The sequence below is a fragment of the Eriocheir sinensis genome, chromosome 6 (assembly GCF_024679095.1).
Source record: "Eriocheir sinensis breed Jianghai 21 chromosome 6, ASM2467909v1, whole genome shotgun sequence".
NCBI classification, from domain to species: Eukaryota; Metazoa; Arthropoda; class Malacostraca; order Decapoda; family Varunidae; genus Eriocheir; species Eriocheir sinensis.
In genome coordinates this window covers 19,121,828-19,235,287 of record NC_066514.1, presented here as the reverse complement: position 1 = coordinate 19,235,287, position 113,460 = coordinate 19,121,828, and the positions used below count along the sequence as shown (strand labels likewise).

General features: G+C 44.1%; 1 protein-coding gene and 2 long non-coding RNA genes across 3 annotated transcripts; 1 reads left to right on the top strand and 2 right to left on the bottom strand.

Annotated features, from left to right (window-relative positions):
* Positions 1-30,359: 30,359 nt before the first annotated feature.
* Positions 30,360-71,362, bottom strand: LOC126991151 (piggyBac transposable element-derived protein 4-like). The gene is made up of 3 exons (XM_050849917.1): positions 71,197-71,362; positions 31,489-31,642; positions 30,360-31,311 (listed from the first exon to the last, which is right to left on the bottom strand). Exons 1-3 carry the CDS (start codon positions 71,360-71,362, stop codon positions 30,360-30,362), a joined length of 1,272 nt encoding a protein of 423 aa, XP_050705874.1.
* A 213-nt stretch (positions 71,363-71,575) lies between these two features.
* LOC126986671 (uncharacterized) lies at positions 71,576-74,669 on the top strand. Its single transcript, XR_007739866.1, has 4 exons — positions 71,576-71,661; positions 74,060-74,180; positions 74,278-74,416; positions 74,584-74,669. It is a non-coding gene; the product is annotated as an uncharacterized LOC126986671 (long non-coding RNA).
* Positions 74,670-75,561: 892 nt separating this feature from the next.
* Positions 75,562-78,406, bottom strand: LOC126986670 (uncharacterized). The gene is made up of 3 exons (XR_007739865.1): positions 77,996-78,406; positions 77,564-77,708; positions 75,562-75,746 (listed from the first exon to the last, which is right to left on the bottom strand). It is a non-coding gene; the product is annotated as an uncharacterized LOC126986670 (long non-coding RNA).
* Between the last annotated feature and the right edge of the window lie 35,054 nt (positions 78,407-113,460).

Below are 113,460 nucleotides of genomic sequence, written 5' to 3'. Positions count from 1 at the left end.
AGGGTGTTGATTAAGACTTCAGCTTCCTTAAGGCGAATTATATTCGTAGCCTTTATGTACAAGAAGCGTCGGAGCGATAGCGACTGTCGTTGTGTGTCAGTCGGACTCTCGTGAAGGAGTGGCGAGTTACAGGTTGGAAAATAATTGTTACAATTGGTCACGTATGTCAAGGTGACCTCCACGCACCATCGGAGTGCGAAGTATACAAAACTGAGACGGTAAACACTGACGGACGACATTCCTATAAGGTGGCGTGATCTATCTGTCGTGGGTTTTTCCATTGACAATTGTATGCCTAATTCGTGGTGATATTAAATGATAATAATACATTGATATCCTACTATAACACTGCTCGGTCACCTACCAGTGATCGCGACCTCGCGATATACAGAAATCTAAATAGCAGTCTAGTTACCATGAACATACATAGCGGGAGTTTGTCAAGCAGACTGCCTATGATACAATTATATTAAAACACTGGCTATGTAAGAACAGATGTGGAGTTATAATATAAATAGTGAGAGGGAAACCACAACGTGTGTGACATGAAACATAAGAAACCTCTCAAAAGATAAATATAAGGACACATGTATAAGAAGCTATCAACTGGCATAGTTACAGACAATGAAACGTTGATCTAGCTCTTAAAAAAAATACAGTAGTGAAACACAGTACAATGTTAAGTATAGGAGCAGCCAGGTTTCTGTCCCCTGACTTATCTGAGAAAAGGAAAAACTACCTTGCCAGTGGCCTCCCTGCATCCAGTCGCCGTGTCTGCACAACCAAATAATCGTGCAGGACAGAGTTCCTCCTAATAAGGTAGCACATGACGACGAGACTGACGAACATCAGAAACATTGGTACAAAAAATCCAGGGTACAGGTAGGGGAGATGCAAATAATCAGGCAGCGTTTCCTCCAGGGTTTCCGCAAACTCTGTTTTGTTTGCGAAAGACAATGAATTAAGGGAATTAGTCACATACGAGATGCTGGAGAAGTGAATGTCATCGAGAGACAGTAGAGGAAACACTCGATGGGAAATATTGGCCGTGAAAACCAGACGGATCCGGGACGGGTACGTTGTTATGTTAGTGGAGCGGATATAGCATGCTTCCGCTATGGCATAGTGACCAGTAACCCGTTGATAAGTGGTACCCTCCGGGCAGATGACCGATACATAGAATGACTGAGGGAAATAATAATAATGCAGACCCTGAAAGTTCTTATGGAAAACAGGCGTTGGTGTTAGCTGCTTTTAGGGGCACAGGGAAAGAGCGTCAGACGAGTTCACGCGCGTGAGGGCGCATACCCCTCCCCGAACTGGTAGGAAGGCAAAGAGAGACGCAGAGCAATAGAATCGCCCGAAGACCGTCTCCTTGCAATACTGCAAGAGTGAGTAGCTACCCGTTGAATACAGAGCGAAATCCTTCGCGATTAGAACAAGAGACGGGGACGTGTCCAGGGCTAACACACTGTCCTTTGCTGAAAAAGGGAACGGGACAATTTCGTGTGCCTCAAACACGTCCGCCGTCTGAAATGGAACATGAATAATTATGGCATTGGGGGTGAGGCTGGACTCAATCAAGGGGTAAAAATATTGACTCATGTCAGGGGTGAATAAGGGCGTTAGGCTATAATTTTGATACCCGATCTGGACAGTCGTTCTCAAATCGTGTAGAGGGAACAAGGCAGGTGTGACTCTACCGTGCGCTGCATCAACCATGTTGCTAATAACCTGCTGATTTGCCGTTGCGACGGAGTTAATGACGTTTTCCAATACATGCAAGGCCTGATCTAGGAGGAGAAACTGATTCACCTGGTCGATCTGTTTGACAACTATGTTGATAACCTCTACCATCTTATTTGTCTGCTCTAGCAGTTCCTCAATGTTAGTATGCAATTGCGCAAGTTTTCTACAATTGGCGTTGATCACCCTGCGATTTCGAGCAGCAAAGGAAAGTACATGAGCGTAGTGGTCCCGCAAATCGCGAACGTCCTCGTCGGTAGCCGTACCGAAAAGGAACTTTGAGGCGGACCCAACGATGTTGAGCAACCCCCTCTTTACCCGAGAGTGAACTGAGTGAAAACTATAATCCATGTTTACCTCATCAACTTTTCCCCGTAAGAACAGAATCCTATCCTCCAGTAATTGAAAAAGAGTCAGAGAGTTGGTACTAGAAGGTCCCTTTGATTCCCTAGTCTTGGTAGCCCGTATGGCGTCTGCCATGCCGAGTAGTTTTTCTGAGACTATCCTGATTGTGTCCGTGGTGTTGGTCAAGGAAGTATATGGATATTTTACGAGGAGCACATCTTCTATGAGGAAGACCTCTCCTATGTGTGCCGTGAGGGCACCAGGCTTCAGGTGGATGGGTGTTGTTGCAAGCAGGGAGCCGAGGGACAACAAGATGGTCAGAAAACGCAACATCATGATCTGAAAGTGGTGGGAATGAAGTATTTAAACCCGTGGTCTCAAGTTATAGCTATGGGTGTTGGGATTATCTTGTTGAACATTTGACTCTGAGGGGGAAGTACCAATATCAAGGTCCAAAGGTGACCGAGCAGTGTTATAGTGTGAGATGCGAGTACCACTAACAGTCAGCTTACATGAAAAAGTATGTCCCTTTCGAGATTTCTTTTATGTCTCTAGCAGGTTTGCTTTACCTGTGGATGGGATCTTAGGTTTAAACGCCCCCCGACAAGCCCGTTACATTTGGTGGCAGCGGTGGGATTGTTAGGAAGTCGTACGGAAGACGTTTCTCCACCCCATATAAGATGTAGTAGGGAGACTTCCCCGTAGAGTCGTTTATCGACGTATTTATGGAAGCGGCTATATGCGATAGCCAATCCTCCCAGTTATCGTGGAGATCGTTCACGATAGGCCTGAGGACCTGTAAGATTTTCCTATTAGTCCTCTCCGCCAACCCATTAGCAGCTGGGTGGTAAGCTGTGATGAAGGATTGCGTGATGTTAAACTGAGCGCATATTTCGCTCAATACTGAGTTCCTAAACTCGGTGCCATTGTCACTCAAAAGAATTCGAGGAGACGAAAGTGGACACAACACGTGAGTCACGAGGGCATGGGCCACGCGTGTGGCTGTCTTGTCCTTGAGAGGCGCTAGAACTAGAAACCTAGAGAACTGGTCGACGCACACCAATAAGTAGCGCGAACCATGTTGGCTCTGGGGGAGCTGTAATAAGTCTATATTAACAACATCCCATGGCTCCTCTGGTACTGGGTATTGCAACATAGGTGCTGGCCCTTTGACGGACCCCTTGTGCTTAGCACAAACGACGCAATGTGCGACATGATTTTCTACATCAACCCGTAATGTGGGCCAGTAGAATTTTCGTCTAGTGACAGATAGCGTCTTGTCTCTTCCTGGGTGACCCGCAATGGGTGTGTTATGGACCAGCTTAAGCGTCACGGGGACGTATTTGTCTGGGATGACCAGTTGGTCTATAGGTACCGGTTTGGTTGGCCATGACCTACAAAGGAGGTTGTCCTCTGAGAGGAAGAATTGTGAAAAGGGAACTGGCAATTCAGGAAGGTTTGATTCGTCTCCCGACTCTAGGGCGTAAATTAACCTCTTCCACCCAGGGTGGTCTCGCTGAGCAGTGTGTAGCTCAGGTGAAGTGAAGTTGTGGATGACCTCTGGGGTGGTAATCGCGCCTATCGGAATATTCCGAGATAAGGCATCTGCGACCACATTTGTTTTCCCGGTGATATATTTTATCTCCGGATTGTATGCTTGGATCGTTAAGAACCATCTTGCCAGACGACCGTGTAGGTTTTTTTCCCTTGAAAAGATCAGTTATGGCTGCGTGGTCCGTATACACCACAATTACGTACCCCATCACTATGTCACGAAAATGCTTCAGAGCCCACACAATGGCAAGAGCCTCTAGGTGGGTAACAGAATAGTTCTTCTCCGGAGCTGTAAGTACTCGACTGGCGAACGCTATCACATGCTTTTTGCCGGACTTATCTGTTTGCATCAGAGCGGCTCCTAGTCCACTAGCCGAAGCGTCGGTACAAAGCTGAAAGGGGTCCTTGAAATCCGGAAAGACAAGGACCGGAGCCTGTGTAAGCGCTTTCTTTAAATCCTCAAAACTCGTTTGTTGAGCTGGGAGCCACTGAAATGGTACGTCTTTCTTTAAAAGATGGGTTAGGGGACTCGCGCGTGCTGCGAAGTCCTTAATGAAAGGCCTGTAATAACCTGCGACACCCAAGGAAGACCGTACCTTTTCCGCAGACATTAGCAGAGGGAACTCGGCAATAGCCTTTATTTTGTCGTCCACTGTGTGGATGCCGAATTCGTCCACGACATGCCCCAAGAACTTGATCCGAGGCTTTAAAAATTCACATTTGGTGATTTTGAGCATTAATCCGACCTCTTGAAGTCTGTGTAGGACTGCTTTTAGTATTTCCATGTGTGCATGCACGTCTTTACTTGCTATGATGATGTCGTCTAAATACACATAGACAGAGTTGCCCAGCAAGTCACCAAAAATATTGTTCATTGTCCTTTGGAAGGTCAAGGGAGCTCCTTTGAGCCCGAACGGCATCCTCGTCCACTCATAGTGGCCATGAGGCGTGCTGAAAGCCGTTATTTCACGTGACTCGGGGGCCATGGGCAGTTGCCAGTAGCCACTGACCAGATCAAGATTCGTAAAGACTTTATTTCCTCTACCGAGACACATCAGAAGATCTCTAAGAACGGGAAGCGGAAAATGATCATCCACGGTCGCGGTGTTCACACGCCGGAAATCAATCACAAGGCGATAAGAACCGTCTTTCTTAGGAACCAGAAACAAGGGTGAATTCCACGGGGAATTCGATTCTTTGATGACACCTTGTTCCAACATTTCAGAGATAAGTTGTTGCACCACCTCCCTCTGACTGTGGGGGAGCTTGTACGCATTGATATATACAGGATTTGTATTGGGTTTTAACTTAATGTGGTGTTCAGCACACTGCGTAACTCCAAGCGGCTCGCCTGGTAGAGCAGGAGCCCCCCGATAATGTTCCAGAAGCTGGACTAAGGTTGGCTTAATTTCGGAATAGTGTTCAACTTTTAGGAATGCCTCTAAATTAGCTGTGTTTTGTTCGGGAGAAGCCTGACACGCCGAGGTTATGCCTGAGACTTGGGCTGAAGGGTATTCAGCTGGTTCCGGGGCGACATAGACACTGGCATAATCTAACACCGTGTTTTAAGGATACAGGGGATCCAGACGTGTTTATTACCAATGCCTCTGCAAAACCTCCCTCCTTGACTGTCGCAAGAGTTACCTCCACCGTCACGCGGTGTATGTGAGGAGCTCCGTCGATACACACATCACTGCCCGTCGGAGGGGCGTTAGGCAAACGGATTTTAACAAGTTTTGCAGCACGATCCGGAACTATATGAGGACCTTCTACGACTGCCGTTACTGTCCGCCACAAGTCTGCAATGGTTTCGTGTGGTTTGACCGTAAGAGGTGACACTTGGGCGGTGGCAGTCCCTGAGTGTGTGGTGGGTTGGTCATTTTCCCCCTCTGAGGGTGGGATTACAAGTGACAGAGGCGATGGATTTACCATCCCCTGTATGCGTCGGCCTTGATACACGATCGCGTTGCTTACAGGGTTTATGGCGATGTGCAGGTCTTTCATGCGCCTACCTAACTATGACATTAACTGTGGTAGATTAACTGGTGTATGACAATATGACATCATAGGCTGCTAGTCTCACATATGTGAAGGGGTAACAGAGCCATTCAGCATTGACACACCTGATGATGTGCTAGGGATAGGACAGCAGCAACAGCAGCAGCAGTCAAGCAGCAGTGAAATATTGACTGGCCTGTATGTTTTTGGCAAAAACTTTTATATTCTCATTAAAACAATTTATTAATCACTCTTAAATTTATATTCTTTGTAGATACACACTTAATCAGTCAATTACTTTACAACCAATAACAAGTAGTGGAATATTTCTGTTAATAAGTAATATTTCACCTTTAAGACCCTTTTTCTTCAACTATGTACCTATTTAACCCGTCCACTACGAATGACATGGATTTGGCTTTCACTGGTAGCCTGGTACATAATAGTCCCAGGTCTTTATCTGCCTCTGCGGTGGATAGAGGAGTGTTTCCCATGTGGTATTGGTATGCTGGGTATCCCCTCCCAAGGTGTAGGACTACATTTTCTTCACTGAATTGTAGGGAAACAGATTAGGAAAGCATTGGTTGAATCTGTGCCCCAGGGGTACACGACCTGTACGAAGACCGCGAAAGAGATGGACTGGTAACATCAATGAAGTGCTTAGAAACAAAGGACTCTCCCTGAAACAAATATTCCGGGCCGACTGAAGGAGGCTGACGCAAACTGATAGGTCGACATAGACCTACCAAGTGGATGATGAGAAGGCGAGAAGGTGACAGTAGGAATAAACAGAGTTGATATAACTATACTCTCAGCAGCCTCAGAAACCTGGGTTTCGGTGAGGAATATAAGATGGGGTTTAAAGGAGGAGAGATGGTGTTTCACAGAATGGAAATTAGAACAAGGACCGCGAATGTTGCAAAATATAATAAAGAAAGTGTTTGAAGAGGTATCAAGACACCTCTCAGGTCGACAGCCTACGTCATCTTCATGGATCACAAATAACTAAAAACCTGATTTTACGCATCTTTGCATTACTCGAGAAGCAGCTGGAGTTTCCATATTTTCCTCAGATAGTTTACTTATGCAAGAAATAATGCAAAGTGAGCACTGCTTTCTTATCTGTTATATTTTTTTACGACGTTACTTGAATTATTTGAATGAAATATTGTAGTAATGTGCCTCAGCCCTTTTAGATAAACAAATGAGAGGTTACGTATCAGTCTCCCTTACGCCAAAGGGCCGGATACAGTTCTGCTTAAAAGTTCCCTATAACATACGGTATCTTGGTTGATGTGTGAATGTATAATGTATTGGTTTAGTACATTACTGACGGAAAAGGAATCATTGATACGAAAAAACGAGGTATGGAGGTGAATCTATACGCAGGTGGGCGAGTGGCTTTGTGAAAAGGGACAGAGGTAGATCTAAGAGGGGATCAGTTCGAAAAGTCGACATTGGAAAAAACATGTTCGTCTTCAGTACGCAGACACAGTGATTCCTGGTCGTCTTAAGTGATTTCCATTCGTATTTACCCGAACCGTAGATCTTATCGCGATCCCTACATGATACAATATGTGTTTAGAGGATTCATAGTTACTGACTCCCTTGTTTTGGTTATATCAAGGAAAATGGGATCACAGAGACGCCCTACATAGCTATCTCTATTATTCAACTATCCTGCAACGACCACGATTCAGATTCAGGCCCTCCAAAATGTCTATATTAAAACATCAACATACTAGACACAGGCTGAGATACAACTCCTACGCAACACACAACTTCTACATACCCAGCAGTATAATGGGGGAATGGTTGACTTTGAAGTATGGTTTGATACAACTTTCCTTCAAATGTAAGTTTTGTTTCCTCTATCAAATAAAGTTGTGAACAGCCAAGGGTCACCCAGTTGCCTTAGTGAAGTCACGAAGAAACAATGAACTGCTTCGCCGGTGAACAGAAAAAAAATATAAACCTGGAATAAATTTAGAGACATATATAACGATAGAGATAGAGATGGACACAGACAAAGTGAAACACAGACAGACATGTAAAAATTAGAGACAAAGTTGAGACAAAGGAATGATACAACAGATACTAGACTTGAAATAGGAGAGAGAGAGAGAGAGAGAGAGAGAGAGAGAGAGAGGCAAGGAGAAAGGAATAATAGGAAAGGGAATATGAACGAGGATGTGTGACCAAGGAATAGAGTCGAAGATGCTGAGGGAACCATAAAGGAGATGAAAGCAGGTAAAAGGTGGACGAAATATGCATGAAAGGAGAAAGGGACGAGGCAAAAGAGGAGGAGGAGTGGCTGTAGACAAGAGCGTAGGAGGACGAAGGAAGACATGCAAAAGGAGGGGAAGACAAAAAAGAACAAAGGAAACAAGAAATGTGATGAAGGGGGGAGGGGAGGGGGATGTAGATGAGAGGGAGGAGGAGGAGGAGAAGTATATAAGAGGCTTGAGAGGCATGGAGAGAGAGAGAGAGAGAGAGAGAGAGAGAGAGAGAGAGAGAGAAAGTGATAGCCTATCTCATCTGACGATCCAAACAGAGAGAGAGAGAGAGAGAGAGAGAGAGAGAGAGAGAGATTTACATAGATTTACATAGAAAATCAGACCACACAGACTCCATGGTCCAGACTAGGTGGCCTGTCCTTAAACCTAAGTGATTTTACATTAATCAGATGGCTCCAAAACGTTGCATTTCTACTCTAGTTAATATTAAGTTCAAGGAAGTGACGGTCGAGCTTGTTTTTAAAGGAGTCAATCGTGGCACACTGGACCACTAAAGGTGGGAGCTTATTCCATTCTCGCACTTCAACGTTGGTGAAGAAAAATTTGGTGCGGTCTGAGTTTACTTGTCTACATTTAAGTTTTATGCCATTGTTCCTCGTTCGCAAAGTGTCATCGATCATAAACAATTTTGATCTGTCTACATTCGTGAAACCATTAAGTATTTTAAAACATTCGATCAGTTTTCCCCGGAGGCGACGTTTCTCAAGAGAGAACATGTTAAGGGTAGAAAGCCTTTCTTCGTAGGATTTGTTGCGCAAGGGAGGGATCATTTTTGTTGCCCGACGCTGAACACCTTCTAATTTAGCAATGTCCTTTGCATGGTGGAGAGACCAAAACTGTAGCGCATATTCCAAGTGGGGTCTGACTAAATTATTGTAGAGCGGAAGTATTACATCTTCATTCTTGAATAAAAAGTTTCTTTTTATGAAGCCCAACATTCTGTTCGCTTTATTTGCTGCATCGATGCATTGCTGTGAGAATTTGAGGTTTGACGAGATTTTGACCCCCAGGTCCTTAACGCTTTGAACGCTTGTGAGTTTAATGCCGCACATTTCGTAATCGAACTTCTTATTTCTTCTTCCAACTTGAAGGACCTGGCACTTGTCTACGTTAAAGGGCATCTCCCATCTATCCGACCAAGCTGAAATTTTGTGCAAATCCTCTTGGAGGCTTTGCCTGTCTTTGTCAGTGAGAACCGAGTTACCAATCTTTGTTTCGTCTGCAAATCTACTAATGCGATTATGAGTCCAACATCCACATCGTTGATGTAAATAATGAAGAACACTGGGCCAAGAACCGAGCCCTGAGGGACGCCACTAGTGACCGACGCCCACTCTGAGTTAAATCCGTCAATCACCACTCTTTGTTGTCTGTTGCTCAACCAATTCGCGATCCATTGGTTTACTTGACCGTCAATACCTATATGCTTTAATTTATAAAGTAATTTATGATATGGGACTTTATCAAACGCTTTCTGGAAATCAATATAGACTATGTCCAATGATCTAATTACGTCATAAACTGAGAAGAGGTCGTTATAATAGGTCAATAGGTTTGATCGGCAGGATCTTTTGTTATGGAAGCCATTTTGTAAATACCCAATTAATGAGTGGCTTTCAAGGTAACTCACAATTTTGTCTCTAATTATGCTCTCAAGTAGCTTACCTACAACTGAAGTTAGACTAATGGGTCTGTAATTACCTGGTATTTTTTGTCTCCTTTCTTATAAATCGGTGTCACGTTAGCCTTTTTCCAATCCGAAGGGACGATGCTTTGTCGCAAGGACATATTGAATACGGTTGTGATGGAGGAGAGTATTTCGCTTTTTGTTTCTTTAAGCTATAGGAAATACTTTGTTGGGTCCGGGACTTGTATTTGTTTTAAGTGAATGGAGAGGAGGAGTAGGAGGAGGTAAGAAGACACCTACCGAACGGACGTGAGCTACTCCCGGTGAGGGTATATGGGAAGTGAGGAGGATGCTGAAGCCCTTCAAAGACCCTTCCCATGTCCTCACTAGCCGTTTCCCTTTTGTCTCATCAACACCACAGAGCAGTTCAGCATGCTCTCTAAAGTCAGTTCCTCTCTCTTTCTACACCACACTACATTCACACAACACACACACCTTTTCCCATAATTCAAAATTCAAAATGGCGAAAAATAACTGCCTCGGAGTCCCCGCCTGGGGGGACCCCCAGGGAGGATTCCCCTTCTGGCTGCCGACTTGAGAGGTGTCCTGATAACTCCTCAAACCTCCTCCTTATCAATTTCTGCAACATTCGTGGTCTTCGTTTTAATTTTCATTCTGTGGAACACCATCTCTCCTTCTCTAAACCTCATCTTCTCTTCCTCACCGAAACACAGGTTTCTGAGGCTACTGACAGCAACCTCTACTCTGTTCCCTCCAACTATCTCTATCCTAAATTTCAATCCAAAGCTGGATGTTGCGCCTACGTACGCAACGACATCACTTGCTCTCGTTTCCATGACCTTGACATAAGAACATAAGAACATAGGGATACTGCAAGAGGCCGGGTGGCCTACACAGGGCAGCTCCAGAATCCCCCCCACTACTCACGATGGGTGAGGTGTTGTTACAGGGGTTACAGGTAGAGGCTTGATCCTCGTTATACCGGCGGTACTAGGCACGCATCCAGTACCCCGTCACCCTACTGCACCCACACCTCACTGCCACCTGTCGTTCTCGTCCATGTAGCTATCCAGTCTACTCTTAAAACAAGCCACCGTCCCTGCACCAACTATGTGATTGCTGAGTCTATTCCATTCCCCCACCACCCTATTACTAAACCAATGCTTGCCTATGTCTCTCCAGACTCTCCTAAATCTATACTTTTCTAATTTCAATCCATTACTGCGAGTTCTATCCTGCTGGCTAATTCTCAGTACTTTACTTATATCGCCCTTGTTGTAACCCTTGACCCAGTTGAATACTTCTATCAGATCTCCCCGCACTCTTCGGCTCTCTAGTGAATGTAAGTTTAGATGTTTCAGCCTATTTTGATATGGGAAGCTCCTCAGCCCCTGAATCATCTTGGTCATCCTCCTCTGAACTGATTCTAGCAAGTTGATGTCCATTCTGTAGAGGCAGCTCCTTTGACCCTAAGCTCCCGTGTATCTAACCCCACCTAATATCTCTGTCCATGAATTTATCTAGTCTATTTTTGAATGTGACAATTGTATTGGCACTCACCACGTGACTGCTAAGCCTATTCAACTCATCCACCACTCTGTTTATAAACCAATTTTTGCCTGTGTCCCTGTTGAATCTGAGTTTATCCAGTTTAAACCCATTACTTCGTGTCCTATCCGGTTCTCTTACCAACAAAACCTTATGAATATCTCCCTTATTAAAGCCCTTCATCCATTTATAAACCTCGATCATGTCTCCACGCACCCTTCGCCTTTCTAGAGAATGCAAGTTTAATTGTTTGAGTCTTTCCTCGTATGGCAAGTTTCTCAACCCCTGAATCATCTTAGTCATCCTCCTCTGCACTGATTCTAACATTTTGATATCCATTCTATAGTAAGGTGACCAGAACTGAACCGCATAGTCAAGATGAGGTCTAACTAATGCTAAATATAGTTTGAGGAAGACTTCGGGGCTTCTGTTGCTTACGCTCCTTGAAATAAGTCCCAGTACCCTATTTGCTCGATTTCTAGCTTGAATGCATTGTGCCCTTGGACGGAGATCAGAGCTCACTAAGACCCCTAAATCCCTCTCGCACCCAGACCTGCTTATGAGAGTGTCATTTAATCAATAGTTATGTGAGGGGTTGTTCCTACCTACACTCAGAATACTGCACTTCCCTACATTGAACTCCATCTGCCATTTATCCGCCCAGTCATACAATTTGTTTTCACCCTGGAGTATACTAGCGTCCTGATCCGACTCAATTACTCTACCGATCTTGGTATCATCTGCAAATTTACTAACATCACTACTAATTCCTGTATCTAAGTCATTGATATAAATAATAAACAAAAGTGGACCTAATACCGAACCTTGTGGGACCCCACTCGTAACACATCCCCAGTCAGATCTTTCAACCATTTATTTGCACTCTTTGCTTCCTATTGCTAAGCCACGCCTTGACCCAGTTCAAAACTTTACCCTCTACTCCGTGAGCCTGTAATTTAAGCAACAGTCGTTGGTGAGGAACTTTGTCAAACGCTTTACTAAAATCAAGATAGATTACATCATAATTTTCATCTCTGTCAACCGCCTCAAATACTTTATTGTAGAAGGACAAGAGATTAGTGAGGCATGACCTACCTTTTGTGAACCCATGCTGCGAGTCGTGAATTAAGCTATGTTTCTCTAAATGCTCCCGAATGCTCCTGGCTATTATGGACTCCAGCATCTTGCCTATAACCGATGTTAAGCTAATTGGGCGATAGTTTAAAGCAACTGACCTGTCCCCCTTTTTGAAAATCGGCGTCACATAAGCTACTTTCCATAGGGTCGGCACATAGCCAGTATTTACCGACATCTTAAAGATGTCGGTTAGTGGGTCACTGAGTACATAACCTAATTCCTTTAATACCCCCGGGAATATCCCGTCAGGACCTGGCAACTTGTTTTTCTTAAGCTTATCTATCTCATCCTGAACTACTTGCCTGGTAATGATTATATCCCTCAATTTATCGCCATCCCCGCCCTCGTACACCTGAACCCTTTCCGGTATAGCCGTTCGATCCTCCTGTGTGAATACTGAAAGGAAGTAGTCGTTCAACAATGTGCTCATATTTTCGTAATTTTCTACTAGCTCCCCTGTGTTTGTTTTCAGCGGTCCAATTTTCTCCCGTGTTTTTTGTTCTATACATCTGAAAGAAGCCCTTAGGATTACTTTTCGGCTCATTTGCTACTTTGATCTCATAGTTCCTTTTTGCTATCCTGGTGTTTTTCTTAACTAATCTAGATAGTTCGAGGTACCGGCCCCTGAGATGTGTTTCACCATTCTTTATTTTCTGATAAATTCCCTTCTTTAACCCAATCTCGTGTTTTAGTCCACGAGTCATCCACTTAGGGTCATTGTTTTCTTTTCTAAGTGTTCGCTGTGGTTTATGCTTTTTTTTTTTTACGTCGCGGCCTATAGCGCCGGTAGGCTTTTTCCCGGTGGGGCCTGATGGTCGGCTCAAGGCTTCTTCCCGGTGGGTCCTGATGGTCGGCCCAGCCCGTTCTGGCGCAGGCGAGTGTTTATAGTGGCGCCATCTTGCATTGGCTCATGCTGCCCTCCCGGAGCTCATCTTTAATCCTAGAACCTAGAGTCCGGGTTGATAGGTGGTCTTCTGGACAGCATGTGGGTAGTTTTAAGCCACTCGGCGGCGGCTGAAAAATCCCAGCTTGGTGGCACCGGGCGGGGATTGAACTCGCGTCCTCCTGAACGCGGTGGTGTTACTCTGTCGATTCAGCCTCCGCCTCCCGCTATCCTTACCCCTCTACTATTACTCTAACTAAATTATTGTAAGACATTTCTACCTGGTTCTCCTGGCTCTCCAATCCGCAGTTCTGGCCCTCATGAATCCCTAAATTATCCCAGTTTACCCCTTCAAGATGTCTTCGAAGCCCCTCGTAATTTGCTCCTCTGAAATCTGGCACTAACACTGGGTTTGGTTCGTGGGTTACCGCCCAGTCTAAGCTAAAACGAATCGTTCTGTGGTCACTCTTTCCTAACTCTCCGCCCACCTCCAACTCACGTAGCAAGTTCCCATTATTGGTTAGGACTAAGTCTAATATGTTATCTCCTCTGGTAGGCTCAGTAACTACCTGCTTAAGGAAATTATCTTGTATAACTTCAAGAAAGCCCTCGGCTTCCAGATCACCCACTATGTCTTCCCAGTCTATATTCCTATAATTAAAGTCCCCCATTACCCAGACATTTCAACTCCTACTCGCCCTGCCAATCTCCTGTAGTAATATACTCGTGTCCTGCCTGTTAAGGCTGGGTGGCCTGTACATAACTCCTAGAGTTAGTTTTTCTTTCCCTTTGTAAATGTCCACCCAAACTGATTCTGAATCCATGTTAGTTTTGACTGAATTGTTAACTAAACATTTAAGTGAGTCTTTAACATATAGCGCAACTCCACCTCCCTTTCTGCCCCTTCTGTCTTAGTGAAACATCTGATAACCCGTTATTTCAAATTCTGATCTAAAATTTATATTGGCAGTGTCTATCCATGTCTCAGTGATCGCTATTATGTCTAAATTTTCTGAACAAGCTTCACCCCTTAGTAAGTCTATCTTGTTTCTGAGGCTCCTGCTGTTAGTATAGAAGATTCTTAGCCCGTCCTCTGTTACTCCCCTATAATTACTTCTAGGCTGCCTGGTTATATTATGAGCTAGATGTTATCTCCCATTACTCCTCCCATTGCTCCCATTACTCCTCCCCCCCTCGCCTATACTAAAAAATCCTTCAGGGTACCAAGTGCTCGCTCAAGGGAGTCTGAGAGAGCCTCAACACCCTTGAACGTCAAGTGTATCCCGTCACGGGCGTAGAGGGCGTCATTGCCAAAGAAGAGGTCCCAATTGTCGACGAACAGCCACCCATTGCGCTCGCAGTGCTCAGCAAGTCTGCTGTTCACTGCTATCGCCCTGGACAGCCATCCATCGCCAACGCCCCTTCTTGGCAGGACGCCACACACTACTGGCGACCCACCAGCGTCACGTATCCTGCCTAACAATTCTCTAAAACGCCTGAGAAGGTCCTCGCTTGGCACACGAGAAACGTCGTTTCTGCCACAGCTGAGAAAGACAATGGGGTTCGATCCCTCGCTTGTCATACACGCCTCAATCCTGTCTGATATATAGCCCACCCCTGCCCCTGGGAAACACACCCTCGTCCTGTTCTTATCCTTGGAGCAAAAATAGCTGTCAACATAACGAACCTGACTATCACCAACATCAAGAACCCGACGGTCAGAAGAGGGGCCAGGAGGGGTGGGTGAAGGGGGGAGGGGAGAGCGGGAAGGGAGGGGAGGGACCTGCTGTGAAGAACGAGGAGAAATAATGTGGAAGAGGTGGAAGGTGGAAAGGAGGAGGAGGAGGAGGAGGTGGAGGTGGAGGAGGAGGAGGAGGAAGAGGAAGGAGGAGTAGGAGAAAGGGAGGGTGAGGTGGTGGAGGGAGGAACGGACGAGGAGAGGGAGGAGGAAGAGGGGGAAAGGGAAGGTAAGGGACAGGTGTTGGAGGGAGGGACGAGCAAGGAGGAGAAGGACAAGGAGGAGAAAGAGAGAGAGGAGGAGGAGGAGAGTGGAGGGGAAGAGGGGAGAGGGGGGACGGAAGAGGAAGGCGAGGAGTTGGAGGCGGAGGAGGAGGAGGAGGAGGAGGGGGAGGAGGAGGAGGAGGAGGAGGAGGAGGAGGAGTAGGAGAAGGAGGAAGGAGGAGGAGGTGAATGGGAGGGTGAGGTGGGGGAGGGAGGAACGGACGAGGAGAGGGAGGAGGAAGAGGGGGAAAGGGAAGGTGAAGGAAAGGTGTGGGAGGGAGGGACGAGCGAAGAGGCGGAGGACAAGGAGGAGAAAGAGGGAGAGGAGGAGGAAGACGGTGGGCGGGGAGAGGGGAGAGGGGGTCGGAGGAGGAGGAAGAGGAGGAAGAAGAGGAGAAGCAGGGGTGGGAAGCGGGGAGAGCGGAGATGGTCGAGGAGGAGGAGGAGGAGGATGGGAGGGGCTGCTGTGTGGGAGAAGACAATACTGGAGGGGAGGAGGAAGAGGAAGAGGAAGGGGAAGAGGAGGAGGCGGGGCTTGTTGCTGCTGCACTAACTAATAAGTCTACCTGGGCGGCGAGAGTCGTAACCCTATTCTCTAAATCTATGATCCTCTGATCATCCTTCTGAGTCTTAACGCAGAACCTACAAACGTCCTTGGAAAGAAAGTACTGCTTGGCCATGCGAAGGCCACACCCAGAACAACGCTTGAGGGACGTCATGGTGAAGATATGGGCGAGGCAAGACGGAGACAATTTGGCGCGTTAAGACGATAACAAAGTAGGCAGCTGCGGTGAGGTCGTCAGGTCAAATCTCAGGGCAAAAATGTGTATCTAGGAAAACAAACCAACAGCTGCTGTGAGGTCGCAGTCAGGTCAGTTCCCCGGGGAAAAGGGTGTGTCTCGGGTAAAAAGGCGCGGTTATCTCTACCCACCAAGACAAAATATAGGCCAATATTAATATACTGAGAAATCACTTACTAAAGAAGATAATAACTGTGTTCACTAGGTTTGCGCGGAAAGTGGATTATCTAGTGTTTTGTGTGGACTTAGAAATTAACGTAGCTTGGCGCGCCTGATTCACGTGGTCTTGTTATCACAGCACAGTAAAGTATCCTAATAATAGAAGGTGAAGAAAACACAAAACCAATATAAAAAACACAAAAGCAATATAAAACCGTGTAGCACTGGGTTGGCGTGAAAGAATGTTGAATTTAGTGTAGATGTGGGAAGCTTAACACACTTGTCCTAGGAGTAACTGTGGATCACTATCTAACTAAGTAAATACTAAATCAGAACTCTTCTGAATTTTCCACCATCTGGCTAAGACTTCATTGTCATTATATTACTAAATACATCTGTGCTGTTTATATCTCACCTAACTCTACTAACTATGTAAAATTCTTTGACTATTTGAATTCTAAAGAGGAGCACATCTTGACTCACTCTCCCTTCGCTGAAATCTCCATCTTGGGAGATTTCAATGTTCACCACCAGCTTTGGCTTTCATCCTCTTCCACTGACCAGCCTGGTGAACAAGCCTACAACTTTGCTCTCCTCAACGGCTTAGAGCAGTTGGTTCAGCACCCTACACGTATTCCCGACCGTCTTGGAGTCCTCTTCCTTACCTCTAATCCTTCTGCTTACTCTGTCAAACTGTTCTCTCCGTTGGGCTCCTCCGATCATAACCTTATTTCCGTTTCCTGTCCTATCGCTCCTGTACATCCTCGGGACCCACCGAAGAGGCGATGCTTCTGGCATTTTGCTTCAGCTCGGTGGGACGACCTGAGGATGTACTTTTCCGATTTCCCGTGGAATGATTACTGCTTCCAAGAGAGAGACCCCTCTGTGTGTGTCCAGCGCATCTCAGGGGTGATTGTCTCTGGAATGGAGGCATACATTCCACGTTCTTTCTCTACTCCTCATGCTAAAAAGCCTTGGTTTAATCATGCTTGTTCTCGTGCTATTAAAGATAGAGAGGCAGCTCACAAAAGGTTGCAGAGCCTTCGAACTCCCGCTAACTATGACCTTTACATTTCAGCCCGGAATCGTGCCAAATCTATTCTCCGACTTACCAAAACTTCTTTTATCAATAGAAAATGTCAACACCTTGCTTCTTCTAAATCTTCCCGTGACTTCTGGCATCTAGCCAAAAATATCTCCTCCAATTTCACTTCTTCCTCTTTCCCTCCTCTCCTTAACCCTGACGGCAGCACTGCCGTCTCATCTATCTCTAAGGCTGAACTCTTCGCTCAAACTTTCTATAAGGACTCCACCTTGGACGATTCTGGGCATATTCCTCCAACTCATCCCCCCTCTGACTCCCTTATGCCTGTTATTAAGATTCTTCCAAATGATGTCTTCTATGCTCTCTCTGGCCTCAACTCTCAGAAGGCTTATGGACCTGATGGAGTGCCTCCTATTGTTCTTAAAAAACTGTGCTTCCGTGCTGACACCCTGCCTGGTTAAACTCTTTCGTCTCTGCCTATCAACATCTACCTTTCCTTCCTGCTGGAAGTATGCCTTTGTTCAACCTGTGCCTAAGAAGGGTGACCGTTCCAATCACTCAAACTACCGCCCTATAGCTTTACTGTCATGTATATTTACAGCTTTTGAATCAATCCTTAACCGGAAGATTCAAAAGCACCTTTCCACTTATAACCTTCTATCTGATTGCCAGTATGGGTTCCGCAAGGGGCGTTCTACTGGCGATCTTCTTGCTCTCTTAACTGACTCTTGGTCATCCTTTCTTAGTCGTTTCGGTGAAACTTTCTCTGTTGCGCTATACATATCGAAAGCCTTCGATTGAGTCTGGCACAAGTCTTTGCTTTCTAAACTGCCCTCTTTCGGATTCTATCCTTCTCTCTGTTCCTTTATCTCCAGTTTCCTTTCCGGCCGTTCTATCTCTGCGGTGGTAGACGGTCACTGCTCTTCCCCTAAACCTATCAACAGTGGTGCTCCAAAGGGCTCTGTCCTATCATCCACTCTCTTCCTGTTATTCATCAATGATCTTCTTTCCGTAACAAACTGTCCTGTCCACTCATACGCCGACGACTCCACTCTGCATTATTCAACTTCTTTCAATAGAAGACCATCACAACAGGAAGTACACGACTCCAGGCTGGAGGCTGCAGAACGCTTAACCTCAGACCTTGCTATCATTTCCGATTGGGGCAGAAGGAACCTTGTGTCCTTCAATGCCTCAAAAACACAATTTCTCCACCTATCAACTCGACACAGTCTTCAAAACACCTATCCCCTATTCTTCGACAACACTCAGCTACCACCATCTTCAACACTAAACATCCTCGGTATATCCTTAACTCAAAATCTCAATTGGAAACTTCACATCTCTCTCGCTAAATCACCTTCCTCGAGGTTGGGCGTTCTGTATCGTTTCCGCCAGTTCTTCTCCCCCGCGCAGTTGCTCTCCATATACAGGGGCCTTGTCCGCCCTCGTGTGGAGTATGCATCTAAGGCTCTTCGTCTCATCAGCTCTCCTCCTCCTACTGATAGTCTTCTACCTCTTAAATTCCGTCGCGATGTTGCCTCTCTTTCTATCTTCTGTCGATATTTCCACGCTGACTGCTCTTCTGAATTTGCTAACTGCATGCCTCTCCCCCTCCCGCGGCCCCGCTGCACACGACTTTCTACTCATGCTCATCCCTATACTGTCCAAACCCCTTATGCAAGAGTTAACCAGCATCTTCACTCTTTCATCCCTCACGCTGGTAAACTCTGGAACAATCTTCCTTCATCTGTATTTCCTCCTGCCTACGACTTGAACTCTTTCAAGAGAAGGGTATCAGGACACCTCTCCTCCCGAAATTGACCACTCTTTCGGACACCTCTTTTGATTCTTTTTTAGGAGCAGCGAGTAGCGGGCTTTTTTCTAGTATTGTTTCCTTTTTTTGTGCCCTTGAGCTGTCTCCTTTGTTGTAAAAAAACAGGACTTCATCGGTTGTTATTTCAGAATTAGGCAATGCATGCTCGAGATTTACATTAGTACTGGTGGTGGTGGTAGTGGGAGGAGGAATGTTAGTATTAGACACCGAGGAAAAGTAATTGTTTAAGAGGTTTGCAATGTGTTGGCTGTCAGTCATTAGTGCACCGTCGCTGTTTGTTAAAGGTCCAATTCCACTTCTGATCGCCTTTCTGTTGTTTATGTAACTGAAAAAGGATTTCGGATTATTTTTACAGTTGGCTGCAATATTTTCTTCATACCTACGCATTGCCTGACATACTAATCTTTTTACTCGTCGCCTGGCATCATGATAAAGTCTAATGTTTTCGGGCGTGCTTTGTTCTTTCTTTAACCTGTAAAACACTTTTCTCTCCTTGACTGAGTGTTTAATTTCGCTATTAAACCAAGGTGGGCTTTTATTATTGTTAATTCGCTTCTCACACAAGGGGACGAATGTGTTCTGCTGAGTGAGTAAATGATTTTTAAAGCTTAGCCAGGCTTCCTCTACATTGCCGTCATCTGATAGTTGTATTTCTGTTAGTTTTTGTCGGATTTCTACGAAGTTAGCTCTTTTGAAATTGGGCACCTTTACTTTATTTACAGTCACTGATGTTTGAGCTCTAATGTCGCAAGAACCGGGTGTTCTCCTACCGTGACATTACTGACTAGGTTATCTTGGGTAGTTATAAAAAGGTCGAGTATGCTATTTTGTCGAGTTGGTTCAGAAACCATTTGGCTCAGATAATTTTCTTCTAAAAACTCGATCATTCTATGTGACTCGCCGTCTGTACCTGACAGTGTCGCCTAGTCGATATGGGGGAGGTTAAAGTCTCCTAATATCAGTGAGTCGTTGTTATTAAGTGACTCCCTTAAAACGCTGCACATTTCAAGATCGTCATCGAGTGATCGCCCGGGAGGCCTGTATGTGACAGATATATTTAAATTGACTTTTGCAATGTTTACTCGCACGCACAAATGTTCAAAGTTACTGTCTCTTGGTGTTTTGTCAGTGGGTTACAAATAGCTTTTGACAAAAAGGGCGACGCCACCGCCTCTCCGGTTTACACTACCTTTGTTGAAGAGTCTGTAGCCATCTATGTTGTATTCGGAACTTAAATCAATATTTGTGGTGTCGATAAATGTTTCGTGTATAGCAATTACGTCAAAATTTTATGTTAAAGCAAGACATCTCAGTTCATCAAACTTGTTTCTTAGGCTACGCGCACCGAAACTAAGAATTTTTAAGTTATCTAGAGGCTTGGTAATAGAGGTGGTGGTACTTGCGGGATCACGGTTACGCGCTTGCTGCGATACGTGGTGTCTATTTACACGGGCGGGGTGGAGGGACGTGGTCGAGAGCGGTTTTTTGATCGAGTGTCACGTACTGCGTCGTTTAGTAGGCTTCCGAATCTGGCTGACCCGATGGGGGACAGGTGTATTCCGTCCCTGTGGAAGAGCTCACTCTGTCCGTAGAAATTGTCCCAGGCGTTGAAGAACTCAACGTCAAGCTCTCTGCAAAGAGTCTGTAAGAGGTTGTTGAGGCTGAAGGCCTTGGTGAAGAAGTCGCTCTCCGCCCACGTCCGTGGTAGAACTCCTGAAATCAAAATGTTAGGGGATTTAGACTTATACTGCTAGATGAGCCTGCGGTACTTGTCCAGCAGTTCCTCAGACCGGGTCGTGGTGACGTCGTTCGTACCTGTGTGAATAACAAACAGTGAATCATTAGTAGCCTGGGGGGAGATCTCCTCAAGAGCAGCAGTTACATCGTCGATTCCAGCACCAGGATAGCAATAGTTCCGTCTTCGACGAGGAACTCTGCCCCAGAACTCAACGACCTGCTGGCGAATCATGGAGTCACCCACCAGGAAGGTGCTCTCCTGCTCGTCATCCTCCTCCAGAATGGCAAACCTATTGAAGCAATGAATAGGATAAATTGCTTGTCTGGCTGGTTTGGCTCCTTCATTCACAACGGTGAAGCCATCATGGGCGGTGCTACCCACTCCCACCCTCCCGCTGCGTGGTGTTGTCCGCTGGTGTCGACGGTACTGCTGAAGGCAAGAGGGCGGTTGGAGAAGGGTTTGGCACCACAGCAACGTTAGCCTGGATGAATTCCTGCAAGGAGGCAACAGTGCGAGAAAGCTCTATTATTTTATTCTGACCTGCTTTCATCTTCTCTTCTTGCTCCTGCAGTCTTGTCTCGAGATGCTGCCCGCAGAGACACAGTCGACAGACTACAGAACGCCCTGTAAAAAAGTGAGCCATCGTAGCTGAACGTGATAAATGATTGCCTGAAATGAAAGAGATAAAAACAGAGTGAAGGGGATTAGGAAAGGAGGTAAGGTGAGTGAGAGGAGGAGTAGGAAGGGAGGTGAGGTGAGTGAAGAGGGGGATTCAGAAGGAGGTGAGGTGAGGTGAGTAAAGGGGGGGATTAGGAAAGGAGGTGAGGTGAGTGAGACGGGGGTTAGGAAAGGAGGTGAGGTGAGATGGGTGAAGGGGTGGGTAGAAAAGGATGTGAGGTGCGGTGAGCGGGGGGGGGGGGGGGGTAGGACAATATGTGAGCTGAGGTGAGGGAAAGGGGGGGGGGTAGGAAGGGCTAATCCTCTAGGGGATTTAAAGAGTGTAGTGAGGAGGAGCAGATTAAATCCTCAGGGGAATTCAAAAAGTGAGGTGTCGGCAAGCACAACGCAAAAACACTCGGAAACACAACAACACACGAGAAACACACGAGAAACACTCAGAAACTCACGCAAAAGCACTCGGAAATACCCAACACACCCAAATCACACGCAAAAACACTCGGAAACACAACAACACACTCGAAACACACGAGAAACACTCATAAACTCACGCAAAAGCATTCAGAAATACCCAACACCCCCAAATCACTCTCAAAAACACTCGGAAACACAACAACACACTTGAAACACTTTGAAAGTCACGCAGAAACACAAGGAAATACCCAACACTCACAAAGCACGCGCAAAAACACTCGGAAACACGACAACACCCTCGAAACGCCCGAGAAACACACAGAAACTCGCGCAGAAACACTCGGAAATACCCAACACACCCAAATCACGCGCAAAAACACTCGGAAACACAGTAACAAACTCGAAACACACGAGAAACACTCAGAAACTCACGCAAAAACACTCGGAAATACCCAACACACCCAAATCACCCGCAAAAACACTCGGAAACACAACATTATACTCGGTACACACTCGAAACACGCATAAACTCACGCAAAAACACTCGGAAATACCTAACACAGCTAAATCACACGCAAAAACACTCGGAAACACAACAACACACTCGAAACACACGTCGGGAAATCACAGGCAACACGCAAGCAAGGCGTGTAGGCTGTGGTGAACGCAGCGGGGACCTCACGTCCGTTTCTCAGGAGAGGTCACGGAAGCAGGAGTAACGAGCGGCTTGACCTCTCTGAGTGAGGGCAGGGCGCTAACGACTGAGTGACGGCAGGGCGAGAGAGATTCAAATTCATATTGTTTATCATTCACTAAACTGGTTCTTACACAGCTTACAAGTAAAAAATATCAATATAACTAAATACCGGTAATATGATATGTAAAATAGTAAAATTGTGAACACTCGTCTATAATAAAATAAAAAGAAAATTGACAATAAGAACATAAATGCCGCACAAAATGCCAAGTCTACATATATATATATATATATATATATATATATATATATATATATATATATATATATATATATATATATATATATATATATATATATATATATATATATATATATATATATATATATATTTAAAAACAAAGACATTAAAATCAAACAAACCTAACTGAATATATCTTCTGTTAAAATAATTTCTTTAAGTCTAGCCTTAAAGGAAGTTATCGTCGTTTCCTGTGTAAGGGAGGGAGGGAGAGCATTCCACAGTCTGGCTCCCATTACATCTGTGCGCCTATCACCAGAATGTGTGTTGATGCGCGGAACGTGCAGGCTGTGCCTCTGTCTTGTGACGCTACTGGTGATAGCTTGTCTGCTTCTTAGTGATAACAACCAATCTGGACAAAACCCTCGTAAAATCTTAAATGCTGTTGTACCCACTTCAAAAGCATGTTTCTGTTTTACTCGTAACCATTGAAGTTCTTTAAAAAATGTATATACATGATCATATTTTTTTAACACCACCTATGGCAACCGTCACTGCAAAATTCTGCAACTTTTGTACACCAGACATTAATGCATCATTTGTAGTCCCCCATATTCTGATACAATAGTTAATTAATTAACCATGATCCTGCTATACTTATCTAAGTTATCACTAATTCTCCTTACATACATCAATATACCCATCACTTTCTTATTCAGCTCATTAATGTGGACGTCAAAAAGCAAATACCGATCAAAGTAAACACCCACGTTTTTCACATGCTTACTTGGGCATATTACATTACCATTAAAATTCACAGTCGTGTTTGGGGGAATGTGAGTTAAATGCTGGCGATTTCCTATAAAAATACACTGAGTCTTGGAAGAATTGAAAATGAGACCATTGTTGAAATAAAACCTCTTACATTGTATTAGATTTCCATCGGTGTCCGTAATGAGCTGAACAAGATTATGAATTGTTGCAGAATGTAAGAACTGCGTATCGTCAGCATACTGTACCAGGAAACCATTAACATTTGAAGATAAATCACTGACATATATATTAAATAAGATTGGACCTAGAATCGAACCTTGCGGGACCCCATATTCAATACTTGTCTTTTTAGATGTATGATTATCTAGGCGAACTGATGGGCTTCTGTTATTTAAATAATTATTAAACCAAAATTCATAAATATTTAATAAGGAACATTTATGTAGAAGGGTTTTATGGTTTACATAATCAAACGCTTTTGAGAGGTCACATAAGGTTAGCATCGAAATTTTCTTGTTGTCCATATTATCGCATATTTTATCAGTTATGGTGGTTAGAGCTGTTTCCGTTGATAGCCTGGGTCGAAAGCCGTGCTGACTATTAGAAAGTAGATTGTTAGTTTCTAAGTACTTGGATAGTTGTCTAGCAACAATTTTCTCGGGTATTTTAGACACAATGGGTAATATAGATACAAGTCTGTAGTTACTCACAACATCAGGATCACCATTTTTTATACAGAGGGACAACCAGTGCATGTTCCCATGACTCGTGGAACACTCCGGTCACCAGGGATGTGTTGACGATGCAGGTGAGGAAAGGGACTATGACATAGAGCACATCCCGGAGAAACCGTAACGTTATACCGTCTGACCCAATAGAGTTGGTTGTATTAAGGCCTTTAACGATTAAGATAAGGGTGTTAGAGTCCACAGGCTCTGGTCTAAAAGCAGAATTCACTTTAATGGTATTTATATGAGGACGGTCGACAGTAACTTCTCCTTCATTTCTTAGTTTTTTTCCCTGTGAACGTCTGGAAGTAGATTCTCAAACATTATAAAAGAATGTGTTGAACTCTTCAACTTTATCATTTATGTAACACAATTGTAAATATTATGTTTGTTATTCTGATTAGGAATAATTTCCCCAATTACTTTTCAAGTTGCAGAGGTATTTCCTTTACAATTTTTTAAACGATCTTGGTAATGCTCTACCTTAGATCAATTAATAAGTGCTTTTACATATATTTTAGCAGTTTTATAACGTTCCCGCAACCCAGGGTTATTTGCGTCGACTTTTAACTCTTTGCAACTCGTTACGGTCCTCCATTGCCTCACGAATATCGCCACCCATCCATGGTGCTGGTGTACCCATCACAGCTTTAGTTAGTTCAGGGCACATATTTCAATACAATAAATAAAAATCTCATTGAAAATACACGTTTGTTAACGTCGTTAGTTAAAAATATTTCATACATATAATGCACATTGTCTAAACGCAACAAACATAAAGTGTCTTTATCGTAGTGTTTTAGATCATGGAAGGTTTTTATCACCGGTATTTTTCGAGGTTTTCTTACATTTATAACAACAGACACCAGGTCATGGTCTGCAATGACTTGAGGGACCACGTCATCGTCATGGGATAGAATGACCTCAGGTTTATTAGTTATAATAAGATCCAATAGAGTAGCTGACTGTGGAGTTGTTCTTGTGGGTTTATCAATAATTTGAATCAACTTGTTATCTCTTATTATCTTGCTAATGTTATTTTCCTTTATCAGCATGTCATCATTAAAATCACCCAAGATAAAAACGCTTTTGCCACGCAAACATGCCAACTTAAAAACTTCTTGTATGTATTCAAAGGATGAGGCTAAGGCTTTGGGATGTCGATATACACATCCGATGATAATGGCAGGCAGCTTCCTGCACTGAATCTGAACCCACACGTCCTCCACGCCTACCTGTCCCGGCACACCTAGTATAATGAGAGATGGATTTAAAGTACTGTTTACATACAAGCAGACACCACCTCCTCGTCCATTGTCACATCTGAATAACTTACATCCATGAATGTTAACATAACCATCTAGAGTGTTTGCATGCACCAATGTCTCATTCACACATAATACATCGATACTTTTATCAATTAACAATAACTTTACTTCACCTAAACTTGATATCAACGATTGTGCGTTAATATGTTCTACAATTAGCGAATCCTTCTTTGAGTTCACAACGGCAGGTCCGTCATTGCCATGATTTCAACAGAGAGAGAGAGAGAGAGTATAAAATGTGATAGCCTCTATCATCTGACGATAGAGAGAGAGAGAGAGAGAGAGAGAGAGAGAGAGAGAGAGAGAGAGAGAGAGAGAGAGAGAGAGAGAGACACAAGAACAAGTGATAGCCTAACTAATCTGAGAGAGAGAGAGAGAGAGAGAGAGAGAGAGAGAGAGAGAGAGAGAGAGAGAGAGAGAGAGAGAGAGAGAGACTATAACAGATAACGATACACCGAGAGAGAGAGAGAGAGAGAGAGAGAGAGAGAGAGAGAGAGAGAAATAATAAGTAATACCCTATCTCATCTGACGATCCACACAGAGAGAGAGAGAGAGAGAGAGAGAGAGAGAGAGAGAGAGAGAGAGAGAGAGAGAGAGAGAGAGAGAGAACAAGTGATAGCCTAACTAATCTGACACAGAGAGAGAGAGAGAGAGAGAGAGAGAGAGAGAGAGAGAGAGAGAGAGAGGAAAAAGTGATAGCCTATCTCATCTGACGATCCAACGATCTCACTGAGAGCCAACACGGAACCTCTCGCCGCCTCGGCGCTGGAGAGCGAAATTTGAATCGTACGTCTGGCTCAAAACGCCAGGGGAGACGTCTTGTCAGGAGGGAGTCAGGCAGGGACGCCACTTGAACTCACTCGCTCTCCAGCCCTCGCCGCAACGACACCTCCGCTCCAGCCTGCGAACCAGCACATTCCTGGCCCCCGCCACTAGCTGGCGCTCTGCCACCCAAAGCTTCCACCGGGGTGCGGCGTCTCTCTCGCCAGCGACACATGCACCGGCAGGAACACCCAGCCCACTACATCACCCTGTATACCGGGGAGCTCCCCTTTGGTAGAGCTCCCGCTCGGGGCGATAGCACCTTCCTTTCCCTCTCACTGAAAATTCTTTCTTTTCCTGGCCAACCTCGCCCCAGACATCTCCCGGCACCTCAGGTGAACCCTGCGGCTTGCACAAGGGGGGCCTAAGTGGCTTCCTTACCGTGCCTGGAGATAGGGCAACAAGCTGTAGGGATAGGTTTTGCCCATGGGTGGATTCGAGGGCTTTTAGGAGCTCGTCCACCATCAAACATTGGCAAAATAGGGAGGGGCCCGACCTTCTCCTCCCTTCAAGAATTTGTTTCAAGTAATGTGGCAGTGACTCCACCATCGATGGAGAGGCCCTTCACCGAAACTGTGCCCTCTCCAAACGAATCTCCTGTTTCACGGGAGAACGTGTTACCTGCCTCACAGGTTGACTCCCAGCCTGCCTCACAGGTTGACTCCCAGCCTGCCTCACAGGTTGACTCCCAGCCTGCCTCACAGGTTGACTCCCAGCCTGCCTCACAGGTTGACTCCCAGCCTGCCTCACAGGTTGACTCCCAGCCTGCCTCACAGGTTGACTCCCAGCCTGCCTCACAGGCTAACCCCCAGCCTGCCTCACAGGCTAACCCCCAGCCTGCCTCACTGGACAACCCCCAGCCTACTTCACAGGCTAACTCCCAGTCTGCCTCACAGGATAACTTCCAGCCTGCCCCACTTAACGCTTCTATTCCTGCTTCACAGGATGTCGGGTTCCAACCTGTAAGGAATGTAGCCAAACCGAAGCAGGGAACCAAGGAGTTACTGACCCCTACTACCTTCAATAGGTTCCAGATGCTGGCAGACACCATGTAGGATGAGTTTGAGACTCGCCTAGTTGGGGACTCCATGGTGCGTGGCCAGCTGGTTGAGTTCTGTGGTCGTTCATCAAACGGTCGCAGAAAACGTTACTGCTATCCAGGTGCCAGACTGGACGACATCACCGCAGCGTGCGATGTCACGAGAAATACCGACCGAAACACCCTTTGTCTTCCACGCGGGGACAAATGACGTAAAGACAACCCGTTCTGAGGAACTGCTTGATAAATACCGCCGCATGATCAAGCAGTATAAACTTAAAACGGATGCCAATAACATCATAATCTCAGGAATCCTCCCGAGGATCGGTGCCGAATCTAGCTTTTACAGTAAGGCCTTCAGCACCAACAACATACTTCAGTCCCTTTGCTCACAAGAAAACGCCCAGTTCGCTAACTTGTGGAACAGTTTTTACTACGATTCAGACTTGTTCCTTGCTGATGGCATCCACTTAAACCCTGTTGGAGCAGCCCGTTTCGGGAGGCTGCTCTGTAACCAAGTGGCTCTTCGAAAGCCAAAAACCACGGAGGCGAGAACACCACCAGCTTCACCGTAAGGGAGCACTCAACCCGCGAAACCCCCGACTCGAATCACATTAAAGCTTGCTATGTAAACGCTCGTAGCCTACGTAACAAATTTGAAGACTTTAAAAGTCCTCGCAGCTACAAATCATTATCACATCATCGGAGTCACAGAATCTTGGATAGACACTTCAAATAGAGACTTCATTGCGGAATATAGATAACCGGGTTATACCATCTTTAGTCATGAAAGAGAGAACAGACAGGGTGGAGGCGTTATCTTTCATATCCACAACTCTCTCCATCCAGTATGCGTGAAAACAAATATTATAACCAATGTAGACACGGTCTTCATTGAAATTAAAAATAAATATCGTAAAATAGTAATTGGACTTATCTAAAGACCGCCAAGGCAGACTCTTGATATCGACCACGCAATAAGTGAATTATTATTAGAAACAAGTAGCAGTTGCGAGGCAGTAATTATTGGGGACTTTAACTTGCCAGTGAAAAGATGGGGTGAACCGTTGAACTGTCATACAGGGCTCGACATGTACACAAATTTAATAGAAAGTGATTTACATCAACACGTTCAAGAACCGACTCGGGAAAATAATATATTTGACCTTATCTTTTCAACGACAGCTGATCTAGTTAACGAAGTAAATGTTGGTCCAGTTTTTAGTTCTAGCGATCATCGAACAATCACATTCAGCATCAATATGAAAGAAAGTAAAGTAACTCCTAGTAAAGTAAAGGTGCCTGATTATCAGAGAGCGAATTTCGTAAGACTCCGATCAATTCTAAATAATTCTGACTGGACTGAAATCTCAGCGGAAACAGATATTGATAAATCTTGGGGGGCCTTCACCACAATATTGAACAATGCCATAAGCATATGCGTACCCTATCGTAACCGACGTTCAGCTTTTAACCCTCTCGCGCACCGTAAGTTTCCAATAAGTTTGTTCCACTCACAACGGATTTCTCGGCCCGACCAGCCTTTTTTTGCCGCCGCGATACTCTACATTCCCGGCCGTATTTTACCCTCACAAATATATCGTACCCCAACAAATTTAGTATCAATGGCTTCATAAAGACTTGTACTAGAACATACGCAAATAAAAATAGAGGAAAATAAACACTACAAACCTGTTTTAGGTTTCCTTATAGAGTATTGTAAACAATAAATCCTAAGTACCATGTCTTCCCCCCTCACTAGCTCGAAAGTTTGTGGGCCAACGTTTCTTGCCGAATATATGTTTCGAAGCGGAATTTAGTGAGGATTCTTTTGGTATCTTCAAAATCCTCTTACGCCTATTAGTTCCCGAGTTACACCAAGAGAACTGAATTTATATATAAATAGACAGTTGGCGCTCCGTCTCATTTCCTTTTACTATTTCACTATTTTTTTTCATGTGTAATTCAATTTTATAGCATTATATAGCTAATTTCATATGGAAGAAGATGCAACCTTCAAAATTACACCAACCCTTGTAGATATCATGTGGTAACGTCTGCAATGAAGCTCCCCGAGCTATATACGCAACCTTCGCTCGCCGTAACTAAGTACCGTATCTTCCCCACTTGCAAGCTCGAAAGTTTGAAGGAAATTTATAGCCAAACATATGTAAAGAAGCGGATTTTAGTGAGGATTCGTATGGTGTAATCCAAATCCTTCTAGGTCAAATAATTATTGAGTAATCCAAATAAATCGGAAATAGTGTCGAAATATTTCGTAAAGCATAAATTATAATAAATAAACATGGGAAATAACAAATAGATCGAAACAACAACAAAAACTCCCCAATATTCCAGCGGAGAAAAAGCAGTGTGTCGTAGAGTGACATGCTGCTCCATGCGTGTTTGTATATCTGTCTGTCAGTCTGTCTGTGTGTATGTATGTATGGTGGAGTGGCGGGTGCCACCCCTGGAGCGGCAGGGGCTGGTGGTGGAGTAGCGACCGCAGGGGCGAGGAGTGGGGAATAGGGGCTCGAGGAAGACCGCTGGACTTGCACACCTGGTGCTGGTCCCGCACACCTGGTGCTGGTCCCCTACCCACCCGAATGCGGGGATCCATAGGGGCTTGTAGGTGTGCGGGCAGGTCGGGAGCATGGCGGATAGGGACCCCCGATAGTGGCCATTCCTCGTCCTTGTAGTCCAGCAGCTTCTCGATGAGCTCAGACATGAAAGCCTTGAGAGACATATGGCGCTGGCCAGACTTCTTATAGAGGGTGTGCGCGTTGAAGAGGGCCATATAGATGAAGTAGAAGGTGACCTTCTTCGTCCACTTAGTAGTACGCCGAGGGACGGGGTATACTTCACCATCTGGTCGAAGTGGTCCACACCACCCATAAACTGGTTAGTCTTCGACCATAACAGGTTTTTGAATGGTGTGGAGCACGTGGTGGTGCTTCCCATCTTGGCCCTTCTCCTTCTTGTTGATAGTCTTTTCAATGGTGGCGTTGGTGTGCATGGTTGACACCATGGAGACGACTTTCTTGTCCTTCCATATGAGGACATGCACACCATTCCTGTGCATAGACTCCAACGCGTAGTCTGCCAGCCGCCGTGGCTTTGCCATGTCGTGCAGCCTCTTCGGTGCTCCCCTCATCAGCCGAAGTGTGCCACACACGTACACCAGCCTCGACAGGTGTACTTCGCACAGGCGGACAGAGTTGTAGTAGTTATCCATGTACAGCCTGTACGAGTGGCTGATGAGGAGCTTGATGAGATCCCCCACGGTGTCTTCTAGTTTCCGCTTCTCGCCTGTGTACACCTGCAGGTTGCAGATGTACCCCGACTTTGCCTCTGCCACAAGGTATACCTTGTTGGCGTACTTGGTTGGCTTCATGGGGTTGTACACCCTGAAGTGGAGGCGGCCCTTCCACCCCAAGGAGCCTTCGTCGCGCGACAGGTTCTGCGTCGGGGTGTACACGGACTTGAACAACCGCAGGAGATACTCCATCACAGGCCGCACCTTGATGAGGCTGTCAGTATTCCCCAGGGGCACCGCACGACAATTGAATGCATGGAAGTACTTGAGTATGGCGAGGAAGCGTTTTCCACTCATCGCCCGCTGGAAGACCGGGTAGTTGTGAAGCCTGCTGTTGGTCCAGCAGTTCCGTATAGAGGGTAGCTTCACAATACCCATCAGCAGCACCAACCCCATGAAGATGGCTGTCTCCTTTTCGTTGGCCTGGTGCCACGCCACTGCCTCCGCCCTCCGGAACACGGCGTACATGTTTGTCTCCTCTGCCAGGAATGCCAACAACTCCTTGTCAAATATAACTGGAAAACCTGAAGGGGAGTCCCTGGCACGGGGACGTTGAAGCCTGGTGTCCCGGTGAAGGAGAGGAGGTTGGGGACGAAGGGCGTGGAACACCAGCCAACGTCCCGAGGGTCTACGCCAGCAGGCGGCGAAGGTTGTCGTGCGGCACGCCCCCTCCCCGCCCTGCCTACTCTGTGGGCTCGGCTACCACGCGGCCTACCCCCCGTCCCTCTCCTGGGCTCCCGGCGTCCACTTCTTGAGGGGTGAGGTGGTGGTGATGAGGTGGCAGTGGATGATGGTGATGTGTGATGAATGTGAGGTGGCAGTGGATGCTGGTGATGAGTGTGATGATTTTGAGGTGGCAGATGATGATACTGGTGGGTGAGGATGATAACCAGGTGATGAGGGCCGGGAATGCTGCGGGAGGTCAGGTAGTGGTGCGTCAGGTCGTGGTAGTGGTGATGGGGAAGTGAGATGACGAGAGTGGGACAGGTGAAGATGGCGCAGTGGCAGAAGTACAATGAGGAGAGCTAGAGATGTGTGAGTCTTGGATATGAGAAGGAGGGGTTGAAAGTTGAAGGGGTTGACTATCATTCGCGACAATATGGTGAAATTCTTTGAAGAAAATAATATAAAAAAATAATTCGCAATATGGCTTCCGTCGTAAACGTTCGTGTTTAACTAACTTACTTGATTTTTTTCATTATATTTTTGAGGTGTTCGATGAAAGCAGATCAGTAGATATCATATATCTGGATTTTGAAAAGGCATTTGATAAGGTCCCCCACCAATGATTGCTCAGCAAACTATTGGCGCACGGTATCTCGGGTAACATTCACAATTGGCTTGTGGACTGGCTCTCTGAGCGGAAACAGTAGTTCTAAACGGTGTTACATCTAACTGGCTCGATGTCAGAAGCGGCGTACCTCAAGGATCAGTGCTTGGCCCCATGCTCTTCTTAATTTATGTTAATGATATCGATGATGGGCTCACTTGCAAAGTATCAAAATTTGCTGATGACACAAAAATTGCTAGTAAAGTAACTGCGACACTCGACGAAGAAGCTTTACAATCAGATCTAGATCGACTTGCACGTTGGGCCAATCAATGGCAAATGAAATTTAACGTTGACAAATGTAAAGTGTTACACATCGGAAAAAATAACAATCGCGTTCAGTACGTAATGAATGGCCAACAACTTTCTGCAGTAAGTAAAGAAAAGGATCTTGGAATCACTATATCAAGCAATTTAAAGCCCGGTCGGTCACTGTTAGCCCCTCGTCCACACAGCGGGTGCCCCTTACCCATTTGACACAATATCCTCGGCTGGTGGAGGCCTGAGAGCTACACAATATGCTGTCGTGCCTTGCCTAAGGATTTTTTTTTGGAGCTGTTCACTCCCATCACAAGCCTGCTGGTCTCGTGGGCGGCGGCTGGGACTTGACTGGGTCGCCCTGGGCCAACTCCTGACTCTCAATTTGGCGGCTTCAAGATGGCGGGCACTCGCCTTTCCTACCCCTGGTCACCGGCCTCCAGCTGGCTCTCACCTATTCACCTGCGCCGCACGGGAAGATGAAATCCAGAAATGAATCACTAATGAACGTCGGGTTGGGCTATCACTCACTCCCAGGCAGACGTATTCTAGCGAGCTGGAGCTTACCTGCACCGCACGGGAAGATGAAATCCAGAATGACCCGTGCCAGCCGTGGCGGCTGCCTCGCCAACTTCCCTCTGACGTGGCCCTCCCAAGGTTCCAACACTTTTCCTTCTCGCCTTTCAGCTTGATCCATTCTATCCTTCCTCTGCCTTTCTGAGGTTGTCTTTTTGTGTGTTAATTCTGAACTTAATTTTCCCTTAGAAATTTTCTAAGACTTAACGTATAAATATATAAAAATATATGGATACGAGTGGATTTATATCAGGGGTGCCAACCCAAGCTGTGGTTCGTATTTCTCGTTCTCTTCCCTTACCTACTTAAAACATATTAACCGCTACGGGTATTGTTTCGGCTGAGGAGAAACTGGATCCGGTAAATAATCATGGCCATGTACAAGGGGGTATTCCCAATTTTCCCAGCTGGCTTTTAACTGGCTTCCGCGGTGTTGGTATGCCGGCGGGTATGTTACAATAGTGTCACCTCCCTTAAGATCCCAGTTTCTCCCGAAGCCTAATACCTTCCTTCCCCTAAGGCACTATGTTATTATACTTCGGATATCATTAATCAACCAACTCTACCTTCCTTCTCCTACCAGGCGCCCGTGTGGCACAGAGACAGCGACTTATCACCGCCCATGATTTCAACAATACAACACCTACCCTAACACGGTAGTACCATAATACAACAAGGGCCTGCACAACCTAACGGCTACCCTTGGGCTTACTTCCTCGGGTATTCTATAATATAATCCCGTTTCCTGCTTAAATAAAAGCAAAGATGCCTCACCCGGCATGGCTCGATTATCTGTCATGGGTCCACTGCCCCAGCCTTCCTCTTAGTAACTTGGCTACAGGTAAGGAGTGTCAGACGAGACTAGCCTCCCTCGCTCTCGTTCCTAAGGTTAAACACAGTGCACCCTTGACCTTACATAACCAACAAAAATGGTAACAAAATACACTTACAAATCAAAACACAATATGAATAGTACTCACATATACAAAACAAAACACATAAATCAGTTCATACACCCACTGACATTTTCGCCATCCGTTTCCGAAGCACGGCGTGCATAAGTTTAGTTCAGCGCCTAGGAAGTCCTGAAGTGAATGTCCCCGGACCAGATTGGGTCGACTGTAAGCTGCGTGCTGCCGCACGACTTATAATTAAAGCAGTAGATTTCATGACATTAATAAATCGAGGCGGACGGAAGTTTCACCCTAATACAAATGTCACATCCGTGGATACACTACCACTAGTAAATTATTACTTTCTCCGGGAACTTCGGCTTCACCCTTGCCTAACCCCGGTTCATTCCAAACCAAATACATGTGCCCAGGTTTGCCTGACGTTGATGTAGGTGGTTGATAATATAATCTTCCATTACTTACAATACAATAGCTAACATAGATTGCTAGATACCTTAGGGCGAACGATACTATTCTTCCAAAACATCTTGTTAATTTTTATGGTTAAGAAAGAGGGAAGTATAATCATCACATGAATCTTGGAGGGAAACACATTGGGGAGGTTAACGAGTATGGGCTCGATCCCACTTTACCATCAGTCCTCGGGGCCGTTCTGGTATTTCATTAACGTCTCCAAAGGTGGGTTTTCCTTACAGTAATTACTTCTCAACACTCCCTTTCTTTACCACTTACAACCCATAACATGAACATTGGTTACATCCTTATCTTTCTTTCCAGCAATCCTGCCTCTTAAGCTTAGGTTAACATCCAACTCCCTCAACACTCTTCAATATATCTGCGTGGCGGTCTACGGACTCTAGGGGGTGATGGTTCTTCCTCTTCTTCCTCCTCAGGAAGATTTATCTCCTGCGCCCCCACTAACCACTCTTCCGACCCATTGTACGGTTTTACCTTTTCTGCGGCCCTCTGAATCTCTTGTCCATTAAACACATTGGTCAACACGTATGCACCACCATTTCTCATAACTTCCACAACCCGGTATGGTCCTTTCCATTTCACATTTAATTTTCTACTAGTGCACTAGTGCATGGTTGTGTTACTTCCACTCTAACCCATACAAGGGTACCTACTTCCACCTTTTGGTTTTTACGCGTTCTATTCGCGACTGCACTGTATCTGCGAGCCATTTTCTGGTGAGTTTCTCTGATTATCTCGTGGGCTTCCCGGATACTTTCCTCACTCGCTTCCGTGTCCGGTAAATCACTACTAATCAAGCGAGAGGGGGGGTCGTAAAAAAGAATGCATAATAAGGGGAGACACCGGTGGTTGTGTGTACGGCTGTGTTCAATATGGACTGACACTAACAGTAGTTTTGGCCACCTTAACGGGTACCCTTGACATAGACAGGCTAACACACTTTTCATGGTGCGGTGCATACGTTCCGTAATACTGTTTCCTTGAGGGTGGTGGTACGGGGTCGTCAGAGCGGCCGTGATTTTATATCTGCCACATAGGTATCGGAAACTTTGAGCGGTAAACTCCTTCCCATTGTCCGTTTAAACGGTTTTTGGCGTTCCGAAATCCATGATATAGTTTTTAAACCCTTCACACACGCCATCCGTATGTTTGGTCTTAAGTGGATAAAATTTTACATAATGGGAATAATGATCACAGATGGTTAATACATAGCGGTACTCCTGGGCTCCAGCAACCATGTCAGTCAGATCGAGGCTAACTCTCTCCAGTGGCTTTTCCACTGGGGGGAGCTCTTGCCACTGTTGCTGTAGTCCAGTAGTGCCTTTATACTGTTGACACGTTAGACAATTTCTCACATACATGATTACATCCACTTTCATGTTTTGCCAGTAGTATAGACCCTGTACCTTGGCCAAGGTCTTCTCGATCTCTAGGTGTCCGACCTGAGCATGGGTCTGTTCTAGAGCTTGTTGTTTAAGAGCCGTTGGGACAACTAGGCAAAACTGTTCACTTCCATCTTTTTTTGTAATGGTATAATATAAAACCCTTTCCCCTACCACAAACTGATTTAAGGTGGTACGTGGGAAATTCCTCCTGGGCACATTTCCTCCCTCTAAATACTCTATCATCTGAACCCACCGGCCACTATAAACACTCGCCTGCGCCAGAACGGTCTGGGCCGACCATCAGGCCCCACCTGGAAGAAGCCTTGGGCCGACCATCAGGCCCCACCCGGAAGATGCCTACTGGTGCAAAAAAAAAAAAAAAAAAAGTTGCAAGGTTCTGATTTCCTCCTTAGTCTTTCCTAAGATGGTGTCTGCTGGTGGTGGAGGTATTAATAGCACCGGGCGAGATAGTTGGTCAGCCACATTATTATTTCCCCTTTATGTACTGAATTTTATTGCTATATTTTCTCATTTCTAATATCCACCTGTTCATTCTGGGAGATTTTGTTTTCCTTTTGAATATACCAACTAGGGGTTGATGGTTCGTTATGATAGTGAATTTGGTCCCCCATAAATAATGATGGAACTGTCGACAGGTGAGGACGACCGCGAGAGCCTCGCGATCCACAGTAGCGTATCTAAGTTCTGTGGGCTTTAGCTTCCTTGAAAAATATCCTATGGCTCTATTGGTGCCGTCTGGTGCTATCTGACTTAGTACTCCTCCTACATGGGTATTGCTGTCGTCGGTGGTGACATAAAATGGTTTGGTTACATCAGCTCTCACCAGTATAGGGGCCTGCGTATTTTTTCCTTCATTTGCTCAAAGGCCTTTTGACATTTCTGTGTCCATAGGAAGGGTGTTTTTCTGGTTAAGTCTGTTAGAGGGGCGGTAATTTCTGCATAGTTCGGTACATGTTTCCGATAAAACCCGCACATGCCGAGGAATCTTCTCACCTCCCTGATGTTGCTTGGGGTTTTTTGGGCCTCTATGGCCTCGATATTGGCGGGATCTGGTTGACATCCCTTTTCGGACAGGATGTGCCCCAAGAATTTTACTTGTCTTTGCCCAAATTTAGTTTTACTAATATTAACCTTAACCCCTTTTTCTCTGAGGGTGTTGAAGAGCTGGCTTATCCGTTCCACCAAGGTCTGGAAATCTGGCCCAAAAATAACTGTCATCTAAGTAGCTCTTTACCCATTCCTGCTTGATTAGAGTTAATACCTGGGCAATTTGTCTGGAGAAGATGGCTGGGCTACAGCTCAATCCGAAGGGGAGTCTTTTAAAGCGGTATAAGGACACTCCATCACTGAAGGTGGTTAGATCTCTGCTGTTTTCCTCCAGCTCTACTTGAAAATATGCCTCTTTGAGATCGAGGGTAGCATAGTATTTGTTCCCTGACGCAACCTCTACTAGCTCTTCTAGACGTGGTAATGGGTATATGTCCGTAGCTAAGTGCTTGTTTACCCCTCGATAATCTAAACACATCCTTTTGAGCCGTCTGGTTTTGATACCAAGACGATAGGGCTCAACCAGGCTGCTGTAGAGGGCTCGATCACCCCCTTCTCTTCCATGTCCCCTACTAATTGCTCTATAATTGCTTTGGCCTTCTCAGGATATCTTTACTTGGGTCCTCTAACCGGAATAGGGTTTTCTACTGCAATCTTTACCGGTGGAGTTCTTATTTTCCCGATCTCTGAGGGGTGTAAAATGAATAGTTCGTTATTTTCCTGAATGACATGAAGAAGGACCTTCTTCTCCTCCGAAAGATGGCTGAAATCTTGGAGGGCTAACAGGGATTTCAGTTTGTCTTCTCGGCTTCCCTTTTCCCTGGGGTGGTCAGCATGGGGGAGCAAATCATTCTTGATACTAACGTTCGTGTGAACCTTATTATCAGCCACATCTGGGCCTTTACCCGGTGAGTCATGCTCTTCTATTACTTGTACAGGTTCGTATGAGCCGAGGTAGGTGCCTTTTCGGAAAATCTGGTGGGTTTTATTTGGATTATATAGGGGAACAAACACCTGCCTTTCCTCTGTCACTCTGCAGACAAAATCGTGCCTAGGAGTTTGATGGGGGGATACCAGCAAAATGGTTCCCGGAAGCTCAGATACCGTGAGAGGATACAACTCGGTCTGGAAGGATGGAATCTCGATCGGGTTATTTACTCTCAAGGTGGGCCTGAAGGGTTCGATCGTCTCCGGTACTATACGAACTCGTTCTACTGTACCGTGTCGTTTGGCTACGTAGCGGATTGGGTGTAATGTACCGCCCCAGACCAGAGTACCTTGTTTATGATTCCATGTCATGGGGGCCTGTCCTAACACGTCACATCCCAATAGTATATCATTTCCGATGTAATTGTCGGGGACTACTGGTAACCACAACCTGGAGGTGCCTTGTTCACCTATTCCTATTTCTAGGCACACCATTCCTAGGATTCTTAGTGGGGATCCTGTGACACCTTGGAGTTTGGGAGGGGTTCTTCTCTCATTGATCTCTGCTCCCAGTCTCAAAGCTGTTGCATGACGAACTAGGGTATACCCACTACCAGTGTCTACTAAAGCTTGTACTACCCGACCATTGACCACTACCGAGATAGTAGGTGACGTGTGACTCTCCGGATGTCAATTTCTACGATATGTTCTCGCCGGGCAATTTGGCGAGCCGCGCCTACAATTCGGCCTAAGGCAGTCAAAACAGGCCCCTGGAGGAGGGCGCCTAGTACAATCCCGATATGAATGACCGTTTGTTCTGCAATAGGGGCAATACACTGAGTTGACCTCCAACCTTTGTAACTTGTCACTTAAGCCCTTAATGGTCTCCTTTAACTCTTCCATTTCGCTTTTTCCTGCGATGGGGGATTCTGTGGTTCCTACCTTTTGGTTCTGGCGGGGTCTTAGGTTTGTCTTCGGGGACCGCGCAGACATAGCCCTTTGCTCTTTCTGGCAGAAACTGCCTTTCAAATTCCAATCGATCTATAAACCTATTTAAGGGATACCCCTCGTCTAGGAACGTTTCCACCCGGTCTCTGGTGTCCTTGGTTAGTCCCCTCCAGAGTTTCTTTTTGATAAGCTGGTCGCGATTTGGTAGGGTTTCTCTGGGGTAAGTGCTTTCTAACAGGGCATATTTACAGATGAGGGTGTTAGTGAAGGCCTGTGGACTGTCTGCCCAATCATACTTCATTCCTTCCACTTCCTTCCATACCCTATCAAAGGTGATGTCCGCTGCAAACTCTCCTCTAAAGAATGCCTTCACTCCTGCCCATGTATTTGCCTTTCCCTGCTCCTGTACATTCCTTAACAACAAGGCGATCTCGGGACCGACTCTAGCCTTGGCGATGTTTACCCATTCTTCATCATAAATGGAACAGCTTTCGATTTGATCAAAGAAAAGACTCTGTGTTCCCGCGGCCTTGATTCCATCCAACTGACTGAGTTGTAACGTGGGGATGTCTCTCGGTCTGATACTCGTGTACCTTCTCGCAGGCGAGGCGGCCCTTGGGGGTGGTTCCTGTATCCGCTGTTCCAACAGTTGCATGGCCCTGACCTGCTCTACGACTATGCCCCGCAGTTGTCTAAGTTCTTCCTGCGTACGTTCTAGTTGGGCCCTGGCATCCTCCTCGACTAACTCCTGTTTAGGGGCTCCCTGCAACTTCATTCAGTGTCCCCCATAATGTCGATCGGAAGCTCTCGTTCAGAAAAATTGACTTTCAACTGAGTATCCTCACGAATTTGAAGAAATTCTACCTTCGCAGCATCATCAGTATCACAGATGGCACTGTCCTTCACAGAGAAGGGTCTGGAGATCCACGTATCAGTACAGCGGTCATCTAGAGAGTCAGCGCGCGACCTTCTCAGTCAGCGCGCGACCTTCCTTGGGTTCACACGTGACTTTGCCCCGCTGCTGTGTGGTGCCAACTCGCTCTTTCCTCTGTTTTCCTCTGCTTTCGCGGTGTGAGGCGTTCTGTGCTTCTGTGAACTGCTGCTGTACTGGAGGACTACAAAACCAGGAGGATTACCCTGCCTTCTACTACAGACCGCTAAGTGTTCTGATTTAGTGTTTACTTAGTTAGATAGTGATCCACAGTTACTCCTAGGACAAGTGTATTAAGCTTCCCACATCTACACTAAATTCAACATTCTTTCACGCCAACCCAGTGCTACACGGTTTTATATTGCTTTTGTGTTTTTTATATTGCTTTTATGTTTTCTTCTCCTTCTATTATTAGGATACTTTACTGTGCTGTGATAATAGGACTACGTGAATCAGGCGCGCCAAGCTACGTTAATTTCTAAGTCCACACAAAACACTAGATAATCCACTTTCCGCGCAAACCTAGTGAACACAGTTATTATCTTCTTTACATAAGTGATTTCTCAGTATATTAACCCGTGTGCGTCGGGTGAAATTCTCGGGGGGATCCCCAACTCAACATCATATCTATGCCGTGCTGCTACTTAGACATTTATTTAATTTTAATCGTGGAGAGGAAGGATGTGAAAATGAAAAAAAATAATATGTTTTGTATGTTTTCAATTTTTGCACACGGGGGAATTGATGAAGACACCCTATTTAAAAATCTATCAGCACCGCCGTGCGGGTGCAGGGACATTAAATAGTCCTAGCCCGACGCTTATGGGTTAATATTGGCCTATGTTTTGTCTTGGTGGGTAGAAATAACCGCGCCTTTTGCCCGAGACACACCCTTTCCCGGGGAATTGACCTGACTGCGACCTCACAGCAGCTGTGGTTTGTTTTCCTAGATACATTTTTGACTTGACGACCTCACCGCAGCTGCGTACTTTGTTATCGTCTTAACGCGCCTAATTGTTTCCGTCTTGCCTCGCCCATATCTTCACCATGACGTCCCTCAAGCGTTGTTCTGGGTGTGGCCTTCGCATGGCCAAGCAGTACTTTCTTTCCAAGGACGTTTGTAGGTTTTGCGTTAAGACTCAGAAGGATGATCAGAGGATCATAGAGTTAGAGAATAGGGTTACGACTCTCGGCGCCCAGGTACACTTACTGGTTAGTGCAGCAGCAACAAGCCCCGCCTCCTCCTCCTCCCCTTCCTCTTCCTCTTCTTCCTCGTCCTCCTCCCCTTCCTCTTCTTCCTCGTCCTCCTCCCCTCTAGTATTGTCTTCACCCACACAGCAGCCCCTCCCATCCTCCTCCTCCTCCTCCTCCTCCTCGACCATCTCCGATCTCCCCGCTTCCCACCCCTCCTTCTCCTCTTCTTCCTCCTCTTCCTCCTCCTCCTCCTCCTCCTCCTCGCCTTCCTCTTCCGTCCCCCTCTCCCTCTCCTCGCCCTCCTCCTCCTCCTCCTCCCTCTTCCTCCTCCTTGTCCTCCGCCTCTTCGCTCGTCCCTCCCTCCCACACCTGTCCTTCACCTTCCACTTCCTCCTCCCTCTCCTCGTACGTCCATCCCTCCCATCTCACTCTCCCTTTCACCTACTCCTCCTTCCTCCTCCTCCTCCTCCTCCTCCTCCTCCACCGCCTCAAATTCCTCGCCTTCCTCTTCCCTCCCCTCTCCCTCTTCCCGCCCACTCCCCTCCTCCTCCTCCTCTCCCTCTTTCTCCTCCTTGTCCTCCGCCTCCTCGCTCGTCCCTCCCACCAACACCTGTCACTTACCTACCCTTTCCCCTCTTCGTCCTCCGTCTCCTCGTCCGTCCCTCCCTCCCCCACCTCACCCTCCCTTTCTCCTTCTTCCTCTTCCTCCTCCTCCTCCCCTTTCCACCTTCCACCTCTTCCACAATTTCTCCTCGTTCTTCACAGCAGGTCCCTCCCTCCCTTCCGCTCTCCCTCCCCTTCACCCCCCTCCTGGCCCCAATTACGACCTTCTGGTTCTTGTTGTTGGTGATAGTCATGTTCGTTATGTTGACAGGTATTTTTGCTCCAAGGATAAGAACAGGACGAGGGTGTGTTTCCCAGGGGCAGGGGTGGGCCATATATCAGACAGGATTGAGGCGTGTATGGCAAGCGAGGGATCGAACCCCATTGTCTTTCTCAGCTGTGGCGGAAACGACGTTTCTCGTGTGCCAAGCGAGGACCTTCTCAGGCGTTTTAGAGAATTGTTAGGCAGGATACGTGACGCTGGTGGGTCACCAGTAGTGTGTGGCGTCCTGCCAAGGAGGGCGTTGGCGATGGATGGCTGTCCAGGGCGATAGCAGTGAACAGCAGACTTGCTGAGCACTGCGAGCGCAATGGGTGGCTGTTCGTCGACAATTGGGACCTCTTCTTTGGCAACGACGCCCTCTACGCCCGTGACGGGATACACTTGACGTTCAAGGGTGTTGAGGCTCTCTCAGACTCCCTTGAGCGAGCACTTGGTACCCTGAGGGATTTTTTAGTATAGGCGAGGGGGGGAGGAGTAATGGGAGCAATGGGAGGAGTAATGGGAGGGGACATCTAGCTCATAATATAACCAGGCAGCTTAGAAGTAATTCTAGAGGAGTAACAGAGGACGGGCTAAGAATCTTCTATACTAACAGCAGGAGCCTCAGAAACAAGATAGACTTACTAAGGGGTGAAGCTTGTTCAGAAAATTTTGACATACTAGCGATCACTGAGACATGGATAGACACTGCTAATAGAAATTTTAGGTCAGAATTTGAAATAACGGGTTATCAGATGTTTCACAAAGACAGAAGGGGCAGAAAGGGAGGTGGAGTTGCGCTATATGTTAAAGACTCACTTAAATGTTTAGTTAACAACTCAGTCAAAACTAACATGGATTCAGAATCAGTTTGGGTGGACGTTTACAAAGGGAAAGAAAAACTAACTCTAGGAGTTATATACAGGCCACCCAACCTTAACAGGCAGGACACGAGTATATTACTACAGGAGATTGGCAGGGCGAGTATGAGTAGAAATGTCTGCCTAATGGGGGACTTTAATTATAGGAATATAGACTGGGAAGATCTAGTGGGTGACCTGGAAGCCGAGGACTTTCTTGAAGTTATACAAGATAATAAGTTTCCTTAAGCAGGTATTTACTGAGCCTACCAGAGGAGATAACATATTAGACTTAGTCGTAACCAATAATGGGAACTTGCTACGTGAGTTGGAGGTGGGCGGAGAGTTAGGAAATAGTGATCACAGAACGGTTCGTTTTAGCTTAGACTGGGCGGTAACCCGCGAACCAAACCCAGTGTTAGTGCCAGATTTTAGAAGAGCAAACTACGAGGGGCTTCGAAGACATCTTGAAGGGGTAAACTGGGATAATTTAGGGATTCATGAGGGCCAGAACTGCGGATTGGAGAGCCAGGAGAACCAGGTAGAAATGTCTTACAATAATTTAGTTAGAGTAATAGTAGAGGGGCAAGAACAGCATATACCACAGCGAACACTTAGAAAAGAAAACAATGATCCTAAGTGGATGACTCGTGGACTAAAACACGAGATTGGGTTAAAGAAGGGAATTTATCAGAAAATAAAGAATGGGGAAACACATCTCAGGGGCCGGTACGTCGAACTATCTAGATTAGTTAAGAAAAACACCAGGATAGCAAAAAAGGAACTATGAGATCAAAGTAGCAAATGAGGCGAAAAGTAATCCTAAGGGCTTCTTTCAGATGTATAGAACAAAAACACGGGAGAAAATTGGACCGCTGAAATCAAACACAGGGGAGCTAGTAGAAAATTACGAAAATATGAGCACATTGTTGAACGACTACTTCCTTTCAGTATTCACACAGGAGGATCGAACGACTATACCGGAAAGAGTTCAGGTGTACGAGGGCGGGGATGGCGATAAATTGAGGGATATAATCATTACCAGGCAAGTAGTTCAGGATGAGATAGATAAGCTTAAGAAGAACAAGTCGCCAGGTCCTGACGGGATATTTCCGAGGGTATTAAAGGAGCTAGGTGATATAATCAGTGACCCACTAACCGACATCTTTAAGATGTCGGTAAATACTGGCTATGTGCCGAGCCTATGGAAAATAGCTAATGTGACGCCGATTTTTAAAAAGGGGGACAGGTCAGTTGCTTCAAACTATCGCCCAATTAGCTTAACATCGGTTATAGGGAAGATGCTGGAGTCCATAATAGCCAGGAACATTCGGGAGCATTTAGAGAAACATAGCTTAATTCACGACTCGCAGCATGGGTTCACAAAAGGTAGGTCATGCCTCACCAATCTCTTGTCCTTCTACAATAAAGTATTTGAGGCGGTTGACAGAGATGAAAATTATGATGTAATCTATCTTGATTTTAGTAAAGCGTTTGACAAAGTTCCTCACCAACGACTGTTGCTTAAATTACAGGCTCACGGAGTAGAGGGTAAAGTTTTCAACTGGGTCAAGGCGTGGCTTAGCAATAGGAAGCAAAGAGTGCAAATCAATGGTAAAAGATCTGACTGGGGATGTGTTACGAGTGGGGTCCCACAAGGTTCGGTATTAGGTCCACTTTTGTTTATTATTTATATCAATGACTTAGACACAGGAATTAGTAGTGATGTTAGTAAATTTGCAGATGATACCAAGATCGGTAGAGTAATTGAGTCGGATCAGGACGCTAGTATTCTCCAAGGTGAACTCAACAGATTATATGACTGGGCGGATAAATGGCAGATGGAGTTCAATGTAGGGAAGTGCAGTATTCTGAGTGTAGGTAGGAACAACCCCTCACATAACTATTGCTTAAATGACACTCTCATAAGTAGGTCTGGGTGCGAGAGCGATTTAGGGGTCTTAGTGAGCTCTGATCTCCGTCCAAGGGCACAATGCATTCAAGCTAGAAATCGAGCTAATAGGGTACTGGGATTTATTTCAAGGAGCGTAAGCAACAGAAGCCCTGAAGTCTTCCTCAAACTATATTTAGCATTAGTTAGACCTCATCTTGACTATGCGGTTCAGTTCTGGTCACCCTACTATAGAATGGATATCAAAATGTTAGAATCGGTGCAGAGGAGGATGACTAAGATGATTCAGGGGTTGAGAAACTTGCCATACGAGGAAAGACTCAAACAGTTAAACTTGCATTCTCTAGAAAGGCGAAGGGTGCGTGGAGACATGATCGAGGTTTATAAATGGATGAAGGGCTTTAATAAGGGAGACATTCATAAGGTTTTGTTGGTAAGAGAACCGGGTAGGACACGAAGTAACGGGTTTAAACTGGATAAATTCAGATTCAACAGGGACATAGGCAAAAATTGGTTTACTAACAGGGTGGTGGATGAGTGGAATAGGCTTAGCAGTCATGTGGTGAGTGCCAATACAATTGTCACATTCAAAAATAGACTAGATAAATTCATGGACAGCGATATTAGGTGGGGTTAGATACACGGGAGCTTAGGGTCAAAGGAGCTGCCTCGTACAGGCCTACCGGCCTCTTGCAGACTCCTGCGTTCTTATGTTCTTATGTTCTTAGTCCTGGAAAGTAACTTTCGATGGCGTCATTCACCGCCAAAAGATGAGCTGAGATCTCCTCACGGAAACTGCATTCAGCTTCTGCCATAGAATCTAGGATAGTTGTCATCTGAGGGAAGAATGTTGTCACTGTCCAGAGCTGAACTCTTTTCACGTAAAGTTGAATCTTACACTTGAATACTGCCAATTTGTCACGAACTGTGTGCAACATTGCAAGGTTCCCTTGGAGTGAAATATTCTGGGAATTCACTTCAGAGAAAAAAATCAGCCAAGTAGGCAATCTTTGTTACGAAACAGTCATCTTGCATCATTTCATGAAGATGATTTTCTTTCGGGTTACGACCTTGTTGCAACAACATCGTTATTTCCTCTCGAAGTTGCAGCACGCGACTCAGAAATTTGCCATATCCTCTCCACGAGTTGTTGTGGGCGCTGGCTCAGAGTACAAGTACTCATCCTTCATACCTTCCTTGTCAAAGTAGCGAACATAAACAATAGGTTGGGAACATGAGACAACATCTGTCGACTCATCCAGTTGCAAGGAATAAATAGGACTACTCCTCACAGCACTCATCACTTGCAGGAGAATATCCTCACTCATGTCCGAGATCCTACTTTTGACTGTATCATTCAAAAGGGAAATTGCCCTCAACCTGTGTGCCTGCTGTTATACAAGAATCATCTTCGTTGCTTGCAGAATGCAAGGCTTCATCAGATTTTCACCAATGGTATGAGGCTTCTTGGTCTGCGCGATTTTTAGAGTAATTCTGTATGAAGCCTCCAGCGCGCTCCTTTGTTATGACGAGCGAACTGACCAGTGGAATCGATGCGACTGGCCTTCAGAGCAGCTTCTTTTCGCTTGAAGTAGTTCAAGCTCTTGTCCACCAGTTGGCTATGGTAAGACTCAAAATGCACCTTCAGTTTGCTTGGCCTCATACTTTCATGACTCAAAACCTTGGTGCAACTGCTGCGCCATAGGAGTCACAACCAGGAGCGGAGCACATACAGACCCCGCCCCGTAGCTATGATCTGACTGACTGACTGATTGTGGTTGATGTTTTCAGCAGCTGGCCGCTTCACATACATGAAATAAATTATTTTCTCCCAAACGCCAGTGGGTCACGACCCTCGGGTTAAGAACCGCTGATCTACACTATTTGGGCGGCCACAGCCATGCATGGCATGTCATTCTCGAGAACTTCCAACAAACCCAGAAAAAAGGAGTTCCTGAAGGGGGGGGGGGCACGTGCCCCCCCTGGCTACGCCACTGTAGATACGTAGTGTTAGATCTCACAGTAGAGCACATCGCACTAAACACTAATAACGAGATGAGAGCAATGATGAAGAATGTGGGTGTGGGTGAGGGTGTGAGAGAATGTGAGAGAAGGTGTGAGGAATGTAAGACGTTTCGGCCTAGGATGTTTCGGTCTTGGACGTTTCGCTCGTGAACGTTTCGGCCTAGGACGTTTCGGCCACGGACATTTCGGCCACGGGAAACTTTAATTATTTATAGAAATATCATATATATATATATATATATATATATATATATATATATATATATATATATATATATATATATATCTATATATATATATATATATATATAGTTTCCTTTTGAACCCTGACTGTTTTATACGAGAATTGATACACCGCTGTACCGAACTGTACCGAGCTACTCGGTACAACGGTGTATAGTCTCTCGTCCGAGCAGTGAGCGCGGTGTGCCGAGCTATATACAGTGTTCTCCCATTACAAGAACTTTAGTTAAGGAAACAAATTCATTGAACCAACATGGAATTTACAATTACAAAGAGAGGTGAACAGAAGCTTTGTTTAGAAGGATATATGTACACTAAGAAAGGTGATGCAAAGGAAATTAATCAAATTACATGGCGTTGTGTTAAGCGTGATCCACCATTGAGGCGCTCATCGATACTGCATAACACTAAGAACAATGAAAATCCTGAGATCAAGATAGCTCATAATCACCCACCAGATGAGACAAGTGTAAGGGTCACAAGATGTCGTAGTGATATGAAAGCAAAAGCTGAAACCACTCGGGTTAGCCAAATCAGATATATACTTTTGCAACTGCACAAGCTCCAGATGATGTTAAAGCCCATTTACCAAGGGCAGACATTATTTTGCAAACGTGTATTAAGAAGGTCACGGGCTCTTCACTGTCCCTCAGAACCCCAGTCGTTGCACGATCTTAATATGGATGGTGAATGGGCAATGACACAAGGTGGCAATCCAACCCGTTTTCTTTTTTTATGATAATGGTACAGCTTCTGATGAACACATTATCTTCTTTGCCTCTGAATCTCCTCTCGCTCAGCTTGCAGCATCGGATACATGGTGTATGGATGGCAATTTTGCTATGGCTCCACATATATTCATGCAATTGTATGTTATTCAAGCTAGAGTATCAGATGTATTCCTACCTATGACGTACATCCTGCTGCAAAGGAAAACTCAGACAAGCTATGAGGCAATGTTTCGTATACTAGAGGCAAATGGTTGTGATCCTTCCCTGGTTTCTATCATCTTACACAATCAACATGGAGGAAAATTCAAGCCTTAGGACTTGCAAACCAGTACCGAAATGACGATGAATTCAGACTTTTCTGTGATCAGCTTGATGCTCTTGCCTTCATACCACCAGATGAAGTCATGGAGGGCATGCAACACTTGAAGGACACTATGCCACATGCTGCCATACCACTGGTTGAATATTTTGACCAGAATCATGTATCAGGCCAGCTTAGACAGAGACAAACACAACAACAAGATGGAGAGATTGTTGCACCTATTCGTATACGTCGAATTCCACCAATCTTCCCACTTCACAACTGGAACTTGCACCAAGTGACGCTTGCTGGGGAACCACGCACCAACAAGATCTGTGAAGGATGGAAGAACAGGTTATCTTCTCTTGTTGGTCACCATCATCCAAGTATTTGGAAATTGATAGATTGTCTACAAGCAGAATGTGCACGTGTAACTGGTGTGCTCCTACAGTATCAGCTTGGTGTTCGTCCTAAGAAAAGGTGTAAGAAGATTTATACTGATCTGCGAAGATTTATACTGATCTGCAATAACGCCTTCATAATCTTTGTGAAGATAGAGTTTCTGGCCGCAAAACTATTCCCGAGTTCCTGAGAAGTGTCAGCCACAATCTGCATGGTGGGCAGTCCAATCTATGAATCTATAAACTATATAAACTATATAAATATGTGTAAGATTTTATTTAGTAATGTGTAAGGCTTCCTTTTTAGTAATGTGTAAGGTTACATTTTAAATAATATTTACTTTAGGCAAATAAAAATTTACCAAATCTTATTCATGTACTTTTCGAATAATATATATAGGGGTAATCACAAGTGCATTTGCAATCGTTTTATTATACACTTTTATTGATCAACAATTCATCTCAAAATACGTGATTGACTAATATATGTATGTTATTGTATGTTGTATATATATATATATATATATATATATATATATATATATATATATATATATATATATATATATATATGTCTATATATATATATATATATATATATATATTTGGTATAATAATTATTCCTTGAAACATGCGGGAAAAAATGGCCGAAATGTCCACTGTATGATATTTTTATGGCCGAAACGTCCTAGGCCGAAATGTCCTAGGACGACACATCCGTGGCCGAAATGTCCGTCTACAGCCCCAACACGCCATACCGGCTCGACACCGTTACACCATTCCCCTTCCTTTGCTGGTCAAGCCTCCCTCGTGTTCCCCTGGCCCACGGCTTTACCCCCGCGCCACATCAGTCTGTGCTTTCAAGAGCCTGTTATGTGATGTGCAACTTTATTGTTGACCAGGCACCTGCCACGGTCAACAGGCTCTACAGGTATCCCGTTGTGACCCCAGCAAGTTTGTGCTCCTGTTAGCTCGCCGCCCTGATGTTTTACGTACTAATTTAAACTTATTTTGGGACTTCAAGCGCCCATTGCAGTGCTTTACCGTTTCGAAGGGGTCGTGATTTCTGTGTGTGCCCTGATGGGTTATTTTATTCGCATTAGCACGGCGAACATGGCGTCCCTTCTTGCCAGACAAGTTTGATAGGCGCGCGAGAAAATTCTCGTCTCCCATTGGCCGACTCCTGCGTCCTTCGGCTTCACTGCTTTGATTGGCGGCGGCATCACCGCCCGAGGCTCTGATTGGCCCACACTCTACGCGTTGCCACAGCAATTCATCTGATTGGCATTTTGTACAAGTGTTTCCACGAGTGTTAACGAGGCGGTGGCTGAGTCGACGGAGTGAAGGAGGACGCGAGTTTAATCCCCGTCCGGTGCCACCAAGCTGGGATTTTTCAGCCGCCGCCGAGCAGCTTAAAACTACCCACATGCTGTCCAGAAGACCACCTATCTACTCGGAATCAAGATTCTAGGATTCAAGATGAGCTCCCGGTGGGCCAAAGACTATAAAAAGAAAGACGGGAAAGCTGCTATCTAAAAGCGATAAAGAAAATGTGAGGCAGATATAGACCAGCAGCGCCATCTGTTGAGCCGACGCCAAACTATATCAAGTACGTCGTCTGCGGGTGTACGGTCTCCTCTTCATCTTCTTGTGACCTTATCGCTTTGTAGTTTGTATCATATGCGTAGATCTTTTTGACATTATGTATGAAGATTATTCATTTTTCATCATTCATTATTTATTATATGATTATTATATGCTATCTTTCATCAGTGGTGGGTGGTATAACCACAAAGACTATAGTTCATGAAGTGTAATTTTTACACACACACACACACACACACACACACACACACACACACACACACACACACACACCTGTTTACTTAACTAATTAGTGTATTTTGGACAAAGAAACAATGATATACCGGTGAAGTTCAGTTGTATTTGTCTAGAAAATTATATGCAACAAATATATGCTGGCATGTAGATATATGGCACGCATTGTGCATTATAGAAAATGCATGAACACAGACACACAAGCAAAATAAAATAAGAGAAAGAAATATTGGTTTTGTAATTATACACAAAGTAAAGAAAGCTAATAGGGCAGTAATGCAATGGAATAATCTCAAAAATATAGGAATAAGAATAATAAAGAAAATTACACGTATAACAAATAGACAAGTACAGTCACTTAGAAAAGTTACATAATACCAGGCCATATAAATTGGCTTATACCTTTCTTACCCAAGGACATAACTTAAAGAAGAAGAGTAAAGCAAACATGTATGACAAGCAGAACCTATAGATTATCTGAAGTACACAGTGCAGCAGGCGGTGCTCATTGGTCTCCTCGACGGTCCTGCAGCAGGGGCAGTTCCTCCGCTGACTCACTCATGACTACCACATCATCTGCATACCGAAGCACACTTACCCTGTCTTCTCCCACTTTTACTCCTGCATTCTTTCTCCTCTTCCTGGCTGCCAACTCCTCAGTATTGTTATGCCGGACGTGTTACTTGGGTTCCGTGTCGCCGTCACAAGGCTCCGTGGGAGGGAGATTTGTAAACACTTTGCACAACTTCTATAGTTTAATATTCTTCCTTAGTAGTACACTTCACTCTGACTCTTCACTGACCACTAGCTTACTATAACTGGGACTGGACTCTCTCGCCCTCTTCTCCTATATATATCCAGAACAGTACAGTCTAGAATGTTACAGTATATTTTAGATCATACAAGAACATATAGCAAAAATATATGCGAGTTGGCAACACTTCGCGCCTGGCGTCTGGCCGCGCCCCACGGGGCGCGGACGGCTCGCCTTGCTCCCCGCCCCCCTGCTCGCTTCTCCCGGAGCCTTCTAGAGGGCTATGGTCGCCGGGGGAAGCTTCCAGCACAACAGTATACAGACTGAAGAGAGTTGGAGACAGGATGCAGCCCTGCCTAACACCTCTCTCACTCCTCACCCACTCTGTCTTTAATGCTCCTAACCGTATCCACATACATACTCCTTATGATTCGCACTATCTTATCACTCAAACCTACTTTCTCCAGTACCTTGCACATCACCTCCCTGTTTACTCTATCATACGCTTTCTCAATATCAAGAAACCCAAGATACAACGGACTTCCATTCCTCTATTTCCTCTCTATCATCTCATTTACCACACACATATTGTCCTCTGCCCTCCTGTCTGTGTGAAAACCATTCTGCTCCTCACCTAGCACTCTCTCTCTTTCAATCCACTTATACAGCCTTTCATTCTACACAGCACAGAAAATCTTTCCCACCGTATTCGCCAGGGCTATCGGCCTATAATTCTTCAGCTCTTTCTTACTCCTATGTCCTCCCTTGTGTATCAGAGTCACTGTGCATTCGTTCCATTCCCGAGCCACTCTCATTCTCCCATACACAGTTGAACAGCTCAGTCATCCTGTCTATCACCACCTCACCTCCATTCTTATACAATTCATACGGGATCTCATCCAGCCCTGCTGCCTTGCAATTCTTCTGCTTCTTCAAACATACCTCGACTTCCTCTCTGCTAATTCTCTCATTCAGCTCATCCGCATCCTTCCTCTCAAGCGTTACACATCCCTCTCTCACACTCAAAAACTTTACCCAACCCTCCAATCTCTTCCCAGAAACCTTTTATACACTCTTTCTTTCTATCTGTGTCCCTGATATCCTCACCATTTACTTTCAGGCATTCCACGGTTTCACTATCAGTCACACTCTCACCCCTCAAGAATTTATACCATCCACGCCCACCTTCTAGGCCTTTTTCTTTCAGAGCCTCAATCACACTCCTCTCACGCCTGACCTTGGCCTCCCTAATCTTCCGTTTAGTGACCCTCTGTTGCCTTACATACTCTGACCATGTATTCTGATACTCATTCTCTGCCTCAATGTTTTCATGTCTTGGGGTCTTGGTCTTGGTCCTGGGTGTCGGTATTACACCAAGGCCATCTAGCGAGCCGACGCCAGCTGCTCACAGAGTTTCGTCCAGCTTTCCTGTCTTTCTTTTATATGTAGTCTTTGTTTGAACATCGCACGTACGGAGCAGCACTGGCGACCACAATGGAGGAATTAGGACCAAATGGTGAGATACGACCGGTTGAACATACGGCGCCAGGAAACCATGTACCGAATGAGAAAGGAAAATGGCGATTCTCCTGCTTGCAACGTGATGAAAGTACGTCCTCACACCAAAGAAATGCTGCCAAGTCATACTCATTGAACGATCTGTCTCGTAACATGGACGTTATCACGCATCACCGAATAAAAAATAAAAAAATTCTGTATATAGTGTTTTTGTGAAGTACAAAGGCTAATGTATACTCACCCCCCACAAAAAAAATCCTACATGTCGTCACACCTGGGTCAAAATGGCCACTTCCAAAACTATAACAAAAAAATAACGTTACTGGAAACGCTGTGCCGAATGGCACACGGGGCACTCATACCAGAGAAGTGAGAAGGAGCAGAGGACTGTGATACCCTCTCCTCAACAGGGCACCCGACGCACTAATACATGCCCGTGAATGAGTTGAAAAATTCGGCCAAGGTTAATCACAGTGAGCACGAGTTTCAAAAACACCTTAATTTTTGTGCCAAACGGCAAACGGTTTCCATTCTAGGGTTAAGCAGTATAGGATATACGTTGTCAGGTCCGGGGCTTGTATTTGTTTTAAGGGACTGGAGAGCTTTAAGGACTTCATCGGTAGTTATTACAAAGTTAGGCAATGCATGCTCAAGAGGAGGAAGAATCTTCCTCCAAGAGAGCGACCCGCTGAGGGCTACTCCATGTATTATTCCTCCAAGGATAAAACTAAGCGTAAGGAAAAGAAAATACAAGAAATAAAAGACCATAAATAAAATGCATAAAAAGACAACAACTTAGGGCATAAAAAGTCTCCAATTAGAAAGAAAAGAAGAAAAAATTGGGAAAATAGGCAAATCGGAAAATAGGAAAACCTGAATATAGCGTTAGGAAGAGAAAAAAGAAGCAGATCAGATCAAAAGAAGAAGAAAATACGGAAATAAATGAAAAAAGGGAAAAAAATATGTACTAAATCAGAAGAGGAAAACAGGAAAATCTGAATATAGGTACACAGAAAAAATAAAGAATCAAGAAGGACCTAAGAAGATGTACAAAGAGGAGATTTGATTGATTGATAGTTTATTGTTGCAGATAAACAAGAGGAGAAGGGAAAAGAAGAAAACAGGGAAATAAAAAAAATGGGAAAATAGGTCAATCGGAAAGGAGAAAATAGGAAAGTCTGAATATAGGGAGACAGAAAAGTCAAACAATCAAGAAGGACCCAAGAAGCTATAAAGGAAGGAGAAGAAGAAGAGGAGGAGGAAGCAAACAAGTCCCCTGTGACATCAAGATCAGGATCGAGGTCCGCCGCGTGCCCTGAAGTGCCCTTGCAGTGTTTCTCGTGGAGGAGGAGGAGCCCCTCGGCGTGCAGGCCCCCAGGGTGAGTGTCCAATACGGAACTAACTGTATTTTAAGTTATGGGTCCTGTCTTGTTGCAGTGTAGGTGATGTTCACTTTGGGCGACTTGGGAGTCCACCGCCCCAACACTGTGCCCTACTCCTAGGGCCGCTTTCACTTTATTTGTTTTGATCGTTACCAATGGCGGTGATCAACGCAGAGTTTTCCAAGTGAAACTGGCCTATGGGGTAGTGGTAGAGGAGGTGAGAGGTGTTGAGAGTGTGTGGTAAGGTGCGGGGCTGGGCTCACCCCGCAGCCGCCACTACCCCATAGGCCAGTTTTACGTGGAAATACTATAGCGGCAATCACCGCCATTTGTAACGATAAAAACAAACAAAATGACTGTGGAAGCGGCCCCTAATGTTCCTCAGCTGGTCAGGGAGGGAGCTAGTCTCTGCCCCCCTTGGAGTAGTCGCGTGTAGGACAGGGGGCTCATCAGGGATCCCCTGCAGAAACAGGTCAAATTTTCTCCTGAAGGTCTCCATGCTGCAGTTTGAGGTGTCCTTGATGTCCCTGGGCAGGCAGTTGAATAGTCTTGGTCCCTCGTTGCTAAAGCTGGCAGTATGTATGGACCTAAGACATTGACTGACTGTTTCAATGGATGTTCTGGGGCAGGTGCGGCCAAATTGGGGGTGTGTCTGGCGTGTTATCCCTCCTTCAGTTTGTGGTGATGGGTTAGGCACTTGCTTCTTCAGTGTTAATTATGTAGTACTATCTCTTCGTCCTTGGAGGGAGTAGAGTTGCAGAGTCTTGAGCCTGTCCCAGTAACTCTGATTTTTCATTGAGTTCAGCTTCCTTGTGAAGACCCTTTGTGTCTGTTCCAGTCACTTGATATTGTACATTTTGTGTGGGGACCACAGATGGCACAGGTATTCCATTTTCGACAACACCAGGGACTTACAGAGCGGGAGGAGGTGTTCGGGTTCCCTCGTCTTGAAGGTGCAGAGTATCCATCCTGTCATCCTGCTGGCCGTCCTTGTGATGTCAATGTGCTCAGTGGGTGAAAAGTCATTACTAACTAGTACCCCCAGGTCATGTACGGAGCTCTTCTCTGCAATTTCTTGACCTTTCACCTGGTACTGTGATCTTGAGGTGGCCATTTTCCCCATATCTTATTAATTCAAATTTATTTTTGTTCAAAGACATGTTGTTGTCCTAACCTAACCTAACCCAGCCCTAAAATTTCTGTGGCCTGCCATGACTGACAGCCGCTGCCCACTGCTGGTGGAGGAAGGGGGAGGGACATTGCGTCGCCTTCTTTACACATACGTATTTTAAGACAACCCATAACAAATACATCATTTTTCTGTTGGTATCCAAGGCGGTGGCTGAGTGGTTAGCGTGCCGGTCCAGTATTCACTGCGTCGTGGATGATTTGGGTTCGAATCCGCCGCTACCACCTGGGACTTTTCAGTCACCGCCGAGTGGCCCAAGACCACCCACATGCTGTCCTGAAGACCACCCACTCTAAAGGACTCTAAAGGAACTGTCAAAGGGAAATCAAGAATGAGCTTTCGGGCGCAGCATGAGCCAAGAATAGACGGCGCCAGTATAAACACTTGCATGCACTACGTCGGGCTTGGGCCAACCACCACTCTTCCTATGGCTATTTATTACCCACAAAAAATGGAAATGTGTACATTTCAGGATAAATAAAAGTACGATGAAAGAGAAGGTTTTTGCCTTAGGCCAGTATTTATGTTATGACTACAGTACCCTCTCGAGTCTCGTGCTCGCTTCATTCCGAAGGTATAGCGCTAAACTCGAGGGTCGCGAAACTCGAGGTATTGAAAACACTGAAAAAGCGCTTATTTGTTCCGATCCGTGGAGATTTTTTTTTTTTTTTATGTGGCTTATGGCGCCGATAAACTATCCATCTGAGCCTAATGGTCGGCCCCGAGCCTGTCATGGCGCAGGCAACTGTTTATAGTGGTGCCATTATAATTGGGTCATGCTGCCCCCCGGAGCTCACTTTTTTTTCCTCCTTTACTCCCTTGTTAGCTCAAAATACGTACCTTGGAAAAAGAAAGGAAACAGAAAGAGAGAACGGGTCATTTTAAAGCCACAGATGAAGCCTTATGATTGGCTGAGCTGTAAAAACACGCTTGTGATTCGCTGGGATTCCAATGACGTCATCGCCAGCGCTCACCCAATCAGCGGCCTCACTGCCTTATTAACCCGTAGGCTTCGGCTATGGGAAAGCCGAGAAGTCCCCGAGAAACGACAAAACTACTCTGCATTTTGAGACTAAGAGCATGGAACGTATATCAGAGTACTCCTCTCATAACCATAAAACCGTTCAAAATATTTACTTTTACTCAAACTCCATTCTTTTTGGGTGGTTTGTTACAAAATAAACAGTCTCGTGATGCGTGGCATCTAGCCGAGAGTCGCTTGTTGTGTACTATAGAGAATTTGCCAAGTGATCACTGTATGGACAGCTAATTCAGTATGCCATAACCTTACTGCACCACCTATGACAAAAAAGCCCACCTCAAGATCACCCACCCACATTGACCTAGGGCATTCATGGTGGGTTGCGCTATGCCACCACCGCCTACAATTAGCTCAAATTAGGCGTTTTATGGCGAGTCCTTTTTAGGGTCCACCGTACCACAGCCACGACTCGTGAAAGCCTAAAAAAGGGTCTGCCAACGTTCTCGGGTTAAGGAGGGCGCCCGGGGGGGTCCCTCCTGGGCACACAGTATGTCCTATGGCTTTTAAATTTTAGTATGTTGTTTGTTGGTGTAAGTGTTTGACATTCTGTGAATTTTGTGAAATTTGGGTGAATGTGTAGAGGAGACTCAAACAAAGCATAAAATCTTATTTTTGTTTCACAGACTTTAGTTGAAAAAAATATACCATAGAAACTTTGTGTATATATCTATATTTCTCATTTTTAATTTTTTTTCATTTTTTTGTTCTGGCTTAAAAAAAATTGAAATTTATTTTCACTAATAATTTTCTCCACTTTTTCTCCCGTTTTCTTTTTACATTTAAAAAAAATTTACAAAATGAGAAAAATTGCCGTTTAGTCGTAGATTATACTGATACCTTACAAAAGACTGTCGGACGTGTTGTCGATTTTGTGAAATTTTTTGAAGTGTAAAAAACAAATTTTCAAGATTTTGGCTCCTTAAGATTTTTTTTTCCATTTCATGTCAATTTCATGTTCAATTGCCATTTGTATTCATTTGATTGTCATGAAATCTTCACATATGATTGTTTATACCTTGTTTACTTACTGGGCCGCCATTGTGCTGAGCAGATGTTTCGCTTGTTGCATATTGGTACATCTGTGGCCCGAATAGCCCTTTCTATAAACTTTTACAAACATGAGTATATAAACAATTTGTGGGTAAATTTGTATTTATTATGACTGCAGATGTGTTGCAATGGTACCAGGTAATAAGTTCAAAATGATAAGGTAATAAATATATAGCTATGTAAAGGCATCCAAAATACATTTAAAGTTTGGTGACATTTTGCTTCCAAATATAAGCATTTCATTATGTAACAGTAATCAACTGTAGAGGCAAATGCCCCTCATATCAAACAACGTAAATTTTTTTTTAAAAATCCTAATAAATGAAAATTTTGCTTTCATAACAGAAAAAAATAATGCTCCAGATCACTACTTCTAGTACTTGGAATATTAGATTATCCCAATGTTTGATTTATTATAGTGTATTTTACAGAACTGTAGAGGGAAATGCCACTCCGCAAATAACGTAAAAAAAAATTCCTGATAAATTAAAATTTTGCTCATAACAGAGAAGAAAATAATGTTCCCCATCCTGCTCTTCATCTGTTTCTAACTCGTCACTTTCCTCGGAGAGCTCATCATCTGGGTCATCTGAACTGACAAAAAATCTGAATCACCAGATGAGGTATCCGATTGCCCTCCTTAAAAGACGGTCGGGTTCATTTCTGTTGAAAAGGTGGGGAAAAAAACATTATTAATAGTTTTTTTATGTACAGCTCATCAAAATGTAAGATATTGTATCGACACTAACTCGTATAATAATCATAAAAACTACACCAAATAGCAGAACAAGATTATATCGTCAGTGCTTCGCGAACTGGTACATATATGCGCCAACCCATGCCTGGTACATAGGTGCACTAATATGCGGCAGAGGGAAAAAATATTAGTGGTCCGCGATTTGGTATATATTTGTACCGTGGATTTTTACACTATACTACAGGCTATCCTCTCATAATGATACATAACTCCTCTCTCTGCAAAAGTCCAACGGACACTGGCTAGGGGTGGGCAGGTACCGGTACCAGTACCGGTACTAATGGTACCAGCTAAACGGTACGGTACCGGTACCAGATTGCTCGGATTTATTTATTGGATTTATTGATAATTCTTCATGTCCGATTTTTTTTTAGGTTGCTACTAAATATTGTTATTAGACTATGATCGAGTACATCCATAATAACTATACATGCTATTTTTTTATCGAAAAAATAAATATTCACTTCATTCAGAGAGAGAGAGAGAGAGAGAGAGAGAGATCACCACTCAGTGAGTGGATATCTCGGTGATATGGGTATTCGATCATAGTGTAATAACAATAACAATATCTATTAGCAACCTAAAAAAGAAAAAGAATCGGACATGAAGAATTATCCAGTAACTCCAATAAATAAATCAAATAATAAAATAATGGAAACGGGAGCTGTGATGGAAACGGAAAGCAGGACAAAATAGTGGGAACTTGGGGGGACGGTCAGCGAGGCAGTGACTCAGCATCTCCACACTGGACCCATACCACATGGAGGCGGGCGAGCGCCAAGCGTCAGTAAGATCCAAACGGTACCGGTACTAGCGGCAATGCGCAGTGCCGAGTGATTATTAAGCTTCCCGGCACCCGAGTGATCATGAGGTTTCACGGTACCAGGTACCGGTACCGGTTACCGCGAGGAATCGATTCCTCGCGGTACCCGACACCGGTACCTGGTACCGCTAGGAATCAATTCTTCGCGGTACCAGGTACCGGTACCTGGTACCGCGAAGTTCCCATCATTTTGTCCTGCTTTCCGTTTCCATCACAGCACTCCGTTTCCATTATTTTATTATTTGATTTATTTATTGAGTTACTGGATAATTCTTCATGTCCGATTCTTTTCTTTTTAGGTTGCTAGTAAATATTGTTATTGTTATTAGACTATGATCGAGTACATCCATAGTAACTATACATGCTATTTTTTTATCGAAAAAATAAATATTCACCTCATTCAGAGAGAGAGAGAGAGAGTTTTCTTTACAAGAAATCTATTTGGGAATTTCATCAGAAGTCATTGAGATAAAAAAAATACTCCTTCGAGTACCGGTACCGGTACTAACGGTACCTGAGTTTTCGGTACCGGTACTCAAATTAACGGTACTTGCCCATCCCTAACACTGGCGTGGTGGGCGCCGTGAAAGTTCCGCGGAGCAGGCAAGAGCGCTGAGTTGCCAAACGCGATTAATGTGTTAACAGGCCTTAAAACTATCAAGCTTGCAGCTTTCGTCGCTGGATATTGTCCATTTACGTGTAGTTCTGACTTAGTATTGTTACGAATATCACTTCAGATTTATTTAGGTTAGTTCAAAAGACATATTTATCAATGAATATATTATTGCATTAGTTTATTATCAGTACACGCACTATTTGCCTGACCCAGTGGCCTGTGCCTTGCCTTCGGTGCACCCACCACCGCCCTGATCCCTCCCACCAACTTCAGTTTCCTTACCAGTCTTTTTTTTTTTTTTCAGCACATGACTTTGTGTCCCAATGTCCACCACTGGTGTTAGTGTTGAAGTGAGGCATCGAGACAGTTGCTGTGGTCAGTATTTGTTCCGTCCCTGCTGCCGCTGACTTCAGGACTCCTTGGTGCATCCCTCGCCTTGCCTGCTCAGTTGGTCACTGAGTGTGGCTTTGAAGCAACCTCGCCGCCTTCTCCAGCATCTCTGAGGTTCCTCAAGCCCAGCCAACTCCTCACATCCAGAGTAGTGTTGCAGTGGAGGCTGCAAGGCGGGACAGCAGCTGGAGTGGCTGGGATCAGCAGGAGCAGACTGCTACTGGTGTGAGGTTCAGGAGTGATAAAAAACAACACCAACACAACCACCAACAACAACAACTGCTGGCCTCTTCATCCACAAAGGGGGAAGTTTGAATTTCAGAAGTGTGAGAAGATCTGAGAATGAGGGCAAGTTTACTGACCAAAGCCAAGAGTGTGAGAAAAGACATGCAGGGAAGTATGACCTCAACAAATACACCCACCCACTCTGGTGTAAGACCTCATGAAAGTCGGGAGTGTGGCATAAGGTTTAGTAATAGGAGTAACCCCAAACATCACACCCTTACACACACTGGTGCAAGAAACCATGAGTGTGAAGTTTGTGGGAAATGTTTCAATCAGAAGGGTCACCTCAACACACACACCCTTACACACACCAGTGCAAGAAATCATGAGTGTGAAGTTTGTGGGAAATGTTTCAGTCAGAAGGGTACCCTCAAGATACACACCCTTACACACACTGGTGAAAGAAATCATGAGTGTGAAGTTTGTGGAAAATGTTTCAGTCGGAAGGATACCCTCAAATTACACACTCTTACACACACTGGTGAAAGAAATCATGAGTGTGAAGTTTGTGGAAAATGTTTCAGTCAGAATGGTACCCTCAAATTACACACCCTTACACACACTGGTGAAAAAAATTATAAGTGTGAAGTTTGTGGAAAATGTTTCAGTCAGAAGGGTACCCTCAAATTACACACCCTTACACACATTGGTGAAAAAAATTATAAGTGTGAAGTTTGTGGAAAATGTTTCACTCAGAAGGGTACCCTCAAATTACACACTCTTACACACACTGTTGAAAGAAATCATGAGTGTGAAGTTTGTGGGAAATGTTTCAGTCGGAAGGATACCTTCAAATTACATACTCTTACACACACTGGTGAAAGAAATCATGAGTGTGAAGTTTGTGGGAAATGTTTCAGTCAGAAGGGTAACCTCAAATTACACACTCTTACACAAACTGGTGAAAGAAATCATGAGTGTGAAGTTTGTGGAAAATGTTTCAGTCGGAAGGATACCCTCAAATTACACACTCTTACACACACTGGTGAAAGAAATCATGAGTGTGAAGTTTGTGGGAAATGTTTCAGTCAGAAGGGTGCCTTCAAATTACACACTCTTACACACACTGGTGAAAGAAATCATGAGTGTGAAGTTTGTGGGAAATGTTTCCTTCAGAAGGGTACCCTCAAATTACACACTCTTACACACACTGGTGAAAGAAATCATGAGTGTGATGTTTGTGGGAAATGTTTCAGTCGGAAGGGTATCCTTAAATTACTCCTTGTTACACATACTGATGCAAGAAGTCATGAGTGTGAAGTTTGTGGGAAAAGATTCAAACTGAAGAGTATATTGGACAGTCACCTCTTCAGACACTCTGGTCATAAAGGGTTCAAGTGCGATGTTTGTGTGAAACGTTTCATTGTCAGGCACATGAAGGTCCATTTCTCCTGAGGTGCTGTGCTGATTCAGTTCAGCTGTGTGTGTGAGTGCAAGTGTTTGTTGTGGTGGTGTTACAGGGCTGTGTGTAGCAAAGAGAACAGAAAATATTCATCTATTGGAACAAATTGTGACTGTGACGGCATGATCTGTTATTCACTTTCCACCCCTGGCTTCATGTGGTTGGTGGGTCCTGTGAAAGGTCTGATCTTTTTGGTGACTGTGCTGGGCTGGTTGTTGTGGCCTGGGCTTACTGGTCAAGTGTGTGTGTGTTAATAGTAATAATATAGTGTATTTGGTCTTACCAGCCGCTAAGCTAAAAATGTACACATTATAAACACATTGTAAAGAACAGTAGGTAGGGGTTCAGGGATCTAACACATCAGTGGGAGGTTGGAATGATAGTGGTGGGAGGGTTGAGTGCAGTGTGGTGGTGCCGGGGAGGGGGAGGACACCCTCTTCCAGATGGTGGCAAGGTGTTAGTCCCAGGTCATCCTTAGGTCAGACGCTGATGGTGGGATTCAGGCAGAGCAGTGGGAGTTAGCTCAGGCCACAGACTGAACACTTGTGCCATACCCTGGGCTGGTGGGACAAGAGAGGGGGGTGGCTGGGGGGACAAGGGCACAGCCTTGGCGGGGGTGGTGTACATTGTGCTCCACTTAAGTGACAAGGCTCCAACACAGCAGTCGCCAAAGCAGAGCAGGCCTTTCCCGGCAGCAGGGTGGGCAGGATGACAGCACTGTAGGCAAACCACACCAAACTGGCAGTTGGGAGGGGTAACTGAGGTCTTATGGTGTTGTCACTTTCCTGTTTCCAACCTTGTGATGTCTCATCTCAACAAGCAAGTCAAATACCACGGCAGCCTTTTGGGGGGGTGGGGTGGGGGGCACAACATCAGTGTCACCACTTCCTTTGAGGGATGAGAGAAATAACGGAAACGGGAGAAAGGAATAAGGGTGAAGTTTGGTAATGCAAAGGCGAGTTATCAATTCTCTCCATACACTCCCGTCTTCTCATTCTTCCCTCCCCTACTTCTCTTGGGTGTTCTACCACCCTGCTCCCCCGCCCCTCCATCCCCTCTCTTCCCCCAATCAGAATTATAACAGGTTGCATTTACATGTGTCTTGTATGCCCTCAAATCTCAGTGTACCACTTGGGAATTTATGTAAAGATAAAAAAAGCATTCCGAGAGATGATTTTTATTATCATAAGAAAATAGCGTGTGTTCCTTAATTTCACTCTGGTAGCCAGTGAGTCCTCAATGTTGCAGGAAACATGTCACCGGGAACAAATGTAAAACACTCATTTTACGTGCACAGATTTGGCGGTACTGATATATCAATGTGAATATATGCAGCAACATACTGTAAATTTGAGTTAGTTACCTATCATTCCAATCCATGGCATTCATCACACAGCACACTGGAGTGCTTTGGACACAGGCCTACCGCAGTGAATGCAGTAAGTCCTGGTCTGGCTGACTCCTTTTGCTGGACAGAAGAAACACCTCTTTCTGCTAGGTGACACTGCTTTCCTATTCCTAGGCTTTCATGTGATGTCGAAGCAGGACCGAATCACTGTGCTTACTTATAATATGGAAAAAAGAGGGCATTTACACTTTTTTTTCTTCACAATAGCACTGATACAGTTGCCGGATGCTCAAAGGTGGTGGTAACTTAGCCCAGGTGACGGTTGTAAGTCACTGGTCATGTTGTGAGTTTGCTCCGCGCTAGGATCGTCCTCCGCAGTGATGCACAGCGCGGTTGCCGCGGGGTGCTAAGGGTTAGCCCTATGATTCACAAGTGAGTGAATCATTGAAACAAAAAAGACAGCCAATCAGGTTCAAGGAAGGTGATTGCAAAAAAACGGCGCCAGCGACGAAAACTACCGCGAGTCAGTATTTCCTCAAGTCCGTACAGCCAAGCTAAGATGGGGAAGACTAGTGAGTATTGGCCGGAGAGGAGGTTACCGTGCTGGAAATAACGACGGTCAAGATTTTAGAAGTGGGGCAGTTGTCAGGCGCGGCAAAGAGGTGTGGGTTAGAGGTGAACAACGTATGCTATGTGTGTGGGTACGAGAGGAAGTTAGAGGCTCAGGAAGGCATAATACGTGCATTGAGGAGTGAGATGAGGGAGCTAAGGAAGAGGTTTGACAGTGCACAGGAGAGGCAAGTCCTGGGGGCCGGCCTGGCAAGGGCGATGGACAAGGGAGAGGCAGGTGGGAGCATGGGTGCCTGATGGGGGGAAGCAAGGTATGACATTCATGTATGTGTGAAAGAGGGGTGACGATATGATTGAGCACATGCTACTTGAGTGATGTATGTATATAAGAGAGAAAAGGGGATTATGGTAACAGTTGTGACTGAATGGGATAGGGTGTTGGAGAGGGATGTAAAAAGGTTAAATGCATGCAATATTATTTCAGCTGAGGTCATTTTCAAAGCAGACAATTGTTGTCAGTCAGTAGATCATGTCATTCTTAATCATCAGAAATCATTTTCAAGACTCAATTCTGACCTGTCACATTGCGTAGATCTTGCCATTCTTAGTCAGTTGAGGTCATCTTGAAGCCAACATTTCTTGTTTCATAGTTCAATTCTTGTCATTTTCCCTCTTTTTGTTCCTCAGATATATTTTTCAAATTAATATCATATTTATTTCCATTTATTTCATTTTGGGAGCAGGCATAAAGGCCAGGTTATGTTAGGCTACCTTATATTTAGTTTAATTAGGTCAGATCAGGTTAGGTTACAATTAATTTGATTAGGGTAGTTAGTTTTAATTGTGTTCAATGAATGTGTAATATGCTTCAGTTATATAATGTGTACTCGCCATTGCCAATGGAGCTTGGGAATAATAACACATGGCTTAGTCATTCACTTTTTTTTTATCGGATTAACCTGCAGTTTGAGTATTACAGCTTGATGTAGCACGTAACAGCTGATACAGCACAACAAATAAGTAATTACTGAGAAATCATCTATACAGGAAGGTAGTTGGTGTGGAAGAGAAATGGCTACTAACTCTGCCCTGTGCACAGGGGGTGATAAGTGGTGGTACAAAGAGATGCTCAGGGCTGAGAAATGTAAATCAAGTAGTGGTGCATTACAGGTGCCCAGTTTGTGAAAGACGGGACAGGAAACGGAGGAAATAGGTAACTGGAACTGTGTGGCAAAGCAGAAGGGAGGAAAGGACCTGCAGAAGCCACTGCTTCAACAGACTATTGGAAATGGTTTGACTATAGTAAGTCTGCTGGTCAACATAAACATATTCTTAATGTCGTGCATGGCATGGGCACTCCTTAATAATGTTGGTTAATTATACCTCAAAGTAGAATTAACTGTTGATCACTTAAACCAGAGAGTAAAATTAGTAGTTCATTTACCAAGTCTAGTGAGGCACCGTTATCGCACACAGGATTATCATCTGCCAAATAATATGGGTAGCGTAACTTTAACAATATTACTTAAGGTAAACATATTTGTTTAGAGATTCTGATGATGAACTAAGGGTCAAGGGACAGGATTCAGCCATACAAGACTAAATTGTCGCTCATATCACTTAGAACTTAGTCTAATTATAAACTAACATGTAAACACAAGAAACAAGTAGCACCAACACACGAAGAAAACCTATTGTTATGCCGGACGTGTTACTTGGATTCCGTGTCGCCGTAAGGAGACTCCGTGGGAGGGAGATATGTAAACACCTTGCACAGCTTCTGTAGTTTAATTTTCTTCCTTAGTTGTACAATTCACTCTTGACTCTTCACTGACCACTAGCTTACTATGACTGGGACTAACTCCTCTCGCCCTCTTCTCCTATATATGCCGAACAGTACAGTCTAGAACGTTACAGTATATATTAGATTATACAAGAACATGTAGCAAAAATATGTGCGAGTTGGCAACACTTCCCGCCTGGCGCCTGGCCGCGGGGAGCGGGCGGGGCCTTGCTCCCCGCCGCTCTACTCGCTCCTCCCGGAGCCTTCCGGAGTCCCATAGACCCTGGGGGAAGCTTCCAGCACAACACTATCAAGTGTTCCCACTAACATGTGGTAAAAAACCTGCTCACTCAGTCTAATATCACTCATCAACTTAATTAAGCCTTGACTACAGCTACCGAGTGTTTGCGCTCCACCGTGGTTACCCCTGATAATGACACACACACCATTTGTCCTTTTCCCTCTTTCCTCCTCCCGCACACAACCCCCAGGGCATGCTGGCTTGGGTCCCGACAGCAGTCAGCCAGCCTACCATCAGACAGACTTACTACGACACCTCTGTCTGGGCGATACCTCGTATAAGAGTCCTTAAATATAATATTATAGCCTAGGTATATTGAACACTTCTATGTATGTGAGGCCGGTTATGCTATTCGAAGCAACAAGTTGAAGAGGATGACATGGAGCCAAGAGTGCAGAATCCTGACATACATGGGCCATGTGAGATGGACAAGTAGGGTATCAAACTAGGTGATAAGAATGTGTAGTGTGGAGGTGGTGCCCCTCTTGATCAAAGACACTGAAGTTAGGGTTGACTGAAGATCTGTTAGGCAGCATGTTGGTAACCCTCCGTCACTTGTCAATGGTTGAAAACTCTCAACGTCTTGCAGTGGGAGTCAAGTCCTCTGGATCACCACGTACACACGCTGACCACTCCCACCGGTACACCATACGCAATCTGCAGGCGTAAGCTGATATTAATTACATATTAATAATAATCGCCATATAAATTAAGATCAAGAATGCCGAACATGTGGCCATTATGATTTCTTGTTTTGTTATTATGCCTCCGACTGTGAGTTGTGCACATTTACATTTGAAAGTAATCTATTACTAACTGCAAGGTCTACATATATGCCTACCTATACTCGGGAAAAGAAGTTTCTAATAATTTCCTGCCTGACAACGTGACCAGGAATCTGTCTGTTGTTTCTCACAGGCTGAACTGGTACTTCTTCTGCAGCGATCCACTCAGTAGTTGTACAGGAGCATACAAGAAGTCGCAATCTTCATAGTCTTCCTCCTGACTTATGTAGGCACCTGCACCTTGACTTGAGGATCCCAAAGGTCCGTTCGACAACGCATCTTGTCCTGCGAGGACTTGTTGTATCGTTCCTCCCCAGGTGTTGTCAGGCTTTTTTTCTTTTTTTTTTACAACAAAGGAGGCAGCTCAAGGGCACAAAAAAAGAAAACAATAATAAAAAGCCCGCTATTCGCTGCTCTCAAAAAAGAATTAAAAGAGGTGGCCGAAAGAAAGATCAATTTCGGGAGGAGAGGTGTCCTGATACCCTCCTCTTGAAAGAGTTCAAGTCGTAGGCAGGAGGAAATACAGATGAAGGAAGGTTGTTCCAGAGTTTACCAGCGTGATGGATGACAGAGTGAAGATGCTGGTTAACTCTTGCATAAGGGGCTTGGACAGTGTAGGGATGAGCATGAGCAGAAAGTCGTATGCAGCGTGGCCGCGGGAGGGGGGGGAGGCATGCAATTAGCAAGTTCAGAAGAGCAGTCAGCGTGGAAATATCGATAGAAGATAGAAAGAGAAGCAACATCGCGGCGGAATTTAAGAGGTAGAAGACTATCAGTAGGAGGAGGAGAGCTGATGAGACGAAGAGCCTTAGGAACAGAGTGAGGGATAGAATCCGAAAGAGGGCAGTTTAGAAAGCAAAGACTGGTGCCAGACCAACTGGGGTCATCAGGAATGGCTCCAAAGGATACGCACTGTCTCCTGTGAAGTTGAAAATTCATTAATCCATTTTTTATCATTATGAAATGCATGAAAACTATCTTAAAAATTCTATTATATATATTGCTGTGGTTGACATCTTTATCTCTTGACTGGCCTTTTCACAAAGTACCTGAGTTACTTTATCAATGGCCCTTGATTGGTCCATTCTAACACCGTTTCCAATAACACCTTGAAAGCTGCCACTCGCAAAAACCTTAATGCAGCCAGAACCTGGGTGTGTGTTGGGAGTGCATGTGCCCTCCTGGTTCTCCTTTCCAGGTGGGGGCGCAGCTCATCGCAGAGCCTGATGATTTCCTGACGGGAAAATCTATACACCTGCAACAGGTGTTCATCACTGACATGTTTTGGGTCGACTGGGTCCCAATATCTCCTTTCCCTGCACAGTCCGCGATTGAAAATATATGCCGCAACAAGCTCCATCTGTGAAACACAGAAATAACTACATTACTAGAGAGGACTAGAACATACGGTAATTATTTAAGACACATAATTGTAAGCTAATTAAATGGCCCTTAAAAGGAAAAAAAAATATCAATGTTGCTGTTATCTAAAAATAAATTGAGGACCTAAAGCAAATAACAATAATAATAAAGAAAGACATATGTTTAAAAAATATGAGTACAGCTACCCGAGCCAAAGCCTTCTTGGCTACACCTAAATCTCCACAATTAATGCACAAACCATGCATGGGTGACATTTAAGTGACCCCTGCCCATAGCTGGGCACGATAACAGAAAACCTTATTCCCTATAACCGATAACTGATAATGGAAAACCATATCGGTGATAACCGATATTCGTTAACTGGAGACACAAATATAGGCGATAACCGATACCCGATACAAATCCACAATTCCGATACTAGCTAGCGGTAAGTCCGATAGCCGAAAACGATACTATATTGATATTTCAAATAAAAAAAGCATATATGAATTCAAATTTTTATTATCTGCATTTAGAAAATTTACAAAACCTGAAAACCACACGTTGACACGTACTACATATGGACGGTAATTCTAGAAGATGAAGGACAGCAAAGGCGGCGAAGGCTCCTCCCCACCCCCCCATCCCTCCAGCCAAAGCTGGCAGGAAAGGAAAAAGAACCATGCAGCATGGAAAAAATGCATGGAAATTATGTAGGAAAGAGGAAAGAACTACCATTACTGCTACCACTAACCGGGCGATAAAAGTGGACAAAGACACTAGTATTCGAAAGAACTTAACGTTATTACGACAATGAGTAATATCTTAGTTGCTGGTTGGATTCAAAATACTTGTCTAATCTATTCTTGAAGGCCGTAACTGTTGTACTATCAACGACATCACAAGGAAGAGAGTTCCAAACATTAACAACTCGATTGAAGAAGAAGTGTTTAGCTTCGTGCGACGAGAATCTTTTACCACTTATCTTCAAATTGTGATTTCTTCTTGTTCTATTTGATCGATCAATTGTGAAGTAATCTTCCGCATTAATATTACTGAATCCTTTAAACATTTTAAACACTTCTATTAGATCGCCTCGCATTCTTCGTTTTGATAGACTGAATAAATTTACTTCTTTAAGCTTTCGTTCATATGAGAAATTTCTCAACCTAGGAATCATCTTTGTTACTCTTCGTTGAACCCGTTCCAACTTTTCTGTCTTTTCTGTAGTAGGGAGACCAAAACTGTACACAGTACTCTAGACGGGGTCGAACCAATGAATTATACAGTTTTCATACTACTTTTTACGATTTATTATTAAAGACTCCTTCGATGAAGCCAACCAATTTGTTTGCAGTTTTAACTACCTCTGAACAATGCTGACCGGGCTTTAAATCGCTTGATATAGTGATTCCAAGATCCTTTTCTTTACTTACTGCAGAAAGTTGCTTGCCATTCATTACGTACCGAACGCAATTGTTATTTTCCAATCTGACGGAACTGTTCCAGCTGTTAAAGATTTATTGAATATGATAGAGAGCGGATTACAAATTTGATGTTTGATTTCTTTTAAGACCCTAGTGGTAATTTTGTCTGGACCAGGAGCTTTGCTTACTTTAATTTTTTCAATTGTGCGTAAAATGTCATTTTCTACGATGAGCACGCCACTTAACATCTTTTCGGTCCTTCTCACCTCCGGTGGTTGAGGTGATAAACAATCTTCGTCGGTAAATACGGATGCGAAAAAGTTATTTAGGATTGTAGCCATTTCATTTTCATCGTTCGTGTGGTTACCATTATCATTAACAAGCGGTCCGATACCACAAGTGAGTGACTTTTTATTATTTACATAGCTAAAAAAAAATTCAGGATTAGATTTACTCGTTTCCGCTAAATATTCTTCAAGATTTTTCTTGCTTCGTTTTATTGATTTTTTGGTTTCGCGGCGAATTCTGTCCAACTCTAGTTTGTCAGCCTCACTCTGAGTTGATATGTATCTACTGTATACGCGTTTTTTAAGAGATAGGCTATTTTGAATTTCGTTATTCCACCATTTGGGTTTCTTCTTAAAAGCTGAACGTCTGTTTCGATAGGGTACGCATATGCTTATGGCATTGTTCAATATTGTGGTGAAGGCCCCCGAAGATTTATCAAAATCTGTTTCCGCCGAGATTTCAGTCCAGTCAGAATTATTTAGAATTGATCGGAGTTTTACGAAATTCGCTCTCTGATAATCAGGCACCTTTTCTTTGCTAGGAGTTACTTTACTTTCTTTCATATTGATGCTGAATGTGATTGTTCGGTGATCGCTAGAACTAAAAATTGGACCAACATTTACTTCGTTAACTAAATCAGCTGTCGTTGAAAAGATAAGGTCAAGTATATTATTTTTCCGAGTCGGTTCTTGAACGTGTTGATGTAAATCACTTTCTAGTAAATTTGTGTACAGGTCGAGCCCTGTATGACGGTTCAACGGTTCACCCCATCTTTTCACTGGCAAGTTAAAGTCCCCAACAATTACTGCCTCGCAATTGCTACTTGTTTTTAATAATAATTCACTTAATGCGTGGTCGATATCAAGAGTCTGCCTTGGCGGTCTGTAGATAAGTCCAATTACCATTTTACGAGATTTATTTTTGATTTCAATGAAGACCGTGTCTACGTTGGTTATAATATCTGTTTTCACGGATACTGGATGGAAAGATAACGCCTCCACCCTGTCTGTTCACTCTTTCATGACTAAAGATGGTATGACCCGGTAATCTATATTCCGCAATGAAATCTCTATTTGAAGTGTCTATCCAAGATTCTGTGATTCCGATGATGTGGTAATGATTTGTAGCTGCGAGGACTTCTAAGTCTTCAAATTTGTTACGTAGGCTACGAGCGTTTACATAGCAAGGTTTAATGTGATTCGGGTCGGGGGTTTTGCGGGTTGAGTGCTCCCTTACGGTGCAGCTGCTGGTGTTCTCGCCTCCGCGTTTTTGGACTTTCGAAGAGCCACTTGGTCACAGAGCAGCCTCCCGAAACGGGCTGCTCCAACAGGGTTTAAGTGGATGCCATCAGGAAGGAACAAGTCTGAATCGTAGTAAAAACTGTCCCACAAGTTAGCGAACTGGACGTTTTCTTGTGAGCAAAGGGACTGAAGTCTGTTGTTTGTGCTGAAGGCCTTACTGTAAAAGCTAGATTCGGCACCGACCCTCGGGAGGATTCCTGAGATTATGATGTTACTGGCATCCGTTTTACGTTTATACTGCTTGATCATGCGGCGGTATTTCTCAAGAAGTTCCTCAGAACGGGTTGTCTTTACGTCATTCGTCCCCGCGTGAATGACAAAGAGGGTGTTTCGGTCGGCATTTCTCGTGACATCATCGCACGCTGCGGTGATGTCGTCCAGTCTGGCACCTGGGCCCGTACTTATAAAGAGTATGTTTCGCTTATGTGAGGCATAAATCAAGAAAATGGCGGACACCGAGACATAAGGGAAGCATAACCCTTAGGTTTCAACTAAGCGGAACATAAACTGACTCGCCAGCTACGCGCGGGGTGGAGGTAACATTGCAATCCTTAGGTCGACATAAGCGAGGCATAACAGTCAAGATGGAGGAGGTAGTGGGTGCGCGTCCGCGGCAGCTGAGGACTTGTCGGGCACGAAGAGACGTCCTTGATGAACTTCCGGACCCGGAATTGATCAAGAGGTACCGCCTGGACCGTGCAGGGATACTCTTCGTGACTGATTTGGTGCGTGAGGCCTTGATTGCTCCTACAAACAGGAACCAAGCCCTCTCCCCTGAGATGAAGGTCCTCGTAACACTGAGGTATCTTGCTACGGGCAAAATGCAGCAGTGTAGCGGCGACGACTTGGGGCTTTCACAACAGACCGTCAGCAGGGTCACCCGGGAGACTGTGTACGCCCTTGCACAGCCTCATATAGTGAGACGCTTCATCAAGTTCCCCCTCACTGTGCAAGAAACTCAGGTGAAGTGGCGAGAGTTTGAGGAAATTGCGGGATTTCCTGGTGTGGTAGGGGCAGTAGACGGAACACATGTGAGGATTGTTGCACCCAAGGAATTTGAGGCAGAGTATGTGAACAGAAAAGGGCACCACTCTATAAATGTGCAAATCGTATGTGACACACACGGGAGAATTTTACACTAAACTGCAAACTGGCCCGGGTCTGTCCATGACGCACGTATTTTGCGTGAAAGTGCTCTGTTCACAGGGTTCGAGAGGGTTATGGTTCCTGCAGGATGCCACTTATTGGGAGACAGTGCCTACCCCTCCAAGAAGTGGCTCCTGACACCCTATGTACGACTTCAGCCGGGCCCACAGTCCGCCTATAATAGGTAAGTTTTTGTGCACACACACACACACACACACACACCGACATTGCTGTTTTAATTAATGTCTACTATGGCAAAGTGGTCCCTGCAGCCTCATCTGTTCTACCCGCGCTGGGATAGGTTGCCAGTCTTATTCATTCTGTGCTGCAGTGTTACCATGGTGTTACACTCACACTCCAACTCTACCAAGCTTAATAACCTAACCTTACCTATCCTAACCTAATCAAACCTAACCTAATTTAACCTAACATAATCTAAACTATCCTAACCTAACCCATCCTAACCTAACCTAATCTAACATAACATAACCTATACTAACATAACGTAGCCTAGTCTAACCTAATATAACCTAACCAAACTTAGCGCAGCCTGGCACTCCTTGGGAGTCGAGGTTGTGGTAACACCAGCAGAAAATGCATTACTGGCAACATAGCCCAGAGCACGTAGAGGAGCTGAGACAATGGGGACCACTTTGTGATAGGATTGCCGTAATATCTTTCATCATTGCTTATCATTTCAGGCTTAGGCCATGCAAACTACACTAATGTAAGAAAATTAGCTAAGTTGGGTAACAATATTATGATTAGCTAACAGTGCTCTTATACATTCATCCTTTTTCCAATCATGGCTGTGTTTTACTTCTCCTTAAAACCTCTTGTATGTTCATTAGAAAAATCTAGCATAACAACCCTTAACTGCAGGATTATAAATCTTACAGAAACAATATTGTTGTCCCATGACGTTGCATTGCTAATTTGAAACTTGACAAAGCATTGTCTAGAAAAGGTTACTGCCATTTTAGGTTGTTACAGTTAGGCTTGATCTTTTTGTAATTTCAGTATTGCTAGTACATACTAGTCTATGAGGGGGAAAATGTAATATAGGTAGGGTTAATGAACTTAGTGTGAAACATGACTTTCTTAAAGGAAAGTTTGATAAATCTTAAGAATAGCGGCTCCATTCCCTCCACCACCCCAGCCCCCTACCCCCAAGACAAGCCTGGTAACCTATGGGGAAGCTGAGTTTAGGGGGGGAAGCCCAAATCACTGAAAATTTGGCCCCCACAATTTCCCCAGAAAAATCCCCAAATTAGGGAAAATTCCCTTGTCGAAAGTAATTAAAGTCCTTAACGCATGCTCTTGTAATCTATTCCAATATAACTTGGCAGCCGCCGCAGCCGGTCTGTTGACGAGTGTCGGGCGTGTCATTGGATGGCAAGCATAGTGACCCCCCTCCCAATCCGTCCCGCGTCGCATAATTTTTTGATGGGCCACACTGCATGTCGAATATATTTAAACTACCCCAACCGAACCTTACGACCTAACAGCTAACTACCCCCTCTCGACTCCCCCTTGACCCCCCCTCCTTCTTAAATTATCCCAACCGAACTTTACAACCTAACAACAAAAAATATAGAGTGGCCTCAGAAATACTTACAAAATTAAGAGAAAGTAGATGCGGCATGCGTCTCCTGTGGGCGGTTACAGGGGTTATATAGTGCAGCTGCCTCTTGAAGGAAGACATGCAAGCGTTTGTTAGGGTCATTAATGGCCATAAGAAACATGCACCTTGCGAGGTACCCCACAAAGTGCTTCTTCCTCCTGCCAAAGAGGGGCACTTTTCTCTTTGCTTCCCTCCACAACCGCTCGATATTGTTTGTGGCGAACACACAAGTCAAGCAAGTCTCTTGCTTTCCCGGAGTACCGCAAGCAGAAGTAAATGAGGCCAAAATCGCAGTCGGTACCACTTTCCAATGCCATGACACAGACAGAAGTGACGGAGGTGAGGAATTTAAGGTATCCAAGCTGCAGGTGAGGAAACCCGAATATCCCTAAACGTGAAAAAAATCCCTAAATTTGGGGCAATGCTCTTCAATGAGAACCCAAGCAGATTATGTTATGGCTTAGATTTCAACTTCATTTTCAATGTAATAAATCGGGGCAAGAGTGTCATGCCTTGTCTGAAGGCAGAAAGACGCGTAATAAATTACATATACATTTTTTCGTGTATAATTCGTTTTTCCCTTGTCCTCCCCCTCCTAACCCTACAAGTGTGAAAAGCTGCAGAATTCGTACGTGACAGTACGTCACAGTACCTGCACGCACACAAACAAACATATGGATTCCACCAGCCTCCTACAAGCCAGTCTCATCGCCCATCGACTTGGAAAAAATCGTGAGGCTCGCGTGGAGAAATACACCCCTTGTGACAAACACGGCTGACCACTTGTCAAAATCCCGTCGTATGTGCTAGTAATGTTGTAATTACCACCATACCGTGCCCTTTATGCGCACCCGCTAGGCGCCGCTATTCTTAAGATTATCCGAAAGTTGTTTTTTAAGTTCAGTTGCAAAAGCAATTTTTACAGTATCACTACATTGTCATTAACTAAAAATTTCAGAGCACACAAAAGGACAAGGAGCACAGTGGAGAGGGGGATTGGCCAGTGGAAGCGGAGATTTCATGTGCTCCATGGTGAAATCAGAGTCAGCCCTCCTGCATATGTGTGTAGAATAATACAGGTATGTAGACAATCAAGTGATGATCACATCTCAATACTGTATCGTCCACTACACAACAATAATTTTTATTACTTGTTAATATTAACTCTATCTGTAGGTGTGTGCTATTTTGCACAACATCTGCAAAGACAGACGCCTCCCTGTACCCGAGGAAGGAGAGGACGAGGGTGATGGTGCAGTTTTCCATGAGGACCCACCTGTCCCACTACCACCTGTACCTGGACGAGTTCGGGAAGGTCTGCTCTACAGGGTTGAGTTTGTCAACCTTCACTTCATGTATGTTACAAATATCAAAATTAAATGTTTTGTGTATCTGCCTGTATCTTTCCATGCTGCTCAGTATTTAATTTTAAATTTTCATTTAAAGAATCTTACTATTGCAATGTTTCAATTTTTGTTGCAGTGACAGACCTCAACCTCAGCCTCGTGCAGCTGTGTGAGGCTTCCCGACCCATCAACAGGTTAATTCCACACCTACTTCCAAGTATGTGTGTTTGTAATACAATTGTGTGTGGATTTTGTATATATATATATATATATATATATATATATATATATATATATATATATATATATATATATATATATATATATATATATATATATATATATATTACAAATCCACATTCGTATCACTAATACATGCAGAAGCTATACTCAGTATTCAAATAAATTTATTACAGTATTTGGTAAGAAATTTTCACCAGTATGTATGGTTTAAAACAGCCAATATACTCATGATTGCCTTTATTATTTTTCTAATATTAAGCAATAAATGATTTCCTTTTTAACAATAAATAAATAAATAAATTCCTTTATAATAAATAACTATGTAGGAAAACTACATAATGGATATCCTAAGGAAAAATATATTACAGGAAAGCTAATGTAGAAGAGAGTACCGGCAGGGTAGACAGGGTGGAGTGTGTTGGAGAGAAGAGGCAGGGTGAGGTGTGTGAAGGAGAGTAGAGGCAGGGTGGAGTGTGTGAATTAAAGTAGAGGCAGGGTGGAGTGTGTGAAGGAAAGTAGAGACAGGGTGGAGTGTGTGAAGGAGAGTAGAGGCAGGGTGGAGTGTGTGAAGGAGAGAAGAGGCAGGGTGGAGTGTGTGAAGGAGAGTAGAGGCATGGTGGGGTGTGTGAAGGAGAGAAGAGGCTGGGTGGAGTGTGTGAGAGTAGAAACAGGATGGATTTTGCAAGAGAGGAGAGACAGGGTGAAGTGTGTGGAGTAGTAGCGGCATGGTGGAGTGTATTTGCGTGTTACATTAGTTTTTTTACTTGCAGTTCGAGTAGGGTTTTTTGTACTTTAAAATTTTCAGTTTCTTGTTTAACTTTTTTTAATTCTGCCTGTTTTATTTCTACTTGTAACTCTGAAGCCTGCAGTTCAAGTTCCCTCTTCAAGCGGATGAACTGCAGCTCCTCCTCATCCACCAACATGGTGCAGGCCCCAACTGGTGTACTGGAGGAAGCTGCAGCGGCAGGAACTACTGGTGGTGGTGTGGTGGTGGTTTGAGGTGTGTCTGTGCTGGGTTGGGGAGGGACAGGTGGTGTGACATCCACCTGAAGACTCCTGGCAAAAATACATCCATCAGTACCTGCACTCATAATTTTTTTGTGTTATTTGACTTACATCCCCATTTATGGAAACAATACAGTTTATGTTGAAAAGCTTTTGCAGGAAAGGAGTGTGTGTTCCAGAGGTCATTTCTTTGGTGTTCTGCTGTTCAGTACGTAATGCCTACGTCGTTAAGGACAACTAGCATTGTTCATGAGTAAGCAGACCTGACCGAGGTCAGACGTGGGTCACGGCGCTCCGAATGGAGTAGCCCGGGGCCAGCCTGTTGGCCTCTCCCCTGCCCCTCCACCCCCCTCTCCCTTTTCATCAAAAACCCAACATCGTAAGAAACTATTGTGACATCAAGCTTAATCATGGTGACAGACAGTGTGTGCTATGCGTTTGTGGTGCCGTGAAGACACTGAAGTTTAGAAATGGTCAGTGTGACATCGACACGGCCTTACTATCCAGCCGACGTCCCAGGTGCCCCGAGGTACACCAGCCCGACCATCATGCTGCTGGGAGAACTCTGTTCAGCCGCCTCTACCTGCACCCCTGCCATCAGCGGCGACCTGACCCTTTTTTGACCTCCTATACCCCTTTCATATTGTAATTTCCCATTTTTTCAAATATGTTTCAAAATTTGTATTTTAAACGTGTATATTTCAGCTTTACAGCTGCAATCACTTAATAGACCGTTTTATTTTTATTATTACTAGGAAGGATGTCTCAACACATTATCAAGTCAGCTCTCAATAGCAATTGAATAAATTTCTGTACACATTGTTCCTCACTGTTTGATTCCATGATTGCCCTAATATGGACTGCATAAAGCAGCATGATAGTGTTGGGTAAATAATAATAATAATAATATGTAATAGTATTCTATAATAATACTTTAAGCAGAAAACTGTGGACTTTAGGAGATGGAGAGCAATACCTTCTCCTTGTGTACTGCAGTTTTCTAAAAGGAAAGCAAATTATTTTCAACAGTAACAGCGAGACCTATTTTGGAGAACTTTAAATCTACAATCTACCTGACAAAGGCATTTCTCAGTAAAATGAACTAACACAACTGATAAATCATTTGGAAATGTCATGTACATGTTAGAGTAATATTTTTGTACATTTGGATTTAAGAATGTTTATTCTTATTTATGTAATGACGAAGTAATGTCAGACATATGAGACACACTTCATAAAGCAATACATGTAGTACAAATAAATGACACCTAAAGACATTTTAGGTTAATCCATATTGTCTGCTTGTAACCTTAATAAAAAGTTGATACAGAATTCCTAAATTATAACAAATCAGTGTATCATACAAACAAGCTAAAGTAGACAAATACGACGATCATCAAGGAACGGAAATAACAAATTTTACTAATGATTGTACAAATAACGTTTAGTAAATATTCAGAGCCCTCAGATGGGGGGGGGGGGGTGAAGCCAGGGGTGGCAATTCTAGCCTGAAACTGCCGCCCACAAGGCTGACAAAATTATTTTAAAATCAATATTTTTCAGAAAATAACAATAACAACCACACTGCAGTCTGATGAATGCTTTTTCCTATTATTTATGAAAAAATAATTTTTAAAATTTCACTTAATTATACGGCACAGACAGCAAAAGTATCTTTTATTATGTATACCGGTATCCAATAATCACATTGCCCGAATTAGGGTCATAGGCAGTAAAGGTACGTGGTGGAGGTGGGAAGTGGTGATTGAGGGGAGGGGGGGCAGTCACTGAGAACTTTGCTGGGGCAGCACTTAGGCATGTAAGGGCTCTGTAAATATTTATACATGACTAAAGTTTTATTTACCCACCCATTTTCGGGAACATCTTCAGTGTCAAGTGGAAAAGGGTCCACCACTGTCCTGTCAATAGAACTGACTGAGACGTTCCCCTCTCCCAGCACATCAGCGATGATGACCTCTAACTCCCCGAGGGGTTTAGGCGGAAGGCCACCACCTAGAAGAATATATATATATATATATATATATATATATATATATATATATATATATATATATATATATATATATATATATATATATATATATATATATATATATATTGGTACATGAGTGCAAGGCTAAGTCAATTGAATTCCCTTGACTGAAAAGAAAAGGCAATACATTACAAATGTTATTTCCATCAAGCACTTAATAAGCATTGGAATTTACAGGACTGTCACTTTGCTTGTTAGCCATTCCTTGCACTTCATGAATACCATTTTATTTCAAGAAAAATCTTACCTGTTCCATTCCTGGCCTTTTGGTAGGCACTAATTTTAGCTTTTGCTTCCTGCATAACAGTTTACCAGCGTCTCTGGCACTGCTTTATGCATCTGCTGAAGCCAGGGTGGAGTGCCGCTAGGCGAGAGACAATGCTGCCCCAAGCCTTCGCCTTCGCCTCAGCAGAGCAGCCATTGTCGGAAAAATTTCCCTTGAGGATGGCTGCTTTCTCCCTATAGAGCTGTACAAGGGAGAGAGTTTCAGAGTGCGTCCAATTGGCGTGGCGGTGACGTGTCTGCCGAGGAGGCTGTAGCTGGGGCGGCGGCTGTTCCTGCTGCTGCTGCTGCTGATGTGGCTGGGGGTGAGGCTGTGGTCCCTCCTGCTGCTGCTCCTGGTGTAGCTGCTGCTGCTGACCTCGATGGCTGCTGAGGGGCTGTAGAGGTCGTGGCTGGCTGTTGGCGGCCATGGCTGCTGCCTGCTAGCTTGAAGCTCGCGGGAACGTTTGTTTACATGTTTGAGGGGCTACGTCGTTAATTTTATCATTATTCCATGTGATGTTGGTCTATGCATCGTCAACAATACCCGAAAATACTTTATTTTATTTTATACATATTTCCAATACGTCAATATGCTTTTAACATCAAAATTATACCAAATTCCAACATTTTATTTTGAGTTGGTATCCCTTTCATAGGTGCAGCTCAGGGGTTGGCGATAATACTCGCTTATGTCGAGCTGGTTATGTTGAGGGGGTGAAACATAAGGAGGGGGGTTATGCCTCGTCATTGTTAATACTAGGATATGTTTCAGTTATGTCTCACATAAATTTCTTTATAAGTACGGGCCCTGGATAGCAGTAACGTTTTCTGCGGCCGTTTGATGAACGACCACAGAACTCAACCAGCTGGCCACGCACCATGGAGACCCCAACTAGGCGAGTCTCGAACTCATACTCCATGGTGTCTGCCAGCACCTGGAACCTATTGAAGGTAGTGGGGGTCAGTAAATCCTTGGTTGCCTGCTGCGGTTTGGCTCCATTCCTTACAGGTTGGAACCCGACATCCTGTGATGCAGGAAGAGAAGCGTTAAGTGGAGCAGGCTGGAAGTTGTCCTGTGAGGCAGGCTGGGCGTTAGCCTGTGAAGCAGGCTGGGGGTTAGCCTGTGACGCATGCTGGGGGTCAGCCTGTGAGGCAGGCTGGCGGTTGTCCTGTAAGGCAGGCTAGGGGTTAGCCTGTGAGGCAAACTGGGGGTTAGCCTGTGAGGCAGGTTGGGGGTTAGCCTGTGAGGCAGGCTGGGGGTTAGCCTGTGAGGCAGGCTGGGAGTCAACCTGTGAGGCAGGTAACACGGTCTCCCGTGAAGCAGGAGGGTCGTCTGGAGAGGGCACAGTCTCGGTGGAGGGCCTCTCCACCATCGATGGTGGTGTCACTGCCACATTACTTAAAAACAAATTCCTGAAGGGCTACGAATTTCTTTTCAAGATCGTTATGCTTGACTTTCCATTCAGTCACAGCCTTCTGAAGATATAATCTTTGAACGCTGAGGCGGCAAGTTTTACTCAGCTGGAAGAACTGAGCTGCAAATCGTCCGGGACAGACGTCACACTTAAGGTTCGAAGGCATTGTTAGAAATTTAAGCGAATTAACAGTTTGGGCAAATATTAAAAGCGCTTTCGAAATAGCTTAAATTGTGACCATAAATTGAATTGTATAAAAATTGTGCATGGAAATTAGATACTACTGTGTTAGATGCCTCCAACATTGGGAGTTCGCTCCCACAGGGTCTTGAAAACGCCCCAAAGACCAATCGCTTGTCCTGAGCCTCGGTCACGAGAGAGACTTTCACAACCCGGCGCTTTTCAGCTATTGTCCTCAAAGTTTTGTCCCATAGAACAGGGCCGGCGTAGTCACACAGAGCAGAGCTGGCAAGGGAGGAGAGGAACTAGCAATTCGTTCCCACTTTCCGAAACGTCTAATCCAACTCTGCGACCCTTTCGAGGCCTCGCCAGTGGCACCTGTCACCAGGTGTTCTCCACCAACTCTAGAGAGTATCAGACGCCCTTCCTGAGAGACCAAAAAGCTGAAATATTCCTTGAGTATAAAAAAAATCTCAGAAACTCCACCTAGAAGCCGTGAGGTACAACCTCAAATGACCCACGGAAGACATCTCTTTCAGGAGAAAACAAGAACCAGCTGTTATGCAGAATAGGGATGAGAGTACCGTCGATAGAGGGGAGGGAACACAAAGAAACACAAAGGAAGAACAAACAACAGCAGACCTGCTGGTCCTTACGAGGTTGTTTGTGACAAGCTACACTAACTATCTAATCAAAGGTGGAAGATGAAGAACAGCAAAGGCGAAGGCTCCTCCCCACCCCCCCATCCCTCCAGCCAAACCTGACAGGAAAGGAAAAAGAACCATGCAGCATGGAAAAAAAAGATCAACTTCATATTTTCAGTGATATATTTGAATGTTTGTGTATACAAAAAAGTAAAAATCGTATTTTTATATGAGCCACAAACGTGCCGATTTGCATCGATAATCTGATATATAAACACACGAAAAAACTATTTGTATATCAAACAGTATATAGTCTGATACCATATTGGAACGATATATAGCCTTTCAGATACCCACATTTCATTTCATTCAGGTGCATAAAGTGACATCCGACTCTGCAAGTGTCTATACATAAGGAATGTTCATATGTTGCATGTAAACAGCATGGGTATTGGGTAGCCTAATAGTATACGAAATAGCCTAGCGCGTCATATTCAACAGTTATTATTTACTATTTCATGTTATTTCGATTATTAATCATTATTTACATGCAGTAAATTATTAAGATACCCATTTAAGCACTTGCAGAGCCAGATGTCTCTTAATATACTTGAAATGAGCTATCAATCAATGAATTTGAAAAAAAAAACATTGATCATTCGAGCATGATGTGATCTATGATATTTGATACAAGCTTAAGTCTTAAGGTGCCACATCCACGAAAATTCCCGCTTTGTTGGTGGACAGATGAAATGGAACAGACCATAGTGTACAGTAGCCACAAATTCTGTAATGAATCTTAATAACTGAAAGAAAAATAAAGGCCAATTCCCTTAAACAGAGATCCATTGAATGAAGGGACAGCTAGGGTTCTTGCTTCTACTTAGTGGATGGCGTGACAGCAGGCACCTGCAACAAAAGGTTAAGGGTATTGAAACCTAAAATTTAATTTTATTAGTATTTATCCATGCTAATCAGATCACTTATTATTATGTATATAATTTCATATAATTAATTATTACAATTATATAATCATTCAAATTAGTTGGTTAGCTAAATAACAAATCAAAAATATATATTAATGCTAGGTTTCTCTCTCTCTCTCTCTCTCTCTCTCTCTCTCTCTCTCTCTCTCTCTCTCTCTCTCTCTCTTTAGTGCAGTGGTTCATAACCTTTTTCATAGTATTACCCCCTGAGACTCTCCGGGGCATTACCATGACACCTATATTAAACTTTGTAATGGTGAACTTTGCGTTAAGGTAAGGTAAAACAAAACTTTATGAAGATCCTGATTTACTGAAAATGTTACAAATAAAATACCTCAAAAAAATGCCACAAATCTCTTACAAGTGCCAAAACAGTACAGACCATCAAGCTTTTTTCCACTCATAAACTAATAAATTGGGCCAGATGATAGCCAGTTTAGCACAGTATCCATTACAAACGCATTATAGAAAAAAAAAATGTTCACGAGAGGTATATCATTTCTCATAAGAAAAAAAAATATTACAAAATAATAGCCTAGTTTTCTTAAAAAAAGCAAACCAATTGCTTAGTATTGCAAAACGCAAAATAATAGCTTAGTATTCCTAAATGCAAAATAACAGCCTAGTATTCTTATAAACAAAATAATAGCGTAGTATATTATTTTATAAATGCAAAATAATAGCCTAGTTTCGTAAATGCAAAATAATAGCCTAGTTTCGTAAATGCAAAATAATAGCCAAGTTTCCGAAATGCAAAATAATTGCCTAGTTCCCTAATTGCAAAATAATAGCCTAGTTTCCGAAATGCAAAATAATAGCCTAGTATTCTTTAATGCAAAATTGCTTATTATTATTGCTAAATGTAAAATAATAGCTCATTATTCCTAAATGCAAAATAATAGTTTATTATTCCTAAATGCAAAATAATAGCTTATTATTCCTAAATGAAAAATAATAGCCATTCCTAAAAGTTAAATAATAGCCTAGTATTCCTAAATGTTAAATAATAGCCTAGTATTACTACATGCAAATTAATAGCTAGTATTCTTGAATCCAAAATAACAGGGTATTCCTAAATGCTAAATAATAGGGTATTCCTAAATGTTAAATAATAGGGTATTCCTAAATGTTAAACAACAGGGTATTCCTAAATGTTAAATAATAGGGTATTCCTAAATGTTAAATAACAGGGTATTCCTAAATGCAAAATAATAGCTTAGTGTTCTTAAATGGAAAATAATAGCGTATTCCTAAATGCAAAATAATGGCTCAGTATTCCTAAATGCAAAGTAGTAGCCTAATATCCCTGAAAGTGAAATAATAGCCTAGTTTTCATAAATGCTTAGTATTCATGAATGCAAAATAGTAATTGCATATTATTCCAAACTGCAAAATAATAGCCAAGTAATTCATGAATGCAAAATAATAGAATAGTAGTCGTAAATGCAAAAAAATAGCCCGTTTTTACTAAATGCAAAATGAAAATTAAAAGCTACTGTACAAATTAAAGTTACAATGTTTTTTACTCGGCTACTTAATTGCCTTATTGGCAGGTTATTACCGATTGTAAAGCTTTTTCCACTTACAATTTATTACAGAAGTTGTAGATAATGTATGACATGCAGAAAAGCTTACAGCCCTGCACCATACGAATAAAATCCAGTATTCATCGAAACAACTTACCTCGTTCCCTCGTTGTGTGCTGGAACGCAAAGGCAAAGCGCCTTGGGACTTTGGAAGTCACAGAGCAGGAGGGAAGCATATACAATCCCCCTCCGTAGGTCTGGAATAAATTACTTTCTCCCAAACCTTCCGTGACCCCTCGAGAAACCTCAAACGACCCCCCAGGGGGTCACAACCCCCAGGTTAAGAACCACTGCTCTAGTTTGTGTCTGTGTCCGTACATACCTTTCTCTCTCTTTTACACATTTACAACTCTGTGGTGGCGACCTAGATCTCTATTCAATACTACCCATTCTGAGTTTCCTCGAGGACAAGATGGTGACCGTGACCTGCACACTCCCCTTGCCACGCCACGACGTCTGACTATTTTGTGTTTTGAATTTTCAGTGTGGCGGGGCCGCTGTTGCCGCGCGCGGAATAATTATTATTAAACATTCAAATTTTGAAGGGCACGAGATTTATCTCAAGCTACCCCTCTTATTGATATTTGTGAGATAAAAATATATCACTGAATACTGTTAACCATGTACACCACTTTTGATGTGCAAGTGAGTTAATGCATTTAATGAATTTGTCTACGTACGTGTCTGAATGGGTACATAAATTATTATGAGTCCAATGAATCGATGGTTTATAATAACAACATAATGTGTTTTCAACTAATATGTTTGAAATTGTTTTCTCTATTGGACCAAGCAGCAACCTGGAAACGACGTTGTGTAAACGTCACGCAAACGTCACAGTTTGGTCAGAAAATCACAACGTAATTATTACGTGCTGATGACGTAGCTTTTAGACGGACGAAGATACAACCTAAACATAACGTTGTGTAGTAAACGTTTCCTGTTTGCTGGGATGCCTGTCATAACTCATCATATTCATATATTCACATCAGTGAATATTTACATACATATAATTATAATACATGTTTAACACAGGTTATTTTATAAACTATATTATCGGCTGTTATAATGCCGGATAAACCTTCATCTTCCGTTATTTAATACACCCGTAATGGATTTTAAACCTATTGAGTTTACTAACTATACTTATCTGACGATACTGAACATATATTACGTAGCTACTTAGTTCGTTGCTTCTTTGGTGGCACGCAGCCATTTGGCGGACACCTTGTCTTGGGGGAAGGAAAACACGCTCGCTCTGGGTCGTGTTTTGAAGTTTCCTTCACAGTAAGACTTACACCACTTTTATGGCAGTATTGTCTTAGTAAGAGGCACAAGTAATGTTAATGTTTTTGTTTTTTTGTTTTTTTAACAAAGGAGGCAGCTCAAGGGCACAAAAAAGACAACAATAATAAAAAAAAAAAAAAAAAACGCTACTCGCTGCTCCCAAAAAAGAATTAAAAGATGTGGCCGAAAGAAAGATCTATTTCGGAAAGAGAGGTGTCCCGATACCCTCCTCTTGAAAGAGTTCAAGTCGTAGGCAGGAGGAAATACAGATGAAGGAAGATTGTTCCAGAGTTTACCAGCGTGAGGGATGAAAGAGTGAAGATACTGGTTAACTCTTGCATAAGGGGTTTGGACAGTGTAGGGATAAGAACATAAGGAGTCTGCAAGAGGCCGGTTGGCCTATACAAGGCAGCTCCTGTACACTCAACCCCACCTTACCTCACCATCCATGGCTTTATCTAACCTCTTCTTGAATGTATCTATGGTATTGGCACCCACAACATGGCTCCCAAGCCTGTTCCATTCGTCCACCACTCTATTGGTGAACCAATTCTTGCCTATGTCTTTGTTGAATCTGAATTTGTCTAACTTAAAACCATTGCCACGCGTCCTACCTGGCTCTTTCACTCTCAAAATTTTATTGACATCCCCTTTATTAAATCCCTTCATCCATTTATAGACTTCGATCAGGCCTCCTCGCAACCTTCGCCTTTCTAGAGAGTGTAGATTTAACTGCTTCAGCCTGTCTTCATAAGGCAAGTTTCTCACCCCCTGAATCATCTTTGTCATCCTCCTCTGTACAGATTCTAACATCTTGATATCCATTATATAATAGGGGGACCAGAACTGAGCTGCATAATCGAGATGAGGTCTAACTAGTGCTAAGTAAAGTTTGAGGATGACTTCAGCGCTTCTATTGCTCACGCTCCTTGAGATGAAACCTAGTACTCTGTTTGCCCGATTTTAGCCTGAATGCATTGAGCCCTAGGACGGAGGTCAGCGCTCACTAGGACTCCTAAGTCTCTCTCACGCCCAGACCTGCTTAGAGGAGTGTCATTTAAGGAGTAATTGTGTAAGGGGTTATTCCTACCTACACTCAAAATGCAACACTTCCCGACATTGAATTCCATCTGCCACTTCCCCGCCCAATCATATAGTCTGTCAAGCTCATCCTGGAGAACGGTAGCGTCGGTGTCTGATTGGATTACTCTACCGATCTTGGTATCATCTGCGAACTTACTGACATCGCTACTAATTCCTGTGTCCAAGTCATTCATGTAAATAATAAAAAGCAGAGGACCCAGCACCGACCCCTGTGGGACTCCACTCGTAACACTGCCCCATTCAGATTTCCTACCATTGATTTGCACTCTCTGCTTCCTACCACTAAGCCACGCCCTGATCCAGTTCAAAACTTTCCCATCTACGCCGTGAGCCTGTAATTTTAGTAATAGCCGGTGATGAGGGACTTTGTCGAACGCTTTCCTGAAATCTAAATATAATATGTCATAGTTTCCATCTCTGTCAACCGCCTCGACTACTTTAGTGTAAAAAGACAACAGGTTAGTAAGGCAAGACCTACCCTTTGTGAACCCATGTTGTGAATCATGAATAAAATTATGCTTTTCTAGATGGTCCCGAATGCTCCGGGCTATAATTGACCCCATCATCTTTCCTACAACTGATGTTGAGCTAATTGGGCGATAGTTTGAGGTGGGTGACTTGTCTCCCTTTTTGAAAATCGGCGTCACATTAGCTACTTTCCATTGATTGGGCACATACCCAGAATTTACCGACATCTTAAAGATATCGGCAAGAGGGCCACTAAGGACTTCCTTGCACTCTTTCAGAATCCGTGGGAATACTTCGTCTGGGCCCGGCGACTTGTTTTTCTTCAACTTACCAATCTCATCCTGGACTACTTGCCTAGTGATGATCACATCCCTCAACTTGTCGTTCTCGTCACCCTCATATATCTGAACTCTCTCCGGAATGGTTATTAGATTTTCCTGCGTGATATAGTTATTCATCATTTGACTCATATCTTCTCCATTCTCAACGAGCTCGCCCGTGTTTGTTTTCAGCGGTCCAATTCTGTCCCTTGTTTTCGTCCTGTACAATTTGAAGAAGCCCTTGGGATCGCTCTTGGCCTCGTTGGCTACCCTAATCTCAATTTCTTTTTGCTAGGCGGGTGTTCTTCTTCACCGACCTGGCTAGCTCAACATACCTACCCCTGAGGTGTATCTCTCCGTTCTTTATTTTCCTATAAATTCCTCTCTTCAAGCCTATTTCATGCTTGAGTCTGCGGGTCATCCATTTGGGGTCGTTATTTTCCTTCCGACGTGCTTGGAAAGGGATATGCTGTCTCTGACCCTCTGCAATTTCTCTAACTAAATTATTGTAGGTCATTTCTACATGGTTCCCTGTCTTTCCGGTTCCAGCCCTGAGATCTGGCCCTCATCCAGCCCTAAGGTTTCCCAATTTACCTCCTCAAGGTGTCTTCTGAGCCCCTCATAATCAGCTCTTCTAAAGTCGGGCACCAACACAGGGTTGAGTTCATGGGTCACCGCCCAGTCTAATTTAAACCTAATTTCCTTGTGATCACTGCCACCTAATTCTCCCCCAACATCTAGCTCGCTGATCATATACTCGGTGTTAGTTCAGACCAAGTCCAGAATGTTGTTACCCCTGGTGGGCTCAGTTACTGTCTGCTTGAGAAAATTATCTTGTATTACTTTCAGAAAATCCTCAGACTCTAGATCACCCACCACGCCTTCCCAATCTATATTCCTATAGTTAAAATCCCCCATTATGCAGACATTTTTGCTCCTGCTCGCCCTGCCTACCTCTTGTAGTAATATATCAGTGTCCTGCCTGCTGAGGTTGGGTGGCCTGTAAAGAACCCCTAGAATTAGTTTGTCTTTCCCTTTGTGGACGTCCACCCAAACTGATTCTGAGTCGCCATTTGTCTGAATAGAGTTGTTAGCGGAACATTTAAGTGTGTCTTTAACATAAAGTGCCACCTCCTCTCCCCTTCTTCCCTTTCTATCTTTGTGAAACATCTGATAACCACCTATTTCATACTCAGACATGAAGTTTTATTTGGCAGTATCCACCCATGTTTCCGTGGTAGCTATAATGTCGAATTTCTTGACACATGCTTTCCCCCTCAGTAGATCTGTCTTGTTCCTGAGACTCCTACTGTTGGTGTAATAAGCCGTTAGCCCATCATTTCTTATATCCTTTCGATTTCTCCTGCGCCCCCTAGTCCCAGTCTGCGATGCATTGACAGGCCCTCCCCCCTCGCCTACTCTAAAAAATTCTATAGGGTGCAAAGTGATCGCTCGAGGGAGTCTGCGAGAACCTCCACCCCCTGGAGTGACAGGCGCACGCCATTCTTTTCATACAATTTGCCTTTATTGTAGAAGAGGTCCCAATTATCAAGGAAAAGCCAACCATTTCGCTTACAGTGGGGCGCCAGCCTGCTGTTTACTGCTAAGGCTCTGGAAAGCCATCTCTCTCCCACCCCCCTCCTCGGCAAAACCCCACAAACAGCCGGCACCCCCCCGAAGTCCCTCACTTTAGCGAACGATTCCCTGAAGCGCCGAAATATCTCTTCGCTACCCACCTTACTGATGTCATTACCACTGAAACTGCAGAAGACGATTGGCTGTGTCCCCTCCCCTGCCAAAATTTCCTCCATTCTGTCAGATACGTGCTGGATGCCTGCCCCGGGAAAGCACACTTGAAGCCTATTTTCCTTATCCCTTGAACAAAAGTACCTGTCAATGAACCTGACTTGAGAGTCCCCAACCACTAGTACTTTCCTCTTATTAACTTTGTCAGTAGACGGAAGGGAAGCCGCTACAGGAGGAGAGGAAGGGGCGGCAACAGGGGAGGAGGAGGAGGAGGAGGAGGACGATGAGTGGGAGAAGGAGAGAGAGGAAAGGGATGACGTCGAAGGGGGAGGGGGGAGGAGGAGGTGGCTGAGGTGGTGGCTGAGGTGGTGGGGGAGGAGGGGAGGGGGGGGGAGGAGGAGGGGAGAGGAAGGGAGGCGGGGGAGGAGTAGGAGGCGGGGGAGGTAGCGGTAGCAGAGGAGGGGGGAGATGATGTGGTGGAGGACAAGGAGAGAGAATGCGAGGAAGAGCAGGAAGAGACGGAAGGGAGGGAAGAACATAAGAACATAAGAACATAAGAACGCAGGAGTCTACAAGAGGCCGGTAGGCCTGTACGAGGCAGCTCCTTTGACCCTAAGCTCCCGTGTATCTAACCCCACCTAATATCGCTGTCCATGAATTTATCTAGTCTATTTTTGAATGTGACAGTTGTATTGGCACTCACCACATGACTGCTAAGCCTATTCCACTCATCCACCACCCTGTTAGTAAACCAGTTTTTGCCTATGTCCCTGTTGAATCTGAATTTATCCAGTTTAAACCCGTTACCTCGTGTCCTACCCGGTTCTCTTACCAACAAAACCTTATGAATGTCTCCCTTATTAAAGCCCTTCATCCATTTATAAACCTCGATCATGTCTCCACGCACCCTTCGCCTTTCTAGGGAATGCAAGTTTAACTGTTTGAGTCTTCCCTCGTATGGCAAGTTTCTCAACCCCTGAATCATCTTAGTCATTCTCCTCTGCACCGATTCTAACATTTTGATATCCATTCTATTGTAAGGTGACCAGAACTGAACCGCATAGTCAAGATGAGGTCTAACTAATGCTAAATATAGTTTGAGGAAGACTTCGGGGCTTCTGTTGCTTACGCTCCTTGAAATAAATCCCAGTACCCTATTAGCTCGATTTCTAGCTTGAATGCATTGTGCCCTTGGACGGAGATCAGAGCTCACTAAGACCCCTAAATCCCTCTCGCACCCAGACCTACTTATGAGAGTGTCATTTAAGCAATAGTTATGTGAGGGGTTGTTCCTACCTACACTCAGAATACTGCACTTCCCTACATTGAACTCCATCTGCCATTTATCCGCCCAGTCATACAATCTGTTGAGTTCACCTTGGAGAATACTAGCGTCCTCATCCGACTCAATTACTCTACCGATCTTGGTATCATCTGCAAATTTACTAACATCACTACTAATTCCTGTATCTAAGTCATTGATATAAATAATAAACAAAAGTGGACCTAATACCGAACCTTGTGGGACCCCACTCGTAACACATCCCCAGTCAGATCTTTTACCATTGATTTGCACTCTTTGCTTCCTATTGCTAAGCCACGCCTTTACCCAGTTCAAAACTTTACCCTCTACTCCGTGAGCCTGTAATTTAAGCAACAGTCGTTGGTGAGGAACTTTGTCAAACGCTTTACTAAAATCAAGATAGATTACATCATAATTTTCATCTCTGTCAACCGCCTCAAATACTTTATTGTAGAAGGACAAGAGATTGGTGAGGCATGACCTACCTTTTGTGAACCCATGCTGCGAGTCGTGATTTAAGCTATGTTTCTCTAAATGCTCCCGAATGTTCCTGGCTATTATGGACTCCAGCATCTTCCCTATAACCGATGTTAAGCTAATTGGGCGATAGTTTGAAGCAACTGACCTGTCCCCCTTTTTAAAAATCGGCGTCACATTAGCTACTTTCCATAGGAGGTGGAGGAAAGGGGAGAGGGGGGTGATGAATGAGAGTCAGCGGCGGCAGAAGGGAAGGGAAGTATGGCGGGTGTGGAGAGGGGAGATGGCGGGTGAGGAGAGGGGAGAGGGGAGGAGAGGAGAAAAGCGGCTGGAGGAGTGGAGGGGAAGAGGGAGATGCAGGAGGAGGGGGAATTGAAGGGAGAAGGCACTAGCGAGGAGGGGGAGGCAGGCGGGAGAAGGGAGGCTGCTGTATGGGGAGAAGCAGGGGTGGAAGGAAGGAGGGGTGAGGTACCCCCGCGAGTAGAACACCTGCGACACGCTGTGACTCGCTCCGCCAAATATTTCATGTCCCGTGTTAACGAGTGGATCGTGGATTCCAGGTGCTTGATTTTTCTTTCATCTTGCTCTGCCTTGACGCAAAAACGGCAAGTCTTACTTGTCCCGTTACTTGTCCTAAAATACTGCGGAGCTTGGCGAACGCCACGGTTAGAACAACGTTTCAAATTTGAGGGCATATTGGCTGCACTTCCGCGGAGCGTAGTGAAACAGAGGGTCCCGGGTGAAACAATGGGTCCTTGGGGAATAAGGCCGGCGAGCGGGTTGTCGGCTGGTGGCCTGGAAATTTCCGTTTAACGAGGAAAATTACAGCCTGAAACAGGACCTAATATAAACACTTCCTGGAAAATGAATAGGAAAAAAAATACGTGTAGAACGTTTAGAAGGAGCTTGCTTGCACCATTGTGAAGTTGTGAGATGTATGGGGTTAGTACAGCGAGGGAAAGCAGGTGTGTTAGGGTGAGAGTGATGAAATGTAGTGAATCAGAAATAACACTTAGCAAAGCAGAGTGTTGGGTAGTAGTAGTTGTTGTTCAGTCACTGCAGCACACTACAGCAACAGAACAGCCTCAAGAACCGCTGGGTAGCAGATAAGGAGCCAAAGCGTGTGCAGCGGGGCCGCGGGAGGGGGGGAGGCATGCAGTTAGCAAGTTCAGAAGAGCACTCAGCGTGGAAATATCGATAGAAGATAGAAAGAGAGGCAACATCGCGGCGGAATTGATGAGGTAGAAGACTATCAGTAGGAGGAGGAGAACTGATGAGACGAAGAGTCTTAGACTCCACTCTGTTCAGGAGAGCTGTGTGAGTGGAGCCCCCCCACACGTGAGATGCATACGCCATACGAGGGCGGACAAGGCCCCTGTATATGGATAGCAACTGCGCGGGGGAGAAGAACTGGCGGAGACGATACAGAACGCCCAACCTCGAGGAAGCTGATTTAGCAAGAAAGGAGATATGAAGTTTCCAGTTGAGATTTTGAGTTAAGGATAGACCGAGGATGTATAGTGTTGAAGAAGCTGACAGCTGAGTGTTGCCGAAGAATAGGGGATAGGTGTTTGGAAGATTGTGTCGAGTTGATAGGTGGAGAAATTGAGTTTTTGAGGCATTGAAGGACAGAAGGTTCCTTCTACCCCAATCGGAAATGATAGCAAGGTCTGAGGTGATGCGTTCTGCAGCCTCCAGTCTGGAGTCGTGTACTTTACATTAAAATGTCAATATTGCTTGCAGCTGTGGTCCCTTTACAGCCAAAGCCATACACCACAATATGCATGCAAAAGCCATTCACCTCACGCATGAAAAGAAACTCTGCCCAATATATTGAAAAAAAAAGAAAGATTACTGGCAGTTGTTAGCAACAAACAAATTATAGAGATGCAAAGTAATATATACATGGTAAGTCTTTGTACTAATTACTCCGTCAAAGACAGAAGCCATCAGCTACCTACACACTGAAGTGTACACTATTTCACTTGCCTACACACACACACACACACACACACACACACACACACACACACACACACACACACACACACTGCCCTAGGTGCAAAACTAAAAACATTCGAAGTTCGCACACATTAGATTATCAAGACAATAGTTTAGAACAACCACCATCCCACATCATCATCATGGACCAACTACAATACTTCATATGCAGTGGAAGGTGGCACCGACGTTGTGGCCTTGTCTCAGAGGGAAACGAACACCGCCGCGGCCGCCACGTATACCAGCCGGAGCCTCAAATCATGTCCCTTTGTGGTGATAAAGATGACACAGCCTGGTGTGAAGCTACATTTATTCCGGGAAGATCGCAGTGATATATATATATATATATATATATATATATATATATATATATATATATATATATATATATATATATATCTATATATATATATATATAAATAATGATAATGTGGAAATTCTAATCATTTTCACTCTGACTGCTGTTGTGACTTGCTAACTACATGCCTCCCCTCCTTCCGCGGCCTCGCTGCCCGCTGCACTTGATTTAAACACATGAACATGGGGAGACTGCAAGAGGCCGAATGGCCTACACACGGCAGCTCCAGATTCCCCCCCCACTACCACCTGTCATCCTCGTCCACGTAGCTATCCAGTCTTCTCTTAAAACAAGCTATCGTCCCTGCACTCACTATGTGATTGTTGAGTCTATTTCATTCCCCACCACCCTATTACTAAACCAATGCCTGCCCATTTCCCTCCTAAATCTATACTTTTCTAATTTAAGTCAATTACTGCATGTTTTATCCTGCTCTAGCTCATCCCTGTACTGTCCAAACATCTTGTGCAAAAGTTAACCAGCATCTTCACTCTTTCATCCCTTACACTGATAAACTCTGGAACAGCCTTCCTTCGTCTGCATTTCCTCCTGCCTATAACTTGACCTTCAAGAAGAGTGTATCAAGACTCTACTTTTGTCTGTTTGGGAGCAGTGATTAGCGGGGCTTTTTTTTCTAGTACGCTTTGTTGCCCTTGAGCTGTCTCCTTTGTTTAAAGAAAATAATAATTAAATAAATAGAAGTTGGCCGCCAATGCTTCCAACACATTTTGGTGCCATATCTATAAATGGCTGTTGACTGTAAGTATATCAGCAGCCTGCATGCATCTATGCCATTCCTATCACTGTGCATGGAGCAAGCTTCACATAACACTCAGACAGAGACAGTTCAATTATGGTTATATTTCAGACTCAGTTTATTGCTCAATCTATTAGGTGCAGTGCTGTTAATATTGTTAGTGGTAGTATTAGTACAGTTAATGTATTTATTTTCATTAATTTATCAATATTTATTTATTATATTATTAGTGTTTGAAAATTTAAAACTAGTATTAAGATAAACAAAAATATTAGAAATATATGTATACTCATTAATTAGTATTGCTTTTCTTATTATTAATTCTTTCAATGTCCTGGCACTTTGACATCTAGTGCTTTTCCGTCTAGCAGCCAAAATTGTGGCCTTTCTGAATGTGTATGTCCTAAGTCTTCATTGGTGTAACTAGCTATATAACATCAAAATCTGCATCTCTCTCCCTTCTCACCCAGTTGTCCCCGTACATCCTTTCAGTATCCAAAGAATTTCAATTTACCTCTTGTAATCACTTAACTAATGCAGACAGCGAGTTTACAACTTCACATCATGCCTCGTAACTCTTCCTTCAAGATCATAACATCACCTGGCCTCTTAATTCCCTGGTGCACCAACAAACCCACTTGGTAATCCTCATCTCTATATTTCACCGTGTGGACATACTCTTTCCTTCCATGTTCCACTGTCGTATGTTATTCCACATCTAACACAACCACATCCCAACAGATCCGAACACGTTCGGTATCAGCCAATAGAATGTGGCAACTGAAGAGGAGAGTCCAAGAAAGAAGCCAGGGGTGAAGCTGAATGAAGACATTTAGCCACCCCCTGAGGTACGTGGCAGCATCCAGCCCTCTTGCTGAGCTGCAGGAGTGTGCTCCCCATTGCACTGCACCAGCTCCATGTACTGATTTCGGTTTGAATACTTCATCTAGTGTTTGTTGATTATTGTGTTATTAATCTAATTATGACTTTACAAAATAGATTGTGCAAGTCACTTAACACATGCCCTGCACAACATCACTTATAAGATGTATAATTCCTTCATATGGCTGCAGATTTGTGCATTCTGAAATGATTGGATATTAATTGTCTTAACATTTTTTTTGTCCATGATCACTGAACCATGTTACGGTATGTCTTTGGGTGCAGATCCAGGAAATAAGTTTGGGGGGGGACATCAGACTTTTTGCGGGTGGAAGGAGCATTAGCATTACCGATTAGCCATTCTCGGCAGTCCTGGTCTTGAAAAAACTGGTGGACTGACCTAAATCAATGGGTATAACGGCCTGGACTTTGTGCCAAAGCATTCCTGGGCGGCCAGTGTTCCTCTTCGGATCCGAATGAGACGCCTGATCCCTGCGAGAAAAAGCACTGTTATAGCCGCAGCGTGCTTTTGAGCTAGTTTTGCTGTATCCCTCAGGACCATGGGGGGACCCGGGCCCCTTGGATCTGCCAATGTCTTATAATATATCTATTCTTTACAGTATGATGGTGCATCCTTTTAGGTTGTCAAGTTTTAGTAGCTACTGATGAGAAGTATTCCTTAATGATCATTGATTTCCAGATGCTTTGCACTAAAAAAAAGTGTCATTAAACCTGCCGCAAATAATAATCAGCTATAGTCAACCCTTGCTTTAAAGAACCAATATGGAGGAAGGGGGTGATGTTTTATCCAAAAATCTTTTACATCTGAAGTATCCAACCTTTTTGAGTATAACAAACCTTGTTTGTTACATGAACTTAAAAGTTCACAATCTCCATACATGATTCTTTTTTTCCTTGTATTTGATTGGGGGAAAGTAACTTATTAGAAACTCATTTTCAGTAAACTTTACAGAGTGAGTTCATGGTGGCTAGGTGTTAGACTGCACCTGAGAGGAAGGTTAGGATATAGGATTTTTATTTATTTATTTTTTTATTTTTTTTGGTGTGCATTTAACCTTATATTATTTGTCTGAATTATGCCAAGGGTCGCCTTAGCGGGCGATAGTCAATTACCGGTACACTGGGAAAACGTGTCATGGGAATTGGATGTATGTAGGGCTCCAGGAGGACATGCGTATTCTTTCTTCGAAGACAGTCGGTTAAAGGATGTGTTAAATAACCAATATGATGTCGTGTTACTGTGGATAGGTAGCAATGACATTAAGGTTGATACAGTTGTCCAAGATTTGGCGGATGAAATAATTAATATAGTCTATACCCTGGAAGAAAAGTGTGAAGCTGAAACAATACTAGTGCTTCTCGAGCCCAGGTTTTACCCATCTGAGTATCCGATCGATAACAACCAGTATAGGCTCATTCAAGACGGGCTAAATAAGCGACTAAAAACAGTCCTCTCCAACTATTCGTTTCTAAGTTTCAACTCGACATTCAGGCAGTCTAATTTAGCAACAGATGGGGTACACTTTACTCAGGAAACCCAAGGTCTGATTAAAGAGAGAATTATACAAATTGTCAATAGTAAACTAGGAGGCGAAGAAAGTGAAGAAAGTAACGACTAATGAAAGTAAAATCAGACCAAGGAGAACACCCGTCTTCTGGCGAGGTCTGTGACCTAACCGAACGTCCCTGCGGACTAATGGTAGACTGGGATCGAGCTCTAATTCACAGGTCTCTCCAAAACTCGGCTGTCTCCCGAGAAAATTCTTCCCTGTTGTAGTAATTGTTATCATGTCAAACCCATTGGTAAACATGGAAGGAGCTGTCGGCGGTGACAAGTTGCAGGGAGCCCCTAAACAGGAGTTAGTCGAGGAGGATGCCAGGGCCCAACTAGAACGTACGCAGGAAGAACTTAGACAACTGCGGGGCATATTCGTAGAGCAGGTCAGGGCCATGCAACTGTTGGAACAGCGGATACAGGAACCAACCCCCAAGGGCCGCCTCGCCTGCGAGAAGGTACATGAGTATCAGACCGAGAGACATCCCCACGTTACAACTCAGTCAGTTGGATGGAATCAAGGCCGCGGGAACACTGAGTCTTTTCTTTGATCAAATCGAAAGCTGTTCCATTTATGATGAAGAATGGGTAAACATCGCCAAGGCTAGAGTCGGTCCCGAGATCGCCTTGTTGTTAAGGAATGTACAGGAGCAGGGAAAGGCAAATACATGGGCAGGAGTGAAGGCATTCTTTAGAGGAGAGTTTGCAGCGGACATCACCTTTGATAGGGGATGGAAGGAAGTGGAAGGAATGAAGTATGATTGGGCAGACAGTCCACAGGCCTTCACTAACACCCTCATTTGTAAATATGCCCTGTTAGAAAGCACTTACCCCAGAGAAACCCAACCAAATCGCGACCAGTTTATCAGAAAGAAACTCTGGAGGGGACTAACCAAGGACACCAGAGACCGGGTGGAAACGTTCCTAGACGAGGGGTATCCCTTAAATAGGTTTATAGATAGATTGGAATTTGAAAGGCAGTTTCTGCCAGAAAGAGCAAAGGGCTATGTCTGTGCGGTCCCCGAAGACAAACCTAAGACCCCGCCAGAACCAAAGGTAGGAACCACAGAATCCCCCATCGCAGGAAAAAGCGAAATGGAAGAGTTAAAGGAGACCATTAAGGGCTTAACTGACAAGTTGCAAAGGTTGGAGGTCAACTCAGTGTATTGCCCCTATTGCAGAACAAACGCTCATTCATATCGGGATTGTACTAGGCGCCCTCCTCCAGGGGCCTGTTTTGACTGCCTTAGGCCGAATTGTAGGCGCGGCTCGCCAAATTGCCCGGCGAGAACATATCGTAGAAATTGACATCCGGAGAGTCACACGTCACCTACTATCTCGGTAGTGGTCAATGGTCGGGTAGTACAAGCTTTAGTAGACACTGGTACCCTATGAGAGATGTGATTGGTAAGATATTTAAATAAATAATAAGAGACTAGAGGGGCTGTGAGTCTGATAACTCAACTTTCAATTATTTATTTTATATTTTTTTATTGCTGAGAATTTACGGGTTTTTCGAAAGTCCAGACCTTTCAAGAACCCCACATAAAATGGCGCCCGAATCAGTAAACTGGCCTCACACTCCATAGGCGAAGTATTGGCTGTGAGGCTCAAAGTATTTATCTCGCAAGATGTCTGTCTCACAGTGGAAAGAGGAAGCGGAAGTGTTAGGGTACAATGGTAAGGAAGCCAGAGAGTACATAATCAAAGAACAAGAGAGAGCGAGAGAGCGAGAACGAGAGCAACATCAGCTAGAATTACGGAAACTAGAAGCTGAGAGAGAACGAGAAAAGGAGGCCCATGCAGTAAAAATGGCCGAGCTAGCGGCGAATAATGGGAATGGTAGTAGCTTTCAGAATAATAAAGTAGTTTCTCCAAAGCTAAAGCTTAATCATTTCAAACAAGGAGATAAGATAGAAATATTCATAGCGCGTTTTGAGGAAACCGCTAACTTAATGCAATATGATGAGGTTACCATGCGTGTGCAATTCATGAGTCTTTTTGAAGGTAAAGCTTTGGAGGTAATTCATAGATTGGATGATAACTCTCGTGAGTATAAATATATGAAGGAGGCATTATTGGCAGTTTATGGAATGTCTGTAGATGATTTGAAGAATTAGTTCTCCTCTGACTCCATAAATGATGATGAGACAGCAATTCAATTTGCTGCTCGCCTCAAAGGGTACTTAGATCAATGGCTCAAGAAAGACGGTGCTGAGGAGACAGTTGAAGGTGTAAAGGACCTAATCTTGCGTGCGCAGTACGTAAAATCCTGCACAAATGAATTAGTCACGAGGCTCAAGATAGACAAGGTGAGAAAATTAGAAGTTATGAAAGAAATGGCTAATTCCTATTTTGAGGCCTGCGGTAGGACGAAAAGGCCTGTGGTTAAAAGCAATAACATGCCGAGTGAAGTCCCTAGAAAGATTGGTTCAGGCGTCGCCACCCCCTTGGTGCGATCAGCCAAAAGTAACCAACATTATTCACCGCGCCCGAAGACTGGAAGTTATGGGTCGCGACCGTATCAGGGTAATAAGTGGCACAAAAATGCTGCAGTAAGACAAGAAAGTGCCCCGCAGCATGGTAATTATGGTAGAAATCAGGGTTCGACACCACATGTGCCTCCCGTGGACGGCCAGTCTCGCGATGCGGCGCAGAATCCACGACTAGTGGCCGGCGCAGCCACTAATCAGTACGATGATCGGTTGAATTTGAGTAAAGGTTGGGTAGGAGACAGAGAGGTTACGGTGATGAGAGATAGTGGTTCAACCATGTGTACACTGAGGCACAGCTTAGCTAGGAGCCATGAATTCACAGGCAAACGTAGAAAAATATGGCTGTTGAATAGCGCGCCAGTGATAGCTCCTGAAGTCAAGATACAAGTCAAGTCACCCTATTACACAGGCTGGATCATGGCGGTGACACTCGAAACACCGCTCTATGATTTAGTGATTGGCAACATTCCCGGAGCTACTAACGGGGTGAGTAAAAATGCAGTCACTCAAACACCTAACGCGGTGTTGGATCCAGAGGATTTTGGAGAAGGTGAAAGGGTAGAAGGAGAAGGTGAGCCTCAGATGGGTGCAGCAGTAGTGACCCGAGCAGCTGCTAAGCGTAAGAGTACTGTTAGGCCTCTCATGGTTACATCTCTTGGAGATCTAACTAACAGCGAGGACGTCAGGAAGGAGGTGGAGAGAGACGACACCCTGCACGGCGTACGCAAACGTTTGCAGGAAAACAGTGTCATACAGCTGAACGAGAACCGCGTCAGTTTTATCAAGCAGCGTGGCTTGATTTATAGGCAGATTATCTCTCCCTCGGGTGAAAAGAAATTGCAGTTAGTTGTGCCTGCGAGATACAGAGAGGCTGTTCTCAAGTTAGGTCACAGTACTACGCTAGGCGGACACATGGGAAGGACCAAGACACTCGCTCGCGTACAAGCACATTTTTATTGGCCAGGGATAGGCCAGGAGGTATCTAGATATGTGAGGTCGTGCGATGTGTGTCAAAAGACTATAGATAGGGGTAGGGTAAAGTTTGCAGCCATAGAGCCACTGCCCATAATTGACTCTCCCTTTGAAAGAGTAGCGGTAGATTTGGTAGGGCCGATCGACCCCCGAGCCAGCGACGGCTCCCGGTACATTCTTACGCTTGTAGATACTGCCACGCGTTGGGCGGAAGCGGTGCCGCTGAAGAATATTGAAACGCAAACTGTGGCTGAAGCTCTCATGACTATATTTTGCAGAGTAGGTATACCCAGACAGATATTGAGTGATCGAGGTACTCAGTTCACTTCAGGGATGATGGAGGAAGTACTACGTCTGCTAGCGTGCAAGGGGTTACATACCACGCCCTACCATCCCATGGGGAATGGATTGTGTGAACGTTTTAACGGCACACTTAAGAAAATGCTTAAACGCATGGCTGCCGAACAACCCAAGGAATGGCCTAGGTACCTGGCTCCTTTGTTGTTCGCGTACAGAGAAGCGCCACAGAGCTCCACCAGGTTCTCCCCGTTTGAGCTAATGTATGGTAGGTCGGTTAGAGGCTCGCTTCAGTTATTGAGAGAGCTGTGGGATGACAATGTACCGGCCCCGGAGGTCAAGACCACATACCAGTACGTGTTGGACTTAGGTGACAGGCTGAGAGAGACCTGTAATATTGCTAAGGAGGAGTTACTCAAAGCAAAACAAGTACAAAAAAGTTACTACGACAGGAAGGCAAAGTTGCGTAAGCTCAGTGTAGAACAGTGCCTAGTTTTGCTTCCCACAGCGAGTAACAAGCTGTTAGCTCAGTGGAAGGGACCTTACGAGGTTCAGGAGAAGGTTAATGACCTTAATGATATTCTCCTGGTTGATAGCCAACAAAAACGGTTCCATATCAACATGTTGAAACAATACTACCGGCCAGATGCAGCCGCAGGTTGTTTGCGAGAAAGTGAGTATGATGAAGAGAAGGTGAGGTGTCTAGAGTTAGTTAAAGCTCACTATTCTCAACCTCAGACCATAGATGTGGGAGCGGCAGTAGTAATACAGGATGATGAGGACGGCGAGGCTCCTCTCACTGTATCTTATAGACAGACAGATTCAGTGCATGACGTGACGTTGGGAGAAAAGTTAGCCCCAGAGGAGAGGGAACAATTAGCATCGTTGCTAGAGGGTTATGCAGAAGTTTTTTTCGGACAAACCTAAGATTGCTCGGGTACCAGAGTATCGAATCGAGTTGACGAGCAAGGAGCCTGTCAGACAAAGGCCTTACCAGATTCCTTTACGACTGATAGACGCCGTAAAAAGCGAAATCAGTGAAATGGAGGCCGCGGGTATCATAGAGAGATCAAATTCCCCCTACTGCAGCCCCATGGTAGTCGTAAGGAAGAAAGAAGGAGGAATTAGGATCTGCGGCGATTATCGAAAAGTCAACGCAGTGACGCGCGGAGACGCCGAGCCAATGTCTGATCCGCAAGCCATATTTGCTACTCTGGCTGAATCTAGAATTTTTTCTAAGATAGACCTGACGAAAGGGTTTTTCCAGATTCCTCTGAGTAAGGAAAGTTGTAAGGTGACAGCTTTTAGTACACCTGGGGGCCTGTATCAGTACAAAGCCTTACCCTTCGGGATGACCAACTCACCAGCAGCTTTTAACAAAGTCATGCGCGAGGTCATGAGAGGAATGGAAGGAGTGGAGCTTTTCGTGGATGACGTATTAATTCACTCACCCACATTCAGGCAGCATCTAGAGACCCTCAGGTTAGTGTTGGAGCGGCTTCGGCGCTACAACCTGACCATTAAGCCCAGTAAGTGCTTGATTGGGCAAGAAAAGGTGCCATTATTAGGACATGTCATTGGTGAAGGACAGATAGATAAAATAGAAAAGGTCAGAAATGCTCCACGTCCTCAGACTAAAACTCAGGTAAAGTCATTCTTGGGCTTAGCTGGATATTACCGGGATTATATCCCCAATTGCGCTGTCATTGCTGCCCCTCTGCATGAATTGTTGAGAAAACATGTACCCAATAAGGTATTATGGACAGGCGCTAAAGAGGAAGACTTCGCGACGCTTAAGAGCATGTTATGCAAAGAGCCCATTTTGCAGTAGCCTGACTTCAATAAGCAGTTCATTCTGCGTACCGATGCATCACAGGAGGGCTTTGGTGCCGTGTTGATGCAAGAGAGTAATACTCAGGTGTTTCCTGTAAGTTATTACAGCAGGAAGTTGCGTCCAGATGAGAGAAACTACTCTACGTTAGAAAAGGAGCTCCTTGCAGTAGTAGAGGGAATCAAGAAATATTAATTTTACCTATATGGCGACCAATTCGTTCTCGAAACTGATCATATGCCTCTAGCCAGTTTGAAAACTTCTAAGAACGCAAATGCACGTTTGATGCGCTGGGCGTTGTATCTCCAGCAGTGTCAGTTCACTGTAAAGTACATAAAAGGACAAGCCAACGTTGGGGCGGACTTCTTGTCGCGTCTGGTAGCCGATTAAGATGATCAAAATGGCCAAGTAGGTGGTTCGGAGACTTTATATTCACTAGTGGCGGTGAGGTGTGGGTGCAGTAAGGTGACGGGGTACTGGATGCGTGCCTAGTACCGCCAGTATAATGAGGATCAAGCCTCTACCTGTAACCCCTGTAACTACATCTCACCCATCGTGAGTAGTGGAGGGATTCTGGAGCTGCCCTGTGTAGGCCACCCGGCCTCTTGTAGTTTCCCTATGTTCTTATGTTCTTCCGATCTTGGGATCTTAAGATTCAGATGAGTCGAGGAACCAAGTGACGAAAGCGTTCAGATTAGATGGGTTCAGGCGTCGCCACCCCCTGGTGCGATCAGCCAAGCTCACTATTCTCAGCCTCAGACCGTAGATGCGGGAGAGTTTTGCGGCATGCTTAAAATTTAAGTCGCATGGTATGGTGCATGGTGTGATAACGTAAGAAAAATTAGGCAGTTAGCCAGGAATTTATACAATAAGCTTCACCATTTTTTACACCTACTTACCGCTACTCCACATCTGTCCCACCTACACTATGTGTACATACATAACACCACTTACATATTGTGAATAAATGTGGCGAAGTTCGCCAAGCCCGCTCTAAAAGGTACTGGCGCCTCGCTATGGAGTTTTCCCTCTAGTTTGAGTATTAACGTAAATGTTGAGTTTTTTTCACTCACAGGCGAACCGTCAATTACCTGAGCAGAGGTTAACTGACATACACCACAGTATGAGAGGGTGTGAGGAAAGGTCTGAGAAAGTACTGTCAGGAATATGTTAATCTGTAGGTGCAGGTGTAGGGCATGTTACCAGTGTTGGCAGCGTATTCACAGTTTAAAAACTTTTCTCTGAAGACAAAAGTTTTCTTAAATGGGGGGCGAAATGTCATGAGTCATTATTCAGGGAGTGGCCTGTGGAAAGTTACCGCGGAAGTCCCCGCCATTTTGATTGAGAGAGTGGAAAGAAACTCTTGAAGGCGGGAACGCGCGCTATTTCAAATCATTTCGTTAATACTGCCAGCGCTGAACTATGTGTGGGATGCACAACCCACTAAGACCAATAGCATGTGTTAAGTTATTAATAAATAATAATTCCATAGCCGTTAGGGCGTTTTAGCGTAAGTGTTGCACACAAAACGTGATGCCGTATGGCGTGAGCTGGCATCTTGACCGCGGAGCCCGGCCTGAGCATTGTGGGACGGCCGCCATCTTCCAAGTCATCTCCTGCCCAGGCTTCGTCCCGAGCGGACGTTCCTCTCACAGTCCTCCCACAACACGTTCTCCATCGTGGGGTTTTCCTGCCTGTAGTATCCACAATTCCAGAGTGATTGTATACTCAGGTCTAGGGAAGCCCGTGGGAGGAAGGAGGGCACGGCGCGTTGCAGTGTGAGGAACGAAAAGAGGACAAAAGGACTCCAGGCACGGACCACGAGGAAGACCAGGTGTGGCTTGGCTTCTCCCCACCTGCAGCTAAGTAATCTAATTCCTAGGATGTTTTAGCATAGCTACTAGGTTCCTGTGTGCTTGGTGTTAATTAATTATTTTTTATTTCCATCGAGTTTCTTTGTTGTTTTCAATAAACTTAAGAGCACGTTTATCTGGCTTTTGCTTACCCTATGAGAGATGTGATTGGTCAGATATTTAAATAAATAATAAGAACTAGAGGGGCTGTGAGTCTGATAACTCAAGTTTCAATTATTTATTTTATATTTTTTTTATTGCTGAGAATTTACCGGATTTTTCGGAAGTCCAGACCTTTCAAGAACCCCACACTTATGATAATCACTGTTCTCATGTTCGGTGAGATATCCATCCTTCCCAAAAAGTCTGTCATAGTTTCTTAGAGGTTGGGTAACTAATGACTTCAATTTTTGCTTTCCCCTTCCTCCACTTAATGAGCCAGGCCCAAACAGGGCACAAGGGCGACAAAACAATCCCTCTTCTATCTTTGAATATGCAAGGTAAGGACACCTGGATAAATGTTCCCGTCTCAGATACCTTTTTTTTCGTACGACCATTAATTATTCTAACTTTAAAGGGCATGTCAAATGAATCATCAGGGAACCAATGGTCAGTCAATATTTTCATTCTCAGTTCATCTGTTAATTCAGTCTTACCTTGGCCTAAGCCTATATACCTTCTAATATCATCAGTTGAACTAGTTGAGGGTCCTACTTCATTAACGTTCAATGAAGTACATCCTCGTCTTTCCTTCCCATTTGCTGTTCCCTCAGTTAACGGTGTACTAATCTCACCCTCATCTTCGTGCATGCTACCAACAGCATCACCATTTTCCTGAACCAATGGATTTACACTGGTATTAGGGAATGACATTTCTCCATAATCGCCAGATATTCCTCCATGCTCCCTTTCAACACGTGCCGACTCTGTTGTTGGTCTAAAAAATGAAGTAATGGGAACAGTCTTGGAAGCATTCTGCTCTAGTCCCCTCTTCTGTCTCAAAGCACGGCCAGCCGCACCTGATAGCTTCCTCATCTTGCTGTGTGAAGGATGAATGTCACCACTCATCTAAAAAAAAAAAAAAAAACCTATTATAAATAATATAGCATATATATAGTATTGTTACGCCACTCCCACCACGCCCACCACCCACGGGTAGGCAGGTTGTCAACACCACTAACATGTTGCAGCAACACGAGACTCGGTGTGGATGGGCTCTATATAGCTCGTCATTGAAATTGTCGCCGGGATCTCACTAAGCCGTTGACCATTTAAAATTCGCGCACTCCTTTTGGCGGAGCGTGGATGCTTTAAATCAAATTATTGCGCATCTGGTAACTCTGTCTGTGTTTGGGGGCGTGCAGAGGCGGGAAACACTGACACTTGCTTGTCTAGAGCTGTCAAATAGAGGTGTTCAGTTGATGTCTTCTCCCGTCACCCCTCCAGATTGGCTTGCAATTGCTTGGTTGTTTATCGGTTTTACTGGACAATGGTTCACTACAAGGCCTTGTCAAGTCATGACATCACAAGCATCACATCTCCCCACAAGGCTGGACACTCGACAAAAGATATCTCATAGCAGACGAGTGTCAGTGTCCGCCAAATCCAAAGATACGTGAAGCGTATGAAGGAAAATGGCGACAACATAGTGCCAGAAAAGAAAAAGCCACCTGGAAAGACCCGCAAAACATCCGTGCGAACCCTGAGACTGGTACACCGTGTACTTGAAAGTCACCCTCGAGTATCAGTCAGAAAAATAAAGGAAAACAACCCGAGACTTCTGAATAACGTGTCTGTGAGGAGATTATCACGCCGTAACCACGACGACCTCCTCCGCTAGATCAGTTGTGCAGCGCGACCGAAGCCTGTGGTTTCTGTCGCCCAGCAAGGGAGGAGGCTTCCGTTTTGTCACAGACTGAAAAAAGTGGACCCTCGAGCAGTAGCGTGGTGTGCTGTGGAGTGATGAGGCACAATTTTAAGTGACAGCTAGCAGGCAAGGTCACGTGTACCGTTGCCCCGGCGGCGACCCCCTCGACGCCCGCTACAGCATGGGGCTGCTTTTCTTTTCATGGTGTGGAAAGTCTTGTAGTAATACCCAAGAACACCACAATGAATCAAGGGAACTACCTGGAACTTAGGTGTGACCATCTACCGGGGTCTTTTGAGCCGTGTCACGCCGCCACCTTCATGCAGGACGGCGCCACACGGCTAAGTCAGTGAAACAATGGCTCAAGGGCCCACAACATCTCATGGCCCTTGCAGACAGCCTTCCTGCACGTTTGGAGGAGTGTAGGAAGCGTAAAGGGAAGCGCCAACAAAGTACTAGTTGTAAGATAAATAATTTTCTTTGGATGTATTACAATGATTATATTACCCCACGCAGCGGGAAACGTCCTGCGACAATATTAATGACGAGCACTGTATGTGTGTACAAATTTTGATGTAAAAAATATGTACTTAAACTACGAGGAAAACTTACTTTGCTCTCAGTCCGTTGTGTGAAGTTTTGGAGCCTTCTTTTCTTGTATTAAATCAACTCTTTTATCACTCATTAATTACTCCATAAATGATCTCACCGTCTCGTATCCCTGGTAACGTGATCCGGCTTAAGTTGTTATTGGAGACTGGTGTTCGGGGATAAACAAGGGAAAAAGAAAATATACATTTATTTAAAATTAAATGAAAGTAATTGCCTTACGCAATATTCTATGCTCAGACGATCATAACGCTGGCATATTCAGCAATGGATACAACATATGACAAACGACATGTCTTTAAACATAATACTACAATTTGTGCTCAGTTGTTGCCAATAATAATAACACTCGTCATTCCATAAGCAGTGGTTTGTTTCTCTCTTACATCACAATATTTAAATACTCTCCTCACATCCTGATAACACATTCCTATAGTATAATCTACTACAATTTCACGGAAGCACCAAATTATACCACACCCAGTGCTTTCTACCTTTGCTTTACATCGCAAACAAATAATCACAATCCTGTCCCACTCACAATCCTACTTCACATCTCCTACATTATAATCTCCAGGACAATACAGTCGGTTTCTTAGATTCTCGAATTTCTACTCACGATTAAGATCACAACAGCCATTCTCAGCTGAGTGAGTAGCAATTCTGCTTGAAGCGAGTGCAAGGCTCGGTCTGCCCATATCACTGTTGTCTAGGTCACATTTTCCTTGCTTGAGGCGGAACTACATCTTTGACACGCCTTCATTTTCTACATAACCAGTAGCCAATACTTCCTGTCAACAACCATTGGCTCGCTCATTATGTTATATTGTTTACTTCTCCTACTATTTGTTATTTCACTCTTAAGACACTCCCACAGTGACTTCTCTTTTCAGTTATTCGCTTATAGCATTTCGTCACACCGCACGTGACATGTTAGAGTCCTCTTGAATGGTTATCCACACTTCCTGACCACGCCTACTGGGTATCTGCTTTCTGTATGTGGGTCTGGGTATTTTCCATAACCTCTCAGTAGTGTTAGTGCTTATCAGATGTTTACAACTTTGTATATCTGACTAATTGCTGTCCTTCCCTCTCCTGTCATATTTACAATTCTTGTCTCCATATCTCCACTCGGTATTTGCCTCTGATTGGGGTCACTTTTAATTAACTGTGCTGCTATGGTCGTCTTCTGTTTGTCCATATTCTGGGTCCCAACATACTTCCCCTTCCGGAAGATCTCGCCCCTGAGATCTCACAGGTGTTAGTGGAAAAGATATGCCTTTCAATGTCTGCAGTGGGCTCGAGTCTGGAAGCAGGCGTCGTCGTGCGTAGCGCAGGACATAGGAATACCCCACGGCAGACGTCACCAGTAGAAGAACCAGGATCACGACAATGGCGAAGACAATCCACCAATGGATTTCGGGTTGAAAGGGCTGATCCGGCTCGAGCACAGAATTTAGGGGCTGCAAACCAGCTGTTAGCTCCTGTAGGGGGATGGACTCAGCACTGCGAAGAGATGGAAGGTCAGGCAAAACGGACCAGATAAGATGGCCTGTAAGAATTCTTGGAGAGGAGGGAGGTGGAGAGGGAGAGGGGCGAGAGAGACCATGATGGGGGGCCCCTCCACAACTGCCTCTTGTCCAGGAAGTGTCAGGGATGGGCTGTGGGCGCTGCAACCTTGCCGAAGCGTCAATATCCCATTATCCGTGAGGCTGACAGTATGCTTGTTTACAAGATGGTTTGGGCATGAGTGCCAGAGTGATGGGGGAGGCAAGTGAACAGGTCCAGTAGCCAGGACCTTTTATAAACATAGGGGGAAATGTTTTCAAGACTATTGTGTGGCAGAGGTTGATCACTGACTCATGTTTCAAGAAAGCAGCCGATTCACAAGAGGCTGCGTTACAGTGTTACAGTGTTTTACTAGAAAGCATAAAATATATTTTCCTATTCTCACTGAAGGCAATACATCTTGAATCAACACTATACATAAGAAAGTAAGTGCTATTCTGCACAGAAAATGGAAGGGAGTCGATTCGAAAGACATCAAAGGTGTCAATCGGATCTCCTCGCAAAGGTTTGGTGAAATAGAAATTACGAGAATCGTGCAAAGCCGTTGTCCTGGAGGACAGTTATTACATCCCTATATAAAGCTAAAAAATCAGGAACTGCAGGGAATAAAAGACCTGGAGGCCGAACCTAGGCTTCCTTTAATGTACTGAACAACTGTTTGTTTCACATAATGGTTGGAGTTATGTATGTTTGCAGGGGAGCCTGCAGACTCAAATATAAATCTTGTATACCTGGTCTTATGTGTCTCAATGCTAAGTCAAAATATAACAATTCTTGTAGGAGCTTTTTTCTCTTCCTAATGCCATAGTCTATACTAAAATGGCGCACAACTTGGTTCAATACATCTACAGCTGAATATAGCCTGTTAAAGGCAGATTGCATGGCATGCATATTACTTAATGATGTTGAGTTTTCCATAATAAACATTTAACTATATAAAATCTTTTTCAGTTAATGACTCTAGTCCTCTATTTTTTCATGAATAGCATCAACTTGAGCCTGGGTCGCGGTACCAAATAGGTTATTAGACAAGGATCCTCAAAAAAATTATTTCCCGTTTTTTTCTTTTCTCTATAATTCATAGAAGCATGCAGCTTGTTTTGAATAGTAGTCATCACATAGCCTAAAACTTTTTTTTTTTTTTAGATGATGCAACAATAAACTGAATTCGTTTTCAAAATTAAAGAGTGTGTATTTTATTGCTTTTACAGCTGGATACTCAGGTGACATTTGAATAATATTTCAAGTAACGAAGCAGTTAAAATCCGTGCTTTATATAATGCAGCTAAAATATCTTCTGTGAGGTTAAACGGTACTATAGTCTTTGTCTGTGAGGACTATAATATAGATAGTGTGTTGGTGTGAAACTTTGGCCAGCACGTGTTGGGGACTCCTGTTGTGTCAGTGAGTCGTACACTGAAAGAGTCAAATCAATCTGTGGTTTATTTCGTCATATTTCCGCTCAATTATTGCATTTTCATCCTTATGCATTATTCCTGTTCTATATCGTATTAGTTTTGACATTACATTAGGCAACTCTTGTACCGTCGAAGAGCGAAGGCTTTATCTATGCCGAGGTGGCTCTGAAAGTTTGGGAGTAACCTGAGAAGGTAGGGCCTGTGCATCAGCTGTTTATTGCTGTTGTAGAACGAACATTATTTAATGTGTCATGAGTAGCAGTCACCTATCCGCTGAGTCATTATTTTCGGTAGAATTTTCTCAGCGATTTCAGGGTTGAGCAATGCAAAGAATAGATCAGTGTCTGTCTCTGGATTTAAAGGGTATGCTCGCCTAATTGTTGGACATTGCTGCACGTCGATGCAATCTTCATGAAGGACTTTACTCATCTGTGGGGACCGTTGAAACCTTACTAGTCCTGAGGTTTATAATTTTTACCATTATATCACTGATCTTCTCTGTTACCCTGTAGGGTCCATCAAAATAAGTTACAACTTTTATTTACTTTTTCTGTGGTCTCGTTTGAGAAACACTGTCTCCAACGTTGATAGTTTTGATTTTGAAGCTTTGTATTTCTTTTCTATTTCTTCTCTACCTTTTTCAATGTAAACCTGGGATCTATCATAAACTTTATTTGCAATTGCAGCCATTTCCTTTTCATAGGAGTCAATATCATAAACTTTCCTTGCAATTACAACCATTTCCTCTTTATAGGAGTATATATCATAAACGTTCCTTGCAATTGCAGTCATTTCCTCTTTATAGGAGTAAATATCATACCAGGGCTGCTGAATTTTTCTAACATAGTGTAGGGTACAGGAGGATCTCTAAAATTCTCTCTGTCTCTCTCGATAAAATGGGGACTCCTTTATGGTGCGATAATACGCAGGATTATAGGCCAAGATGTCTATAAGTAGCATTATATCCCAAACGGACACATTTCCTATAACATTCTCCTCAAAATGTTAACAACAGTATAATTTGCGCGCTTTATTATTCCATTCCCATTTGTATGGTAAGCCGTTATTCGCGTGTCGCACAGGTAGCTTCTAATTTATCTCCTGCATCACGGAATTAACGAACTCTGAACCTTGATCTGTAACAACTGTCTGAGGAACACCGTGTACACAAACAACATCCACGTACAACGCCCTTTCCATTTCGCGGGCTTCCTTACTCCGTAAGGGTACTATAATCAAATACCTTTTAAAAACATCAACTATGGGCATTACGTATCGAACCCCATTGTCCGATACACCCATGGGACCCACAAGGTCCATGCGTATTCTTCCAAAAGGAGCGGTGACGTCTGGATATTGCCGCCAAGGAGCAGGGTGCAAGTTCCCAACTCACTTTTAAAACGACTACCATGACGCACTTCCTTACATAATTTTCTACATCCCGTTTCATTCCAGGCCAGAAAGCGAACTTTCTACACCGACATAACGTAACTTTGGTTCCTCCGTGCCCTGCAGTGGCGACGAATGAGCCAGAGTTATCGCCTTGAAATACTTGGGGTAGAATCACCACCTTAGTGGCTTCTCCGTACGGACTCACTAAAACACATCATTTATTTCCACCTGTAACTCTGACAGGGGCGGCATCTCACATTATGCCCATCTTCAACACAATATAACATAATTTCCACCTATACCTCTAATAGGCGGCATCTCACATTATGCCCATCTTCAACGCAATATAACATATTTTCCACCTGTACCTCTAACAGGGCGGCATCTCACATTATGCCTTTTCTCTGAGTCTTTGCTCAATTTTCATTCATGGGGCTTCCTTCTTTTAGCATACTTATATGCTGGCTGCTCATCATGCAGCTCACTAATCTCCTGAATACTCCAGTCAAGTGTGTGGCCAATACACTCACTATTCAGGTCCATACATATCATATATTTTATTTTCTCATTTTTCGGCGCCTGTTTCTTTTTCTGCACTAGTGCAATACCTTGCCCCTCATTATCCACGTGTTCCACGGTTTTTGTTGTTCCCCATCCACAAACATTATCGCGCGTGTCCTTATAATTCAATCTCAGTGTCCTGTTGAGCCTTCATCCTTGATAAAAAAAAATCTGCTACTATATTTTCCTTGCCAGGCAAATGATTGATTGTGAAACCATACTCACTCATGAGAGTCTGCCATCTAGCTATCCTGCCGTTGGGACTAGCTACCTGTAACAACCATACTAAAAGGTCTGTGATCCGTGTGGATCTCAACAGGGTAACCCAGTATTAATGGGCGGTTTACGTGTAACCCATAAATTACAGTTAAAGCCTCTCGTTCAACTATACTGTACCGCTGTTCTGCTGTATTCAATTTCTCACAAAAAGATACAGGTCTTAGTTTATCATCATTATCCTGTTATTGCAATACTCCACCAGTATTGTAGTAGGACGCGTAGTGACTGTACCAAGCATTCTATCCTTAAGGGTTGAGAACGCAATTTTGTTTCATCCGTCCATATGAGTGGAGTTTTATTTTATTTTATTTATTCTTTAGTGTACCTTTCTTCTTTGTAAATCTTTAGAAAAGGAGCAACAATTTGTGAATAATTTGCAATAAATTTGCGATAATAATTAGTCAATCCAAGAAATGACTGTAAATCATGAACAGTTTGGGGGCCTGGACGTTTTGTATGGCCTCCAGCTTGCTAGACTGAGGTCTTATTCCTCTGAGCGGATGGCATGGCCCAGGTAATCTACTTTGTCCTTAAAAGTTACACTTCTCCATCTTAGGAGTCAGTTTGGCTTCCTTTAAGCGATCCAGAATTTGTTCTAAGTTATCTGCGTGATTAGAAAATATATCGCCCAGGATAATTATGTCATCAAGGTACACCTGAACCTTGTTGCTTAATAGTCCTGTAAGGACAGTGCTATTATTTTCTTGAAACAGGACGGGCTGTTTTAAGGCCAAAGGAGGAAGTAAATTCTCAACGTCCTGCTGGAGAAGAAAATGTCTTTTCTCTGCTGATTTCATCTAGGGGATTTGATGGTAACCCTGTTTCATGTCTAGGCATGAAAAAAAACTTACTATCTCCCAATTGATTGAGTATGGTAGTTATATTAGGTAGTGGGTACCGGACGTCCCGTAGAGTTTAATTAAGTGCCCGGAAGTCCAGACAGTCGTAGTACTCCATCTGTTTGGGGCACTGGGATAAGTGGCATTATAGGTGATCGCGAAGGGCGAATCACACCCTGTTGCTGGAGCGATATAAGTTGTTCATTTACTCTGTCATGATAACTGATAGGAATGTTATATGGACGCCTGTACACTACTTCATCAGTGTTTTGCTTGATGGTGCTTAAAAAAATAGGGCGTTACTGTTAATGGTTCTTGTTCTGTGGAAAACACTGTTATATATTTATCTATTAAGGACTTTAAAACCTGATTCTCTCTCTTCACTTGGGAATTTAGCGTCAACAATTTGATAGAGGCTTTTCTTCCTTACTTCAAGCTCTGCGGGCTTCAAGTCTGTTTTAGCTGTGTCAGCGGTCTGTACACTAGATACTTGTGGCAGATCAGCGTATAGCTCATGAGTGACAGACTTCACAAATCCTAACGTTGTATTATCATCTATCTTTACACTCACTTTCAATATTCAAATACGGCACAGTGACATAAGATCTTTGATTGTCAGATGAAGGGGTTAACTTAACTATCCCTGAGCACAAGATTCTAGCCTGAGGAGTACTAACACAAGGCTCAAATAAAGCTTCACTTGCCTGTAGTTGCGTCACTAGCGTTATGTAACCTGCAACAGATGCAAGCAGTTGCAAAGGTTCCGCTGCTTGGCAATGTACGGCCTTATTTTCAGTGAGACCTTCTTTATTTCCATCTACATTTAGCTAAGATCCTTCACCTCTAGATATAAGACATATTTTTCCTGGCATAATTGTATGGTTTCCCCTTCTATTATCAGTTTTAAGCTTCGTTCTTTTGTTCCTCATTTAGTTTCAATATTTTTTTAAAATAATCTCGTGCTACACGACAAATCAGTACTCAACATAATATGAGTCGGCAAATCTACATCGCGTGTTATCAATAAGTCTTGGAAACTACTTTTTCCTTCCATATTAACTTGCCTTTTACCGTCATTTTCAATATGGTATCTTTGCACAGAGACAATATTCACGGGTTTCGCTTCACAGTTATTTACTGCGAGCCCTAATTCTTTAATAATTTAATCCGTTAAAAACTCACACACGCTCCTGTTTCTAGGAGTGCTGCCACTTTTGCATATGTATTATCATGAGTAGTGGGATCTACCTAACAAAGTTACTCTTGAGTTATGTTAATTATAGCCTTCTTTTCATTATTTTTTAAGGCCACTCCCTTGTTCGTTATAGCCTTCTTTTCCTTATATTTATGTGAGGCGGTTACTCCCTTGTTCGTTATAGCCTTCATCTTATTATATTAAAGGTTACTCCCTTCTTCGTTATAGCCTTCATCTTATTATATTAAAGGTTACTCCCTTCTTCGTTATAGCCTTCATCTTATTATATTAAAGGTTACTCCCTGTTTTGTTCTTCGCTCATTTTCCGTTTTTTCCACTGCAAGTGTGCATATTTATTTATTTCTTTATTTATTTTCATTTGTTTATTTAATGTTATTTGTAGTAGATAACTGAGGGGGGAACTACCCTGGCCTCCTCTTCCTCTGATTCTCTTACTTCACACATTTATCTTAATACTTAACACTATTGTCCATATGCTTCATTTTTTTTTTTTTCATTCATGACTTTTTATCCATACCTCACACTTTTCTTAGTATTTCACATTTTTTCTAGATCATACTCTACACTTCCTACCTGGGGGACGCGGGTTAGGCCTTTATAATGTCACTCTATGGCTGCATGTCCGCCGCGGCACACCATCACCCTGTGAGGCGTAGAGCCCCGTGTTCCCCTCCATCCTGGAGGGGAACACCTCACTGATGAATGGATCGCGGCGCGGGTGGAGAGAGACTGCCCACCCCTTTCCACTCCGCCCGGGAAGGAACTCATGAATTCTCGGTTGAGTCGCGTGTGCTACCCATTGCACTACAGAACAACAGTGGTTGGCCAGAGTTTCCATTACCATATCGTCAAAGTCCATGTCCTCCGGAAGAACCATTAATTATATAATTAAATCGTCACTATTATTTCCGCCACTTAAAACGAGCAAAGCTTAATGAAAATAAGAGGCGTTTTCTCGTCAGAGTAAATTAAACAAAAGCACTGTAAGCACATGTCCCTATTTATCCCTATACCGCTGCCGCCAGTTTTGGACCCTTCTTTTCTTGTATTAAATCAACTCTTTTATCACTCATTAATTACTCCATAAATGATCTCACCGTCTCGTATCCCTGGTAACGTGATCCGGCTTAAGTTGTTATTGGAGACTGGTGTTCGGGGAT

What these genes read in the sequence shown, in the direction of transcription:
- LOC126991151 (XM_050849917.1), bottom strand. Translation starts at nt 71,362, where the DNA reads ATGTGTTCCGTCTACTGCCCCTACCACACCAGGAAATCCCGCAATTTC. An exon ending in CCCGGGTGACCCTGCTGACG is followed by an intron (nt 31,643 to 71,196) that starts GTCTGTTGTGAA and finishes CTCACCCACCAG; the next exon opens with TATCATCATCTGCCACCTCA. An exon ending in GCCCAGGAGAGGGACGGGGG is followed by an intron (nt 31,312 to 31,488) that starts GTAGGCCGCGTG and finishes TCCCCGTGCCAG; the next exon opens with GGACTCCCCTTCAGGTTTTC.